Genomic DNA, 123,082 nt, shown 5'->3' with positions numbered 1-123,082 from the left:
CCCATCGGCTGTGAATTTAGACCACATTCTGTTGGCGAAGCGAATATCATAGACAAATGAAAGTCATTCATCCTACGGCGGCTTGGTGGTCAGCAGGATATGAGCATAACTCGATGATGGGAGACTGAAAGAAAGGCAGGATTTTGGAGCTTTATGTTTTTTAAATATGAAGGTAGAGAGGGAGTGAGGAGGAAAAAGAAAATTGGGGTGCAGGTAGGCATGTAGTCTAGAGATCGAAGAGACTTTTAAAACCAAACCCATCAATGTATACAAATTAACTTTATACGAGAGAGAAAAGAAAACAAATGTGGCAAAATGTTAATCATCTAGGAAGAGTCATTGAGTGTTCATTATTTTATTCTTTTCTGTAGGTTTGATATTTTTTAAAATAAAGTTGAGAAAAACAAAAATGAAACAATCAAAAGCCTCCCCTCAGGCCTTTTTTGGTCATGTGACTGCAGAGTGATGAACTCTTTGCTCATAAGTTCGAATAGAAATTTTTTTTAAAAAAAAACCACACACACGCATTAACAACAGAAAATACTTTTGATGATAAACGAAAAAATTCAAAATTGATCATCAATGATGTGTACATATCAAAACGACCTGACAGAAAAAAAAAATGGGTGGTAGGATTAAGGGGTCTTTAGGAGGGGGGTAGTCTTTTGTTGTCTTGTTTTGCTTTTATTTTTTAATTAATTAATTTTTTATGGTGACATTGGTTAATGAAATCTGGTAAGTTTCAGCTGTACATTTTAACAGCAAGGCATATATATAGTCACATTGTTTTGCTTTTGAAGTATCAGTGTTAACATGTTGTTTAAGAAAAATATTAATCCTCCAGTCATCCAATCTCTCTACCTTCCCATGGGTTTAAATGCCAGAAATTAGGGGAAAGAGTAAGTAAATGCTAGACACTTATTTTCACAAAAGCCAAGTAAGTTATCCTGTGGTCACATGTCACCAAGGAACCTAACAGAACGCACTTCCCTTTACTCCAGCTCTGCTCTCACCGGACAGCTACCTTTACCCCAAGGCTAGGAAAAAAAAGTAATTAACCTTCAGAGCAGCATCTTGGGGTCGTACCCAGGATGGGTGCAAGATAATGGAATCTATTTGTCTATGGCAGAATAAATCAGCCTCCTTATGTTACGGTCAAGTCCTTTCTCATGGATTAGTCTGCCACCTTCCAAGTAGTCTGCCACTTGCTGGTAATTTCAGTAACACATGAGAATCTAGGAAGGAGCCCTGGGAGCTGGTCACCTTTCAACATCAAAGCACCTGGAGAAATCTCATCATTCAGGACAGGATTAAAGCCTCCTCCTCTTTCTGGCACCACACACCTGAGGTTGGATGAAGGTGTGGGACTTATTCACTTCATTCCACATTCTATTTTCTTTTTACCTTTTTTCAAGCATTTACAGATAATGTGCCAGAATAGGTATTGAATATACAAAAATATACATAAAGCGCTCACAATCTAGTTGAAAACCAAATAAGCAAGTGAATAAAAGAGAAAGGATCAGGGGAGATAGGTAAAACCCTGGACACTGCATATAAAACAAACATAAGGAACTCTGAAAGATGGAGAGAAAGAGAAAGACCAGCTAGGAGCCTCACAACCAAAGGAACCACACAATGGTGATTTCCTGAGTTTCTTTTTGTATCATATATCCCAGACTTGGAGCTGAAGAAGACAGCAACCTGGAAATGCCAAAGGGAACCGCCAAAAACAAAAACAAAACAAAAACAACCAAAGCCTGCTCTCTCCAGCCAAAGGACCAGGAAAGAGGTAGCTTAGCAAAAGAGAAAACTTTTAGATCATAACCATTCTACTCCAGCCAAACACCACAGAAAGAACTGTGGCTCACCCCTACTCACACCAGCAAAGACTAAATGGGGAACCTAGACTTCCACCCTCACCAAGGCTATAAAGAGGTGTTCCTCCCCTTCCCTGCTGGTTTAGTATCAAGGAGAATTAGTAGAGAGTCAGTACTGTCACCAACAGCTGATGATAACAAGGCCACCCCCATTCCCCAGTCCATGGAGGCCGGGTGGGGAGCTGGAACCCTGCTCAGGAGAAATGAAGGGCCCCTCCCCTCAGGTGTAAACAGAGGGTGATCAGGGAACTTGGACTCCTACATCTATCTACCTGGCTGTAACACAGCACCTCTCATACACACTTCCTCTGCCTGAGTAGTGTCAGAGAAAGCCAACTAAAACAGGAATTTTAAATATGATCCAGAGTCCACAATGTCCAGGTTTTAATTAAAAAGCACCCATAATACCATGAATGAGGATGATCTCAAACTGAATGAAAACCTACAACACCTAGACAACAGAGATGTTAAAATTATCTGACGAAGATTTTAAAGCAGTCATAAAAATGATTCGACAAGCAATTATGAACATCCTTGAAACAAATGAAAAAATAGAAGGTCCCAGCAAAGAAAGTACAAGTTTCAGCACATAAATAGAAAATATAAAGGACTAAATGGAAATTTTAAAACTAAAAAATACAAAACAAACAAACAAAAACCCAACCCTCATGGATGGGCTCAACATTAGAATGGAGGGCACAGATGAAAGAATCAGAGAAGACAGAACCATGGAGATTACCTGATCTGAACAACAGGTGAAACAGGATGGGAAAAAAAAAATAAGACGAGTCACAGGGACTTGTGGGATTATAACAAAAGATCTAACATTTGTGTCATCAGATTCCCAGAAGAGAAAAAGAACAGGACTGAAAAAGTACTATAAAAAAAATAAGGCTGAAAACTCACCCAAATTTGGCAGAAGGATAAACCTACAGATTCAAGAGGCCGAGCAAATCCCAGAGGACGAACGCAAATAAATTCATGACAAGACACATCATCATCAAATTGCTGAAATCTAAAAACAAAGAAAAAAATCTTGAAAGCAGTGAAAAATGACACCTTACCTGAAGGGGAAAAACAATTTGAATGACAACAGATTTCTCATCAGAAACCATGAAGGCCCAAAGGACTGGCACAAAATAAATTTTTTAAGCACTGAAAGAAAAGACTGTCGACACAGATTCCTACATTCAGTAAAAATGTCCTTCAAGAACGAAGGGGATACAACTCAACAATAAAAGGCCAAACAATTTAATTTTAAAATGAGCAAATAATTTAAATAAAATATTTCCAAAGAAGATATTCAAATGACCAGCAGGCACGTGAAAAGATGCTCAATGTCATTAGTCATTAAGGAAATGCAAATCGATATCGCCATAAGATACCACTTCAGACTTTCCGAGATGGCTATAATTTTTTTTTTTTTAATGTAAAATAACAATGTCGGTGAGAATGAGGAGAAATGAGAATCCTTGCACATTACTGGTGGGAATGCAAAACGTTGCAGCTACTGTGGAGAACAGGTAGGTGGTTCCTCAATAAGTTAAATGTAGAATTAAACAACCCAGTAATTTCACCCCTAAGTATTTACCCCGAAGAACTGAAAACAGATACTCAAGCAAACAGTTGTACATGCACATTCATAGCAGATGATACTCACAATAGCCAAAAGGTAGAAATAACCCAAATGTTCATCAAGAAATAAATGATTATACAAACTGTGGTATATACTTGCCATAGTATATTATTTGGACATAAGAAGAAATAAAGTACCAGCATGTTACAACTTGGATGAACCTCAAAAGCATTATGCTAAATAAAAAGCCAGACAGAAAGGCCACATGTATGATTTCATTTGTAGGAAATACGCAGAATGGGCAAATCTATTAAGACATAAAGCAGATTGGTCACTGCCAGAGATTTAAGAGTGACCGCATAATGGGTACAGGGTTGCCTTTTGCGGTGATGAAAATGTTCTGGAACTAGATAGTGGTGACGGTTGCACATTTTGAATGCACTAAATACCATCAAATTGTACACTTTAAAATGGTTAAAATTGTGAAGTTTATGTTATGTGTAGGAGAAAGCCTAGACAGATTTTTTTTTTTAGATATAGACAAAATTACTCTCAAAGTTATAAGGAAAGGCCAAGGAACTAGAATAGCTAAAACACATTTTGAAAAGGAAGAATTAAGTGGGAGGAATCAGCTTACTCATTTTACCCAAGACTTATTAAAAGGCTACAGCAGTCAAGATGACGTAGTAGAAGGATAAATACACAGATCAATGAAACAGAACAGAGGACTTGGCAGTAGACCCACACAAATATGCCCAGCTGGTTTTTTTGTTTTTGTTTGGTTTGGTTTGGTTTTATGCAAATGAAAAAGCAATTCAATGGAGGAAGAACAGCTTTTTCAGTATACAGGACTGAAGAAACTTGGCATCTATAAGCAAACAAACAAACAAAAAAATCTTCAACCTAAGTCTCAGGCCTTAAACAAAAACTAACTCGAAGTGGATCACCAACTTAAATGTGAAGTGTAAAACTTTTAGAAAAAAAAACATAGGGGAAACTCTTCATTATCTAGGACTAGACAAAGATTTGACACCAAAAGCATTATCTGTAAAAGGAAAAACTGATAAAATAGACTTTATCCAAATTAAATACATTTGCTCTGTAAAATATCGTTATGAGGATGAAAAGACAAGTTAGTGATTGGGAGAAAAATATGTGTAAAGCACATACCTAAGAAAGGAATATTATCCCGAATATATAAAGAACTCTCAAACTCAACAGTGAAAAAACGATCCAACGAGAAAATGGTCAAAAGACATGAAGGGACATTTCACCAAATAAGCACATGAAAAGACGTTCAGCATTATTAGCCAGGACACATTAAAACCACAGTTAGACATCACTATACAGATCAAAATGGCTAGAATAAAAAATAATGACAACATCGAATGCTGGTGAGAATAATGCAGAGAAACCAGATCATACTTTGCTCGTGGGATATAAAATGGTACAGCCGCTCTGGAAAACACGGCAGCATGACAGAATTGAGTTTTCCCCTCTACAAGACCTCAAGATGGAAACCAATAGAAATCAAATGCGCAAAACAAATTAAATTTATGAAGGCATATACTGTAGCCTTCGGCAACCTGAGTATTTTTCAGAACTACTTGACCGCCACAACGGAACTGCTTCAAAGGCAGGGTGAAGTGCTCTTGGAGCTGGAAGAGCAGAATCTGTTTGCCTGTGGTTCTTTTACTGCTCTGAGCTAAGAATTGACTGAACTTGACTTACTCAAGGTTGGGTAACAAGTGTCTATCTTGCTCTTGCTGCTGGCCACAGTAAAAAAGTGGTTCCCGGTGACCCAGTGGCTAGGATTCAGCACTTTCACAGTAAAGAGAAGTCACTTCTTGTCTTTTCTAGCCCTCTAGTAAGAGGCACGTGGATCCCCAAGAAATTGTGGTTAAAATGTCAGGAGCATATACTCAAGGAGAGCATTTTTCTGAGGACAGGGCTCATATCTCTCAATAGATTCTCGAAAGGAGTTTGTGATCCAAAAAAAAAAAAAGCCCATCTTTTACTGCATCATTAGTCTTTGATTTTAGAAATATTTTATTTTTGGAACTCTCATCTTAATACAGGGAAATGCGAGCTCTGCTTTCTTCACCTTTCTGGAATTGATAAAAACCATAAAATGTGTGAGTAACTGTGGTACAAAGTATATATCTTTATGTAACAGCTCCAAATGAGTAAAACAGCAAAATTCCAAGCTATGAAAAATGAATGGCTTTTTATTTAATTTAAATTTAAACTAATGCTTCCAAAAATATTTGATCTGCTTTATTTGAGCTTTAGGTTTTCCAAAAGAGATCTGAAGTGACTTGCAAAAAAATAAACACCTTACATGTAACCAAAACCAAATATAACAAATAATTAACATAAAAATAGAAAATCCAAAAGCTATAGAAAAGACAAAATATATGGCAAAAACCCAAGCTAATATAAATACTATAATTGAGCACTGTATTTTCCTCTGAACTTCTAAACAGTTACAACAAAAAGACAAAGAAAATAGGTTATGTAATTTTCATTGCTTCTTACAAGGAAATATATCAAGCTGCCAAAAAGGGCAAGCGTTTCTTATATGGTGAATTTATCGAGTAGGCCCATATACCTATAACAACAGAATATAACCACTAGGTTTACCCAAAATGAATTTTGAAAAAAGTATCTTGTTTCCTTGGGTTTTTTTTTTTTTTTCATTTGACACAAAATATTTTTTCAGCATACTGCTAGAAGTTAGAGGTTTGGTAATATAGTTTAAATGAGTCAAAAAAAACCCATTAGAATGTTGTTGAACTTCTTAGGTAGGTAAAAGCTGGCTGCCAGTTTGTCTCTATTCTCATCACTTAGTGTTGGGCCCATTCTCTTAGCCAGCCTTCTAATTTGAAGATCTAAGGACTGTTCTTTCTGTTCTACTGTCTCTCACATCCCTGTCTAAATCTGTATCTTTTCTGTTTTCCTTTTCATCATCTAAACTCAGCCACCCATGAATCTATTATGCAAAGAGTATCAGGTTCTGAGGCAGATAAATCTGGACTTGAATTAGGCAGCTTTGGGCAAGATGGTCTTTCTGAGCTTCAGTTTCCTTATCTGGAAAATGGGGATAAAGTCTTCCTTTTGGGGTTGTGATAAGGATTAGAAATAGTATCATGTTGATCCCTAGGCATAGCAGCTGACATCAGCAGATGTTCAAGAATGCCATTATTCAAACTACTATCATTATGATTTCCTTGGTCCTGGTAGATCTGTTTTACTGTGTCTCATGATAATTCTCCTTACCCATTTCCAAGACTTCTCCTTTATTGGAAAACCAACACAATCCCCTCTTGCTGTGTTTCTCCTGTAAGTTAACCTTTTCTGTGCTTTCAAAGGTAGCTCTACCCTCAACCAGAGGGGGGATTTTTTTTTACCCTAATATGATTAGTAGCTATTATCCAGCTCATTCCATTACTTTTCCTGTTGCAGCTTCTTTATGGCTTCGTAATACTGAGTGAGCATGTAGTGACTTAACAACTACAAAGGGGTAAAGGAGATGGGTTTGCAAATGGGATGGGAATGATCCAAAGGACCTGAACCATGGCTGCAAATCATCCTGAGTGGTGCACAGAATTGGTGACCATCTTCTAGAAAAGTAAGGAAACTTCTCTTGCCAAGGGCCGTGGTCTTACAGAAAACAGACTAAAGCCTTATAAGGAAGACAGTAATGACAGAATTGATCTTATCTACTTTTAAAAAATAGACATTGTCAAAAGTAGTAAAAATGAATCTCAAGAACAACATCTGAACATCAGCAAGTTCTATAGCTTTACCTACACAATACATCCCAAGACTGACTACTTCTCATTGTTTCCATGGCCACAGTCATGGCCTTGAATGACTAACTCCATTCTTCCCCCTCTCCAAAATCATGTTCTACAAATCAGTTAGAATGACCTGGTTTTAAATTTTAGATTATGATGTTATTATTACATTTTGATTTATGCTTTTTCTTTCTTTTTCTCCTTCCTTGTCCTCTTTTGGATTAATCAAGTTTTTGTCTGTTTTCCTTTTTTTAAGTTCCTAGTTTCTCTTTTTTTGGTTCAGAAATAACACACTCTATCTCTTTCTATTATTTTGGTACCTTCCCTTCAATGCATACTTAAATATTAAACAAAAATCCCATCGATTTTGACATATTCCTCCAAAACAATATGAGAATCTCAGATAGCTTTAATTATAATTCCCATCCTGTCTTATATGTTATTGTGTTTTTTATTGCCAGAAATAGTCACTTTTAATATATAGTAACTGTTTGTTTAGACTTAGCCATACAGTTATTTCTTTGTTTACTGTCCTTTCTCTCACCTTAATCCATCCTTCTTTACTCAAAATCATTCTTTCTGTAGTAAATCTTTCGAACAGTTCTTTTAATAGGATTTATTGGTGATAAATTCATTCAGGTTTTGGTTTGAGATGTCTTATTTATTTTTACTTCTGGAATAATATTTTAGCTGAGTATAGAAATCAAGATTGGCAATTATTATCTCTCAGCTTGTTAGACCCACACCACAACTGTGCTTGGAACAAAATAGAGATGAGACCACTTTGCAACCACGAATATGAGAAAACATTCCCTCATCTGACTGACATGAGTAATTGCTACTTTTTTGTTGTTTTAAGTAATTTTAGCTCCAATCCCTCTTTAATCCTTCTACCTCCTGGATAAAAAAAATGTAGATACTCAATCATTGATATGTCCATGCTTCCTGACAATATTCAATCCAAAACTGGCCCTCACTATTCTAAACTCTAGTTCAAAATCATCCAACAGAAGTCCAAACTCTGCAAAAGGCTCCTCCTCACTTCCTCTTATGAAACTATCCCATCTTCCACAGTGGCATTTTCTTTCTTGCTGCAGCAAGCCAAATAAACCCAACTTTTTTGATTATAGGTTTGTTCCCAGTGGTATTTGGTCAATGGGCTTTGACAATGATGATGGTCAAATTTCTCCAATAATCTCAAAGGGCCCGCAGATAACTTCTGACTTTAAATTTTTATTATGGAAAATTTCAAATGCTTACTAAAAGAAAGAGAGTAGCATAATAAATCCCTGTGTATCTATCACCCAGTTTCAACAATTATCAATTCATGTTTCGATCTTGTTTTACAATTACCCCCATCTACTTCTCCTCCATCTTGGATTGTTTAGAAGCAAATCTCAGCTAACACATCTACTCATCTACAAATATTCTGAGATGAAGTGCTAAAAGATAAGCACTTGTATTTTATAAAGTACCACTTATCATACCAATAACTTTAACAATAATTCCTTATAAATCATAAGGTATCTGGTAAGTTCATCAGCATTCAAATTTCCCCCAATTGTCTCATAATGTTTTTGTTGTTGTTTTCTTGAATTAGGATCCAGTTAAGTCCATATTCTGCAACTGTTTGATGTCTCTGAAGTCTCTTATGGTCTAGAGATTGCCTCTCCATCTTTTTTTTTTCTTCCAATTTATTTAAGAACCCAGGTCATTTATCCTGTAGAGTATTCCCACAGTAGGGATTTGCATCTCTGAGGTATCATTTGATGTCTCCTGTATCTCCTGTAAAATAGTAGTTAGCTCTAGACTACAGCTCGATCAGATTCAAACTGAAAGGTTTAATTACAAGTCTGCTTCATAGGTGGAATTTGTACTCTACCTACCACCAGGAGGACATAATATTTGTCTCTCTTTTGGTGATGGATAACAGCCATTGGTGATCATTGCCCAGACACATTAATTCATTAGAAGTTACAAAAATGTTGATATTCTAATTATGCCATTCCTTCTTCATTCATTCATTTGCTGGAAAACTTCCATAAAGAGAAATTTCCCCCTAATCTTCAGTTCCCACAGGAAAAACAGGATAAATGTTTGATTCTTTCCAGTTAGTAGCAGTTTTCAAAATGAGTCGATCCCCTAACATTCTCCAACAATGACCCATTAGTTTGTATTTTTAAGTATCATTGTGAACTCATAAATGTATTTGGTGTGTTTAAATCCATTTGAAGATAGTGTTCATTTTGACACTCAAATTGCTCATCTTTGGCCAGTGGAAATTATTCTAGTAGTTTCTGAGTCCTTTTGACACAGTCTTCCCTCCTTCTTAACAGTTTTTGAAAGCTTCCTCGCTTATCTTGGACAATTCCTGCCCCACACCTGAAGTCAGCCATTCATCCAAGGAGTTCCTTTTAGTGGGAAATAATATCTAGAAAGCTCAACTTGAACACTAGGCACATTCACTGCTACTGGGTTATTGTTTTCAGGCCTTTTTAGGATAAAGCTAGGAAATGTTTTAGGATGAAAACACTATGAGCTCCAAGTTACTACTTCCAATTCACACTCAGAATTACGGAGTTTTTACTAAACTTCTTCAATCGTAAATCTGTATCTCTATTCCACACCAAATATCCTGGTTCACAAAGACACTCATATTAACACTCACTTGTTTTACCCCACGATACACCCATGATAGTTTCAGAACAAAAATGCCAACACTACCACCAACAAGATGGCTTCTTTAAAATATTTTTGCATTTCTTTTTGTCCTTAGAGTATATCCCACTTGGAACATCAGGGTCGAAGTACTGTGTTTTAAAATCACTTGAATAGTTTGGTTGGGGGGCATTGTACATTTGTGTGATAAAAGCCTTATGATGTGGCCTCATGTGGTTGAGAGAAAAACTAAATCTGTCAGATACATATGTATAATAAAGAAAAGAGTCCTGCATGGGCCTCTTAGATTCCGGATTAAACGCAGAGCCAATTAACGCAGATGCCTTAGTGATACCCTTTGGAACCAGCCCTTGTGTTAATTTCACTTGTCTAGTGCTAAGAGGTGATCCCAGAGGCCCGTGGTTGCAAAAATATGACATGGCTAAATTCCTTGGCTGTGATATTTTCAAAGGCCACAAGATTATGTTACCCCACAAAAGTATCTTTCTGAGTCTCTCTTTATCTCAGTTTCTCTCTCCAAGTCCCTCTTTCCTGTGGATTAGTAACCTTCAAGAAGTTCTATCCTCATTCCTTCTTCACCTCTCTGACTTTGTTAGTCTCCCCCCATCTCCAGCCACTCAGGAGAGTTGTGCGTATGTGTGTATTCGACAGAAGGAGGGAAGAGAAACTGCTATATAACTAAAGGAATGAAAATGGAGGCCATAGGGAGATGGACAGCTGCAAGGATGTGAACTGGTAGACCGAAACAAACCCTCATCCTAAACAACTCAGAGCTCAGATTTCTTCTCTGGACAGCTGGCTTTTTCAGTCTTGAAATACTGTGCCAAGATGGGGGAGGGGCTGTGAACTACCTCTGCTATGGACCATATTTAAAGTCAGCTACCCCCTAAGTATGTTCTTTAGAAACTAAACTCACATTCAGTAAAGCAGGGATGAGAGTGGTGGGCGAAAAGTATACAATTGCCTTCTCTAATTTTAGAAGGCCGGGAGCTCATTACTGACTATGCTGGAGGGCTGCCTGGAGTAGGCAATGATGAGAACTAGATCGTATAAGCTGGAATGAGATATCTGACTTGCCTGCCATATTTCTTTCCCCCACTCTCCCCACTTGGCACCTTACACTCCATATTCTTTCTAATCCTCCTACCCTCTCCACTCCCACACCCTACCCCCAACACTCCTGGAATTTTGGACTTAGCTATTTTTAAAACAGTCAACTCAGTAGCCACCTCCCTCCCCCGCTCAGCTGTCCGGTACTCCGGCCAGCCATATACTCCCCTTTCCACCCACAGCAGACCTTCTCTGGTTCCCTGACCTCACTGAGATTGCGGCCGGTCTGGGAACCTGGAGGAGACATGGAGAAAGAGACGGGGGATCCCCTGACTGGAGCTGACCCACAGTGTAGGCAGTCATGGCTGGAGAACTGGATATCAGAGTAATGTGTGACCTCTGGAAACAGTAAGTCAAAATGAAATTGCAATTCTTTTAATAAGCTTTTGGACTGAAGTTAGACTTTCATAAAATTGCAGCATCTACTTGGATGTCTCTTGTCCAAAAGCCAGGATCTCTTCCATGCTAAGGTGCCCCAACCTCCACTTCTTCTGTCTCATTTCTTTCTGGCCTCGGGCCTCTGGCCATTTGAAATGTGATCCTCTGGCTCTCTGCTGTCTCAGCCCTCTCCTCACCTTGTTACTTCGAGACTTCTGATGAAGGCTCCTTCGTTAGGAGGAGTTTCCCACTACCCTCGTCTGCGGTTTTCTCACCAAGGCCAAATTTAGCCTCAGACGATTACTCACTGATATTCGTCTACCCTGGCCCTGCTTAGCAGTGCCCTCCACATTGGGCTTCCAAGGGTGGTGGCCACTCTTTGTCATACGTGATTTCTCCCCACAGTTCTAGTCCTGCCATCTTCTTCTCCCTCCTGCATGGCTGTTCCCCCAATCATATCCTTACCCCAAGAGAGGGGAGCTGGCGGGAGGGAGTTAGCCCCTCCCCAAGCCCTGTCCTCATCAAAAGACTGAGAACTGAATTTGCAAATGGAAAGAGTGATTCTTCAGTGGGGTTTGAAAATATTCAAGAACTGCTGACTCATATCAAGCAAATATTGATTTGCATGCTTGGGTTACACCCCATTATTCCATGAGAGAGGGATTATAATTGCAGTTCTCTGGAACAGATAAAAGAAACGGGTGCCCTTCTCATTTGAATACTGAGGGAATGGGTATTGCACCCTTACTCCTTGCTGAAAATTCTGACACACACAAAAAGAAATGAATGACCCCTGGAGGGTATCCCTTCCTGATGGGGAGAAGCAAATAAAAGATATGTTTCTGAAGTATTGTCAGATACTTACTCTATTGGGGAGCCCACTGGGGTGACTGAGATCGAACGGGTCCGCACGAGTCCTCCTTTTTTTGACATTTCTGCTCTTTGGTAGCTCAGAATGGGGCAATACGGTGGACTGTGCCCCTCCAGCCCACGCGACATCCCTTCCACCCCCACCCAGAGGTATTGCATAAGGGGCCTGAGAGTGGCCACAAGAGCAGGGTACGGACGCTTAACAGCCACACGTACAGTTCGGGGAGCCCCATTCTCCTCCAACTCTCTGCTGCTTATCCTTTTCTTGGTCTTTCCAGATTCTCTTCACATCATCCCGAACAATCTTCAACTCTTCTCTCTCCCCATGCCCGGCCAACTTTCTTTTTTCAGACCCTTACAGGTTGACCGGTCAAAATTCACTAGGTAGGAGGGCCATCAGCGGCAAAGAACTGGAGCCTGGGGGGACCTGGCGGGATAGGTATGGGGGATCCAGGCCGGTCCCCTAGTCTCCGGTTCCCCCATGGCGGTCCCCCAACTCTAAGCACGGTCACTCTCCTGCTGCTTCTCTGTGGATATGGTAAGGACGGGCTAGGGAAGGGTTTGGGAGCTCTAGAGGGTAGGCCGCTCTGTGGGGGCGGGCATGTGAGCATGCGTGAGTGAAGAGACGGGCGCGGAGGGGTCACGCGCCCCACTCCCAAACGGGTATATATTATTTCCCATTCAGCTTGGAGAAGGGCATGGGAAAGATCTCGCTGGACAGGGAGAAGAGATCCGGCGGGCTTACGGATTTAGCAGGATTTGGCAGAACGGAGTGAAGGCAGGACTAGGAGCTGGGGGCTGGGCACAAGGGGAGGCCTGCAGTGGTTTTAGGAACGGACGGAATTCCCCTGGTGAGACTCGGGAGAGCATCCTGCAAAAGAGCAGCGACCTGGGGACCGTCTCACACCCCTCTCCCTTCTGTCCTCAGCCAGTTCTCAATGCAAGATCCTCCGCTGCAATGCTGAGTACGTGTCCTCCACCCTGAGCCTCAGAGGTGGGGGCTCGCCGGGCGCGCTCGGGGGCGGCGGCCGGGGTGGCGCGCTGGGCTCCGGCGGCCTCTGCCGAGCCCTCCGCTCCTACGCGCTCTGCACTCGACGCACCGCCCGCACCTGCCGCGGGGACCTGGCCTTCCACTCGGCGGTGCACGGCATCGAGGACCTGATGATCCAGCACAACTGCTCGCGCCGGGGGCCCACGGCCGCGCCCCCGCCCCGGGGCCCCGTCCTTCCCGGCGCGGGCCCCGTCGGCGCCTCCGGCCCCGCGGCCCCGGACCCCTGCGACTACGAGGGCCGGTTTTCCCGACTTCACGGTCGCCCCCCGGGCTTCCTGCACTGCGCCTCCTTCGGGGACCCCCACGTGCGCAGCTTCCACCACCACTTTCACACCTGCCGCGTCCAAGGAGCCTGGCCCCTGCTGGATAATGACTTTCTATTTGTCCAGGCCACCAGCTTCCCCGTGGCATCGGGGACCAACGCCACCACCACCCGGAAGGTCAGGACGCAACTGCTCCCCCAGATCCTCTCAGGGTCACCCCGCGGCACCACTCGCATCCCGCTCGCATCCCGTCCCCACGACCTCTCGGCCACGCCCCCCATTCCCTCCCCTCCTCCAGCGCCCCCACGCCCGGAATCGCCCCCACCAAACGCCTGCTCCTGGAAACCACTTTCCTCTGGTGCGGATGTCACTCAAATTCAGAAAACCCTGAGGAGAGGCTGGGGAGAGGAGAGCCCAGGAGCCCCGGGGTGGGGTTACGGAAGGGGGCGCTTCTTTCTGTGGGAGCTGCTGGGACGAAGATGAAAAGGGGGAGAGAGCGTCCAGCGAGCACGAGTCCGGTGGAGTCCCGTGTCACGACACGAGGAGGAAAGACGGGGGAGTGAGGGCCACGCTGAGCCTGGACTCTCTGGGATCCCTGACTGTCACTGGGGGCGCGGGGGGTGGAGGTACCCGGGGACCGAAATGAACTGTTTTCCTTCTTGCCCTCACAGCTGACCGTTATATTTAAGAATATGCAGGAATGCATTGACCAGAAGGTCTACCAGGCTGAGGTGGACAATCTTCCTGCAGCCTTTGAAGATGGTTCTATCAATGGAGGTGACCGACCCGGGGGCGCAAGTCTGTCCATTGGCACCGCTAACCCCGGGAGCCACGTGGAGATCCGAGCTGCCTATATCGGCACAACTATAATCATTCGGGAGACAGCTGGGCAGCTCTCCTTCTCCATCAAGGTGGCGGAGGACGTGGCCAGGGCCTTCTCAGCTGAGCAGGACCTGCAGCTCTGTGTTGGGGGGTGTCCCCCAAGTCAGCGACTCTCTCGCTCAGAGCGCAATCGTCGGGGCGCTGTAAGCATTGATACTGCCCGACGGCTGTGCAAGAAGGGGCTGCCGGTCGAAGACGCTTACTTTCACTCCTGTGTCTTCGACGTTTTAATCTCCGGTGACCCCAACTTTACTGTGGCAGCTCAGGCAGCTCTGGAGGATGCCCGGGCCTTCCTGCCAGACTTAGAAAAGCTGCATCTCTTCCCCTCAGATGCTGGGGTTCCTCTTTGCTCCGCCACCCTCCCAGCCCCGCTCCTTTGTGGGCTCTTTGTTCTATGGCTTTGCATTCAATAACTAGGCCAGGAAGCCCAGGACTGGTTTAGAAATGATTTGGGGATACAGACTGGCAGGGAAGAACATAAAGAATCGCTGAAGGAAACGTGGGGACCAGGAGACAGACACATGAAACAATGACATTTTACCTGGAGTCAAATCGGGCTGCAGTCCAGGGGTGAAATGATCACAGAATAAGGCTTTGGGGCAAGGTTTCTGCATTCCAGACCTCTGTAGGGACTCTTCGACCATTCCCCCAGTCTTGTTTATAGGAAGCAAATTATTCCCATCCCTCTACTCCTGAGTTCACCCCTACAAGCTTAGAGGTCATAGGGGTCCTGATGATCAGCAGAAAATTGAAGGGTTGAAGCTTTTCAAAGGAAAAAACCGAAAAGGAAGATGTGATCGTTACCCATAAGAAACTCAAAATCAAATGATATTGTCTCTTGGAAGCTAGAAAGAGGAGGAGATGATTATGGAAAAGAACCTGTCTGATGAATATATGTGGGTAAGATGTGGTCTGCTTTCTTGGTTCAGAAATGCAATGGGGATTGTCTGGATCTTAAGTGAAGAGAATCTCTGCCTTTGGAGAATGGCACAGATAGGAGAGAAACTATCATCCCCACCCCTAACTAAACTGTTATTAAAGCTATGAATTCTTCACATCTTCCTCTGTTGTTGAATCTCTTTACAGATGCTTGACAGATGCAAAGACAATGTACTCACTCCACTGAACGAAGGCTCAGAAGCACCAGACGTTGCTTCTACCCTCAGGAAGTTTACGGGCTGGTGGGGGACACATAACTGACTCACACGAAGGAGGGATGGGTGTGTGATTATTCACAAAATTCTATGATACTGCGAATCCCGATGGGAAGGTGGTCGGTGAGAACTCAAGAAATAATACGTAATAAGAGGTAATGGAGGAGATGGGATTCGAAGTGATCTTTGAAGACTGGGTAGGATTTGGATTGCTAAGCACCTTCCAGGTGGTAGAAACCACCTGGAATTTCCCATAGCTTCGTGATTTAGTGAAGAAACCAGCAAAACTCAAAAAAAGTAGACAAGAAGTAACGTGACAGAAGGAGGGCAGCTGGGGGGCAGAGGCCTGATCACAAAGCGCCTCGAAAATGGGCCAAGGAATTTAAATTCAGTTAACAGCCAACATTTATCGAGAGCTTAAAACCAGCCAGGCAATGTTCTAAATACTTTTAAATTATTAATTCAGTTAATGCTCGCACCTCTCTAAGGAAGTTAATATCCTCATCTCTGTTTTTATGTCAGGAAACAGGCATAGGAAGATGAAGAGACTTGCCCACAGTGGTACAGCTAATAAATGGCAGAGCCAGAAACTAAACAGTCTGGCTATGGAGCCTTGCTCTTCACCAGCGCACCGCACTGTCAAGGGAACAACAGCTCTCTGTTCAGGTTGTGGAGCTGGGCAGGAAAAGGGAGACAGAGCGATGGCAAAAGCTACTTTTCTCTTGTCATATGAATCCCAAAAGGGAGAGCTGAGGGGGGTGGGGGCAGGGCAAAGTTGAAGGACTCCAGTGTGTACAAGAGAAGGCTGAGGACAGAGGATTCTAGCCTAGGATGTTCTAAAGCAACAGTGTTGCTCTGAACAAAACTTTGGAGGATGCAACTTTCATGTTCAGTATTTTCTCCTTTGTTCTGGTCTCAGGCTCCCTCCCCTTCAGGGACTCCACTGTCTAGGGCCTGCCTCCTGATCTAATCATGCGTGGACACTGATCTTCCCCTCTTCTCTCGGTGTCACACATCTGCCCACACTCCCCCGGGACACATATCCTCACTGCGCTGTGCTCCCCGGACAGGGTGTCCTGCCTGGTCTGCCATTTCAAATTACTTTTGCAGTTTTTCAGCCCCTACTCTCTTCTCTCCACCTCCTCGAAGGACCACAGCCACTCTGCACAGTCTCTTTAGTTTCTGAAATGATCTTTAGCTAATCTAGAAAACAATCTAATAGAAGAAAACGGGAGGGAAAAATATCTCGAGCTCTCCCTTCACTTACAGGTCATGCAGGCATTCTAACTTGAAACATCTTTTTGAGAAACTGCACCTCATATTGGTTTTCTTAACAAAAGAGTAATTTTTATCCCTCAGGTGGAGGAATTTCAAGTAAGTTAAAAAGAATTTCATAGCCAACTGGTGAATGAGATTCGTTCATGACACCTGTCCTGTAACACCGCTTCCTTTGCCCAAATTTAGGGTTAGCCCTATTACCGATGGAGTATTTAAAAAGGGGTAGCTCAAAATAAGTACATGAAAAGAGGCTCAACATCATTAGTCATGACGGAAATGCAAGTCAAATTAAAACCACGATGAGAAAAGATTGCACACCCACTAGAATGAGACTGACCATATCGAGTGCTGGTGGGATGCAAAATAGTACAACGACTTTGTAAAACAATTTGGTAGTTTCTCTAAAAGCTAAGCATACACTTACCACACAATCTAAACATGCCACTCCTGAGTATCGACCCAAGAGAAATGTTTACATATGTCTGTACAAACGTCCATAACCGTCTTCTTTGTAATAACCAAAAACTGTCAACAAACCAAATGTTCATCAGCAGGTGAAGGGTGCACCAACTGTGGTAAATCCATTCAACAGAATACCACTCAGCAATAAAATGAGATAAACTACTGATACACACAACATGATGAATCTCAAAACAATGCAAGTGAAAGAAGCCACAAAACAACAGAAAGGATTTATACTGTTTGCTTTTGTTCATGTAAAATTATAGACAATGTGAACTAATATGTAGTGACAGAAAAGAGATCAATGGTTGCCTGCGGATGGGTAGAGGGAGGGAGGATGGTTGACAAAGAAACATAAAGAAACTTTTGAGAGTAACATATTCATGATCCCGAGTGTGGCAACAACTTCATGGGTATACCTATGTCAAAACCCATGAAATTACCTACTTTAAATATGTGCAATTTATCATACATCATGTGTACCCAATGAAGCCATCATTTTTTTTTTTGATGGGTAGCCCATCCATCCCTTTTCCTTTGCTGGATCAGACAAAGGCTCAGAGTAACCATAGCATAAAAAGGAAAGATTAGAACAGACTTTCCTTCTTCTAGGAAAACACAGAAAGGAAGGGGATGACAGGGCAAGGGAAGAGAATATTTAATGATTTTATATAAACTTTCTTCTATCACAAGAACCATACTCTCCTCCCAATCGTTCATTCTCAAGGTCAGAGACCAAAGAAAGGGCATTTTCTTGTTTAAAACCATCAATCCTGTGCCTCGTAATTTTGTCTTCCCACTCCACTGACAGTCAGCAGGTGGCGTTGTTGACTAAAAAGAATTACCCAGTGGGGATTGGTCAAGTTTCCAGGAAAAAGAAAATCTGGGATTATCTGATACGTTGCCCATCTGAGAGAAAATAATAAGCATTTGGCAGAATTGGCACTTCAGGAATAAATCGAAGATAGGTGCATGGTAAACTAATAAATAGTTTAAATAAATTATTATAACTTCACAACAAACAAAGGGTTGTTCAAAATATGAAAGAATCAAAATACACTACTTGGCTCCACATGGATATCATTTATACAATGATAATAATGTAACGCCGACTACTGATTTAGCCAATATTGTGATATAACTATTGTGAGAATGAGGTAAAAAGAAAGGGAACACAGGGATGTAAAAACGCCTAAAATTTCAATTACGAAAAAAGTAGATATGTCTAATATTTCTAAATTAAGAAATAAAAGAAGAAACATATAGTTTAGAAATACGAAGTAAATACCAGATAAAAAAGCTGAAAGAACTGGAAGAGACTATCTCAGTAGAGGGACCCGAGTATTTTAAGCATTAAATACTACATGATTTCAACTATATTATGTTACGTTGTTTTGATCTTAAAAAGGGAAGGTACTTCTCCCTTGGCCATTCTCGAACTTTCTCCCTTAACTTCTTAAACTTGTGGCCACCTCGACCACTTCTCAGATCCACCCAACCCCTCCCTGCCCACTTCGCCTCACCTCATATACTTCATGGCAAGTTCCTTCCCACATTTCTACTCAAGGAAACAAGATCATTTCCATGGTCTGGTAATTATGGTTCTCAAAATCAATGCCACAAAAACTTCCGCCAGCACTAAGGGGAGGAAAAGAGGGCAGAACATTCAAAAACAAAAGGCCTTCCTCAATTTGTCTGCCTGCTGCCAAACCAAATTATTCATCATCCTCCCAACCGTTAACAGGAAGGAATAAGTTAAATATGTTTCCTAAGATAAAATTTGTGTGTGAATGGAGGGTGGGCTTTTAGAAAGTGAAAGAAAAATCAGGAAGGACAATTAGATTGTGCCTTCACTGTGGGCTATTTTGGAATCATTCCTTGCTACTGGTTCAAAGAACTAATATTTTTAATATCAAGGGTTCTGTGTAATCAGTCTTTGATACCGCACTTTTCTTCTCTTACCTAGAGAAACTACCTAAGTCAGATGTTTAAAAAAATTAATCATTCTCTTCGTTTTGCCCTCTCCCCCCACCTCATCCCAGCCAAGAACTGAAAGGCCCTTTGCTAAAACAGTAGCACCTGAAATAGAAAATGTTCTGCCATGGTTTTATTTTCTCTTTCTGGAGGTCACTGACCTGCCTCTACCACAGTGAAGCCTACAGCCAGGGGGAATGCCACCGGCGTCAGAGAAGAAACCAAAACTAGAAGCACGAGCATGGGTTATATATGCTGCACGTTAGCTGATCAGGCCAACGTAATCCTATGGATTGATTTTTGACCCTTCTTTAGAATTTCTGAAGCATCTAAACTACGCCAGGCCATAAGACAACATCGTTCCTACCCTTAAGGAGCTCAGTTTAGTGGGAAGGAACAAACAGAAAAACAGATCATTACAAGCTAAATGATCAATACTCATCACATATAGAAGTATGTCCTACACGCTGTGGGAATACAAAGAAGGTGACAGCTAAGTCTGCCTGAAGAAATCAGAGAAATCTTTACAAAGGAGATTTCTTTTTTAAGAATCGGAGATGCTCTAGAAAGATCTTTGAACCATAAATCAGATGAATTTTGTCCTAGTTGTGTGAACTTAGGCAAGTCACTTGACCTCTCTGAATCGCAATATACGTTCTACAAAACATCTGTCTGCCTATCTAGTGAGAATCAAATGTTTGTGCAAGTGCCTTATAACACACATGCGTAGTTGGCTCTACGTACTCTAGAAATGTTGCTAATAAAGAAAGGATTGTTAAATGTCAGTCTGGACAAAAAACTGTTTCAATGTGTAGTTTCTTCCTCTCTTCTCCATCGGCGTCATGAACACCATAATCCTTCCTGCACTTCTTTTTCTCGTGATTAAAGAATCATCTTCGGCACCCAGGGGAGCGGTTTGGGTCAAGTTTCAGGTCTCAGAAAAGCTTCTGGGTTTTTGAGACAATTCTTGGACTAAGGATCTCGACAGTACATTAACTTACCCACTGGGTGGCAGGGCTGAGCCAACTGGATGACTGAATTGTGTAAGAAAGAATTTCTCAGAAAAGGGAAAATTGGGCTAAGCACACAATGTCCCAGTCTCCCTCATGTTTATAAATGTCAACGCCGTCCAATTTTCCCCTCACAGAAAAACAAGTCATCACTTCTCACCCCTTTGCCACCCTTGCTCTGATACATAATTGGGCCATAGGCTTCCACAGGGGTCTGGTTATACATGTTACAGTATAGCACAAGGAACTGAGGTTCAGGTTTAAAGCCTAACACTAATAAGAAACAATGCCAGGTTCTGAATTAGTGGCACATTCGACTCCAGACACATACCCCATCTATCAATTCAATTTATATTTAATAATATATTTACTCTATGAAATGTACTCTGCTAGATGCCGTGAAGGAAACAAAGATAAAGAAAAGACACAGTTCCTGCTCTCTAGGAATTCATTATCTAAGAGAGGAAAGGTAATGTACACGTAATGCGAGAAATAGAAACAACCTGCTGTGGAGTACTCAAAAGAGAATGAAATTCTGTTTGGTTGCATGGAGAGAGAGGAGCTTGGGAATCGAGAAAGGTTTCGTAGAGGAAAAGTCATTTGGCCATCTACTGAAGAGTGGGAAGGATTTCAAAAGGCAGAGATGGGAGGCAGGGTGGGCATTCTGGGTAGAGAGAAATGCGTAAACAAACGCAGAGAAGGATATATTAGGGGAACACCGAGTACCCACCAGATTTGGCTGAGATATAGGGTACATATATGAGGAAGTAGTGGAAAATGAAACTGGAAGTTGCTTGAGGCCAGTTTGTGAAAGCTTTAAATGCCAAGATGAAGCATCTGAATTTGATTCAGTTAAGCAATGAGCTTTGGCATCTCACAGGAACACACAGGAATTCAATTTTGTTAGATTCATTTAGTCACGGTCTATAGATTACAGCAGAAAGATCAGTTAAAAGCAGTTAAAATAATCTAGGCAAAAGGAACAAGGACAGGAACCAGAGTGGTGGCAGTGGAATAAGAAATGAGACAGATTCTAGAAACACTGGAAAGATGGCCTCTACAGAATTTGCCAGTTGACTGGATGTGGGGAATGTCAGGAAGAAATCAAAGGCAATTCCTGGGTTTTATAACCAAGGGAATGTAGAATGGTTCCATCGAAAGAAACAAGGGGAAAAACTGAGTTTGCGCACAGGAGGAAGATTATGAATTCCAGACTGGACAAGTTAAATCTGAGATGCCTGCTGGAGTTTTGGAGACAGATTAAAAGTATAGGATAGATTTTACACGAGTGATGTACAGATGGGCAAACTGAAGAGCAAAGCTTAAAGGGGGAAAAAAAAAAAGTCCTTGAGAAAAGCTTTCAGGAGGCGTAGAAAAAAGGAATTGAGAGCAAAGGAGAAAAGAATAAAGTCCAAAAGTCATTAACGGATGTTTAAATTTTTAAAAGATGGCAGTTTTTAAATTATATGGGAGTCTATTGTGTGTCAACTATAATTGAAAAAATAAAAATATAAAAAAACCTTTTAATAAATAATAGATTATATGAGAGTCAAGGTGAATGAGGTTTTAAAACCCATTTCAGTGGCAAGAGAAGCCAGAATACAAAGGAACAAGTTTTGTCAACAGAAAGCGCTGTTAAGTTATTCTCTTAAAAAATTTGATAGTAAAGAAAACAGACGTGGCGATAGTATGAGAAGGTATTAAGATTTTTTTTTTTACTGTAATAAGGCAACTTTCAGAAATACCTTGGCAGCGCCCTCGACGGTCCCCTGGATCTCTCTAGGTTCAAGAGTTTGGACGGAACAGACCCAGGGACGCCCCTTCTTCCAGCCTCCCGCCACGCTGCAACCTCTCAGCAATCCTTGGCCTCCGAGACCCACCAACACTGTTTCGTTGTTTGTTTGTTTTAGCTTAACTCTTATTGCCGAACAGCCATAAGCTCTCAAATCCGTCAGAATTATTTCACCGAGGTGGAGGCCACCGGCGATCACCTGGTCAACCTGCATCCGCGGGCCTCCTACACCTACCTGCCTCTCTCTGGGCGTCTATTTCCACCGCCGCGACGTGGCTCTGCAAGGCCTAGGCCACTTCTGTCCCCACTTGGCCGAGGAGAAGCGCGGGGACGCCCAAGGTCTCTTGAAGATGCAAAACCAGCGTGGCAGCCGCGCACCTCTTCCAGGACCTGCAGAAGCCTTGCCAGGAAGAGTGCGGTGAAACTCAGGATACCATGGAGTCGCCAAGGGCACGGAAAAGAACCCGAACCGGGCCCCTTGGCATCTGCGCGCCTTAGGTTCTGCTCGCGCAGAAGCACAACTCCGACTTCCAGGAGAGCCACTTCCTAGAGGAGCAGGTGAAACTGGACATGAAGATGGGCGACCCCCTGACCAATCTCCGCAGGTTGCCCCGCCCCCCACCCCCAGCCGGAGGGGTATCTCTTGGAAAGGCTTACCCTCAAGCATGACTACGAGCCTTTGGAGCCCAGAGGCTTTTGAGGGGCTCCTCTCCATCCCCCTGGCATTGGCCTTGTGCCTGAGCCTCTCCCTGCAACCACTAGGAAGCCTTCTAACCACCCTGGAGCCCTCTTCCATGGCTCCCACCAAATTGAAACAATAAAGCTTTTTTGCTATATTGAGGGAAAGAGAAAGAAAGAAAAAAGTAGTATTTTAAGTGAGTCTGCAATACTTTTGAACAAATTCATTCATCACTTCTCTCCAGCTTTCCCTGAAGATGGGCAAATTCTAGATCTCCATACTTTTCCTCAACATAGTAGAAAAATAGACCCAATAAACATGAAATTTGGTCTTCCAGATGAGGGTTGATTGGTTTTTTTTATTTAGGTATAGTTGACATATGTCATATTAGTTTCAGGTGTACAACATAATGATCCAATATTTATATATTATGAAATGATCACATAGTAAGTCTAGTTAATATCTACTATACATGATTACAGAATTTTTGTTTTTGTGATGAGAATTTTGGAATCTAGTCTCTTAGCAACTTTCAAATATACAATTCAGTATTTTTTTATAAATTTATTTAAATTAGTTTCAAGTATACAGTACATTGGTTAGACATCTATAATGTTCATAAAATGATCCCCCCAATTGCTCCCTCCCTCCCCCGGCTCTCCACTTAGCCATCATCATATTAATGCTAACCGCATTCCCTCTGCCATGCTCCCCGTGCCCAACTACCAACTACTAATTTGTACTTCCTTAACCCTTCACCCCGTTCTCCCAGCCTCCCAACCCTCCTCCCCTTTGTCACCAAATTGTCCACTATTTTTGTGAGTCTGTTTTTGATTAGTTTGTTCTTTTTGTTCCTTAGATACCACATATAAGTGAAATCATATGGTATTTATCTTTCTCTGTCTAACTTGTTTCACTCAGCATAATAACCTCTAGGTCCATCCATGTCGTTGCAAATGGTAGGATTTCATTTTTTTTTTAAATGGCTGAGTAATATTCCATTGTACATATGAACCATACTTTATCCAATCGTCTGTCGATGAGCATTTAGGTTGCTTCCATGTCTTAGCTATTGTAAATTGTGCTGCCATGAATACTGGCATGCATAGATTTTTATGAATTATTGTTTTGATATTCTTTGGATAAATACCCAGAAGTGCAATTGCTGGATCAAAAGGTATATCCATTTTTAATTTTTTGAGGAACCTCCATACTGTTTTTCATAGCAGCTGTACCAATTTGCGATCCCACCAACAATGTATGAGGGTTCCCTTTTCTCCACATCCTCACCAACACTTGCTGGTTTTTGATTTATTGATGATAGCCATTCTGACAGGTGTGAGGTGATACAGTACTTTTAACTATAGTCTCAATGCTGTGCATTATGTCCCTATGACTTATTTTATAACTGGAAGTTTGTATTTTTTGACTTCCTTCACCCATTTTACTCAGGCCCCACTCTCCCCCACCTCCAGCTGTTCAGAGAAGTATTTTAAATAATGAAAGCTAAACTAAAAAAAAAAAAAAAAATGCCCTCACAAAACAGCCTAGAGACATGAACTCTGGATTAAGTATTAAGAATCCTGGGTGGCTCCACCTGTTACTAGCTGTTATGTTGGAGAGCAAGGTCATTTAAATAAAATAAGGGAACTGTTTGTTTTTTAAGACTGCTAGAGTCACCTTTAAGACTAAGGTTTTATGTCCTGCCCTGAATCCTGTACAGTGGAGATCAAATGAGATATGATGTGTTAAAGCACTGAGAGGCAGGACAACACTTTGGGAAAAGTACATACAGTACTTTAGATATGACACACCTGGGTTCTCGGTCTTGCTCTATTTACAAAATCTGTGACCTCAGGCAAATTACCTAACCCTTTGCGCCTAACTTAATCAACCCTGTGTCACCAGGTTATTGTGAGAATTAAATGAATAATTCAACCTTAAATCCTTTCTGGAACAACATGACAGATGAAGTTATATATATATATATATCAGTGAGATAATTATATAACACAGTCCATTGCAGGTGCTCAAAAATTACGAAAAAAAAAGTCACTTTGAACTCAAGGTGCTATACAATTATTAATATATTCTTATTTATCTATGAGTTGAAGGCACGTACACAGTTGAGCTGTCTCAATTTCACGTTTCCTTTCAAACCTTTATTTGAAATGCCTTTAACCTGACATTCTCTGGGGGGAAATGGAAAGGGTGACGGTCAAGAGTGAAAAAGAAGAGTGGAGGTGACAGAAGTGATTAAAAGGATAAAGAAAAGGATTTGTCTTGACTCGGGAACTGAGTCTTCAGAGTTCTCAAATGTTTGTCTGGCTAGAGGTTAAAGAAAAGAGAAATGCAACCAGCTCCTTGTCCTCTGACCACTAACAGCGCTGAGGGCGCCTCCCTCCCTGAAAGCTTTGACTTTACTGTCCAGCCACCTCCACCAAAGCAAACAATAGTCACCACTTTGTTTCTTAATGGCACTGGGACTGAAGAGGAGCAGGTAAAGGTGATCTCACTTGCAAAACTCTTGGACTTAACCCTACTTTGTTGTTCCTCCTGGCCCAGCCCTTTCTCTCCCTCACACCCCTGTCTGTACCCTGTTTTCAGGATAGGAGTTTTCAAGATTTTTCTTCCTTTGGCCCAGGAATTGGAAAGAAGAATCGGGGAACAGATTTATATCGGAATACCAGGCTATTAGGTGAAAGGTCGTAAACAACTCTGTCTGCAGGGCAGTTCAGAGCATGCCTTGGCTACAGGCCTGGTAGGCAGCTGCTGCTGCCAAAGCAAAATAGATTTTTGGCATTCAAGGGAAACCAGGCATAACACAGCAAACAAGTGGTCTGTACCGAATTTTGCAAAATGGGAAAGAAAGAAGAAACTGGAGCCCAAGAGAGGAACTTAGAGCAGGAGAGAATTGTATTAACATTTTTTAAAGCTCAAAAACATTCAGTATTTCATAGATGTGCCCAATTAATATCAGCATTCCCTTCTTCTGACATATCCCTCCTCCTACCTCCTCCAAATTTACATAGTTACATATCACACAGTTTAACAATATCAATTTGCGTATTTGTAAACAATTTGGTGTTTCATATTTATGCACTTTCAAAACTAAAACTTCTCTGAGAAGCCGTCATTTTGAATTTAAAAAATTTCTTTAGTGCAAGTCCCACCTTCCCTGCTCCAGATAATTCAATCAATATTGTTGACAGATTAAAAACAACTCAGGCCCCATGGGTGTCGCCTCAAACCCACACACCCTAAGGATCAACATGTTCCCTTTTTTGTCGGTGAAAGTCGGTGTGTGTTTGTGTATGGGTCTGTGTGTTTTCCAACAGAGTCTTGATGCCTGATTCTTGGGCTTGCTTAACATTGGGGTTGAGTTGTAGTAACCTGTTAGCCTTAGGGTGTCAACCCAGTTTCGGGGAGAGGAAGAAGGATCCTTAGCAGCTATGAGTAGCCTTTTTGCTGAGAGAGTAGGATTTCTGTATATTCTAATGCTTATTTACTTCCCCATCTCAATCTTGAGGACATTATCTTCCTCTTTCCAGCAGAAAAAATAAGGTAATAATCTGCTGATGCCCCAAAACAGAAACAGGAGGAGCTCAGAAATCAAAGAAAAGGGGAAATAATCCTTGTATCTCTGCATACAAGTTTTCCTTAGTGCATTTATGAGTAAGTTCTCAGGAGTCAGCTCTTGGGGATCTCATGGCCAGCTAAGGGAAAACCCATCTGATAGAGAACCAAATGACAACACAGGAGGAGACAGGGGCTCTTTTAGATTGAACGTATTATGTTCTAGTGACCCATCTTCTTCCTTTCTTACCAATTTCTAAACGGCTTAAGAAAAAATTATCAAAAGAGAGAGACGTTCTTCCTTCAAACAGGAACACAGCCGTCTCCCCACTGACACTGGTAATAAACAAGAGAATTTTTCTGCTTTTAACTAAGGCTGTGGGCTACAGATTTAGGTACATACGTTTGATTCTGAGCTGGAAAGGGGTTGAAAACAAGAAAGAGTGAAAGTAAATCACAAAGAAAGTGAAAAGGGTGTAGCATCTTCCCCTCTTCCCGGAGCAGGCAGTGAGAGATAGTCAGAGCCTAAAGAGATCACGAGGCGACTGGGGGAACATAAACAAAGTGTTCCCCAACTTTGCAGGTAGAAACTGAAAAGATGAGGGGATAAGCAACAGGATGTGAACACGCCCTTACCATTTCCGTTCCAGAGAACAGAGAGAACAGACTCGAGGGTACAGGGGGTGTGGAACAGCGCGAGCAAGAGGGAAGGGAGGGGGAGGGCCGATCGGTCCCACACACCCGCTGCCCAAATGAGGGCTTTGGAGAGGCTTAAATTTTGTGACCCGTTCTCCTTGGCGTCTCAGACAGCAGGTTTTTGCTTGGTTTTGTTTGAGGTGCGAAGAGAAGGGCAAAGGGGATCTTCCCGCACAGTGACAACAGCGCTCTCTGTCCCCTGCCCGATCCTAAAGGATTCTTGGAGCTCTAGGGTTGTTTTTTCACACCACTTGCGACTCGTGAGCCGGGAATAAACGGGCGCCTCTAAATCAATTGCCCTGGCTAAGGCGAGGCATGAAATTCTCTCAGAAGCGCATTTTCCTTTAACCCCCAAGCACGTTCCCAGCCCAGAGGCACCCGCACACGCCCTCCGGGGACCAAGGCCCAGGATGCATTTTAGGGTCAGCGAGGTCTTCCTTCCCCCTCCCCAACCCCACCCCAGGAAAGCCGCTCGGTGCTCCCCCCGCACGCGCCCACACCGCCGGGCAGCGAAGCACAACAACCATTTTCCCCGCCAGGAGCACACCATGTCCACGCGCCGCTGCGGCCTCGCTGATTGGCCGGGCTCCTGGTAAACAAGGCGCGGGCAGCCAATGGGAGGGCTGTGCACGAGGGCAGCACGAGCCTCCGGGCGAGCGCTCGCGTGGCGCCGCCAGGGCCGGCTACTATATAGATCAGTTTCCGGCTCGTGGTTGGAACTACTCTTTCCTGTTCGCGGATGGGGTGCAGCTGACCGAGACTCGGGGCGCTCCTCTAGCTACCGAGGGAAGGAAAGCTGCTTTTTACTTTTGAGATTCCTTGGCCTAACCAGCAGCTTACGTTGCTTTGACATCTTTTCAGAAATTTGAGTAGAGAGTTGACGAGTGGAATAATTTTAAATTATTGCGAGGGGTCCTCGGATTTGAGGTTTTGTTTTTTTTCCGCCCTTTCGTATTTAACTCTTAAGCTGACCCAGCCCAATCATGGTGATGTTTAAGAAGATTAAGTCTTTTGAGGTGGTCTTTAGCGAGCCTGACAAGGTGTACAGCAGTGGGGAGAAGGTGACTGGCCGGGTGATAGTGGAGGTGTGTGAAGTCACTCGAGTCAAAGCTGTCAGGGTCCTGGCTTGCGGAATGGCCAAAGTCCTCTGGATGCAGGGATCCCAGCAGTGCAAACAGACCTTGGAGTACCTGCGCCACGAAGACACGCTTCTCCTGGAAGACCAGCCAACAGGTGAGTGGTCCAGAAGGTGGAAGCTGATTTGAGAAGAGAATGGAAATGAATAAGTGGAGCCTGTATTACATATTTGCTCAGGTTGAGTGCTTTGAGTTTTGCCTTGTGTCTCTTCGGTTTTAATTTGCAAACTCCCCCCACCCCCAAAAAAGGGTGATTTGTGCTTACGGTGCTGTGCTTTGAAGGTCATCCCGCGGGATGGTGACTTAGCTATTTAAAGATTTTTTTTTTGCGTGTGTATGTATAAGTTTAGTGTCTTGTTTAGTTTGCAAGTTTAGTGTCTGAGATGATAGTAGCTTAATTTTTCACATTGTGGGGCTTTGCAACTTTTCGCCCAACGCATCAGAATTTCTCATTTAAGAACGCAAGGGATGAAAACTGGGGTACTGCAATACTTTGTATGCTGCACAAGAATTCCTTATCACACGGATGCATTTTCAGTGTAACAAGAAACCCTAATGGCTTTTCTCTCCCTTCAGGTGAGAATGAGATGGTGATCATGAGACCTGGAAACAAATATGAGTACAAGTTCGGCTTCGAGCTTCCTCAGGGGTAGGTATCGGCTAAACACATCTTTGGACTTCTCTATCTCTCAAAATCTTCCCCTGTGTGATCACTTAGTGTTCTTGGAAGAATTTTTAAATTAATTGTTTCCTTTAACTTAATACAGGCCTCTGGGAACATCCTTCAAAGGAAAGTACGGGCGTGTAGACTATTGGGTGAAGGCTTTCCTTGATCGACCTAGCCAGCCAACGCAAGAGACAAAGAAAAACTTTGAAGTGATGGATATAGTGGATATCAACACCCCTGATTTAAGGGTGAGGTTCATTTTAAGATTGTATTCTCTTGGGGCTCAGGGATAAGTCAGTGAGTGGTCTTGGGCATTAGATTGAAGCACCTCGAGGAATCAAGTCCTGAGTCATCAAAGGGTGGGGGAGGGGCTGCCTTCTCTGGGCGAGAAGTGGAAAGGAAAGAGATGCAGAGAAAGTGTCTCTAGAAATTCTCAAAACACTTTTCCCCCGCCCATTCTACATAGGAGCCTGTGTCTGCTAAAAAGGAGAAGAAAGTTTCCTGCATGTTCATTCCCGATGGGCGGGTATCTGTCTCTGCCCGAATTGACAGAAAAGGATTCTGTGAAGGTAAAAAAAAAAAACAACAAAAAAAACCTAGAGTTTAAAACAGTAATCTGATAAGTCGGGGACTGTGGGTTTGGGAGACAGACAGAAGAGAAGTCATTTTCTGTACTGAGCATTCGTTTTCCTCTTTCACATTGCCAGGTGATGAAATTTCCATCCATGCCGACTTTGAGAATACATGTTCCCGCATTGTGGTTCCCAAAGCTGCCATTGTAGCCCGCCACACTTACCTTGCCAACGGCCAGACCAAGGTGTTGACGCAGAAGTTGTCGTCAGTTAGAGGCAATCACATTATCTCGGGAACCTGTGCATCGTGGCGTGGCAAGAGCCTTCGGGTACAGAAGATCAGGCCTTCTATCCTGGGCTGCAACATCCTTCGAGTTGAATATTTCTTGCTGGTGAGTGGGTGAGGCTGGAGAAAGAGATGGTTCATCTTGCAAAAGAGCAAAATAGCAGTGATGTTTTGTCTGGACCGCCTGCCTAACAAACTTCCATCTTCCTTTCTAGATCTATGTTAGCATTCCTGGCTCCAAGAAGATCATTCTCGATCTGCCCCTGGTGATTGGCGGCAGGTCAGGACTGAGCAGCCGGACGTCCAGCATGGCCAGCCAGACCAGCTCTGAGATGAGTTGGGTAGACCTAAACATCCCTGGTACCCCTGAAGGTGAGCCAGAACTAATGTCTCGTCTTCTCTTCTGGCCCGTTTGGGTTTGTGAAATTGTGACGATCAGGCATTTCCTGGCCAGGCTTCTGATCCCTGTTCTTTTCCTCTCTAGCTCCTCCTTGCTATATGGATATCATTCCTGAAGATCACCGATTGGAGAGCCCCACCACTCCTCTGCTAGATGACACAGATGGTTCTCAAGACAGTCCAATTTTTATGTATGCTCCCGAGTTCAAGTTCATGCCACCACCTACTTACACTGAGGTGAGAACTGTCGGTTTACCACTACATTTGTCCCAAGCCTTCTATAGGAAGTTGACTTGGAGGTGCTTGCTAAACTGTGGTTTCCTTTCAGTTCTAACACTTGAATGTTCCTTTCTTTCTTCTTCCCAGGTTGATCCGTGCATCCTCAACAACAACGTGCAGTGAGCGTGTGGAAGAAAAGAAGCAACTGTACTGTTTCTTTGCATCTCTTCCTGGACTTAGACTTTTTCAGAGACTGAACAGTCTCTATAGTGAGGGGTGGGTCCACCCCAGCCTCTGACTCCCTGGTGTAGGAGGTGATCAGCAGGTAGTCAGTCTCCTGAGCCTTAAAGGGTGTGCACTTTTCCTCGGCCAGTGAGATGTTGTGACATCGGGGTGTTTGCTTGGATGGGTTTAAAAACACACTAAGAAACTCTGGCCCATCCCATTTTCTCAGCTCTTCTCGACCTTGTGCTATGTGGAACAGAGCCAATTTAGCAAACTGGGGAAATGGGAAAAAAAATCATGGCCAAAACTTTGGGGGGGAAAAGGAGGTTTTTAAAATCACTGTTGCCCTTTATACACTTACACAAAAAGAAAACAGGGCTGATTTGGTCTGGACTTTGGAGAGAGCTTTCTATGTGAATTCAAGGGAAGAAACCCTAAGGTTGTTCTTGCTTAGAATGTACTTTAATCTGGCTCAAAGCAGTAGTAACTGCCCCACCAAAGGTCTTAAAAGCCATTTTTAGAGCCTTATTGCACTGTGTTCTCCTGTTGCAAACATCATGTGGGAGAATGTGTTTTTCTTTTCATGTGACTCCTTGGAATTGATTCTGAGGTGATGTTTTTAGCACTTTAGTTCCTGTTAAAAAAAATTTCTATCTCAAATGTAAGCTAAAGCTGGTCTATGTCTCTAGGGGTAAGCACAAGGACAAAAAAAAAAAAAGTTATTCATTACTTTTGAGACTTTGTCCCAGTATACAGAATTCTGTAGTTCTGACACTCTAATTACATGAGAAGGGTTGCTGCTATCAGCCTTGCCCACTGTGACTTCTTCAAACCTAAGGAGGAACTCTAGATCAAGATGCCCCCAACGTTGGGATCAGAGCCTCCGGACATTGCCATAAGAAACTCGAGGGCGGGGCTTCACGAGCTCCAAGGGCCCCTCTTGCCCAGTGTTAGGAGCCTGGGGATGTTGACAGACCCTCTCACTGCGGCCGCTAGCACTTGGGACAGTCACCCTCAGCCTTAGCACTTTCTTCACTGTCCTGTGTCAGAGCACTGAGCTCCACCCTTTCCTGAGAAAGTGTGGGCTGAAGGTGGTTTAGTTTGTTTTTTAATTGTGTATCTTTTTGTATGATAAAAAACTATATTTTGTACTTAACCGGATATATTTTCACTGCAGGTAGGGGTATTCTTTGTAAAAAATGAAAAAAATAAAAATTTTTTAATGATAAAAACTGTGTTTTCTTGTCTGAGAGATGGTGCTGGAGAAGTTATTGATAATGTGCCTAAAGGAGCATTTCCTCTAGTTCACAATTTGTTTTTGAAAAACATTGTCGAGCAACCCTAATGATTCTAGGCAGTGGGGTTGGGAGGTGAAGTGGGAAGGAGTTTGAGTTACATTTAGTCTCTTCCAATTCACCAGAGAACTAGTCGAGATCTGGTGGTCTAAGCTAGCTTTCCACATACATCCACAGCTAATTGTTACTGAAGTCTTAGAATTTCGGAGTGTGTGAGGGAGGTGTTTTGGTCTTTCATTTTTAATGAGCTTGAAATAACAGGGAAACAAGGTTTGTGAGGATTTGATAGGAAAAGTTGATGGTTCTATATTTTATAAATCTGGTTTATAGACAAAGGATCATTTAGGACTATCAGGATTTAGAGTTACAAATATTAAACTCTTTGCAGGCTGCCAACATTTTTTATCACTGCAGTTTCTACCACAGTTCCTATCCCAAGCACATTTAACTTGGTAAATGTTTGCTGAGTATTCAACCCCACCCTCATCCCTTTGGTTATGTATGCTTCAGCAGTTCATATTTCTTCCTTGTAGGATAAAAACAATAGATCGATACCACAATTCCACCTCTAATGGAAATGATTTTTTTTATTCTAAAGTAGTGCCTAGGATGAGAAACCCTGAGATGACAGGGGTTAAGATACTTTCTGATTTCTAGCTCATTAAAAAACTTTTGAACACAGCTATTCCTGGCCCTTATGTGGGGTTTGGCTTTTCTGTGGACCTCTACATGCTAATTCCAAACCACAGACTCCTGGAAGTTCATAAAATTAATGTGGATTGAACAGAGTGAAATTGAAAAATTCTTTTCCGCTTTAAATCTTTGTGTCTGCCATTCTCAGTAGCTCTTTTGCCCTTTCCCTGCTCTCTTTGTTAGTTTCTCCTTACAAAGGTGTCAAAGTCTCTAGCTCTCTCTTGCCATGGTGCCTCTCACCTTTATTCTTGCCTCTGCCTCCTCTTTCTTACCTATTCAAGAATTTAGTGGCTCTTCCCCTTTTCAAATCTGTGACCAGGAAACTAGGTCAAAGTTGATGGAAAAGTTTTTTTCTGCAGCTGGCTTTCCAGGGTCTGGAGGGATGGAGCGAGAACAAGAACATGCCAGAGGGCGGGACGAAGGGATGGAGAGATCCCGGACCGCACAGCCTGGCTGTTTGCATACTAGATCTGAGAAGGGGACGGCTGGGAGACAGTAGATAATACCCAGGTCTGCTAGAGGTTTGATCCTGGAAGGGCCAGAACATAGGCATCCCTTCCTAATCCCCTAATACCTCAAATCCAGCTCTGCCCAATAGAACTTTCTGTGGTGATGGAAATGTTCCATATCTGAGATGATACAGGAGCCACTAGCCACACGCGGCTATTGAGCTCTGAAATGTGGCTACTGAGACCGACAGACTGAATTTTTATTTTTGTTTAACTTTCATAATCTCCATGTGGTTAGTAAACTAGCACAACGAACAGTACAGCAAAACCTGAGAAAAGAAATCAGCAGCTGTTCACCCAGAGGAAACGCTTCCCTAGAGCACAAAAAGCCCCTTTGTGCTCTGGACTTCCTTTTGCTGTGGGTCTTCCTTTCCCATGCTCTTCTCATATGCTGTTTAATTTTTCAAGAGCTGTAACCGACGTGTCTAGCCATTAGAGGAGATCCAGTTCCTAGTATCATTTATTCATTAGGTCCAATCTGGTGCAGGAAGATTTGAGAGAAAACAGAAAGAAAACTATCTCAAGAGAGAACAGAGCTAGAGAAAGTAAAATGAGCATGAAAAGGGCAGGTCCTTGGCTCCCCCCATACCTCTGGACAGACTGGAAACACAACAGTGCAGTGACTCGGTGAGGCATTGGGAGGCAAAGCGTGGGGAGAGGAGCTGCCCCGGCACCTGGTCAACAACAAAGAAAAACAATCACATGGGAGCCAAAGGATAAGAGAGGGGTGAAGGAGGGACTTTTGTCCAGCTCTTTCAACAGCATACAGACCTTTTCCTCACACTCTTTCCTTGGACCACCCCTAGGTGATGGAATGCATAAGGTGGATAAGGAAAACATCTTACTGACCCTTTGATGACTCATCACATGTACCAAGCGAGCACTATGACCTCAATAGTTCCAGGCTGGGAGAGCAGAAACTTTTGTTCTGGGAGACGGCTGCAGATCCATCCAGGGCTGCTGGTCCTGGCCCAGTAGATAAGTCTATAGCCTAGAAAAAGTCCAAGGATCAGCCTTCCAACGCATAGGGTGGTAGACAAGCACATAGACTCTGGAGCCAAACTATCTCAATTGAAATCTTACTTCTACCACTTAACAAGCTATATTTGGGCACCTCGTTCAACCTCTCCACGCTCCAGTTGATCTGTAAAATGGGAGATAATAACAGTTGCTACCTCAGATTATTATTGTGAAGATTTAAAAAATATATGCGAAGTATTAGAACAGTAGCAAGTAAAATGCTTGTTACCCAAAATAAACGAGGAGGCGTATCCACCACCGCCACTGCCATCTCGCTAAGTTCACTCCCAGGCATGTCCCCAGAATTGTTCTTCCTCTCTGACCTATGGGAAGTAAGGCCGTTCTCTTTGTTCCTCTCGATTTCTTTCTTGTTTAGGGAGCAAAACGGTGTGAGAAGAGGCCCGTGTACGGAAGCCGACTCCCCCTGGACTCATCGTGGTGGAGGACAGGTAGCCTGCTGTCGGCACTCCCATCCCTAGGCCGGGATAGGCGCTCTGCTCACCCCTGGCATCTCATGGGATAGCTCTGGGGGCACTAGAGTTCTCTCTCTCCTACTCCCAGTGTGCCTCGCAGGCCTCTGGAATCTTCCGGTATTTAACTGAGCTTTCTTGACTTTTCGGAATACAACTCCAGGGAAAGCTTCCTGGCGTTTGGAGCGATAAACAGGAATCGAGAGTGCTGCATATACAGTGTGACATGACATCCTCATTTGAAGGTATTGCATCTCGTTGGGTTTTTTTTTTCCACGGAGGTGGACTAGACTGAGCAGGACAAAACCCAATGAACGAGAGCCAAGCGATGAGGCTCGGTTTAGCCTACTTAGATGATTCCTGTTTTGTCCTGGCCTTTCCCTTGGCTTGACCCTGCTATACTTTCCCACTAGGCTTGTTATGTAAGGAGAAAAGAATAAATAGACTCCGAAGGCTGGGATTTTTCTGACTATCAAGTGACTGGTCATCTCCAGGCAACTGAGTGATGGAAGAAAGAGGAGGACAGATAACATGGGACATAGTTGTGGGTCCCACGTGCTTTGAGCCCTGGGATGTCAGGCCAGGTCTGTTCTCATTCTTCACTGGGTGATGTAGCTACGGACTATCTCTCCAAGTCAATTAAATGGTCAGTAAACAGGTTCTTGGAAATGTCTGGCTGCGTGCCCAGTGTGGGTATTTTTAACCTCCCGGACAGATGGACAGAGGAAGGATTTCAGTTGCTGGGAGGGTAGGTGGGGTCAGGGTCGTGAGAACTGTGTTTCCCTTATATGGTTCTGTGGGTAAAGACCCCTCCCCCTCCCCTGTCTAAATTTGGACTTCCTCCTGCATCTATCCAGACTCACAGGTAATTCTTCCTTTGTCTCCTGTTCTCTCATTTCTCTCTATCCCTGGTCTTTCGTGCTTGACTCACTTTCCAACTCTGAGGACGGCTGGTTCTTGTTCCAGGCCACAAGATGTTTTTAGCTCAATATCCATGTAGATCAGGGAGACGATGGCTGGGCAGTGACCGGTGGCTCCCCTGGAGAAAGGCGGAGCCTTCCAGCAGTACCCAGAGGCTTCTTTTCAGTTCTCCCTCCCCAAGCTGTCCTGCAGAAGAGCTCCAAATGCTCCAGCAACCTCATGCACCTCACTGTCCCCAACTCTTAGGAACAGAATTTAAGACCTTGGGAGCCCGGATTTGGGCCTCGTTTGCTTTAGAAAGTAGAAGAGATGGTGGTAGAGGTCAGAGGTGGCCAACGGGGGAGCCCATGGGTGGAATCAGCTTGCTGACATCTAGAAACCTGTATAGTTTCTTCCCGAAAATGTGAATTGGTTATAAACATTTAAAGACCGAATTTCATTAAAAGCTGCTGTTCTGACTTCTCTTAAAAAGCAGCCACATCCGATAACACTGAGCTCGCATTCCTTCACGGCATCAACCTGCTGGAGCCGGTGAGGCCAGGCCGCTGTTATTTGCCGGTTCTGTCCACTCCCTATTGCATTACACTCACCTGCTTCCTTCCTTCGTACCTGCCTGACTCCTGTCTGGCGCTTAGGTTTATCTTAGGTTGTCACTTCTGCTTGAAGTAGAGCTTCTCAAATATTTCCTCTGAAGGATCCTTAAGATTGGGGAGAGTGAACCATTTCCCCCGGGGACTTCTGGAGCAGTCCAGAGTAGCCTGTGACAAGCCAGAAATGTCTTTGAAGTATGTATTTTAGGTTTAAAAAGTGCACATTTTTATTTATATCATGTAATATATTTGTGTAGTTTTAGTATAAAAATAATGTATCCCTCCCCCCCCACACACAGCAGATCTTAAAAGTAAAACTGACACTCTGGAAGATGCACCACGTGTATTGTGTGGCTCCAAATACTCCTCACCACATCACTCATGAATAACCCAATTTAAGCAGCACAAAGCTAAAGACATAAGGCAGAGAGAGACATGGAAAGAAAGACATGGAGAGAGTCGAGAAGAGAAAAAGAACCTCAAAGACAATGAGTGTGAGAGACACGCTCTCTCCTTGGCACTAAGTCATCCTTCCCGGCCGGACCCAAGCCAGCTCCTGAGAAGTCTGCAGATGTCCCCGATATCTCTGGACAGGTGTTGGAGTGGTGGCTCTGAGTGAAAAGCAAGTTTCAGAATAGGAGCCAAGTAAGGGAGAGGTGAGGGGCCAAGAGCAGCCAAGTATTGTCAGACAGGAAAGATTGTCTAAGGATCACGAGAGAGGCTTAGGGACAGGGAGTGGAGGGCCTCGAAAAGGGCTGGTCAGCGTTTGCCCTTTCTCCCAATGAGCCCATCTTTGCTTCACTCCCTCTTACCACCCCTGCTTGAGAAAAATGAAGTAAAAGAGAGGAGGGAATTTCCTCCCGGCTACATCTCTGGCCATAGCAAGAGCATAGGAGGATGAGTACTGGGGCTTCTTTTCCTGTCCAAATGGGATTCCATCTATTCTCTCTAAGATGGCAAATCCCCCAGGTCTGTGTCCCAGACTGAGGTGAGTTCATTTCCCCGACCTCTTTTGGTGAGGCAAAGACAGGTCTAACAGATGATCTCCCTTCCGTTCTGGTAATATCGATGCTGCCCTGAGTGTAACAACGTTAAAGACGGAATTTGGGTATTTTCTCCCTTTGTCCACTGTATACCAAGAGAAATGAAATCACAGGATGGTAAGATTCAGGAAGAGTCAGGGGTCGAAGTTTTGGGAAATCCAGCCCACAGCTCAGACTCTGGGAGGAGGGGTGGTTCGAGAATGGAGACCAGTCCTGGACCCGGAGGTCTTGGAGACACAGCCCCTTCCTGCACTGGTCAGGACTAGGTTTGAGAAACCTCTGGATTCCTTGCCCCAAAGCTGTGAGTTCTCAAGGCGTTTGCACTTAGCCTCTCAGGTCCCGCAGTCAAGGTTGGATCACTGCCTTTCTCTTCCCTCCAGGACGAAAAAGGGGCAAATTAAGTCTTGTCGGGGATAAGGCAAAGGCTTTTCTGAGGTGACGCTAGGAAACTAGGACTTCTTATTTCCAGCTCTTCAACCCAAATGACCTTCGAGAAAAAAAAGCGAGCCTCACTAGGGGAAAGGTTGCTGGAGAAGGGGTCAACACTTGTCTGGCCAAATTAGCTCACTGACCGTTAGCATTCCTGTCCAGCTCATTTCTCTTTCCTGTCCTCTGGCCAGACATGTCACCCCTCAAGGGTGACAAAGAAGATCTGCCCCATTGGCTCCTTCCTCAGTCAGAAATTTCTTGGTAGGCTGCTTGATTTAAATCCTGGCTTGCAGATCATGATCTTAAACTCTGCTGAAGGGGTTGTCTCCTTCCTTGCTAGTTGATGGAATTTCTGATCCTCCTGCTGCTCAGGCCGAGGCAGGTTCTTGGAAAGGCCTGGCTAGATGCCCGAATTATCTTTAGCTTGCCCAAGCTGAAATTAAGGTGGGGACACCCGTGGATGGAACGAGTTCAACAAAAGCTGGACACGTCCTGACCTTTGTCCTCAGAACCATTTGGACTCCTGCAGATGGAACAACATGAGCTTGAAGAATTCCTAGTGGACATTCTAGTCCAAAATCTGTTTCATATGTGAGGAATTTGAGGCTTGGAGACCTGACATGACTGTTCTGAGGACACAAAGCTATGGGGCCGTGAGACGAGGACCACAAGCCGGTGCTTTTCCTCATCGAGACGGCAGCCCTTCCCCTGGGCTCCGCTCCTAACCAGGCCGTTCCTACAGAGCCACCCTTCCTTCCACTCAACCAGCAAGAAACAGGAATAGAAGAAAGTAATTGTCTTTTCCTCATCAAACCAAAGGTGTCTTACCCATCCAACATTTGACCTTCCGATTTTTTTTTGATCTTTCAAACTGCACAATGCATTCAGGTCTCCCATCCAGCACTCTCTCAAACCATTTGAGTCTCTGCACTTAAATTTGCAGACCCCACTCTCAAGCTTCCTGCCCAAGGTGTGTGTGTGTGGTGGTGGTGGTGGTGGCGGGGTGGCGGGTGGGAACCAGGAGGCTAGGAACACTAGGGAAAGAAGATTTTTGCCAGAAAACCCGCCCTGCCTGCGGCCAGTGCTGCCCAGGCTGAGGACGTGGGGGTGACCTGTTCAGCATAAGCAGGTGCTCAGTACAGGGCTGAGCCAGCACCGGGGTGGGTCCTCTCTAAATGTTTACAAGCAGGGCCTCAACCTCCAGAGGAATGGAAGCCTTGCCCTGCCTGTTTACTGGGCCTTAGGCTTCAGCCTCAGCCTGCCGAAAGAGCGTGGAAAGTAGGGGAAAGGTCAATGAAAACAGTCTATCCCGTGCCTGGAACCGCCCTGGAATCTGGAAGCTGCTGGGTCCCATGTCTCTGGCTTTGTTCAGCAAGGTCACCTGCCAGGAGGTGCAGGAAGCCAGACGGGAAAGAGTCCAAGAATCGTCTGATCTTTCTGATACTTTGCCTTTGAGACAGTACAACTGATCCCCAGGGGTCACTGTAACCTTTGTCCTCCTTTCTCCCTCATTTTATGGGAAAAGGATGTGTGTGTGTGCTGGGGGCGGCGGGGGCGGGCGGAGGGGATGTATCTCAGTCCTCCTCTACTTTCTCTTGTCTAGAATATTCTTTATTTTCATTCTTTTAAGTTCTCAGGCTGGCCTGAGGTGGGATTTCGGGGGTTGGTCGTGACCCCAACATAGACATAGATACAGCTGACCGGGTCAGGACAGCCTGTTTACGTGTCAGGGGAAAAGGGCAAAAGGAGATTTTTCAATGTCTTTTACTTTTGTTCTTTGCTGATTTCTCCCTAGCCACAATCACAGGCTAGAGTGTGACTGTGGGAAACCCCAGTGACAGGTCCTCTGGCCCCTCCCCACACCGTCCACTCAGAACTCCTCTGAGAGCTAGAAAAGGAAACAGACCAATTATCGCAAATTGCTCAGTAACTGGAATGTTCTGTTTCTATTCCTGTTTCCTTCTCCGTTCTCTTGGCTGCTTCTGCCGTAACACCTACTACTGCAGCCATATCAGGCTTTTTAAGGTGCTTTCCCTCAGTGGAGTCACAGCCCCTGTGCAATCTTTAGGATGAGGTCAGAAGTATCTAACATTAGATTGCCTGTCAGTCAGTCAGTCGATGCTGTAGGGAATGCCGTCGGCCTGCCTGAATACGGTTGGGGGATTTCTTGAAGGTTCTCCCGCATTCCATCTTAACTAAGGCTTCCTGGTGTTTGGTAGGGTTGCTCCCACAGCATCCACGGCATCGCAGGGATCCGGAACCACCTCCCTAAGTCAGCCCCTATCTGGACACGCAGCTAGTCCGTGACTGCTGCATGTCGGGTGGCTGGAACCAATCAGCGCATCTAGGGCTTCTTCAGAAGCCAATCAGAGCCTAGAGATGTGACCTCACCCAAGGGAGAGCTGTGTGGGCGAGAAATCATCGCTCAGAGCTGTGAGTGTCCCCAAGTCACTCCCCTCCTCCCCACCCGCATTACTTCCTGTAAAGCAACACCGCCTACCGTCTTTCCCCCAAGAAGGGAATGAGAAAGGCTAACCAAATTCCACAAAGGGAGAACCAAGAGAGAAAGTGCGACTCAGCCACGGTGGCTCCTAGAAATGGAGAATAGAATATTTAGGGGCTCCCACTGCAAAGACAGACCTTTCAAAGTGGGGTCTCCAGGGCCTGGAGGCCAGAGAGCCTGATGAAGAAGAATCAGCAGCTCCTCCCTATTCCCTCCCCGCACCTGGCTTTCTTGACTGTCCCCATAAAAATAGCTGCAATCGTTCTTTGTAAACAAGGACAAGATCAAGGTCATGTATGGGAAAGAGCGAGCCTGTGTCCCTGTGAATGTGTTGTGAACAGACACAATCACGTCGCCATGGCCCGAGGACCAGAGACTCAGAAGCCAGCTGGTCTCCGGGGTGTCAATGTTTTCCACTACTCATTCTGCACGTCCCTGCGAACGCATTTCGGGACTGTTCCTGGGCAGGGCTAGGTTGGGAGCAGGTGTCCCACGGTGGGTGTGGGAGGGAAAGGGCAAGGGACAGGAAGGCTGTGACCCCCAGGGTGTCACGCTGGACTCTGACAGGTGAGGGAACAATGGCTCAGCGAGGCGTCCCCTTCATTCTTCCAGCCCTCTCCCACCAGGCCTCGCCCTGGACAGAGAGACAGATAAAAACATTTTATTTAAAAATATAAAACTGGCCTCCTTCCTCCTAACAGCTCCCACCCATGATGATCCCCATAAAGAACGATAAAAAACAGGGAGGGGTTGTCTCAGCTCTTACAATTCCAGTTCCTCTTTTGACGTTCTTTCTTCTTTCGACCTTTCATACCATTAAGACATGGGTCCTCTGCCCTTTTCCCAAGATATCAGAGGTGATTCAAGGGTGGAGGGAGGGGAAGGGTAGAAAAGAGAATCTGTCTGTCATCATTCTCCATTTCTATCTCCAGAGACCAAACGAGTCATCTGGACTCTGAGCAAATGATTTTCTTGTCCACAAAAACCAAATAATAGGGACAGTTACTCTCTGTATCCTGTATCGAGAGAGAAAGCTCCGGGGTGGTGTTTGGGGTCCTTCTTCAGTAGATAGCCTCATCCATATTATCATCACTGTCACCCCCAAAGTCCTCTCCATTGTCGAAATAGGACATGATATAATCAGTTTCCTGAAACGGAAAATACATCCGGGTTTGCTTTCGGCATGCTGCCTTCTCCCTGTGTGCCAGGCCCCCTCCCTCCCAGCCACGCCATTCCAGGCCTGGAAAGCCTTTCCCGCTGTTGTCCACTCTTGACGAGGGCCTGGAGACGCTAAAGTGAAGGGCGCGACCTTTGGGGAGCACTTTCTCCTTTGGTTCTCCAAGGGCAACACCCCTGGTGGACAGAGTTGAGGTCCCCAGAGCTAAGGAGGGCGAGAGAGAGGGGCTGGCGGGGGAAGGAGGTCCCTCTACCTCTTCGTGTTCTTCCTCGTCATACTCTTCTTCTTCCTCTTCTTCCTTCTCTTCTTCTTCTTCTTTCTCCTCATCTTCCTCTGAAGTTACTTCTTCCTCCTTCTTCTCCAGAGTCTTACGTGAAGACAAATAGGAAGGCAAACTCAGACTCACCTGAGGCAGGCCCACGTGGGCCAAAGGGGAGGGACGGGTTTGGGCCCATGTGGGCTCTGCACAGGTCCTCCTCACCTCTAGTTTCTGTATAGTTTCCTCCTTATCTTCGGTGGTCTTAGGGGGCTTCTTGGGGAGTAGAATAGTGGTCCCTGGTGAGGGGATCAAAGAGCGAACCATCAGAGAGCAAACTCCCTTGTTAGCTTTCTACCCACCTTCCTGCGGAGACCATGTCACTCTGCTGCCCTCATGTGGCCACTCTGGTATCCAGCAAGAACATTGGGAGATGCGGGTAGGAATCGGAGGGGCTGGCAAGACCACCCGCAGCCTCCGCCCTCCTCCGCTGATGAAGGAAACCTCTCTTTCCTCTGCTTTCTGCAGATACACTCACGCTCCTTCTGCAGTTTCCGCACTCGGATCTTTAGCTCCCGGGGTAGACGTCGCCAGTCTGGGAATGGAGGGAATATAAAAGTCAGTAGGACCCTGCCTGGGGTCTCCTGGGGGTGATGACTGGTTTTAAAGGAAAGCTCAGGGTCGGGATAAAGGTGAGGAAGGAATAAGGTTGCACCAAAGATGCTTGGAACAAGCCCGTGGCTTGGATGCCTCCTGGGAGTGGGGACTGCTTAATAGGTTTTTAGGTAGAGCCTGAGCGTGTATGTGCTGAATGGGGTGGAGGGAGGGACAAAAGAGGGTGCATGAGGCGGTGGCTTGGGCATCTCAAACGTTTGAAAGAGGGGTGGTCAACGAAAGGGCCCGTCACCTACCAGGGTTCCAGTCGATGGCATTGTCAATAGGCCCTGACATCTGATATTTGTCTGAATAACGCTCCACATCTGAGGGGTCAGAGGCCAAGGGTCAAAGTTTTATCCTTTCAGAGCCCTAGAATGGGGTTATTCCCGAGGGCCCAGCCTTCTCGACACTCGGGAATTGTCTGTCCCCTCAGCCCAAATCCAGAGCCCAGGCGGTCAGCTTCACCGAAGACCTTCGATACTCTTCTAAACTGTCCCTTTGCCACCCCAAATGACGACGTTTTTGTTCTCTCTCTTAACTCAAAGGCATGACTATAGCGAGAGGTAGTACAGTACAGTAAAAAGTATACCAGAGAGCGAGCAACCAGGCTTCCATCTCTCCTTTGCTAGCTTAGACAAGGCCTTTCTCTCTCTGAGCTTCAGCTTCTCGGGCTTCAGCAGGGCTTCGGTGGTCCAGATTCTGCAGTGCTGTACCTCCACGGCAGTTGGTAAATATCCGCCCTCCCAAGCCTCCCCAGTGCGCCCCCTTCCCCAGTCCCTCCTGGTCTCCCTGACCTCTCCCCAATCCACTGGCCAGAGAGGTCATAGTTTATCGTTAGCAGGGCTTCTTAGAGACCCAGCACCAGCCCCTCTTCTGATCGGTCGGTGCCTGTAATTCCAGATTGTTAAAAACTGTAATACGTCCCTCCATTTATACCTGTGAAATGGGCATCTTAATCCTAACCTCCTACTGTCTCAAGATTATCGTGAGACTCAAAACAACCCATGAATACCATCGTGCATTTCAAATGCAGTGGTAATTATGATCCCCCCAGTTAGACGGTGAGCTCCTGGGCCTCTTCTGGCATCTCTGGCCCCTAGTAATGCCGAATAGAGGGCACTGCTCATGGAAAGCACTCAGAACAAGATGTGAGCATTCCAACTGACCTCTCTTGGGGACAGCTGGCCTGATGAAGTAGGGGAGCTGCCTCATGGCCCCTCGTAGCTCCTGCTTCAACGCCAGGACATATTCCCCCTCCTCTCCTGAGGGCAGAGGCACTGGGTGGAACTCCAAGGGCTAAGGAGGCAGAGACCGTGGTCAGTCCAGGGAGAAAACGCTGGAGTACAAATCCAGGAGGGTGTCTCCCCCCAATTCAACCCAATGCTCCTAATGAGCAAAGGGCCAGAGGAAAATGTGGGGAGCAACGCAACATTTTGAAAGCTGGGGAGCTGCGAGTGTGAGAAGTAAGGGTAGACACTTCCTGGCCTGGAAAACATGCCATGTGAGTTGGGAGCATAGAGACAGGAAGGGGCAAAGGGAAAATGGTTTTATGATGACCCCGGAGAAATCTAGGATCACACACGGTCAGCTAGGGGTACTCGGGGGACTTGGGAAGGGAGTGCGGACACTCACGGGGAAGAGTGGAGAAGGCTGCAGGGTGGGTGGGGGCAGAGCATCCCCCTTCCCAATGCCCACGGCCTCCATGTTGAAGGTCAGCTGGCCCCGGCCCCGACCCCGGCCCCCACCCCGGCTGGCCATGGTGGAGGGGGCCTGGGTATTCAGAGATCCAGTGAGAAAAACCTGATAAAGACAAAAACAAAGAGAAAAAGTACAGCAGAACGGATTGGAAGCTAGGGAGGTACGAGACACTCAAACTTTTCCCCCCTGGGACCTGAAAGGCCAGTGTAATTCAACAAATTTTGACTGAGAAGGTATAGTGCCAGGCAGGGTATTTTTGAAAATATAAACATGGATGAGACATGGTCGTAACAGGACAGATAACTGCACTATAGTGTAACTGTAGCACGAAGGGAAAGTGATTAGATCCTTGAATAAAACTTCTCTACCTCCCTAAGATAATTTGATGTTTATCACCATCTGCATTTCTGATGCATACGTGACCTTTGCATTCTTTCTCTTTCTGGCTTTCCAAACCCATCCAAGCCCCAGTTCAATCCAACGCAATGCATTTCAAGAAAACATTTATTAAGCATATCCCGTGAAAAAGGTCGTGTGCCAGGCACTGCGGGGGTACAGGGATAAGTCACCAGTCTCACTGTCAGTGGCCAGGGTGGGGGTGGAGAGCTGGGGGTGCGGTGTGGGGCGGTGGGGAGGACCATTATGATCAAACTGATCTTTTTAAGTACCACTTGGAAGCACAGACTCTTAGAATTGGAAAAAGCCATGGAGTTATCTAGTCCACACCCCCTCCCAGAGCATTACTCCACTCTGTAAGTTGTTAGTCATTCAGCTTCTGATGGCCTTTTCCTAGAAAGAGAGCACCTATTCTTCTCCAAGGCAGCCCATTCCACTGTGATCAACTTGTAGTGCCCAAAAGTACTCAAAACAACAACAATGACCACTCACACACACACACACATACACACGCACGCTCACACTGATGGGGCTATGTCAAAGGGGCATGAGAATCAACTGAAAGAGCTGCCAATGGCCAAAGCTGAAAAATTTGAGCAATAAAATAAAGTGGTACTGAATTCTAATCCTAAAAATATAAAATATCCGTGAGTCCATACTAATATAAATAAATGATTGAATAAATTAAGACACAGGGGAGAAAAGACAAAGCTCTCATGCAGAATTCCAAATAAATTATGTAGGGGGGATGGAGCGTGGGTGGAACTCCCCTCTCCTTGAGTGTGGGCTGCGTATAGGGAATTTTGTCCAATACAGTTTTGGAAAGGGGGATTAATAACTTTACAGTTCAGAAACTGAACAAACACTGCTTCAGTCTGGGAACCAGGGTCAGCATCAACAATATTAAATCATGTTGCTAGCGTGACCCCTTAATATGATGTGATGAAGTGGCACTTTACCACTTTACCTCTGTGACCTTCTTCCCTGAATCCATAACCCCAATCTAATTGGGGGGGAAAAAAATCAGACAAATTCCAGCAGAGGAGCATCCTATCACATACCTGAGCAGTAGCCTTTAAAACTGCCAAAGACACCAAAAACAAGGACGGTCCCTTCTTCCACTGGAGAAGAGGAAGAGCTGGCCTCGCAGTAGCATTCCTGAAAATAAAGAACACCATCCCTTTTGTTTTCTGAAGTAATATATATTTATTCTAGAAAACTTGGAAACCCATAAAGACATTAAAAAAATACTTATTATTTCATGATACTTATTATATCATGTATTATTTCAATAAGTAAAAATACTTATTATATCATGTATTATTTCAATACGTGATAACCACCATGTATTGATAACTACTATTAACATTTTAGTATGTATCCTTTCGATTTCATTTCTGTGTGTATACATACATATATGTGTGTATATGTATATATATGCACATACAGACATACATAATAGGACCAATGACAGCTAAATGTAATGTGGTGTACTGAATGGGATCCTGGAACAGAAAAGAGCATTAGGTAAAACTGAGGAAATGTGAATCAACTATGTCCTTAAGTAATTATAATTTATCAATATGTTTTCATAATTGTAACTAATGTACTGTGCTAACATATGATGCTAATAGTAGCGGAAAATCCACCAGGGCATATAGGAACTTTTGGTACTATCTGCTCAGCTTTTCTGTAAATCTAAAATTGCTTTTAAAAATAAAATCTATTAATAATAAAAAAAGAAACTCGAATAGCAATTCAAAATTCATAGTTTCTCAGATCGTCCTTGTTTTCGATGATCTTGACAGTTTTAAGAGTACTGCTCGGGTGTATAATAGGACGCATGTCTGTTGGAATTTGTCTAATGTTTTTCTCCTAATTACATTGGGGTTACAGACTTGGATCACAGAGGTAAAGTGCAATTTCATCACATCATATTAAGGGTATATATAACAACACGTTAGAGAACAATAAGGGACAAAACAGTATATAATCAAGAATTCTTAAATTAGTGGTTCATAATATAATTGCTCCCACAGTCCAGAGAAGGGAGAAAGCTAGGAAGACTTGGATGGTAGATGGTGAGGAGAGGCTTTATAAATCACAAAGTCTCAAGTTTGAAAGGGCCCTTAAGAATCATGTGTTCATTCATTCAGCAGGTATTTATTGAGTATCTACTGTATGCCAGACACATGCTAGACAATGGGGATCAGAGAGAATCCTCTACACTAGGCATTCGTCCTTCCTCTGTTCATCCGCACTTAGTAAATTGTCATCCAGCTTCTGTATAAACGTTGTTAGTAAGCGAACTCCCTATCTCACTTTGCAGGCCATTCCATTTTGGGATAGTTGTTCTTCAATTAATAGCCAACGAATATGCTAGACAAGAAATATATGGCTCTGTGAAGGGCATTCACAAAAAATTATTTGGTTAAAAAAAATTTAAAAATATGTATAAGGTAATCTAAGTGGCCACACACACACACACACACACACACGAATAAAATATTCTTAAAGGATATACACCAAAATTTAACACTGGTTAATTTGAAGTGATCTGTTTTGTTGTTTGTATTTTAATGTTTTCTTCTATATCAAAAGGGTATTGTTTTTGTAATAAGAAAAATATTAAGTTAAATTTAAAAATATAAAGTAACAGAATAGTAGATCAATCTAATAATATGCAGCAGGAAGGGGAGGGTAGAAAAACACGTGTCTGGGGAATCTGGACAGTGTAAAGTCCAACTGCCACAAAAAAAAATGTGAAGAAAAAATGGCAGTTAGTTAATAGATTGTGATCTGATTGGAAGAACATATGAGGGGAGAGAGGATGTCTCATGGAGTAATAATCTGTTTCCATGTCTTCAGGCCCTTTCCAGGGAAATGACACTCTAACCAACTGGCTTAGGTATCTTTCCACTTGACAAGTACAGTTCTAGCAATGGAGATGGGAGTTGTTTTGACTGCAGAACAGTGCGGAGTTAAGAAAAGGCCATGAGCTTTGAGACTAGACAAATCTAACTCCGCTGCCACATACTAGACAAAGACGTGGGGTAAAAAGAAGACAATTTTTAATTTAATTCAGGCAACAAACTGGTGTTTGGGAACCTGTAAACCATCCACCTCCACCCCACTCAGCTCAGGAATCTACAACGAGTCTCTTCTATTTAAGATTGTAATTGAGTCTAAATTCTTGAAAATATTTAAGGTCTCCCATAATCGGGTCGAAAACTGTTCCTCTTTAACATCAACCCTTCCTAGCGGTCACCCCTGCCTTCCCCTTCCCCCAAAATAACATTTCATATTCATTATACTCATTCTCAATTATGCATAACTGTGTATTGGGGTAAAGGTTAAGAATAGGCTGCAACAAAACATACAGAAAAACAATTACATCAAATTTAACATGTAGGCGGGCACTACATGTAGTAGTACATGGATTTGAATCCCAGTTCCATCATTTCCTAGCTACATAACCTTCAGCAATTTATTTAATATCCCTAAACCTGTTTCTTCAACTGTACGATGGGAAAAATAATAATAAAACCATCTTAATTCATTCGACAAGTGTTTACTGAGTGCTCGCTGTGTACCAAGCACTGTTCTAAGTGTTAGGGCTACAGCAATGAGCAAACCAGACCAAAAACTTCTGCACCCATGGAGTGTCAATGGAGCTCACATTCTAGGGGAGTTAGCAATATATGACTATTTCAAGCCAGCAGACTGGGCGAGATCCCTAAAGGAGTGAATGTAAACAGAGAAAAGAGGAGATCCAGGGATTGAAGCCTGGAACACGCTAATGTTTAGAGTTTCCTGTATTTGCAATGAATAAGACAAGAAGTTAACACTCATTATATTAGAACTCACAGAAATCCAAGTGAAAAGAAATACCATCCCAAAAGAATAAATGTGCAAACGACATGAATAGGCAATTGACAGAAGTACGGCCTATAAAATCACTCTTTACCTATCAAACTGACAAAGATTTAAATAATAATCGGGCTGTCATGAGTTTTTCTGAGATGGACACTGTCATACTTCGCTGGATCACAATCTTTCGATGGAGCAGTTTGACTCCTTGAATCAACAGCCTTTTATATGTTCATATCCTTAATCCAGTAACCCTACTTAGAAAAAATCTATCCTCAAGAAATCATCTGATATATAGTCAAGGATGTTCATCAAAGAGCTATTCATAGTAGTAAAAAATCCGAAATAACCTAAATGGTCCAACAAGAAATGAATGGCTAAAAAAAATCGAGTATCCATTTTATACTACCATGTAGCCATAAAAATGACTTCAAATAATGTTTAAAGGCAGAAAAATATTCATAATATAAAGTGAGAGGAACATGACATAAAACGTATTCATTATATGGCCATATTTATGTAATATATACACACATACACACATATGTACACATATGTACACATACAGTAAAGACATTGAAAGGATATATATTAAAATAATGGTTTTCACTATATCGTGGCCATGAAATAACAGGCATTTTTATTTATAACTTTATGTGTTTCCGAATTTTCTAGAATAAGTGTGCATCACTCCTATAATCAGAAAACAAAAGGGATGGTGTTCTTAATTTTTAGGAATATTACCACCAGGACACCTCTCCCTCTTTTACAATGGAAGTGTGGAATGCATTTTATCGAGCTGCATATTTGTTTAGAATATCTGTTGAATATTAATCGAAGAATAAATATGCCAAAATGGAATGACCTGCAAAGCGAGATAGGGAGTTCGCTTACTAACGACGTTTCGGTAGAAGCTGGATGACAATTTACTAAGTGCAGTTGATCAGACGGAGCACGCAGGCCTAGAGTAGAAGATTCGCTCTGATCCCCATTGTCTAGCATGTGTCTGGCATACAGTAGATGCTCAATAAATACCTGTTGAATGAATGAACACGATTCCTAAGGGTCCTTCCAAACTTGAGACCTTGTGATTCATAAAGCCTCCCCTCACCATCCCAGTCCTACGAGCAATTGTATTATGAACTACTAATTTAGGAGATCTTAATTATATGCTGTATTGCATTTTATTTCGTCTTTCATTAATTATTCCCTAATTACATTAGGAGTTTTAATTCTGCATCCCCAGTCAATTCCATTCAATTAACCTTTATTGGGCATTGTGTATTAAGTACTACAACTTGCCCTGCAGAACCTTATATTCTAAGAAGAATAGAAATATTGAAGAGAGAGCGTGCACTTAAGCGCTCTAAGGAAGTATGCGTAAAATGCTATCATCAGACTGGGGAACAATTAATTCTGCAAAAAAGGAGGTCCAGGAAAGCTAGGAAGGAGGTATGCGTTCGGCTGAGTCTAGACAGATAGCAGGAGTCTGTCTGTCAGGCTCTTAGGGAGATAATATTAGTAGATTCAAGGGAAGCTGATGCCACTGCAAAGAGTCGTAGGTACAAGAATGAGTCTTTCTTACTTTCTGTTTTAATATCTCTCGTCCATGTGCAAAAGAAAACTACGGTTCTCTGGTATACAATCAATACAGCAAGAGGAGCCCAGTGGAGAAAGGGTAGGGAGCCAGAAGGGGGCTGATCCGCCAGACCGCGTTGTCTATCTAACCTGCAGCTTGGCCCTGAAGAACCAGTTTGGGAAATGTGGGACCGAACCAGCTCAGCGCCACCAGGTCGGAACCTTACCTGCTGCCCCTCCCCCACGCGGAGCCCAAGCCGCAGCCAACTTGAAATTTGCTTGTCTTCCTCGAGCTGGTGGCGTTCTGGGTCCGCCTCCCGGAGCTCCCCATTGGTGAATTCTCCCGGCCAATCTAGGCGAAGAGGTCCGCCCACTGGAAGCCGAGGAGGAGACGCAGGGAGGGAGAGAGTCAGCCGGAACCAGGCTTGGGGAGCCCCGCGCGGAGACAGGTGGGGTTGCAGAAGCGACCAGGGGTCAGTTATTTCCAACCTCGTCTCAGACGGAGGAGCCCCTGGCTGGCGAGAGTTCACAGAGGGAGCCTGACACTCAGATCTCACCGAGGGGCTCTATTGACTGAGTTCGCATAGAGAAATGAACCCCTATGAAACCTGCTCATTAGGGATCAGACTTTCTGTGGCTCTGGCTTCGTAGCTTGGCCTCTCCTCCATTGCTCCAACCTTCCCTTCGATCCTACCCTGCTTCCCTCAATGAATACTTCTTTTCTAAAAAAAAATTTTTTTTTTCTTGTGGGTTGCTGCCATGTCTGTGAGAAGATGGGAAGAAGGTTCGGGGAAGGAAGGGTCAGGAATCAAAGAACCGGAATTGGGGAAGCAGAGCAGGAGACCAGTGTTTTCTGCATTTTCCGCTGTCTTCCAGCTCCTCCCAGGCCCTTGATAAAGTGAGGAGCGGTGTGTGTGGGGGGCGGTGGGGGGAGGAGGACCTACTTTCACAAAAACAGAAACAGAGGGAGAGTCAGGAAGCATATAACCCAGAAGTCAGAGAAAATGGCCCTGAGGGTGGAGACTCTGAGTTTGGAAGGCTGTATACAGGTGTAGTGACAAATGCCCAGTCTTTGTAACAGGACAGAAACAGACCTGTGAGGCTTTGGAGAACTTGCTTAACTTTCCTAAGTCTCAGTTCTTTATCTATAACCAAGAATAGTTCCTTCCGTATACTGTTGATGTGAAGATTGGAGATAATGTCTGTAAAGTACTTGGCGCACAGTTGATGTCCAGTCAATGGTAGCTGGTAAAATGGAAAGCTGCCCTGCAAATAGTTCTCTCTCCTCTTCTTCCGGAACACTATTTTTAGTATCTTGTGTCTGGTGGCCTCCAGCCTCTGAATTCTCTCAGGTGAGTTTTCCAAATCCTTAGGATTTTTTTCTTCATCCCTCACTTCCCCTGATGCCTTCCAGCTGGACACAAACTCATTCCTAAAATATGCAGATGGAAGCTATGGTAACCATGGAGACAGGGCAGGTGGCAAGGAGAAGCAGAGAGAGAAAGAAACCGATTGCAACAGATAGGAAAAGACTTAAGGAGAGATTTGGACAAAGACCTTCAAGCGAGATGAAAAGATAATGAGACGAAGCAAGACAGATGCGATGAGAGAGGATGTGTTACAACGTTCTCTCTCTTTTCTCTGCTCTTTTTCTATCCCCCACGCCGAATATGGGGAGGAAGCATCTGGGAATGCCCATTCCTGTATCTAAAAATGACCTGATATCCACCCTCCTCATACTTAGCTAAGAAGTCTGTACAAAGGAGCTGAGGTCCAAGTTTATCTGTGCTGTGTGTTCCGTTTTGGGGGAGGTGGAGTGAGGATGTACCGCTGTGTCTGACTCCAGCTCCCCTGGCATTTAAACTACGAGAAGCCAGCCAGATCTCTTGCCTCTCTCTGCACAGTATGGACCCCGGCTGTGGATCCCAATCGCCTCTCTCCACCACTCTGCACAGGGTGCCCTGTGCGGTCCGTGGTAGGTCAGGTCTGGCGCACAGGCGCGCATAAGCACACAAAACGCGGAGAATGGGGACCTGAAGCTCCATGAAGAACTGGGATGGTCCCAGTCTGGGTCGCGGAGGAATCTCCCAAGGAACATTTAGGTTTGTTGGGGCCGAGGGGTGGCCGATTGAGCAAGGGGAGTCAGGATTGGTGTCTCTAGGTTTAGAGGGTTTATGTGTGCATGGGTGGGGGAGCAGTTTGGTGCCGGACGCCCCCACCCGCAGAGACTAGGCTATAAATAGCAAGGCAGAGCTCCGCCCTTCGCACCCCACCCCAGCTTCTCTCCTCCCGAGCCGGCGCTGTGCCCGGGGCGCACCGGGAGGAGGGACCAGGATCCGGTGCCCGGGCGCAGATACTGACACCAAGGGAATCCGGGTGCCCCCCCCCACACGCCATGTGGGCCCCCGGGAACCCGGCTCCGCCGCCCCGGCTGCCTGGTGGCCCTGGCTTGGGTCCTGGCCGGGCGGAGATTCTGCGGACATTCAGGTATCTGGGCGCACAGCCTGGGAGGGGAGAGAGCAAGGAGTGATGGGGAACGTAGCAGGGGCAAAAGAAACCCCCAATTGTCCCCCACCCATTTTAGGTCCCAAATGCAAGCTGCTTCCCTCCCCCCATTCCATTTATGGGGCTGTGGCAACCTACAAGAGGTTAGGAATGGGTATGTGTGTGAATGTAGGGGTGCATGTGCGTGGGTGGGTGGTGTTCAACCTCCTAGAAAGGGGGATTCCAAGTGCGGATAAGAAAAGGGGGATGCTGGAAAGGTCTGGTAAGCCGTGGGGTGAGGGTGGGGATGCGAAGATCTGCGCGTGCACGTACGCATTTGCACGCGCGCTCGCCCTTCCCACCTCCTCAGGCATGCGCTGGGGGGAGGGGGCGGCTCAGAGGCATGAGTTAGTAGAAGGACTGTGTGCCGCGCAGTGGCGATCTCCCCCGCCCCACGCCGGGTCCTTCCACCGCTGCCTCAGTTTCCCCGCCTGACTCCGTCAGTAAGATCTCTTGTCTTTCTCGCAGGGATTGGCTTCGCCACTGAGCCCTCAGGCCTCTGCCAGCCACCACCCCCACGCCCCTAGCCTTCCTCGGCAGGTCCCGGTCCCGGCTCCACCGGTGCTCTCGCCCCAGCCGCAGCTATGCTGCACACCGAGGGCCACGCTCTCCTTCGGGCCGTGGGTCAGGGTAAGCTCCGCTTGGCCCGTTTGCTTCTGGAGGGGGGCGCCTACGTGAATGAGGGTGATGCCCAGGGGGAGACTGCGCTGATGGCGGCCTGTCGGGCCCGCTACGACGACCCCCAGAACAAGGCTCGCATGGTACGCTACCTCCTGGAGCAAGGTGCGGACCCCAACATCGCAGACCGCCTGGGGCGCACCGCCCTCATGCACGCTTGCGCCGGCGGTGGGGGTGCCGCGGTGGCCTCGCTGCTCCTTGCCCACGGCGCAGACCCCTCAGTCCGAGATCACGCGGGCGCCTCGGCGCTTGTCCATGCCCTGGACCGCGGGGACCGCGAGACCCTTGCCACGCTGTTGGACGCCTGTAAGGCCAAGGGCACGGAGGTCATCATCATCACCACCGACACCTCTCCCTCGGGCACCAAGAAGACCCGGCAGTATCTCAATTCCCCACCGTCGCCGGGGGTAGAGGACCCCGCTCCTGCTCCTCCTAGCCCGGGGGTCTGCACCTCCCCTTCGGAAATCCAGCTGCAGACTGCAGGGGGAGGACGGGGGCTGATATCGCCTCGCACCCAGGAAGAAGAGGAGAAGCGGGACGTATTTGAATTCCCTCTTCCTAAGCCCCCCGATGACCCCTCCCCTTCTGAGCCGCTCCCCAAACCACCCCGTCACCCTCCAAAACCACTCAAAAGGCTCAACTCCGAGCCCTGGGGCCTAGTGGCTCCTCCTCAACCGGTCCCGCCCGCGGAAGGGAGGCCGGGGTTGGAGCGCCTGACCGCCGAATTCAACGGCCTGACCCTGACCGGTCGACCGCGTCTTTCCAGACGTCACAGCACCGAAGGCCCCGAGGCCCCGCCCCCGTGGGCGGAGAAAGTGATGGGTGGGGGTCCCCTCTCTCGCCGAAACACAGCGCCAGAAGCTCAGGAGTCTGGTCCCCCTTCAGGGCTGAGGCAGAAACTGAGCCGCATGGAGCCGGTGGAGCTCGACACCCCCGGAAATATGTGCCCCGACTCGCCGGAGTGCAGCCGCCCGTCCCTGGAGCGCCGCCGGTACAGCGCCTCCCCGCTGACCCTCCCTCTGGCGGGCTCGGCTCCCTCCCCGCGCCAGTCCCAGGAGAGTCTGCCGGGGGCTGTATCTCCGCTGAGCGGGCGGAGGCGGAGCCCCGGGCTGCTGGAGCGGAGGGGCTCGGGGACGCTGCTCCTGGACCACATCTCGCAGACGCGGCCGGGTTTCCTGCCCCCGCTCAACGTCAGCCCCCACCCTCCCATCCCCGACATTCGCCCCCAGCCCGGAGGTCGGGCGCCTTCGCTGCCCGCTCCTCCCCAGGCGGGAGCGCCCGGCTCTCCCAGGACCAAGCGAAAGTTGGTGAGGCGCCACTCCATGCAGACTGAGCAGATCCGCCTGCTGGGGGGCTTCCAGAGTCTAGGGGGGCCAGGGGAGCCAGGGCGCTGAGAGGAGTGAGAGGAGCCAAGGAGGGTGGGGATGAGCACCTTGACGGGACAGGTGAGAGAACCAGCTCACACACACACACCGCGGACATAGGGGTCTCTTGCATGTGCTCATGGGCACGGTGCACGCACACATGGGCAAACGTGTCCGCAGCACAGTTACTCTTATCTGCAGGGAAGGGTAAATACTCTTATTTATTGGTCATATAGACACATGCATTCATGCCCTGATCATTTCACATGCGTATGGGATCCCTTGTGTAACCACAGGCACAGCGCACACTGGGCCACTTGTGCTAGGGCCCCAAATGGGTCCTGGGCCGAACTCACTCGCGTTTGTTCAGAAGCAGTAAGTAGGGAACCCCTACTTATGGGTAGTCTCCAAACTCTGCTCTCCTACAGAAGCAATTCCTTGCTTTCCACTACACCCTGCAACACAACCCGCTCATGATTTTGCACACTCTACCCGGTTCGGGAGTATTCCACCCTGCTCTGCAGGTCTACGCTTCTCTCTCCAGGCCTGGCTCCTTGTTCACACCTGTTTCCAGCCCTAACCACTGTTCAGGATATCTTCTCCACTCTCCTTGGGGGTTTCCTGCAGCAACCCCCAGACTCAGTTCTGCTGCTGCCCTTCCTGCTCTCAGCTTTACTTCTCCACTTCCTGCCTTTTATTCCCTCCCTGTCCCCCCAACTGATACAACAGGTTGTCTCATTTTCTCAGGGGGTGGGTCATGGGCTCTAAGCTGCTCTTCGGTGTGTCTGAGTTTATGAACACCCCCGCAGGTGGAAGTGGGGAGTAACACTAAATCACTCCTCTCTCCACTTGACATATCAAATAAATGTGTTCAGAAGTCTCTGTTTTGTCACTTCTGCCCGGGGGTGTGGGGTGTCGGAAAGGAGGAATGGGGGAGGGAGGGGGTGCTGCTAACTACAGCTATAATGATTTAGGGGATGCTTAGAGGTCCTCCCCCACCCCATTTCTTTCCAGGAGACCAAGTGACCAATTGTGGTTATAGAAGGAAAGGCAAGAGTCCTGTGTCCTGAAGGTTTTAAGGCATTTGACAGGGTTCCATTCTCCCAGCCTCCCGTACATCCGGCCTCAAATTCTTTAAGATTCCACCAAAAAGTGCCCCCGCCACAGTCAGTAGATATATCCCAGTAGATTAACTGTCCCTCTTCCAAGCTTCCTGTTTCTTGACCACGCATAGTATTTCCTTGCGGTTTGTCTAACTTTCATCTCACCAGGTCCATTTTACCCATGTTCTTCTGCTTCTGGCTTCTATTTCCCCGTCCTTGATTTCAGAGCCATTGTAGGGTGGAGAGAGAGCTATTTAGAGAAAGAGAGAGAGTGGGGGAGAGAGAGAAACAGACACACACACACGGGGAGGTGGGAAGTGGAAGGGAGGAGTTATTACAACCTTACTCAGGTAAAAATGGCATGATGATGGTCAACTGACAAGGCGTGTGTGGTGTGTGTGTTTATATGCACATGTAAGAGTAATCAGAGGAACCCAGCCTGACAGGTTTTATGAACAAGGGTGCCTGTCCTAATCTGCCCCTTGGACCTCCCAGTTTGCTGCTTTTCTGTATATATTCTAACTCTTCCTCCAACTCCTCCTAACTCTCCCCTCATGGGAGGTAAGGGAGCAGCCCATTCCACTCTTTCTTACTCCCCCAACTAAAGATAGGTGAAATCAGAAAATTACCCAACGATGTTGTATAATGAAAAAATCAAATATTGGGAATCAGAAAACCTATGTCTGAACCCCCCCACCCCCCACCCCTTTGCTATCTCCTAGGTATTTAATTTTGGGCAATTTATCTAGCCTCTCTGAGTGTCAGTTTCCTTATCTGTAAAACAATAAAATCTAGTTAGTGATTGGGATTATTAAATAAGACAATGCACTAAGTACATTGCAGAGTGTCTGGCATGCTGTAAATATTTGCTCATTAAATGTCAGCATCTTTCCTTGCTTCAGCTCCACCGCCGATTGCAGGGACAAATCACAACACTTCTCTGAGCAGGTTTCCTCGCCTACATCTATAACATGAAGTAATCAGACAACCGATCCCTAAGTATCCTCTCACTCTGTCTACAGTTCTCCCTAGCCTTGCTTCTTCCAGGCCTATCCCCCTCCCGCCCACCCTGCTCCCCCAAGCCTCGCCCCAGGGGTTTGGCTGGCTTTCCGCTATTCCCAAAGATGTGCCCAAGCTAAGCTCTCCTATAGAGGATATCGCTTTCTCTCTTTGCAATTGGGTGCTCAGAATCTCCTCCCTCCTCAATATTTTGCCTATGGAGGAGCTAGAGCCCGCTAGCTCCCGCCCCCTCTCCGGTGATTGGCATAGGACGCGGCTCGTCCCCGCCCCCGCTTGACTGACGGCTGGGCTCCGGCACCGCCTTCAGTCCCTGGGCGCTAGCTGGCGGGGGTGGCTGGGACCGTTAGCTCGCCAGGCTGGCAGGCTCCGGGCCGCTACTCCGCTGGCGGCGAGGATGGAGACGATGCGAGCGCAGCGACTGCAGCCTGGAGTGGGCACCGGCGGGAGGGGCACCCTGCGAGCGCTGCGGCCCGGAGTGACTGGGGCGGCGGCCGCCCCCGCCACACCCCCCGTGGGCCCCCCGCCCGCCCCCCCGCCCCCCGCACCGCCCCCGCCGCCCCTGCTCCTGTCCGGGGCCCCGGGGCTGCCACTGCCTCCCGGCGCCGCCGGCAGCCCGGCCGTGCTGCGGGAGGCCGTGGAGGCCGTGGTGAGGAGCTTCGCCAAGCACACGCAGGGCTATGGCCGAGGTGAGTCTGCGGGGTCCCGCCTCCTGCCGGGACGCCCTCTGTACCGAAGCCTTGCTCCCACAGTCCTCTGGATCGCTCTTTCTGGCGCAGAGCCCTCACATGCATTTCCTTTTGGGGAGTTTCCTTCTGGGCTACACACACACACGCACACGCACACGCACGCACGCAGACTCACACTCATACACACGTTTAAGCCTCTCACCTCCCCTTTACTGAGTTACTACTATATTCTCCAGGGATCCCTTTTTACAGACACAACCCTGTTTTCTTCCCAACCTTTTCTCCTTCAGAAACGGAATTTCTCCTGCAGCTTAATGACCTAACATCTCTCTGCCTTTGAGGACCAGTCCCGTCGTGTGGGATCCTATCCTTTATCTCAGATTCAAGACGTTTCTCATCCATACCCTCTCAACCTTCTGTGATCTCAGCATTTTCTGGGCTCTCTTGTAAATGTATTTCATCTCTCTGACTTCTTAATTCTTTTCTTATCGTCGCTCTGAGATTTCCAATGCAACTTCAGAGTTGCTGGGGAATTCGGTAGTGCCTTCACGAGTCACTTAGCATAACTGCTTTTAAATCTGGACCCAAACCATTGAACTTACACCAGCTTCCTGTGACTTATACCTCACTTCGAGGGCTTTTTTAGTATGGAGCCTCTCAGCTCCGGCCTGTCTGGCTCTGTTTTCCTGGCCCTCGCCCAGGAACCGAGGATAAATCCCAGGCCTTGGCCTCTCAATGTTAAATTCCGTGGAAAAGAGCCAGGGAGCAACCCGATTTCCAACAGAAATCTTCCTCTTAAAGTTGCCTAATTTCTAGGGCTTCTGAGAAGGGGGATTTGAGGATTTTCTTTGTTGTTTCTGTTTAACCAGTGCAGAATTTCCTGAGTTTCAACTCCAGATTTGTAGTGTAACAAGCAAGGGGGGTGGGATACAAAATTTAGGTCTGGAATTTCTGAGACATCACTTATCTCTGGTTGGCCAGGTCCTGCCTGACCTGAAAGTGACTATATCTTTAACTTTCTAGTCTAATAATAATGTAGAGAAAAGTTCAGGGCTTTCTCTACAGACAGTAATGAGTTGGTTGTGCTTTTGTATTTTTTTTCTCCCTAAGAAAGTATAGTGAAAAGAGCACAAGCAGGGTTTGGAGTCAAACAAGTCTGGATTAAATCCCAGATTAAATTTCTGTCATTTGCCAGCTCTGTCTTTGGGAAAGTGACTTAACCTCACTGAGCTTTAGTTTTTTCAAAGGTTGTTATGCGGATTAGATGAGATACTGCGCCTGACACATAATGGGTACTTTAAAAATAATGAGTATTATCTCAGATTTATTGGTTCATATTCCTTTGGGAAGAAGATGTCTCATTTTTTCCCACTCTGAAATCTTTACAGTATAAACCCAGAGTCCTATGAAAACAGAGTTTTAGATCCATTTTGTTATATGTGCCCAATGATACACTCACCATCAGCTTCCCTTTGTTCTTCAACAGTCTGAATCCCTACCGTGAGGCAGGCACTCTGCAGGGTGCTGGGAATACAGTTGTGCATGATTCTGAAATTCGTGGTGAGGGGACACAGTTGTTTTCCTAGTTTAAGTCCTGCGTTTAACAGCGGAACTGCCATCAGCTATTGTCCTGCTGCTTTCTGTCTCTTTAAGTTGAGACCAAGGGCAGGTCTACCTCTGGGCATAGGATTAGCCAGGAGTGGTCACTCCGGGTCTGAATCCTTCCTCTTGGAAACTTGCGTGAAAATTGTAGAGGAGTGTTTCCTTTCTCTTGTGTTACCTGGAGAGCCTCTGCTTTGGCGTCTAAACTGAGTGTCCTGTGAACACTTTTTCATTTCCTTCGAAAGGATGAGGAAACAAGGGGACTGTACTGACAAAGAGCAATCAGTCAGGCTTCAGACTCTGTGCAGTTCTTTCTTCCGACCTCCCTACCTCCCACCACAGTGCTTCTCATTAGTTTTGAGTTTCTCATTTCCAGTCTGGGTGTCCAGCCAGTACTTCGGGAGAGTTTGGCAGATAGTTCAGCTTCAGGCAAGCAGAATCTCTGCCGATTTGGCTCAGAAGCCCTTCACCACATGGAATCACTTATTTTGCTTCGATTAATAGGCAAAACTGCCGTTGGCATGTACCCACATACCCTTGTGACTGATGGTGTGGTATTTGGGGGCTGGCTCTAGTCCGCTGAATATAATTTACTCTGATCCTTGCCCAGTCCACCCTCTGATCCGGCAGTGCTTTGCTGCATCATCTTCAGTTCACACCCTTCATCACCTTCTTACTGCTTGAAATTCACCTTGGAAGAGTCACGGTCTTCAGCTTTACCTCCACTCATGTAGGATCTCAGCATCTACACAAACAAAACAAGACACAACCTCTTCTGTTATTTCACCTGTTTGTCCTGTATTTCCACCCCCCCCACCCCCCATAAATCCCTGCCCAAGATACACACATAGCTCAGTATGCTGTAGCATCTTGGAGAACCTGGCCCTGTCAAATAATGGCTGTGTGATCTTGATAAATTGCTTAGTCTCTCTAGGCTTCATCTGTTCTATTTATTCATCTAACGTCTATTTCTTGATCACCATCTGCAGCGGTAAACAAGACAGATACTCAGTCCCTACCTTCATGGAGCTCACAGTCCACTTCCCAGAGCATGTGTGAAGTTTAATGGTGAGATAAAGCAGGATAATACAATAGAAAGAGAGTTGGCTTTGGAGGCAAACAAACATGGGTTCTAAATCCTGGTTCTGCCACTGTGGCCTGTTCCTTAGCTCACCAACATTTTGTAGAATGGATATTATAATACCTATCTTGATAGTTTCGTGCGGATTAAATGAGATAATGAATGTAAAGCATGTAGCACGTAGCACTCCGTAAGGGTCACTATTACAGTGCATTTGGAAACGCTTCGAAAGCTGAGCATGAGAGGTGCTATTAGCCTCACCGTTTCCCTTGCCCCTTTCTTCTATGTGGCATATAGTCCCCTTCTAATGTTTGACATCTGGAAATCTCCAAACTGCCATGACTGACTGAATGACTTTCCTTGCTAGGTAACTTCTGCATTGCCCTATTCAAACCCTTTTTTTTTAAGTATTCCTCTCCGTTTATATCATAATATGGTTCTGTGATTGGAAATTCTGCCCAGCTTTCCACTAGGTTGAACAAGTGAATCTGGTGGTATTTTCTGTCTAGTTGTTCCTTTTCCTCAAAACCACAGACAGCTTCTTTGCCTGTAAGTGACCGTGGAGTAAAATTGATTGATCTGAATATTTCCAATTTTTGGAATTGGAAATATTAGTTTCCTGTGGTTGCTCTAACAAATTATCCCCACTTTGGTAGTTTAAAACTACAGAAATTTATGTTCATTTTTATGACATCAAATTTTGACTGTAGTTTTCTATATCGTTTTAATGTTTTTACTCTGGCGGATATGCAATCTGTACCTTTCACCCCACTCGGACATTCATCTAATATTTTATCTCCTAAGAGCAAAACCAAAATTATTCTCTTTTTGTCGCTGTTCAGCATCATGGTACAAGTAATTAATATTCCTCACCCTCTCAGTCTTTCTTGTCCCTGTTAGCTCAGCAGCCATCAGTGACTTCCAAAAAGCCACTGGAGCTGTCAGATGTGTATGTGTCATTGCTTGCCTCCCACCTCGCTGTTCTTTTTTTTTTTTTTTTGCAAAATCACATTCATGTGATTTTTTTTATGATTTCAGAGTTCAATTTTATCAAATAGGTACTGAGGACTCACTGTTCTTTAACCATCCTTATAGAACCATTATATCTGGTTCCTCACTGAAAATCTTTTAAAACTGTGGGCGACCCTCCCCCCCATAAATATTCGTATGTGCACACATAATTTTCTTAGAGTTTTCGGGGACTTTTGAACCCCCTCGAAGCTCAACCATAGACTTGACTTTGGGCCCTGGATTAAGGTTTCCAAACTGAAAAAACACTGGCATCAGGATATCTACATTCCTGCCCCCGTCTCTGCCACAGCTGTGTGACCTGAAGCAAATCACTTACCCTTCCTTAGCCCGAGCTGGGCTAGATGATTTCTAAAGTCCCTTTCAGCTCTAAAATTGAATGTGTCTGGGAGCATGTTCAAATACAGATCACAACTAATTTCTTTTTTCCCGGAGCATTTGCCCAATTTTCCATTTCATGTTTACATTTCTGAAATAAGGCTCCCTATTTCCTGTGGCTTTGAGTAATCATTAAAAAATAGTCCTGTACTCTGTGTCAAAAGGAATTTGACTGGATGAAGAATGGACGCATGCTTTTTAGTGGGACCTTCCCCATTATATGTTCTCCTCCCCTTCCTCTTTATTTCAATATTCTCCCTATTGTTCGCATGTCAAGAGAGCTGTCATCCAGCGCATTGTGCTAAATTGTCTCAAAGAGGGAACTGGGGCTGAAAAGATCTCAGTGGAAAGAACAAAGATGGCTGAGCTTTCTGGGCAGCAGTGACCCTCGAGGAGCCCCTGCCAAAACTAAGGGTGGGAAAGAGAGTTTCCTTTTCATGCTGTCTTTTAATGGAAGAATGAACATTCTAAAGTCAGTTAAATATAGGGTATTAGAAAAGAGCTTATGCTGCCTTTCAGAGACTGGCTGGTACACAGGGTGCTTGCTTCAGCTGTAGAGCAGGTGAGATAATAGTTATTATTGGCCACTAGATTTTTTTAAACACCTTGCCAGAAGAGAACACGTATTATTTATCTTTGCATCCCTAATGGCTAGAATAGAGCTACATACCTATTATGTGCTCATATTTTTGCTTAATGTTTGTGTGGCAACCATGAAAATGTGCTGTTCATATCGCCCGGTGCAGGGAGCTTAATTGACGGACAGCCTTGAGCTGCTGTCCTCTCTAAGTCCATCATCACATTTGCCCTGAGGCTATACATCCTGCAGGCTGCTCCCAGACAGTGACAGAGCTCAGCAGGGGTGCTAACTCAGGCATATCCTGGCGAGAGGTGGGACCCCTGTGGCTCGAGGACTTCCCACTCGCCCGGCCAGACCTCTCTTGGAACTGCACTGCAGTCTCATATTCAGCCTCCTTCTTTCTCTCTCTTCTCCTGCAGGTGCCAGACCTTCGGCATGGGCTGAAGCCTCTCCCTTCTCCTACTTCCTCCCCAATAAATCTCTTGTATGTCTGTCTGCCCCATGTCGGTGTCTTCTCCTTGGCAGACCTGAACTAACACAATTTAAAAGGATGAATGAGGCCTTGTAACTGAGAGTAGAAAGTAATCATGCCGGAAGATACTGGAGAATGCTTGTGATAACTTAGGAGGCTTTAGTTAAAGCCATTTGAAATGTTTGGAACCCTTGAGTCAAAGTGATCGTTTCCAAAGGCAAACTGCTATCTCCCCTCCTTCCATGTATAACCCTTCAGTGGCTTCCCTTTGCTCTTCGGATGAAAGGTTATTTTTGAAGCACGCCAACATGGCCTGCAAGGTCTGACCCGGTCTCGCCCCGCTTCCTTTTGCAGCCTCATCTTGCATTACACTTCCCCTCACGCTCTCTTTTCTAGCCACACTAGTCCCTTTATTCACCATATTCCCCGCTGCTGCAGATCCTTTGTACATGCTGTTCCTTCTGCTCAGAGCTCTGTTCTCTCACCTTTTTGCCTGCTGAATTCAAATTCATATCTAAGAATATCACCTCATCAGGGCGGCTTTATCTGGACCTTCTTAACTAGGTCAGATGCTCCTGCAACATTTCTCACCATCTAGCGCTCCTTTATAGCACTCACCACAGTGGCTACCTTTCATTTGTTTGAGGCGATTCGGTTAATATCTCTCTTCCTCGTTAGACTGTAAGGTACATAAAGGAGAGGAACAGTCTATGGTTTCGCTCACTATCGTAGCCTAGCATCCAGCACCGAGTCTAGCACAGAGCAGATATTCGATACATATTTGTGGAATGGTTGAGCCCAAGTATTGGGGGATGAGGGGAACTGTCCTGGAATACAGTGTCAGGTCTGGCGTTTGATTTCACTCTATCTAAAACCAGTAAGTTAGCCGGTTACTGTTGCATGGATGCCAGCAGAAGTCAAGAGACTTCTGGGTCGGAGACAAAGGACTTTATAACTCAGAGCACGACATGAGCATCATGTCTGTTTGCATCGGTTCCCGTTGCCTCCCAAGTCCAACATGGAGGGCTCGGGTAGACACTTGCACAGGCCATGGGTTGCGTTACAGGAGAGGGACACTGAGCTTGGGAAATCTGCCATTTGACAGCAAGCAGTAAGCAAGCTTGTTCTTTGTCCCAGAGGGATACGTTATCTCATCTGTCAAGGGTTCTTGCTGCAAACACAATCCTGAGAAATGGCCCAAGTACACAGCAGTCAGGGCCTTGACGTCTTGGCATACCCAGCAAGGCGGAAAGGCGCGCAAGACCTGCGGAGGGTCGTCTCCCAACACACGGCTTCTCCAGAAATTACTTACGTCCAAGGCAAGCCTCAGAAGAGAAATTCGTTTCTCTCCTTCTTTCCCTTCTGCCCCCACCCTCTCCCTCCCCCTCCTTCACCCATCCTCTCTCTCCTCCTTCCTCTTACATAGTGTACACATAGTATTCCAGGACAGAAAAGGAATCTGGCTGTGGGTTTGCTCACCAGAAGCATAGGCTTGAGAATGGCTAATAGGATCACATTTCCTTGAGTGGCAGTATAGTGCGATGGTTAAGGACACTGACTCTGGAACCAATGCCTGGGTTTGAATTTGCGCTCTGCTACTTTATAGCTATTACATCCTTAGGCTATTACATCCTATAGCTATTACATCTCTGCCTCCCTTTCCTCATCTGTGAAATGGGGACAATAAGAGTACCTGCATCATAAGGTCGTCGTGATTAAATGGGTGACACACAGCAAGTGTTCAGTAAATGTTCGCTCTCATTATTGTGGCGGTGATCTACTTGCACTTCCTCAGGCAGTGATAATGGCCTGCCGACCTTGGAAACTCTGCCTCCAGTGTTTCAGTTATTCCCCTTCGGTGTCCAGGACTAATCAAAACGTGAAGTGGAGAGGTCGGGGAGGAGGGCAGGCACACTCTGGTCTTCCTATGCAAATGGCTTAATCACAGCCTATGTTTATTCATCATTAACGGCTTTTAAATGGTAATGGGCAGGGAGCTGAGGAAGGTAGACTCTTGACGTAGGCGTGTTGAAGCAGAGCACCGCTAGGAGGCGCTCTCCTTGCTGAACGCATTTCTCTTTTCGCAGTGAACGTGGTGGAGGCGCTGCAGGAATTCTGGCAGATGAAGCAGTCCCGTGGGGCTGACCTGAAGAATGGGGCTCTAGTGGTTTATGAGATGGTCCCCTCCAACAGCCCTCCCTATGTCTGCTATGTCACCCTGCCTGGGGGAAGCTGCTTTGGGAGTTTCCAGGTAAGAGCTGCGAATCAGCAGGAGCCCAGATAACTGCTTAGGTGCCCATAATGACTTTCTCCATCACTTTGGCCATTAAATCTCTGTTTGAAATCACTCATTTGAAGGCCGGAACCAAGTCTGGGCAAATCATTCTGGAAAGCATCCGAGGCTCATCTGACCACAAAAAACCTCACCCTGCAAAACCTCAGCCCCACTTTCCATTTGAGCAGTTACGAAGATGCCTCCTCAGCGTCTCAGACTACTAGCACCTTACCCATGTCCCGATATGGCTTTCCAACTTCCTGCCATCTCCTCTGGAGGACACAGAATACTATTCCTTGACCCTTTTTCATAGGCAACTACTGAGAAAAGCAATATTTGAGTTCTCGAAGAGACCAAAGGGGAGGGACTACGTTCGGTGAAAATAGTACCCATCTAAGAGTTAGCAGATCCAAATTCTCACTCCCCTGACTGCCAGCAGGGCACGTCAGGTAACTTCTGTGGGCCTCAGTTTCCCCACCTATAATATCAAAGAGAGAGGTTAGATTATTTCTAAAGTCTTTCTAGTGCTAGCACTCTGCAGTTATATGAGAGACCTGTAATATGTGGTGATGAAAAGAGCTTGTTACTGTAGGATAATGGGAAGTTTGACTAGTGTGAATATTATCGTCAAAGATGGATTCTTTACGTTGCATATAGGGAGGAAGCCTTCTGAAATGTCAACTTAGAGTCTCGGTGGGAATTTAGAGAATAGACACTTTTGTTCTGTTTTCCAAGCGGTTTATATAACCCTTAGACAAAGTTATTACCCCTGCTATATGTACCTTGAACTTCCCCATCAGATCACTTATCACAACTTACGTAATTGATTGTTTCTCTCTCCCAGTAGATGATGCTCTATGGATGTAGAGATAGTGTCTGTCTTCTTCCTTGTTCAGTTTTAAATCCTAGCACGGAGTAAGCAATTAACAAATCTGTTGCATGCATGAGTGCCATCACAGCTCAGTTCCTGCCTCAAACACCAGCAGTCTTAGGGAAGCCTCATTTCAGATCAGGTGACTAAATTTTTTTCCCTCAGAACACCAGCCATTCGAGAGAAATAAATAGGTGTCCAGGATGACTACTGTTTATGCTTTCTCTTCTAGAGAATAAGATCATTCCTTTCTTCTCCCACCTCATCATATTGTTGAGTAAGGACTTGATTATTTTATGGCGATGCCCAAAGTTCGACCATTATAGTAATTTGCTCTCCGTTATTTCCTGAAAGAGTAGAATTACTTGTCATGCCCCCTTTCAGTTTCTCTCTTCTATATTCACTTTAGAGCATGTGAAATTTCTCCCGGTGGTTTTCTTAATAGATAATTTTTTAGAAAGGGCACTATGTAGTAGAATGGGCAACAGGCTAGTAAATAGAGAAACAGAAAAATTGAAGAAGCAAGAAGACTTAGGGTTAAGGTACCAAGCTTCATATGCTGTCTCGGAGAGACCTGTCAGTCAAAGGAAATTGAGAATTATTGATATTAAGGATGGTTAAGTACCAAACACATCCTGGTCTGCTTTTTAAAACTACGGCATCACTTTCTTCCTTTCCTCTGATCCTAATCGTAAATGACAGAGGGCACAGAGGCCTTCGAAGCAGCCAGTGAAGATGAATTATAAAGGAATCCCATGGTGCCTAGGGATTTAAACTTGAGCGATTGAAGACTTCTGAAAATTAGATTTCTTCTGTTATACCTATGTTGGATACAATGTAAAAACATGAATTTTTAATTTTTTCATGCTTTCCTCGAGTCATCTTTCCTTCTCTTAGCCAACCCTGTCCTCCTTGCTTCCACTGGGGGAAAAAAAAAGACTACAGATGCCTTCTTTAGACCTCAGACTCTGTTCAGGGATAGCGCCTTGGCTCACTATGTTATTGGGGGAACTGCCTGCTCACAGCAAAAAGCAAAGTCCAAGAATCCCAGATGGGTGCTTCTGATAGAGACTCCCGGTCTCCTCTGCAGAAGCAGCCTAGACACAGTTTTGTTCTAATCTTAGGTTATCTAGAGGAATGAAAAAAATCTTGCCTGTCCACAGAACAAGAAAACAAGATACAGATTTCTATCAGGCTGGCCAGAATCTGGCTTTTGAGTAATTAATTCTGTTGACAGTTAAAACAGGGCTATTTTTCCTATCCAGTGATTATCTGCTGACTTCAGCAGCCTTCCTCATTCTACATTCAACTTGGTATGAGCTAGAGCCATCTCCAGTTCCCTAATGATTTCAGGATGTTGAATCAGACTTATGTTTCCAAATGTCTCGACCATTTTGCAATAAAAACTTTGGAGCTTGTGTCGAACAAAACTGATTTATCCAAAGAGTGTCCAAGTGTCTTCCATCCCAAGTGTTTCGCTCCCTATGTTCCTTCTCTCTCTCAGATGCGCATATACACGTATTTTCTCTCTCTTTCTCTCTCTCCCCTGCCTAGTTTTGCCCCACAAAAGCTGAGGCCCGGCGGAGCGCTGCAAAGATTGCACTAATGAACTCTGTGTTTAATGAACATCCTTCCCGAAGAATCACTGATGAGTTCATTGAGAAGAGTGTCTCCGAGGCCCTGGCATCTTTCAATGTAAGTTACTTGGAGTTGGAAGGAAGGCGAGTGGGGGTGGGAGAAGTGGCTGGTTGGGAAGTGTTGTATATTATTGGGAAACAGAGCATGGATTCTTGTTTCCTTTCCTGTCTACATCTCTGTTGTTGTTTTTTTCTTCTCCGTCAAGCTTTTGTATTACATGCTGTATATGTCTCAGTCTCTAATTCTATATGTGTCTGTTTTTACTGTTATTTGTCTCTTTGGTATCTAGAAACCTCTGTGTCTCTTTGATCTAGAAACTTTTAATACAAGATTTATGGAATTTTAGAGATATTCCAAAATAAAAATTGAGCTTAAATTTTGCTTTCTCCAATTTTGATTTAGGACTTTAGTCCCTTGTTCCTTCACTGATCTTTTATTTGACTTTTTACTGTCACTTGTCTCTTGCCTCCATTACTTCATCTTATTAATAAAGCACACTTTATAATACAGTGTCTTGTCTTTTTTCATTTCTAGAAATGGGGAGGATAATTTACTTACTCTCTTTAAAAAGAACATCTTTTCTTTGGAATGATGACGATGATGGTGATAGCCATAGCTAATCCTAATTGAGCATTTACTTTGTGCCAAGGACCGTTCTTGGGATTTATATGTATTTTATCTCATTTGATCTTCACAATGGTCCTATGAGGTATCATACCATTATTACCCTTGTTTCACAGATGAGGAAGTTAAAAACACCGAAGTGAAGTTTTCCCTAAAGCGACAGAGCTAGTAAGTGGTAGAGCCAAGACTGGAACCCAAGGTGACTTACAGACTTCTCTAGCGTAGGGTACACCTTAGAAGTTAACACCGTCTTCTTCCGCCCTACCCACTCCCTCCCCCACCACAAGTTCATTGACAGAGTTAGACCAATTTTCTGTTTCTGCTCTCTTTGCGTTTAAGATGTAATTACATATACTAAACTGCTTCAGTTATCTGTTTTGTGGATTAGTGTTGAATACTTTAAATTATAAAGTATTCATCTGTTTAAAGGATCCATCTGTTTTTCTCCCATCGCTTTTTGCCCCAGTCAGCAGTAACTGCAGGGCATAAAAACATTTCTATATTAATCAAAGCCAATTAAAATTAAGAAAGTACATTTGTCATTCTTGTCACCTAATGTATTGTAAAATGAAACATTAGTTTGGATTATAGAAAGCAGTGGTTATGAACGTGGGCTCTGAATCTGTTATTTTGAAATTATGGTTCTACTGTCTATGTGACTTTGAGCAAGTTACTTATTCTAAGTCTCAGTTTCCTCATCTGTAAAATAGGATAACAGTTATACCTATCACATAGGATTATTGGATAAAAGAACATATTCAAGCCCTTAGCACACGTTATGTATTTAGATGCCTTTGGATGCCAGTAATAGAAAACCTCACTTCAAATTGGCCTAAGGAAATAAATAAAGGAACTAAACGTGTTATCTAACATGGACAGGAAGCCCAGAAGTAGGGCCGGTTTCAGGGCTGGCTGCATCCATGGATCAAGAATGTCATTATCTACTGGCTCAAATTCTTTCCATCTCTCCACTCATCCATCCTCTAGGTACCAGCTTTGTTCTTGGACCAGCTCCCCTCGGGGTGCAAGGTGGCTACAGAATTCCAGACATCAAACACAGACAAAACTACATTCAGAAACCGGACAAGACCATCTTTTCTAGTGTCTCTTTAGTAGAAAAGAATCTTTTCCCAGAAGCCCTCCCACAGATCTCCCTTCTACCTCCCAATGGCCAGGATTCCCACATTAAAACCAATTTAAAAAAATAACAACAAAAAATTACAGGCAAAAGCGATTAAGATTTACGCACTGAGTTAGGATAAAATCACTCTTCCCATAAGCACGTGGGAGATGAGGAGACACTAGAATGAGATTAAGTAAGGAAGAAGGAAATAGATGTTGGGTAGGTCACCAGCAGCATCTACTATAAAGTGTAAGTATAGTTCAAGTAGAGAAATGTAAACTATTATTATCATGCTGCTGTTCCTCTTTGATTAACCCCCAAGTTGAGAACTTAATGGATTTCTCATTAATATTCCTATATAATCCCCGCTCTTCAGAATAACAATTTTCATCTGGTCATAGCCATGGGTAAAGAGCGATGCCCATGTTCTTTGCTTTCAGATTTTGTTCTTTTAAAAGTCCTGAATCTGACACTATAGTATACTATGCTTTTTTGACAAATCACCTAGCCTCTGTGGATCTGAGTTTCCTCATTTGTAAAATAAGTAGGTTGAATTAAATTAACTCTAATTTCTTTCCAGTTATATTCTAATGTTCCTACCACTTATTCCTACCAAGTATTCTGTGATTAAATGTCTATTGAATAAATGGAGTTCATTTGTAACTGTTGGGCGTAGTAGTGTTGATATGAGGTAGAACTTCCCAACGGGTGGGTCATGCCACTCTGAGGTGCTCCAGATAGGTTACAGATGTTCCATGCTATTGATCCCCTCAGCTGTCAGGGGACTGAGCAAGGCCTGAGGCAGATGGACTGCTCTGCCCCACAGCCTCTGTTGGCAAGCTGCTCTGCCAGCAGCCTCCTCTGTATACCCCAGTTGGCTGTACAGACATGATCATTTTCTATGTGCCGTATCTTGGAAAATCTTGGAGGTATTGAATAAGGTATAATATTGAACAATTATAGGCAAAAATGAAAACGGCGGCTTGCTTCAGAGCCCTAAATCCTAATAATGAAGTTTCTGTTTTTTCTTCCTCCCTCTAGCGTTTCACTTCTAAATCCAAATTTTGAGATCTTTGCTTCACCGTGAAGATTAATGACATGTGGCATGGTTTTTTCTCATGAGCCACAAAACAATATGGGTTGATCTTGAGTAGTTCTGACCTCTTGTTGACTCTAGCGCAGTGAAAACAAATAATAATAATAAGCCAGCACTTATGGTGTACTTAATAAGTGCCTGGCATTATTTTAGGTGTGATACATATACAGTACAACCCTATGATGAAGTGCCCCCCAATAAACTGAACTTGGTTATAACTTCATTGGCTCCTGACCTCTACCCTGTCTTCTTTCTCAAAGAGAGCAGAATAAAGTTCTTGGGAGGTGCTGTGGGGGTGGGGGGTTGGGGGGATATGGTGTGGAACTGGCTAAAAGAGCAGGCGAGTTCTCGGGAAGCAGGAGGAGAAAGTTGGGTCCCTGTGTTCCCAGTAGTGTCCTGGCCTTATTTCCCCTGATTAGGTTGACAAAAAGGTCACCAATAAACCAGGAGATACCCTTATTTTGGAAGTCTCAGCCAGCCCCAGGATTTGGAATTATCCTCAACAATATTAAACCAGCACCAAATAGCACCAAACCAGAGCCAATCCCAGAATGGATTTTGATGGTGTAACTGGCCACCGGGTCCAGAACAATAAGGCACCCACAACTTATATGATTGGAGTTTTTAGATATTTAACCTTTTTAAAATTAAAAGTGTTTTATTTAATTCTCGAAACAATCCTATAAGGTAGATCTATGATTATTCCCACTTTACAGATGAGGAAACTGAGGAGCAGAAAGGTTAAATGACTTCACTAAGCCCACAGGACTAGTAGGAGCTCCAGTCCAGGCTCTTAACTTCTCCACTGTATTGTTTTTTGTACACACTAGGCTTGCAGGTAGGACACGTCTCTTAGTTCTACCCCTGCAAGGTCATGTCACCAATGGAAGACACACAAGGCAAATGTGCGGGAGTCCAAACTGCTACCCAGAATTTGCCATGCTTGTGGCTCCTACTGTGTCCCTTTAAAATGCATTTGCCCGCTTGTCCTCTAGGCTAGTCCACCCCCACATGCTGAACTCACTGTGTTATCTTGGCTAAATCGGGGCTCTTCTCCATGTCTCAGTGTTCCCCATTTAAAAATAAGGAAAATCAGATCGACCTTTCTCTATCACCCCAGTTCAAATGCGTGGTGACTGGAATCTTCTAGGTCTGTGCTCATCAGTAGAAGAGCCACTAGCCATATATAGCTAGTGAGTACTTGACACGTGGCCGGTATGAATTGAGATGTGCTGTAATCGTGAAAGCGATATCAGATTTTGAAAATGTAGTACAAGAAAAAGAATGTAAAATATTTCATTAATAGTTTTTATACAAATTACAGTTGAGATACTATTTTGAATATATTAGGTTAAGTAAAATATGCTAGTAAAATTAATATGTTATTATATTAACTACATTTCTATTGGGCAGTACTGCTTGAGCTGATAATCCTGACTGAAAATCTATTTCTCTTTTCCTTTCCTCTGTTACCAGGGCAACAGGGAGGAAGCTGACAACCCAAATACAGGCATTGGTGCCTTCCGATTCATGCTGGAATCCAACAAGGGCAAGTCAATGTTGGAGTTCCAGGTACGATTCCGCCTACTTCCCTGGCTCTAATAACATGTGTCAGCGTGTGTGAGTGTGTGCGTATGTGCGTGCGCACGCCTCCTCCTCATTCCTAACGCATTGCTACTCAATTGGAAGGGAAGGGAGAGAAGGCTGTTAGAATATTTTTCAAAATATAAATACCTTCCTTCCCCCAAGGGCATATACGAGTTGGTATAAGAGATGCCTCCACAAATACATTTCGTAAAATGGAATTCCGATGCAACGCCCCCCCATATAAAATCACTGTCCTGGCTCTCCATGTTTTCTTCCTCCAGGAGTTAATGACAGTTTTTCAACTCCTGCACTGGAATGGCAGCCTTAAGGCCATGAGGGAAAGACAGTGCTCTCGGCAGGTAAGAGATAACTGTGGGTGAGAGGAGTTGGGCAGAAGACTATTTTGAGGTGGCTGATGTGTCAGGAATAAGCGGGCCTGTGGACACCAGCTGGTGAATATTGACAGCCTCGCTTAAAGTGCCCTCTTCACTCCTATTATCTTTCCTATTTAAACCTCAGCTGTGATTCTTTTGCCGGCCTGGCTTCCCCCACCAGGACGGTTCCCTTAAGAATCTTCTTAGAGACTTCGGTGCTGACTGCAGTTAGGACCCCAACGCTAAGAGTTCCTAGTCCCAGTTAGGTCACTGTGCTATGAAACTTCACCTTGTCAATGACCTTCACATTCCTCTCCTCCTCCAGGAAGTGTTGGCTCATTATTCGCACCGGGCCCTGGATGATGATATTCGCCACCAAATGGCATTGGACTGGGTGAGCCGGGAGCAGAGTGTGCCAGGGGCGCTGTCCAGAGAGCTGGCCTCCACTGAGCGGGAGCTGGACGAAGCCCGACTGGCAGGCAAGGAGCTGCGCTTCCACAAGGAGAAGAAGGATATTCTCATGCTGGCTGCTGGGCAGTTGGGCAACATGCATTCTTCCAACTGCTAGGCGTCCACCCACCCACATACTCCCTCCCCATCCTCTTCAGGCCTCTTTTTATATGTTCTTTCTAAGACTTAGTGTGATTTCTGTACATACTTTCTCAATTTTATACTTTAAAATATAGATATATATATATATATATGTATAAATTCTACACCTGGATTCTTATTTGCTGAGAGATCCCTTTTCTTACTTCTAGTTTTCGGATGTGGTTTCATTTGAAACATCTCCACTCCACTTTACAGGAAGAGCAGGCTGTCCTGGGAGCTGTTGGCTCTTACACTCCCAGTAATTCTGCATAGTCATTTCAGTAACACAAGACGATTGACTAAGGGTTTATGTCTCCTTTTCAAATAACAGGGAGCAATAAATTAAATAATAATAATAATAACAATGGGGAGCTTGATTAAGGACTGTGTGCCCCCCCACCCCACCCCATTCCTGCTTCTCTCGGAGCTCCGTGGATTGCCATATGAGCATGGCTTCCGGTTTATCTTGAGGCTGGAGCTCACTTGGTACCAGTTGTTCCCCAATGTGTATTTCCTAACCTCATGCACCTCTCCTCCCCTCCCCACCCCTCCCTTATTCCTCCTCCAACTCCAACCGGTACTTTGTTTTGAGTCTTCTTGCCTTTTTATTCAGAAGGAAGTAGAGATCTGGTGTCTCACTGTTAAATCATTGCTGAGAGAGTGCCTAGGAACAAGAGGAGTGATGAACACAATCCACAGAGTTTATGCCCGAAGTTGTTTTCAGGGCATAGATGCCACATCCAGATTTCCAGATGCACTCTACACACTACAGAAGGGGTCAGGGTTGAAGCTGCTTATCTTTCCATATTCCCTCTTCACTCCTCCTCCCCAGCTCACTCAGCTTAGTTAAGCCTTGTATTTAGACCTTCCTGTCTGCAGAGATTGGTAGAAGGTAAAACATATCTCCCTCCTCTCTCTCCTTCCAGTATTTTGCTCTTTGCAAAAATGATCTGTCCTGTTTGGTGAGGGCCACGTTCCTCTCACTGCCATGAAGCTGCTGCTGTCTATTACCTGAGATGTACATACCTTAGATTCATGTTTGTTTTCTCTGTTTTCCTTCCTCTTCCTCCACATTGATTATTAGAGCATGAGTAGATCAAGAAAATTAGATGAGACTTTGACATTATGGTCTTTCCTAATTGGAACCCTGGGAGACTTGCAGGAGGGGAAAGAGAATCAATGATCGGCTATTTGTGTTTTCAATACTGTTCTCTTTTCCCACCTCTCCCCTGGGTGGAGCCAGAGAGAAATGATCTGGAGTACAGCTAAAGCTTTCACCTTTGGGAAAAATTATTGTAGGTCTCTCTAAGATATATTTCTTCTTTGTTTCTCTAGTCTCCTTTATACTATATTATAGCTCAGCGCACTTTCTAAACTGAGATCGGGAAGTTTAATGTTCCTATAGTTAGTCTTTCCATTTAACGATGATACAATTTGCTTTCGGAAATAGGTTAGGAAACAGGCCACAGTTTGCTCTTTTGGATCAGATAGGGACAAGATCAAAGTCAGCTTACTTGCTTTTGAAATCATCTTGGTGACCAGGACACACGGGATCAGAGGTAAGGAATCTAACAACAATTGTATTAGTGCTTGAAAGGGACTTCCTTGAATTCTCCAAGCCCCTTCTTAATATTCCATGAAGCACATGTAGGGTTGGAGCAGAGGCTCCTACATTAAGCAATGGATGTGTCTATTCAGTTTTTATTGGTATTTATAATCCAGAAATCATAAACCCTCATTGCTCTTGTGCTCATTTCTCTGGAAAGTGTTAAGGGGTGAGTTGTGGGAAGAATTTGTCCTTGCAGCTCCTGGATTTATAGTTTTTCTCAAATACCAACTACTAAGATCCCAAAGAACTTGAGAAAAATTGTTCCCTATCTGTAAACTTTTGGTGTTAAAGATTTCACTTATCTTTTTAGTACTTTCTATGTATTTTATATGTATAATTTTATACAATTAAAAATAGATTTTTGTCTAGTGAGCCAGATTGACTCTTTCTTGAGACCTATGTATCAGAGAAGCTTGAAAATGACCCTTTCTTTTACACATATACTAAAAAAAGAATTTTTATTAATATTTTTTGGGTGGTAGACATAAGATTGTACTGCTGGGGGAGGGCATGGTGTCTCCCTTTCTCGGGACATTTGAGGAGCCTGGATTTTGTCCTTAGTCTTTTCTGCTCAAGCTCTACCCATTTCCATTGGCAATCTCACCCATTCTGGTGGTCTAAACTCTTATCATACACACGAGTCTCAAAACTATTTCTTCTACCCCAACCTATGTTGAGCCTTTACATCTATATTTCCACATATTGAACATCCCCACCTGAATGTAACAGAAGCTCTTTGATGTCCATCTGTCACATGTCCAAAATAAAACCTGTTTCTCCATGTGTTTCTCTTTGAATCCCCAGATCTGTTATTGGAATTGTTATTTACCCAGTTATCTAAGCTCGAACCTCAGATCCATCCTCACGTTTTACCTACCATCATCTCATTAGCCACTTACTGTCGAGTTTACCTCCTATATAAACATCCAAATCTGTTTTGTCTGTTTATTGCCTTAGTTCAGTCATTTATCATCTCTGGGCTGGACCACTACACTAACTTCCTAACTAGTCTCTGCCTTCATTTTTAACATCTCCCACTCTATTGTCAGATTTCTAAAATATTTGTGACTGTACCACCCCTTTACATACATCATCACTTAGCTATCCTCAGCTTTACCAGCATTTCCCAAAGTTCTATATGTGAGCCCTTGGTATTACCTGTGATGACTTGGGGGTGGCGGATGGACAAACGTTTTTCATTTTTACTAGTTATGCTTTTATCTGAATTTATAGGGGAAAAACATAGATCTTCCACTTATGGCAGTGTCATTTAAATTTAGTGTAAATTTATTTTAAAAGTCAGTTTAAGTAAAAATATGAATAAAAAATAGTATGGGGGCTATTTGCAAATGTTAAAAATCATGAATACTCAAATACTTGAAGTAGTGAAATTTCTTGCCTACAGGGTAAGTTCCAAAATCTGTAGCATGGCATGCAATTTGGCCCTAAACTGTATTTCCAGCTTTATTTCCTAGTCACGCAGCATCAGGCATACAGAATTCCTTGCTATTCTGCTCTGCATTCATTCAATAAGTATTTAACAAATGTCTACTTTGAGCCAGGCACTGTTCCAAATTTGGGGGATATATTTGTAAATGTGAGTCTCTGACATACGGATTACATTCTGATTGGAAAAACAGGCAGTAAGCAAGTTAGAAAATAAGGTAATTAAAGATTTGGATTTAAGTTCTGTGAAGGAATAAACAGAGTGAAGGACAGGATAGAGAAGACCTCTTTGGGTGACCATAGTATTTTAGGGAGACAGAAGAGATGGGTTTGAACTAGCCATGTGAATTGCTGGAGTAAGAACACGAGAAACAGGAAGTTGCAAAAGTCTGAGATGGGAAACAGTACAACACAGCTGAAGGGAAGTGTAGGGAGAGCTTAATGTATAAGAGGGAAGAATGGTGGTGGAAAAGGTTGGCGACAGAGGGCAAAAATAATTCAAGGAAGGCTTTTTAGTAGGGATGTGATCACACTACCTACTGCGGAGAATGGATTAGTTGTCTCTTAGTCTCCGTACAATTGCTTTACCTGGAAAACTACCCATCATTTAAGGCCCAGTTCGAACGGAAGGCCTCCCTTGCATAGACTCGCCTTACACCGTCCTGTTGGACACTCTCTTTGTACTACCATAATGCTTTGTGATAGCAATGATCACAAATGTAATTATGAAGCAATTGTTGATAACGCAATAATTTTTCCTTGTATTGCCAACACTTCTTCTGAGACAGTCATTCTTGTTTGATTAAAAAATTTATAAATAAGTGAATCCACAATCTACTGTTGTTAAAGGCCTATATCGAGATTCCAGAATCCGGGGGCGATATGGATTTTGCCTCAATCCTAGGTTTTTAAACGTGAAATACTTGCACTATCTTCAAAGAAGCTAAAACCTCCATTTTATTTGAAAGGATGACTTTTTTTTAATTCTCAGAGGTGGTGGGGAGAGTTTGGGAGTTTACCTTTTTTAAAAAAGTTGGTTATCTGTCTCACAAATCGTTATTTCATGACAACCTGGTCTGTTAGTTTCTTTAAGAGAAATTTGGTACCTCCCTATGTTCCAGAAGCAGCTTTTTGAGCCAGCATTGCTGATTGAACTACTTTTGTAAAATGCTCGCATCACAGATCCAGCTGCTTCAATGGATAGGGTACAGGCCTGAAATTCTGAGAAAAAAAAACTTTCATTTCTTAGGATGGGGTGAAAACACATGGAAGGCAGGCCTGTACAAAAGAGATTAGGCCGGCCTTCACTGTCAGTAGTATTTCTTGTAGGATGCTCTAGATCGGGATCCCCAACCCCTGGGGAACAGGTCAGAGGCCTGTTAAACAAGGGACCACACAAAAGGTGAGCAGCAGGCTAGCAAGCGAAGCTTCATCTGAATTTGCAGCCACTCCCCAGCACTAACATCACTACCTCAGCTCCATCTCAGATCATCAAGCATTAGCTTTTCATAGGAGCATCCGTCCCTGGTACAAAAAAGGTTGGGGACCGCTATTCTAGATAAAAGGAAGCCACCGATTGCAATTACCCCCAGTCCAACCTTCACAACGTGGCTGCTTTTAGCTCAAGACCTGGTCAAGATGGCTACAGGAGCACTTCCGGCCCTTCCGGCGCTAGGCCCGCCTCCTGTGCGTATTTTTATCGCGCCAGGGGCGGGACTTAGAGTAAGCTCTTGATTGGTCAACTTGACTGGCGACCTTTCCCCTCCGCCCCGTTCCTGAGGTGCTGAGTTCTGAGCGGCGCAGCCTAGAGTTAGAACGAAGGCAAGATGGCGGACGTGCTGGATCTTCATGAGGCTGGGGGCGAGGATTTCGCCATGGATGAGGATGGGGACGGTGAGGACACTGGAGGCGGCTGCGGGAAGCGGGGAAGGTGCGAGAGAAGGGCTTCCTAGGGAAACATAATTTCTCTTCTACCCGACAGGGAGGATGGGAGCGGGGAACCGGGTTTCGGTTGGACTGGAGACTCCGCCCCCTTCGGGAGGCTTGGGGGCGGGATCCGGAAGGGACCCGGGCTGCAGTTGTTGGGGTCCGCTTTCAGATAAGGTCTTGGTAAAAAGACTGTTGTTGTAAATGTCATCTTTTTACTTACACTTTGACTTATGGGGCTTCAGAAAGCATCCACAAACTGAAAGAAAAAGCGAAGAAACGGAAGGGCCGCGGCTTCGGCTCCGGTGAGTGTTTATGGGGAAAATGGGGTCTAGAGTGGCTAGAGTCCACCCAAAGGTTTTGGAGTCCTCATTCAGATTCACGGGGAACAGTGAGAGAAGGGGGTTTTCCGGTGATCTCGTGTATGTTTCCTATAGAAGAGGGGTCTCGAGCGCGGATGCGTGAGGATTATGACAGCGTGGAGCAGGATGGTGATGAACCCGGACCACAACGCTGTAAGTAAATTGGAGCCCGTAGGTATCTGTGTCTGTAGAGAATTAGGGGCCAATAAACTTAAATCCAGTAGGAAAGGGGTCAGAAAAAGCTTAACCAGTCTCGAGTCTGCACTGCATTCTTGTGATCTTGCTTGAAGTTTTTCTCTGTGTGCTCAAACAATCTCCCTTTCTTCCCCAACAGCTGTTGAAGGCTGGATTCTCTTTGTCACTGGAGTCCATGAAGAAGCCACCGAAGAAGACATCCATGACAAATTTGCAGAGTATGGGGAAATAAAAAACATCCACCTCAACCTGGACAGGCGTACAGGATACCTGAAGGTGCCCTAAGTTATACCCCATTGCCTCTCTTTCCCCATAACCCTTAGCATTGGTAGATCTCTCATGTTTGCTGTGGTTGGCCAAGAGCAAAGTTGAAATAAGTTAACATTGGAAATTGATTTTGTTAGACACAGCAGAGACAGACAGAAATAGGCAAACATGTATTTACAGTAGGGATATATGACGTACATTCGTTGTTTAAAGTTTATAGATTTTTCTACTTGAATAGAAAATAGCTTGGTGGAATAGAGTTTTGATATCTGTTTTTTCCCTTGCTTTAGGGGTATACGCTAGTTGAGTATGAAACATACAAGGAGGCTCAAGCTGCTATGGAGGGACTCAATGGCCAGGATTTGATGGGACAGCCAATCAGCGTGGACTGGTGTTTTGTTCGGGGTCCACCCAAGGGCAAGAGGAGGTAAAGTGGAGAGGGCAAACACTTTCTTGGTGAAGGGGCTATGAGTGAAAGAGAATAAGGACATTGTATTTTGTCCCTCTGACGGACACCCTCCTGTCTTTCCTTTTCCCTAGAGGTGGCCGAAGACGCAGCAGGAGTCCAGACCGGAGGCGTCGCTGACAGGCCCTCTCTTGTCCAGGCGTTCTCTCCATCGATTCCATTCTATGGACAAGGGTCAGAACAAAAGCAAGATGCCGCCTTGGAGAAACAGAGCTGGGTTGGAGCTCGCTGTTTATATTTAATATCTTATCCTGTTGATTAGTGTTTCTTTTGAGTTATGAATAAATGTCGCATATTTGTTTTCTACATTTAAAGTTACTTTCCTGTTCTAACATTGCAAATCCTGAAGCATTATTTACAGTAAGGCAGTGTGGGTCACTATGAAGCTGCTTCTCCCAGTGACTGAATTCTGTGTGCGTTTGTATATTAGACATAGTCTCAAGTCTCAAAGGGTCAAAGTAGAGACTTTGCTTAGTTTTTCCCTTCCTTGAAAGGTAAAAGCCAGGATAGAAGTGAGCTGTTCTCATGATGTTAAAGAATAATTTTTCTGGTCCTGTATACTCTGTCCTGAGCAAATGGTTGTTACAGGAATGTTTCTTTGTTTCTCCTGACCTTGCTGCCACTTTTGTTTATACTTTAAGCTGTGTAAGGGTTTGACTCTCCTGTTGGGTAATTCTCCCAGACCCTCCTTTCCTGGAAGAGTCTATATTAAGTGCTTGGTGCCCTCTTTGGCAGACAAGGGTAATGCCCCATAAAAGGGAGGATCCAAAGGAGCACCGAGGAGACCAAAGAGGAGAAGGATGTGGCTGAGCCTGGGAGAGACTTCTGTTAGCATAGCAGGAGAGAACCAGAGACCCGGCAGGTAATAAGGTCCAGCAGAGGATGAAGGTCAGCAAGACAAGCAAAGGCCAGTCTCAGGGCCTTCAGATAAACGGGAGAGATTGTCTGAGGAGCGGCAGAGGGCAAATTCACTGGCAGGGGATGGGAATTTAGAAAATACACAGAAATTAACCACTCAGCTTTTCACCCAAGTTTAGAGTGAATTAATGGATAGGCAGAGATAGCGATATGGAGTTCTCCCCAATATATGGAAGAGAATGCTGTAGCCCTCTTCCCCTTCCCACATTGGGACTATATGCTCCCTTTCCCCCAGGGTTTATGACACATGCTGGAGAAAAGGTTTGGTTGAGATGCTATGTTATGTGAAGCTACTAAGTCTATGTTAATCCTTGATGGTGTCCCAAGAACAAAGAAGAATACTGATCACCTTTCTCTTTACTCCTTGCCCAGCTAATTTAAGTTAGAGGATGGCTAGAGGCTGGCGAGAATTGGAGGCTTTCAATAAAATTAATGTGCAGCATCAAGTACTAGAAATACAGTTAAGATCTCATTTTGAATTTGATAGCTATCAAATTAATGAGGCTAGAGGCAATAGTTTTAGGGTACCGATTAGGACCTGAGGATTGGAGTCTCACTATGTTCCCTTCTTTGAGGACTAGACACTGAGGACAACACAGCTATAGCAGATGGTCATGGCAGGCAGCAGCAGCAGAAGGTGAAGTTATAAGTGGTCTCTTGGCCAATGAGCCTTTGGTGATACTGATTGGGCCAGCTTGGCAGACTGTATGGAACAGAAACAGCTGGAGTGGGGTTGAGGACTCTTAAAACTGGTCCCCCTCCTCCTCCTCCACAACCTACTCATGTCACACTGTCTGCTCCCAATTATCCTTGAGTCTATGCAGAGCAGTGCAGTGCTGAGTTGCGGTTCCTCCATGGTGCCATATTTAAAAGGTTAGAAATATATTTTGAAAATCCCCATCTTCCCCCCTAGGCTATAGAGCTAACCATTCAATTTGTTAAATTCTGGGATTTAAAGAATCCTGCCTTCTCGAGTACTACTGTAAACATTGCATTTATAAAAGGATATCTTTATCACCTTGACAACATTTTTAGCTGAAGTGATTTTCCTGATGTGTCTGATTAATTCTGTGGAAAAAATAAATCTTGGATAAAATGGATGCTGCTAAAATTTCAGGCCACTTTCCAACCACTCTGTGAAGTGACCTTTGGTAATAGTCTTATGTACAATAGCTATAATGGTGAAACAATGTTAAGTAATAAAATTCAACATTTTCCAAATGCTGTTGGCTGCCCCTCCCCCTTTTTGGTAAATTGCTGAGATTTTGGTTTGAATCACTAAAGAGTATTTTTCAGTTTTGAGCTTTAGAGTTAGTACCTTGGTTCAGGTAAAGTAGATGGTGTCAGTTTGATAAAAGGAAAGCTCTGTAGGTACCAGATTCCTAGGTATAAGGCATATTGGAAAAGTGATTTCTGCAGGCATGAGAACTTTAAGGAAAAGTGGAGAGTATCAGCTATTAAGTGCGTGGAGTTACCATCCATTGTAGAAACTGTCCTTTCAGTTACTTCTGATACTTGGAAACTTGAGCCTAACTAGCTCACTACTCCCTCATCACACCAACAGCACACTTAAAAAATCTTTTTGACAGTATTTTAAATACAGCATACAGGCAATGTAGAGTTTACACAGTAGACACTAATTTGGAACCAAAAATATCACCTTGTTCACATATATCAGTGTTACCATCAGTTTGCCATTGGAGCACAAGATTGCTACTGTTAGCAGGTTGTCCAGCTGTGAGAAAGGATGAAATTCATCTCCTATGTCATCCTGTGGCTCATAGGTTTCAAGTGATTTAGCCAGTCTTAGCTAGTTCATGGTAGAGCCTAGACTCAGAAAAACAAAAGTAAAAAAAGCAAATAATGCAACAAACAGGCTTGTAACTCTTAAGTTCACATCTAAAATTTACTTCATATAAACCCAAATAATTCCTTTTGCAATTATGCAACGAGCTGCTTTGTAAAGCTTGGGATAGCAGAGGTCCTGTTTACAACATGTGGTTAGAAGATTATATATATGTATAATCTACATACATACATACATATATACACATATATATGTGGTAGTAGTGGTTTTTGTTGTGGAGGAATTGCTTCAATCTAGCTTTTTTCTAGATTCTAGTTTATTTTCATATTGAGATTTGATTAACTGGTACTCAGACCACAGGAAGGAAAGCTGCAGCGTACAGTGGCCATTTGTTTCAGGAACATGAGTGTTTGACGTGTGATGTTCCCCAGCAGCCATTTAACAGTGATATTCCAAGTGGGGTCTAGGGGCATAACCACAAAAACTACAGCTGCTAAATGGACAGATAGTCCCGAGACTGGAGAGGGGCAGAGCTGGCTGGGTTGCGGCGGCGTCACTGACCACAGTACAGCCAGCCAGCTTTTCTCCAGCTAAGGAAACAAACAGCACAGTGGTCACTCCCAGTCGGACCTTGTCTGCAGCTGAGAAGGTGGGCAGCTGTGAACTCTCTACCTGCACTCCTGATCCCGTCCAGGCCTCCTCCCTCGCTGCTGACTGGCCCCAAGGGGTGTAGGGTGTGAGTGAAGAAGTTAGCTAGCTACGATCACTGATTCTTCACTTTCCTTTTTAGGATCCGTAGCTGGTTATTGCGAAATTCTTCCTAAAGTCTCTGTCTCTGGACTCCATCTGTGTTCTGGAAGTCACCTGTCCAACTGTCAGGGGCCCTGCAGGGAACAGGTGGTGGCTTCTACTTCCATAGACTTCTTTAGCCTCTAGAGCGCGGTACTGGATCGCATGGCGCGCGCGTGTGGGTGTCCTGCTCGAAGCCCCCCGGGGTGGGGTGGGGTGGGGGAGCCCCATCTCAGCCGCCTCCGCGAGATCTCGGCGGCGCTTTCTCGCCCCGCCCCACGCCTGCAAGCCCCGCCCTTGGCCCAGAATATTTAAAGGAGACCGTGCCGGTGGAGGCGCGCTCGGGAAATAGAGACGCCCCGCCCCGCGACCAGAGGACGCTCTGCTCCAGACCAGCACGAAAACACAAGGCCCAGAGAGCAGCGCCTCTCGTACCGAAATTCCGCTTCGTGGGGGCGGCCTTGATTGAATCCTGACGATGTTTGTCCCTTGCGAGGCACCGTGGGGCGCCCGGGAGGCGTGACCGGGGGCGGGAAGTGGGGCGGGAGCGGCGCTGCGGAGCCGGGGCGGCCGCTGTCATGGACGCCTGGGTCCGCTTCAGCGCCCAGAGCCAGGCCCGCGAGCGGCTGTGCAGGTGCGGCCCGTGGGAGTGGGGGGAGGGCGGGCGCGGGCGGACCCTCGAGAGGCGAGGTCGGGTCGCACTGTGGGGTCAGCAAGGGTCAGCTCGGGCTACGGGGGCCCGCACGGACCGCGGGGCGCTGATTTGAGCCGGCCGTGAGATGCGCTTCTGCTCACCGAAAACATGGGGAAACTGAGGCACGAGTGGGCCAGCGGGAGGCCGCTCAGGGTTGCTGTGCCCACCGACGACCAACCCTTCCCTCGCTGGGCGGTGGTGGGATGACGAGCGTTCGCCCCGGGGGGATAGCGACCCGGACTCTGTCCCCGGGGCTGAGGAGTCGCTCCAAGTTTCCGTGTCCCCTCACCCTGCCGTCACCCTCGGCCCTGTCGTCTGGTCTCAGTTCGGCTCGATGGCCTTGAAATGTCTTAGTTCACGTATCATGAAGAATTATCTACTCTCCAACTGTCCCCGCCCCCTCACATATCACAGACACGCTCACGCGGATGTGCTTGCGAGGGACCCCGTGCCGCCTTCACTGCCCCGTCATTGTCAAATTTCTTACCTTCGCAACCCTAAGTAGTGCCCCCCGCCCCCTTCCAGGCGCCTTTTTATTCTTACGCCTTTCTCTTCTCCTGGCCCGGAGGAGAAACGGTGAGTTATGGACGTGAAGAGGAGGAAAGGGCATGGTCTCAACCTGGGAAAAGGGGAAGTCCACACCGGCCTGTTGGAGGACATTTTTGGGGGGAGGTTAGGGCGATCTACCCCTTACCTTGCCCGTCCTCCTCTCCAGGGCCGCCCAGTATGCCTGCTCCCTTCTTGGCCATGCACTGCAGAAACATGGGGCCAGTCCTGAGCTGCAGAGACAGATCCGACAACTGGAGGGTCATCTGAGCCTAGGAAGAAAGCGTAAGTCACCGTGCCTTCCCTTTTATGACCCCGGCGCGCCCTCCATCCCCGGCTGTTTTCCCTGAGTCCCTCCCTGCTTCCTGTGTTGGACCTTCTCTGCCAGCTCCCCCTCGGGCTCTGCACTTACTCTCTACGTGCCTCCTGATTGACATAAGAGAACAGGAGCAAGGGAGTATGGAGGATTGGAGAAAATGGGACAAGTTTGAGAAAACTGAACTGGGACTCAAATTAATTAAAATTTGAAGTGAAAAAGAATGAACTGTTTTTGCTCTTTTTAAACATTTTTTGTTATTACTGTTTCTGTCACTTGCTCAACTTTCACCCTTCTGTTTTTTCTCTTTCTCTGCATCTTGCTCTCTTGTTTGCCCTCTACTTCCAAATCCTTGCTTTTTCACGCTAATCCCCACAAGTTCTACGCCTGGGTAACTCAGCAGATGCCCTTGAGTCAGCCAAACGCGCCGTGCACCTATCAGATGTTGTCCTAAGATTCTGCATCACTGTTAGTCACCTCAATCGAGCTTTGTACTTCGCCTGTGACAATGTCCTGTGGGCTGGAAAGTCTGGACTAGCCCCCCGTGTGGATCAGGAGAAGTGGGCCCAGCGTTCATTCAGGTTTGATATCCTTTTTACTCTACAAGACCTTTTGTATTCTGCGTATTGAGTAGCTCGCCTTTTGTGAAAGATCTGTCGGGGTCTTCCCAGGATATACATGTCTTAATCAATCACTTGGCTTCCAATCTTATTCCAATGTAGATCCTAAACTATCAGAGAATAAAGAATGAGGGCAGATGGAAGAAAAATGCTCTTCCATAATGAATGACCAAGATTGGGCAAGAGAAGATATTATATTGCTTCAATTCTGCTTCTATCTATCCCATAGGACCCTCACTGCCTGATCATGCAGTCATTCTAAAAATATTTAGTAAGCGCTGACTGTTCGGCAAAGAGCCAAACAGATATGGTTCCTACTCTCATGAAGCTTCTAGTTTAGTGGAGGAGTCACGTATTAAAATAAATAACCACTAAACCAAGTATTTGTGGAAAAGCACAGGTGTGATGAGATATATAACAAGAGGAGCTAATTTAGATCAAAAGATCAGGGAAGAACTCTTTGAGAAAATAACACTTGTGTTCAGACCTGAAGTCTGAGTAGAAGTTAGACAAAGCAAACAGTAGCAGAGAAGACCTTCCCAAACAGGAAATAGTATATTCTAAGGCCTTGAACCAAGTAAGACTTTGGGGAATGAAAAAAATAGAAGGAAAGCCAGTGTAATGGACAGTATTGAGGAAAGGACATATGTTCTAACTGGAGATGTAGACAGGGGCCAGATCACTCATGTAAAGCCTTTTAGGCAATGGTAAGGTATTTTTTTTTTAGTTTTTAAAAATTTTTATCCTAAGTACAACGGGTTCTGAACAGGGATGCGATGTAATTCTAATTGTGTTTAAAGAAGGTCTCTCTTGCTGCAGTGTGGAAAATGGATGGCAGTCAGGCAGAAGAGGAGGAGATGCCCTAATATGGCCAAGAGATGATGTTGGCTTAGACTAAGGAGCTGGCTGGTAATGAAGGTGGAAAGATATGTGATTTAGGAATAAAATTGTCTGCATACATATTACTTGTATTTGTTTTTTTGTTGTTGTTTGTTTTGCTTTGATTCTCTTTATTCTTTTAGATTATATTAGCATCTTTCCATCTCCATTCATGCATTGCTCTTCACATCATCTTTCTCAGTGATTTACATGGCTTATAATATATATATAAGGGCTGGAGATGGAGGCCAGAGTAGTATGGAAAGGTTACAACCTAGAAGAGTTTATATGCCACGTTTATTCACTTCATTCAGCAAATATTAATCAAGTTCTTACTATGTGCAGGTGCTGGTCTAGACATAGGGACACTGTGGTAAAGATAAACAAGGTACCTGTTCCTTTGGAACTTACATTGTAATGGGAGGAGACAAAAAATAAAGAATAAATAAGAAAAATATCAGGGAGTGGTAAGCACTAGGTAGGAAATTAAAATAGGGTCATGTGGTAGAGAGTAAATGGCTCGCTACTTTAGAATGGGGGATCAGAGGTGGCTTCTCTGAAAGGTGACTTTTAAACTCAGACCCAAAGAACAAGGAAGAGCCAGCCATGTGAAGATTTTGGAGGGAGAGTATTCTAGGTAGACGGACTTGGTACTTTAAAGGTCCTAAAGCAGGAACAAGCTTGATGGGATCAAAATATAGTGATTGAGGGAGAGAATCATATCAGGTGGAGTTAGAGAGGCAAGGTCAGATGTTGAGTTCTATAAGCCTGTTTAAGGTCTCTAGATTTTATTCTAAATGTGACAGGAAGGAAGCCATGGAGAGTTTTAAGAAAGAGAGTAATTTGTGATTTATGTTTATGCCAGCTACTATATAAAATTAGATTGTCGGGGGCAGGGAGCAAGAGTGGCCATGAAGGGTCCAGTTAAAAGACGAAAGTGGTAATTCAAGCAAGAGACGATGACGGCTTAGACTGTGGTGGCGGAGTGTAATAGAGAGACGTTCTTGGATTTGGGATGCGTCTGGAGATAAGACAGTTATATTGAGTGCAGACCACTGTTGTCAGAGTGGATTAGAAATAAAAAAGCATAGGCTGTTGTTAAGGAATTTATCATCTCACGCATTGGCAAGCTGCTTAACAAAAGTTTGGGATTTAAATGATCTGTAAGGTGTCTGACTCTGAAACAAGAACGATGCTTGTTCTTTCAAAATGAATTTGTATTACTGTATTTGAAGTTGAATGTATGTATGTTAATGAGTTGTTGAGTGGAAAAGCGAAATTTGAGATTGATCTTGGAAGATTAGATGATGCTTTTGAATTTTGAGCCAGGATCTTAAGGTACACATATTAGCAAACAGAAAGGTGGGAGGACATTTCTAATAATGAGTATTAGCATTCGCTTCTGGTGTTCTAATGGGTAATCCCTTTGCATTACAGGGAAAACAGTGTTTTAGTATTTTGTTGGATGCTAAGTGGGTATATGCACCGTCACTGACCCTTCTGTCCTCTGTATCTCAGGTATTATCTGTTTTCCCTCATTATGAATTTGAGCCGTGATGCTTATGAGATTCGCCTACTGATGGAACAAGAGTCTTCAGCTTGTAGCCGGCGACAGAAGGGTTCTGGAGGAGGAGTCCCAGGAGGAATTGAAACTGGGGGACCTGGGGGTCCAGGGACTCCAGCAGGAGGCCTGCCTCAACTGGCTCTGAAGCTTCAGCTCCGAGTCCTGCTCCTGGCTCGGGTCCTTCGAGGCCACCCCCCTCTTCTGCTGGATGTGGTCAGAAACGCCTGTGATCTCTTCATTCCACTGGACAAACTAGGCCTCTGGCGCTGTGGCCCTGGGATCGTGGGACTTTGTGGCCTTGTGTCCTCTATCCTGTCTATTCTCACCCTGATCTGCCCTTGGCTACGACTCAAGCCCTGATATTCTGGTACAGGATGAGGAGGGGGACCTGAATTGGTAAGATGGAACCTTAGATTGTCCCCAACATACCAGCCTCGTTCTAACTCTACTCCTTGGTTAAAGTAAAATCTAGAGATTTAGGGGTAGAAGGAGGAGCTTCAGAGAAAACGAGGTGAGGAAAGGTGACCACTTTAGTCAGTGGGATGATTCTAATGTTCAGATCTTCTGGAGCTTTTGTTCTTTTCCTCCTTCGTTGCATTGTCTGTGTCTCTCTCGACGTTTACGTTATCTCATAACTCTATTTAAGATTCTGCATCTTTTTTTTTTTTAATCTTCTCAGTCCCCTATCCTAGGAACTTAGTCAGCAGCAGAATTACTTTTTTCGGCAGGGCAGGTGGACGGTGTGGTCTATAAAGTTCTGACTGCCTTCCTTTTCTTCACTAGGGTGGCTCGTGGGAGATTTTGTCTCCTTCAAACTCTAAGTCATAATTCAAAGACTTTTGTAACACAAAGACTTTATGTCCCTGTGGACTCTTCCTTCCTGCACCAGAAATAGTTTGAGCCTCCTCTTCCTCCCTCATGACTCAGGCCCTTACCTTTCCTTCTACTCACACCTGCAGATTCGTGCTTACACTGATTTCAGGGCTCTGTTCCCAGCCTGTTCGTACCACTTCTTTGCCTATCCAAAATGATGCTATGTCTAGCATCTTGCTGTAAATATTGTACAGTGATTCTGTGTAAATACCTGGGGTCCATTCCCACGATGGAGAGCGAGCCTTCTAGGTCAGCAAATTAAAGATCAGTTTGCTTATTGATGTTTGGTCTGGTCCTGTGTGTTCTGGTCATTTGAGGCCCTTATTGCTGTCTCTAGTTTGAGTTTTCCATGGAATTAGCCACTGGCATCATCACCCACAGACTTTTATTGAGCACCTAAACTATGCAGAGCATAATACTAGGTGGTAGAGATACAAAAAGCCCAGAAATTCCATGGACCCAACTTCAGAAGTTTATAGTCTAGTTGAGAAGATGGGGGTCTAAGGGTAAAGTAATTATGCTGGGTCCACAAAGCACATCCATACCGATTCGGTTTCTAGCCCCTCCAAAAACCAATGCCGCGAGGCAGCATAGGCTGAGTCACAAACGACTAAGTGGAGTGGGCCTGTTAAGGCTTAGTCCGTGGGCTGGCTGTGTCTTCACGTGTCAGCGCTGCCCTGGGTGGGTGGGCAAAAGATAGCACTGTTATCAGCTCTTTCATTTTCCATATCCCAGGTTGATATAAATAAGGTGAGGAAGAGAAAAATATCTATCCCCCACTCCTACCTTCCATTCCAAACCCAAAAAAAGCATTGTTACCTGGCGACAGCAAAGGAGAGAAAGAAAGGAAGAGAAACAGCTGAAACAGTCAACTGTGTTCCTTTGGATATTGAGATGATGCCTCCAGGGGGCAGCACCAAGGTAGAGAACTCGACTGCGATCCCTCCGTCCTCCTTTCCTCAGTCTGGGGCTCCCCACAGTTCCCCACCATTACTCCTCCCATTCCTTCCAACTTTATTTTTAGCTGCCAGTGGGAGGGGGCAGGATGGGAGGGAAAGCAAAGAAAACAGAAAAGGAGAGCGACAGAGTCACAGAGACTTCTCACAGGGACAGCGAACCACCAGGCATGGAGCTCCCCCTCATCCCTCACCTGTGCTGGCCCCTGATGTTCCTGACAGGTGAGGGAGGTTAATTTCTTGGTTTCTGATGGGAATGCAAGATGTATAGATTGGCATTGAGACCTTGAAGGTTTAATTGGGAACTTTAAAGTTCTTCGGGAGTTGGGGTGAGAGGTTAACACTGATTCTACATTTGTAGGGTGTCTGCGTGGTGTGTGTGTGTGTGCGCGCGCGTGTGTGCGCGTGTGTGCGTGCGCCCGCACACGCATGTGTATGTTTGCAGTCTTATGCCCACACCGTGTGACTGCTTCAGCACTGAGACTGGCAGGGTCTCGTGTAAGATTTGTGTCCAATTATCTAAAACCTTTGTCCTAAGCCCTAGAGAAGGGAGGCGACCAAAAAGAAACATGTTCACGTAGCTAGTCTGATTCCTGTTACCGCCTCCCTACTTCTCCCTACCCTTGGTGGCCTCTGGGGCCTGAGGCATAACTGACTGTGTGGTCAGAACTCAGGGTTTAACCAATGAGCTACAGTTCCTGGTCATACAGCCCTGCCAGTCTCCTGGATGCAAAAAGGCTCACATACAAAACACCTTTCTGAAAACAAGCTCAGTTTGAGACAGAGCTGTAGCCATTGGAGGTAGTTGTGGTGGGCCTGAGCGAGGGTTGCTTAGAAGGAAGGAGCAAGACACGGTCAGGGAAAGAACCATGGGAGGGACCAGAGGTCTGGAATTTTTCCTCGCCAGTGCCCTGTAATCTTCGTTTCCTAAAATACCAGCTCTGATTTTAAAGGGATCGGGGTTGGGAGGGAAGGACCAGCCAGGACATGACCGGTGGGGTCTTTAGAGTGGGCCAAGAGTTAAGGAAGAAATGCAGGTAGTTAGGGGGCCACTGAGAGTGTGGATGAGTTGGAAAGGAAGCTGGTTCTGGGAAACTGGAGTGAAGGGACCTTTGGTGAGGATGGATGGCAAACCACGTGTGCAGGCGGGCAAATGGCCCCACCCAGTTAATTACCACTGAGTTTCCAGGCCTGGAATCAACCAGAGACCTAGACGTAGGAGAATGAGAGTGAGCGTGTAACAATGCCACCGGGAGTCAAGAGGAGATGGAGGAGGAGAGACCCGGGCACGCAGTGCTCCCTAGTCTTTTGTTCTCCCTGTGCTCCTGGGTGTGGGGAGAATTTGGAAGGGATGGTCGTTCTAGGGCTGCGGAAAGGCTCTCTCCCTCTTCTGACCCTCACAGTTTTAAGGAGGAGGATGCGTAGGAGGAATGATGTGAAAAAGAGGAACTTGACGTTTCCAGACACGTCTGTAAATGAGATTTCAGGGGTGGGAATGGAAATACAGCTGTGCACAGGCATGGCAGAGGGCCACCGGTTAGACAGGACCCAAACAGGAAGGAGATCATCCTTGCTTGGAGCTCTGAGTGCATGACATTGATGGAGGCCAGGACACCTAATGAGTAATAAGCAGGGAGACAGACTTATATCAAAACATTTCCTTCATGGCTTCTCTCTGGCTGTGCCTCTGGGCATTCACCAGCCTCTGACTGCTTCCTGCTAACCCATGATCTTGACCCCCAGGTCTCTGCTCCCCCTTTAACCTGGATGTGCATCACCCACGCCTCTTCCCAGGGCCACCCGAGGCTGAATTTGGATACAGTGTCTTACAACATGTTGGGGGTGGACGGCGATGGTGAGGAGGAAGCCGGAGGGCCGTGGGGTTGGGACTGTGACAGAGCCATTAAAAGGGGAGGGGAGGTAGATGGGAATCGAAACTAACCTGGTCTTTTAGACATGGCTGGGGCTCTTGATTTGCCACCTCCGTGCACTTTCTCATAGGCCATGTTCACACTGTGTGTGTATTCATGTCCTCCTCCCAGGATGCTGGTGGGTGCCCCCTGGGACGGGCCATCAGGTGACAGAAGGGGAGATGTTTACCGCTGCCCTGTAGGGGGCTCCCACAATGCCCCATGTGCTAAGGGCCACTTGGGTAAGAAGATGCCTCACGCTTGCACTCCTAACCCCTAACCTTGATGTGCTAGTAGCTCTGACCCCTCCCAATACCTCACTTTCTTTACCCCCATATCCCACACGCTCCCCGTCCTTGACTTGATCCAGATCTCATCCTCTTCCAAAACCACGCTGAACTCAAGCACCCCATCTGTGACCCCTCCATCTCATTCTTTTCCACTCCCCTCCAACCAGGTGACTATCCATTGGGAAATTCATCTCGTCCTGCTTTGAACATGCACTTGGGGATGTCTCTACTAGAGACAGATGGTGATGGGGGATTCATGGTGAGCAGCGGAAAGGGTGGTGGCTGGGTCTCTGAGGGTTCGTGGCAGAGAAAAGAGCCATATGTAAGGGAAACTGGTCTGTGTGGAGGGGGCACGGAGTTAAAAACCCTAGAAAGCGAGGAGGGGAATCTCGGGGAGGGGCCTCAATGCCTCCTTCTACTGGGAGCACGTTCTGTGGGCGCCCTTCCCAGCCTGCGAGCAACCTGATTCCCCCATTCCCAGGCCTGTGCCCCTCTCTGGTCTCGTGCCTGTGGCTCCTCGGTCTTCAGTTCTGGGATTTGTACCCGTGTAGATGCTTCATTCCGGCCTCAGGGAAGCCTGGCGCCCACTGCACAACGTGAGCCGGAAGAAGGACCTGAAGATTCAGTCCTCCAAAGGGGGTGCAGGGTGGGGAAAATGGGGCAGCAGTGCATGATGCTTGACAAGGGGCCTGCATGGCTAGCCTCGTCGCTACCTAATGCACCTGCGTAAGCTTCATGGTTCCTAACAGATTAGAATTCAGACTCTGCCACGGCACCGAGACTCCATGAATAGATCAAACGAACTTCAAAAACTCAACTTTGACTTCATCCCTCCACATCCTTGGCCATGACATCTACCTTCCCATTCTCCGACGTGTCATCTGTCTTCATACCTCCATCTCCTTCTGTTTAAAGAATTCTCCACCAAATGCCTTTCCTTACATTCTCCTCTCCACAAACACCTTGAGGTCTCAATATCTTCTCAGCAGCTGCCTCCTTCAATTCCCACCATCAGAACGGACTCTCTTTTGCTGTCTCCCAGCATACAGTGGTGCTGTTTGTACCTAGCACTTAATTCCTTCTTTGTTTTTTTAGTAAATTGCATGAATGATCATCTCCTCTTTTCTTCATTTCCACATTTGCCCAGGGCCTGGCGCACCATCTTCCTTGCATGTCGGAAGTGCCTAATAGACGTTTAAGTCGAATGTGTTCTCCTGTGACCTCTTCCCTTATTGCCCCCATGCCCAATACCCTTCTACCCCTCTGTTCTCCGTTACCGCACCCCTCCTCCAAGGCTGCCCCACATACATGGACGTCGTCATTGTCTTGGATGGCTCCAACAGCATCTACCCCTGGTCTGAAGTTCAGACTTTCCTACGAAGACTGGTAGGGAGACTGTTTATTGACCCGGAGCAGATACAGGTAAGAGAAGGCGATCCCGGTGGGCTTGGAGGGGGAGAGACAGGGAGAGAGGAGATAAATGTCCGTAGTGTCTTCAGCAGTAGCCAGGTGCCCATCTGCTGTCGTTCACGTACTTTTTTCTCCCTCCCCGGCCCCATACCCACCCTCCGCCTGACTGCACGCTTTGTGCTCAGGTGGGACTGGTACAGTATGGCGAGAGCCCCGTACACGAGTGGTCCTTGGGAGATTTCCGAACCAAGGAAGAAGTGGTGAGAGCAGCAAGGAACCTGAGTCGGCGGGAGGGACGAGAAACAAAGACGGCGCAAGCGATAATGGTGGCCTGGTGAGGCATCGGGAAGCGAAGGGCGTGGCGTGCGGGAGGCCAGAGCCGGGAGGGCCTAGAGCGGCAGGCGGGGCGGGGTTGAGAGTGCGATGTGCACATCCCAAGATGCCATGCGTGCTTATTTTTGCGTGTACACCGATGGCCGGTGGGAGAAGCCTAAGCTGTCGTTGCACCCCCTCTATCACGTTTCTGCACAGTGTCTATGTCCGTGTCTCTCCACGTTTCTGCTTTATCGAATTCTGCAGACAGAACTCTCTCTATCCTTTCACCCCCACTTTGATCTTGGCCCTCAAGCTCTCCGCTACTCACGTCCTAGCACACTTTCCAAACGCGATTCAAACTCGTTCTGGCAAGGCCCGCGCGACCTAGCCATTCTCCTTTGTTCTGCGTTTCCTTGATCTTCGTCCTCCCAGATGCAATATTTGCTGAATGAATCTAGGGATGAGTGGGCTTTATTCTCATCTGCGTTGGTGATCTACCGCTCTCTCTGTTCTATGGCACGCATGCGTTTGAGCTCTTCCCGCGGGCCAGTCTCCACGCCAGACACTGTGGGGGGTGGTCCGAAAAGTGAGGTGCCTGCCCTCGGAGGACTTCTGACGGCGATAGGTCCTGTGTGCGCGCGTGTCTGCGTACATCCGACCACAGCTCACTCCTTTCTGTCTCTCTCAGCACAGAAGGATTCAGCCAGTCCCATGGGGGCCGACCAGAGGCTGCCAGGCTCCTGGTGGTTGTCACTGACGGAGAATCACATGATGGAGAGGAGCTTCCCGCGGCACTAAAGGCCTGTGAGGCTGGGAGAGTGACATGCTATGGCATTGCGGTGAGACTCTACTCTGCCTCTGGAAGGCCGGAGGGACTTGGGGACGGTGACATTGAAGACTGGGAACTTGAGAAACACGGGCACGGACCCTTTCCCAGACTTCAGCCGCATTTCCCTTGCTTCGCTTGAGTCGCCTGTGTTCTGTGCCAGCTCTAACGTCTCACTCTGCAGAGCTCACGGACCCCATCTCGGTCTCCCGACCCCAGGTCCTCGGTCACTACATCCGGCGGCAGCGAGACCCCAGCTCGTTCCTGCGGGAGATCAGAGCTATCGCCAGTGATCCAGACGAGAGATTTTTCTTCAACGTCACAGATGAAGCTGCACTGACTGACATCGTGGATGCTCTAGGAGACCGGATTTTTGGCCTCGAGGGTAATGATTACCCTTGCTGACATTCCAGGGAGTGCAATGACAACTTAGCCTTCTCCCACCGGCCATTAGTGTGCGGCGGAGGACAGGGCAGAGGGGGTTCTGGAGTGTAGGCGGGGTTCTGGAGTGAGCTCGGTAGGTCAAGGGAGGAACTGTCTTCCCTGATATTGCCTCCACATTTTCTCCTGCTCCAGGGTCCCGTGGAGAAAACGAAAGCTCCTTCGGGCTGGAAATGTCTCAGATTGGTTTCTCTACTCATCGACTGAAGGTTAGACAGACTCTGCTCCCTCTGTGACCCCTCTCAACCTGCAGCTCCTTCCAGCTTCTGACTCCAATGACTTCAACCCCGGGGCTCCCCTAGATTCCTTCTTGACTTGATGTCCACACCGACCTGCTCGTGACTTCCCGGCTGACTCCGGCAACTCTCAGCGACCCTCCCACTCCTGGAGAGCTTTTGCTCCTGATTCTGTGCTGTCTTTTCAGTGACCCTGTCTGGTTCTGCCCTACAGGATGGCATTCTCTTTGGGATGGTAGGGGCCTATGACTGGGGGGGCTCAGTACTATGGCTTGAGGAAGGTCACCGCCTTTTCCCCCCACGGACGGCCCTGGAAGATGAGTTTCCCCCTGCGTTGCAGAACCACGCGGCCTACCTGGGTGAGCCGCAGAGCTGCAGGGGACCGGGAGGTGGGGGACTGCCTCCCCGGCGGAGGGCACGGGGTGCTCCCTCCTAATTCCTGCAGCTTTTCACTGATCTCCTGCTTCTCTCCGTGAAACCTCCTCCCGTGCCTTTAGGGGACCCTCCCACTCTGAAACCGTCTTCTTTCCCTTTCGTCCCTGATTCTCGCCCACTTCTAGGTTACTCCGTTTCCTCCATGTTTCTGCGGGGTGGACGACGCCTCTTTCTCTCTGGGGCTCCTCGGTTTAGACATCGAGGAAAGGTCATCGCCTTCCAGCTTAAGAAAGACGGGGCTGTGAGGGTCGCCCAGAGCCTCCAGGGAGAGCAGGTAGGGCACCCAAGGGCTCGTGGGACCTTTGGATCGCAGGGAAATCCAGCCTGTGGGGGAAGAGAATAAAGGGGCACGAGAGGGGCCTGAGGAGTCTGTGCCGAGTCTGGTTGGCCGAGTCTGTCGGGGGCATGAGGGCCGGATCGACAGGCTGGTGACTGCCTTCCACTTGTCCACAATCACCTCCCCTTTCCTCTGGGGTCACCGCCTCCCCCCCCACTCCCCAGATTGGCTCATACTTTGGCAGTGAGCTCTGCCCGCTGGACACAGACCGGGATGGGACAACTGACGTCTTACTCGTGGCTGCCCCCATGTTCCTGGGACCCCAGAACAAGGAGACAGGACGTGTGTATGTGTATCTGGTGGGCCAGGTGAGACTTGCTGGGGTCCCCTCGTGTGTGGGGCGCAGGGAGAGAAGAAGGGACGCACGCACACTGGCGGGCCGGCTGACAGGCTGGGCCTGGCAGGACAGCATCTGCTCTCTCCTCCTCGCCGCCAGCAGCCCTTGCTGACATTCCAGGGGACACTGCAGCCTGAACCCGCCCAGGATGCTCGGTTTGGCTTTGCCATGGGCGCCCTTCCCGATCTGAACCAAGATGGCTTTGCCGACGTGGCTGTGGGGGCGCCCCTGGAGGATGGGCACCGTGGAGCGCTGTACCTGTACCATGGGACCCAGAATGGAGTCCGGCCCCATCCGGCTCAGGTCGGTGCCCAGATGAAGCAGGGGCATGGTGGGAGGAAGGGGAGGGATGTCTGCTCTTTGCTTGTCAGTGCTGCCAGGACTTGAGACCCAAACGGAGTGAGCGCCTTTTTATCAGTACAGCAGCGCCCCCTTATCTGCGGGGGGTACGTTCCGAGACCCCCAGTGAATGCCTGAAACTGCAGAGTACCAAACCCTATATGTATGATGGCATGTTTTTTCTGATACATGCATACCTATGAAAAAGTATAATTTTACAAATTAGGCACAGTAAAAGATGAACAGTTATGAACAATAGAATAACTACGACACTATGCTATAATGACGGTTATGTGACTGTGGCATTATGAAGTAAAATAAGAGTGACTTGAGCATAAGCACCGCGATACCACGCCAGCTGACCTGATAACCAAGACGGCTACTAAGTGACTAGAAGCGGGAAGCATGTCCAGTGTGGCTACGCTGGACAAAGGGATGATTCATGTCCCAGGCAGGACAGAGGGGGACGGCGTGAGATTTCACCACCCTACTCAGGACAGTGCGCAGTTTAATACTTAGAAATTGTTTATTTCTGAAAATTTTCATTAAATATTTTTGAGCCACGTGGGTCGGTTGACCAGGGGGAACCGCGGAAAGTGAAACCGTGGATAAGGCGGGACGACTGCAGTCCAAAAGGGGGAAGCGGAGGGTTGTGGGTACAGGCTGCTTTGCTAGGGACTCCTGGGCACACACAGGCTCGTTCCTCCTCTTCCTTCCCACGCCGATGGGCGCGTGAGAAGGAGCAGGGGGGTGGCCTGGGGATCCAAGCGCGGAGGCCCTGCTCAGTGGCCCCTCTCTTCCTCCAGCGGATTGCTGCTGTCTCCATGCCACAGGCCCTCAGCTACTTTGGTCGAAGTGTGGATGGCCGGCTGGACCTGGACGGAGACGACCTAGTGGATGTGGCTGTGGGTGCCCAAGGGGCAGCCGTCCTGCTCAGGTGAGCGGTCCCCTCTCACGCAGCAGTGGGCAGCATGGCATAGCTATTAAAAGCGAGGGCTTCGGAGTCACAGACTGAGATTTGGATTTCTTAGCCAACTCGCTCTGTGCCTCCATGTCCTAGTTTATAAAATGGGAATGGTACTAGTACCTGCTTTACAGGCCAGTCGTGAGGGTTGAATGTGACCATCCATGGAAAGATCTGAACACAATGTCTGGCACGTGGCGAGTGCTCATGTAACATTAACTATTATCTTACTTCTGCCAGGAGGTTCAGGGGAGGGTGACACACATGCACCTGACCCCTCAGTTTTTCCTTTGCCTTCAAGGAGGTAACACCGAGTGTCACCTGTCTCAAGGGCTTCCCTCCTTCCCACCCGTTCCTAGCTCCCAGCCCATTGTCCACCTGGCGCCTTCACTGGATGTGACCCCGCCAGCCATCAGCGTGGTTCAGAGGGACTGCAGGCGGCGAGGCCAGGAGGCAGCCTGCCTGTCCGCAGCCCTTTGCTTCCAAGTGACATCCCGCACTCGGGGCCGCTGGGACCGCCGATTCCGTGAGTGGCTGGAGTGCGTTCCGGGCCACGGTCGCCCCTCGCCTGCCTTGGTCTCCGGCCTCACCACCCTCACTCCTGTCTGCCCCTTTCAGACTTGCGGTTCACGGCATCGCTGGACGAGTGGACAGCTGGGGCCCGTGCAGCGTTCGACGGCTCTGGCCAGAGGCTGTCCCCGCGGCGGCTCCGGCTCAGTGTAGGGAACGTCACTTGTGAGCAGCTGCACTTCCACGTGCTGGTGAGGAGGGGACAGGACCTGCTTTGCGTCAGGGCCTGGGAGAGAGGGGAGGCTGGGTAAGAGGAGGAATTCCTGCCACTTGGGCAAGAAAGCCGAAGCCAGGGACATGAGAAAGTCCAGACTTTGGAGTCGGGCTGATCTGGATTTGAATCCTAGCTCTGCCACCCGGGTAACCTGGCAAGTCACATAAGCTGCAAACCTCAGCGCCCTTGTCCGCAAAGGGGGGTAATGATAATAACTGCATCGTAGGCGTCGTATTGGAAGTGAACGTGACAGTGTTGATAAAACCTTAGGACAGTGCCCAGCACGCAGACAGTGCTCACTGAATGATCGCAGAGATTATCACAACCTGCCAGGGGCCTGGGCACAGCCCCAGCCCTGGCTCCCCATGACCCTTGACTCCGGTTTCCCTCAGGATACATCAGATTACCTCCGGCCAGTGGTCTTGACTGTGACCTTTGCTTTGGACAACACCACAAAGCGAGGGCCTGTGCTGGATGAGGGCTCGCCCACCTCCATCAGGAAGCTGGTCAGCGGTGTCACGCCCTGCCCTGCCCTGCCCTGCCCCGCCCCTGGGCCCCCACCCTGCATTTTGTTTCTCAGTAAATTCTCCAGAAAGGGGAGGGAGGAGATGTGAGCTCAGTGAAATCCGACCTTGGCACCCACTCTTTTTTGTCACTTCCCCCAAGTTCCATTCCTTTCTCCTCGCCTTTCTCTCAGCCCTCGGCCCCTTCACTCTCCTCCAGGTCCCCTTCTCAAAGGACTGTGGCCCCGACAACGAGTGTGTCACGGACCTGGTGCTTCGCGCTGACATGGACGTCAGAGGCTCCAGGTGGGATGGACGCGAACTGACCTGAACCAGGCCTGAAGGGACTGAGGAAACTGGAAGGTTGCTTCTGGCCTGGGACGGAAGCGAGCCTCCAGCCTCCCCCCCCCCCCAGCTCCTGAGCTCCCCATGCCCGTCACTCTTAGGGAGGACCCGTTCCTGGTGCGAGGTGGTCGTCGGAAAGTGCTGGTGTCGGTAATTCTGGAGAACAGGATGGAAAATGCCTACAACACGAGCCTGAGTCTCAGCTTCTCTAGAAACCTCCACCTGGCCAGCTTCACCCCTCAGGTGCCTGGAGGGCGGGAGGGAGGAGGAGGGGGAGGTGGGGGGATTGTCCTCCCGGAGCCACGAGTGGCTCTAGAGAAAGGCTGGGTGTTCAGAGCCTGGGGCCGGAGAGCAGTTGCAGCACCGCCCCCGCCCCCGCCTCTCTGCCCTCAGAGGGACAGGCCCGTGAAGGTGGAGTGCGCAGCCCCCGCCCCCCATGCCCGGCTCTGCAGCGTGGGGCACCCCGTCTTTCCAACCGGAGCCAAGGTAGGTCGGGGCCCGGGATGGGAGGGGGGCTGTGTGACAGCGGAGGGCCAGAGCGGCGGGGCCTGGGGTTCAGGGCAGGAGGCACCAGGGCTCCTGTTCCTCTATGGCTGCCCCTGAAGAGGAATCTGCCATGACCCCATGTCCCCTGCCCCCCAGGTGACCTTTCTGCTAGAGTTCGAGTTTAGCTGCTCCTCCCTCCTGAGCCGGGTCCTTGTGAGGCTGACTGCCACCAGGTGAGAGCAAAGGGAACGTCCTCCTAGTCCTCTCCCTTGGGTGTTGGTGGTGGACATGGTGTGTGTGCTGGGGGAGGGGTAAGCGGCACTGACTCCACCCCAGAGAGGGGTGTCTGAGCCGAGGTGTGAGCCTCTCCCTGCCCCTCCCCCCCCCCACCGACTCTACAGCAACAGCCTGGAGAGCAGTGAGACCCTTCGGGATAACACGGCCGAGGCCTCAGCCTACGTCCAGTATGAGCCCCACCTCCTCTTCTCTAGGTACGGCTCCGTCCCCCGAGACTCTCCGTCTCCACCTCCCCCTCCCGCGCTTCGCTGTTCTCCCAAACCCAGGCTCTTGGCGCCCCTCCATCTCTTTGCCTTCAGTCCCACCGCGCGGGATCCTCTCCTTTAAGCATCTTACTAATTCCTGGGTGTAGGGCTTTGCTGGACCTGGGGATCGGAGCTGGGGTGGGGGGACATGGGATGTGACCGCAAGGTTCGTACCAAGTTTACATCAGGGTCCATTTCTGTCTTCTTTATGAACCCCCATCACCCATGCGCTGGCCATGTGCCTCTGCGTCTGTCATGGCTGTGACCGTGTACTTCCTGACTCGGTGTCCACGCAGTGAGTCCACTCTGCATCGCTATGAGGTTCACCCATATGGGACCCTCCCAGTGGGTCCTGGTCCTGAATTCAAAACCACTCTGAAGGTGAGAAGCTGGGGTGGGGCGGGGGGCTTGGCACTAGCAGGGGGTGGGGCGGAGTTCTGGGGCAAAGACTGGAAGGGTCTCTCAGGTTTCAGTGGATGCTACGGTAAAGGGGACAGATGAGGAGGGGCCTCCCGTCTCCCACCTCTTCCCACTTCCAATCCCTCCGCCAGGTTCAGAACCTTGGCTGCTATGTGGTCAGCGGCCTCATCATCTCAGCCTTCCTCCCAGCTGTGGCCCATGGGGGCAACTACTTCCTGTCACTGTCTCAGGTCATCACTAACAATGTGAGTCTGGGCTAGGGGTGTGTAGAGCCCTCCCTCCTTGATCTGGTGGACTCGCCAGGTCCCTGTATGCTGGGTCACTGCTCTCAGGGCTCCTCCCCCCAGGGGACCTTTTTTTTTTTTAATCTATGTGGCTTCTTTGAGAAGAAAGAGAGGGATTGCCCCACTGCAAGAGTGTGGGCAGTAGGCGACTGCGCAGCCCGGAGTGGCTGGGCTCTCGCCAGCAAGATGGTGGCTCAGGCTGGCTCCTCCTCCAGGCAAGCTGCACAGTGCAGAACCTGACCGAGCCCCCCGGGCACCCCGTGCATCCAGAGGACCTGCAGCACACGAGCAGACTGGTATGCGCCACAAGAAGGTGAAGAAGGTGTCCGGGGTGGGGGCAGTGGAGTTTGGAGCCTTGGGATGGGGGGTGCAGAGCCTGGAGGGGGACATGGGAGACCTTTCCACCGCAGGTCCTGAGCTGTCTCTCTCTTCTGGCAGAATGGGAGCAATACTCGGTGTCAGGTCGTGAGATGCCACCTTGGGTGGCTTGCAAAGGGGACCGAGGTCTCTGTTGGACTGCTGAGGCTGGTTCACAATGAATTTTTCCGGAAGGTAAACCTTTCGTTTCCTACTGGCCCCCCACCTTCTCTCCGATCTGGAACTCAAGCGTAGGCTTTGGAAGTACACGGACCCATGTTCAAGTTCCAGCTTCGCCTCTTACTAGCCGTTGGACTTTGAGCAAGTTATTTCATCTCTCTTAGCTTCTTTCTTCTCACTTCTAAAACAGAGAGGATAATACGTATTTTAAAGGGTTATTGTACAGAAGAAGTGAATGAGATGGATTCATTAAAAACTAGTTAGCCTTGTATTTTCCTCCATTCATCATCCCTTAGTGCTATATCAATAATCAACATCGATAGGATACCTAAATTCAATCAATAATCCACGTAGCGTCTACTATTATTAAAAGGTCCTGTGCTAGGTAGACACTGAGGAGAACATCCCCAACATTTAGCACCATGCTTAACTCTTTGTAGTGACTTAATACGTTTTTGTAAAACCAATGAACAAATAGTTGATATTACATGCAGGATATGTATTGGAGGGTAATTGGAAGTAAGATTATATAATTGAGAGGGATGTAGATTATGAAAGTTTTCTAAAGCTAAGGAAATGCAATTGAACTTAATGATTGGCAGTCAGGAGTCAGTATGCATTCCTGGGCAGGGAAACGACTTCTTAATTATGACAGCTGTTTAGTGCTTGGGGTGTTTACGGTGCTGTCCCACGTACCGTCTATTTTGAATAACACGCTATCTCTGGGACGTAGGCACGTGTTGTCGGGGAGTTAACTTCGACAGACCACCCCTAAGTCTAGTTCTCTCTTTATCCCTCTTTGGTATCCTTTTTTTAAATTCGTTCATCTATTCTTGTAACAAAGATTTATTGAGATACCACTAGGTATTTGGTGCTGTGCTAAGCACTAGACATTAGGCACTAGGCACTAGGCACATGTAATGAATAAGACACAGCCCTTGACCTCAAGGATTTATAATCCAGTGGTGAAAGCCAGAAAAGTAAACAGAACATCACAACCTTATCCAGGATGGGAGTGGGGGTGGGGGGGAAGGGGTGTTAGATGGAAACACTTTCCTAATTCCCAGAGGAGATGACATCTAAACTTCAAACTAAAGGCGGGGCAGAGGTTAGCCAAAGGAAGGGGAGTCGAATACATTTCAGGTAGAGCAAACAGCATATGCAAAGGACCAGTGGCTTCTTCTCTTTCCCTGTTGGTCCCCAGCCTTTTCTTCTGGCCTTGACGGTCCTGGAAGTTGTGCCTCTCAGCTTCATCTTTGCTCTCAGGGTTCCAAGAGCCACACCAGCTGGTGATGGCTCCCTTTAAATGTCTTCCCTCCACTCGTTCCGCAGGCCAAATTCAAGTCTGTGACAGTGGTCAGCACCTTCGAGCTGGGAGCAGAGGAGGGCAGCGTCCTACAGCTGACCGAAGCCTCTCGGTGGAGTGAGGTGGGTCCAGAGGCCAAGGCTGAGAGCTGTGAAAATAGTGAGGGTGGGGATGGGGTAAGAGCACCTGTGGGCTTTTTCAGAAAAGAGGTGTCTTTATTAGGTAGCGATCAGGGAGTCAGAAGTAATGCATCGGGATGCTAGGGTCCCCCTTCCTTCATTCCTGACTCAGTTTCTTTCCCTTTAGTCTTCTGTTTCGAGGCTGGCTTCGCTATAACGTGGGGTGAGGCTAGCTGTGTGAAAGGGTGTGAGTTAAAAACAGCTCTCCTCCCCCTGCAGAGCCTCCTAGAGGTGATTCAGACCCGCCCCATCCTCATCTCTCTGTGGATCCTCATCGGCAGTGTCCTGGGAGGGCTACTGCTGCTTGCTCTCCTTGTCTTCTGCCTTTGGAAGGTGAGCACTGTTTTAGTGCGGAGCATGGGACATGGTGCCTATAAGTTGAGGGATCCTTGATCGTAGCAGGCATCCTTGATCGCGTTGGGCAGCTAAGCAGGCCGTGGGTGTCGTGCCTGGATCTCCTTCACTGTACTCCACGAATGTTGGTTGGATTAAACTAAGCCAAATAAAATAAAATTGAATTTCATATTTGGAAGCAGAACAAAAGTGAAGACTTCAGATACGTCTGAGGGCTGTTGGCAAGGTCCCCAGGCAGGGCGTTTGACGACGACTCTTATCTCTTCCTCTACAGCTTGGCTTCTTTGCCCGTAAGATTCCCGAGGAAGAGAAAAGAGAAGAAAAATTGGAGCAATGAATGTAGAATAAAGTCCAAGAAAGTTCTCCCTGGCAGCTTCTCCAAAAGACTTCCATAAGAGCAGAGGCTTGGGGCCTCACGTGGGTCAAGAAGAAGCTTCTGGACTATGTCCCCAGACCTGCAGCCTGACTTGACTTTTGAGTCATGAGGATGCGGCTGGCAAGAGATGAGGCCTCACCTCAGACAAGAAGGGCTGACACCCACACCAGGAACTCTCCGACCTTCTGCTTTCCTCCTCATGTGCTGGTTCCACAGCCAACGCTGGGGCCCTTTTTGCCATAACCCCAGGAATCGAGAATTTTTTGCCCAGGTCCCTGACTCCTTTCAAATCCCCTCTAAATCCTCCCTCGCAATTTGGAAAGGGCGAGGGTTACCTTCCTCCACTCCCTGTCTCTCACCTTCCTGCCCGCTCCCTGCTCCACAGGAGGGAGCTGACGTTGGCTTGGAAGAAGTAAAGTCAACATCTGCTGCTTTCCTGTGGAGTCTGGTGATTCAGAAAGCCGGATGGGGAGAGTCAACAGGAAAAAAGGAGGGAGGAGAAAAAGCCACAAGAGACATTCTGTACAATTCCAAGGAACAGAGAAGCCTTTAGACAGGCAACTGCCATCCCCCTGAAACCTGAGACTTCATGGTACACTCTCCCGCCCTCAGGTGCTGGTGAAACAGAGCTGCCCCGGGCCTGCTGGGAATGGGTTTCCCAGCTTACACCCTTCCCTGGGAGCAAAGCCAGGACGGGTGCCCGATTCTCTGGAGCCAAGGGCCCCCAGGTGGCTAGAACTGGAATAGCAGCGAGGACCGGCTACGGCAGGCAGCGTTCTCTCTCCTCTCTCAGGCGGCACATACTCCGGAGCCCTCCGGAGCCCTCCGGGGCCCTCCTGGGCCCTCCTGCAGAGAAAGGAGAGGATTGCTGTCTGATGGTGGGAAACCCTTTCGCCTTACCAGCTTTGGAAAGCAGCGGCCCCATGGGGCCTGAACAAGCGGGTCTGCATCAAGGAGAAAGCCAAAGTGGGCGGCCCGTCTGCGGGGAGCAAGCCCTTCCTCGCTCGGCACTGGCTGTATAGCACGAACGTTTCTGGGGCAACTCCAGTCGTCCCACGTAGGGCTTCTCCGGTGGAATCAGCTTGCCAGCCCCTGCCTGATGTCTACGAAAAATCCTCAGAGATAGAAATAGTTAATTTCTATCTCTAGATCATCCTCCCTGCCCCCGCCTTCTACAGCTGACCGAACCCAACCCCCTGACCCCTGACGCCCTCCCCGCAACCACCACACACACAGCCCCTTCCATGTTTTGGTCCTAGCCAGCAAAGAGAATTTGATTCTCATCGACAACTAGGTAACATATTTCTTCAGAATCAGGACTTCGGATATCAAAGTCAGTTATTGGTCCCCAGATGGCAACTCCGACAGCCATTGGAAGAATCAGCACCCATGCAGAGCCCAGAAGAGAGGAGACCGATGGGGCAGTGGACTGGCAGCTACAGAACCTGCCCTCCAGGGCTGTTCTCCAAGCCTGGCCACAATATTTATCTTGGCATGTCTCTGGCCTTCTTCAGAGGGCATCGTCTCTGTTTCCCAGCGGGGTGGACAGTCTATCAGATGGCCAGAACAAATAAAGTTCAGTGTCAAATGACTTCTGGCTCTATTTGAGTTGCCCAGGATATGGACTGCTTAGGAATGGTGAGAGGTGATTCTTGGTTCGCCTGAGACCCTTATACAGTTGAATCCCTGGAAGGCAAAGTTATGAAGTATTTGAAATGTTTTCTGTGACTCTGCCGGTGGAGATGTGCCCTAGGCTCCTGGAATCCTTACCTGCTTAAGTGACCATAGACTGTAACACATGTAGGTTTGGGAAGCACATAGGCCTAGACTGAAATTTCATGCCATTTATTAGCCATGTGGCCTTGGCCAAGTCATAACTACCCCAAGCCTCAGATAACAATAAGAGGCAGTGTAATACAGTGGTTAAGAATGAAGACAGACTTGGGTTTAAATCTAAGCTATACTACTCAAAACTTGTTTGACCTTGAACAGATTTAATGTCTCTACATCTTGGATTTTTTGGTCTTTAAACTTATTAGGGTTGTGAGGACTATATGAGATAATTCAAGTGAAGTGAGCATATAGTAAGTACTCAAGAAATGGTCACTGTTATTATTATGAAAATATCTCATTATTAAATAATCTCCCCTCACCATGGATTGTGAGGATGGAGTGAGAAGGTATCTTGAAGCAGCAGCTGATGCTCCCGATCTGGCGACTCCCCTTCACAGAGTCTGAAGGTTTGTTTCTTCTCTGTCCTATTGTCTCCTCCCACTAAATCTTATCCTGTGCCTCATCCTCTTTGAAATAAGCTCTCATGCCCACTGAGGTGATAATTAGCTAATTAGCTTAAGTTGTAACAGGAGAAATCAAACCTAGTTGCTTTCTTTAGACACCTACGGTTCTTCTAGTAGCCTCAAGGAACATGTGCCCTTCAGCAAAGGCCTTCTAGAGACCATGTCTCTGCCTCTGGTACCTACCCCTGAGATTGGCAGCCCTTCTGGCCTATTAGGCGGGGACAGCCATTCTCTGGCAAGCTGGTGAGTTATTTTGTGGCAGGAGGAGTCCACAGTGGCCCTCGGTGCATTTCATATAGGCTACTTGATCAAAAGCTTGATCAGGTTTTACAGAGCATACTGTTTCTGGGTCTGCATCTGAGATCATGCTTAATTACACTGACAGATCTCCCCGCTTTATCCCCAGTCAGCCCCCAAAGGGAGATGGATTTCCTTGAGGACTGGTTCATCTAATTCTTTATCCATATGATTAAAAGAGCACTTTTAGTATTTTTGTCCACCTAGAGATCCCTCCTCTCTCTATCCCTCAGCTCCAGACTGGGACCTTCTCTAACCTCAACCTGTTCTTCAATAAGCCTGTTACCTTTTCCTTTGGAGCAGGGCCGGTTTGAGAAGCAACCGTAGAAACGATAGGCTCTCCCGACACAGTCATGTTCCTTCCTTCAAATTGTTGCTCCTTTGTTCCTTCCTTCATTCATTCATTCACTCACTCACTCACTCATCAGACATTAAGCATACAACATGTGCCGGACAATGAGAATAATATAAAATGCAATTCCTACCATCAAAGAGCCCAGTCTAGTAGGGGAAAACAGACATGTAAACAAATACTGGCAAATACTGAGAATTGGTTGCTATACGGCACAGCAGTATTAAAAGTGTGTCACATGCAAAAGGCACACTTTTTGGAGGGTAAGGTGGCAGGGTTTTGAGGGAGAACTTTTCAGGAAAAAAAAAAAAAATTGGCTTGAGGGGCCACCAAGTGTGAGAGGAGGCATTCCAGGGAGGATTAAACATCAACCGGCAAGGAAATTGTAGCAGATCAAAATAGCCTGAGCATGGGGCCGTGAAAGTCGTGAGATGAGACTGCAGAAAGCAGGGTGCAGCTCCTGATGAGCCTGTAAACCACTTGAAGTATATTGAGCTTTATCCAGTGGCTTTCTTACGCTTTTGAGTGGGCTTGCTCTGGCCACCGGGAGGGGAAGGGGGGAAAGGGAGATGGAGAAACAGACAGAAAGGGAGAGGGGAGGAGAGAGAGAGAGAGAGAGAGACACACACACACACACACACACACACACACACACACACACACACACACCAACCCCCGCCCCCACCGGTAGACCAGTTGACTGCTGCGACTAACTCACTCACTGAAAGTCATCATTTAAAGGGCAGTGGAAATAGTAAATACAGTTTTGTGGGTTTCTTTAAAGAAGAAGGAGTGCTTAAAATAAAATTTCTCTCCTCCCCCTCTGCCGTTTTCTAACTTACAGGTGCGTTAGGAGGTTAAGCCTGTTCCGCTTTCTTTCGGGTTTTGTTTCCCAGGTTGCGGCGGGTGGTGTGCATGGTCCGTCCGCGCTCCGTCTTCTGCTCAGCGCCACACTGCAATCGCCTCTCGTTTCCAAACTGTTCTCCTGCCTGGATTTTTGGCCGTGGAACGGCGGGGAGGAAGTACTAGTAACTAGGTTGGGCAAAGGTCTCTGAATATAATGAAAGCGTCCTCACCAGTAGTTAAATGCGACAATTGACTAGCGCAAAGCGCGGGGGCAGAATCCTGTACCTGCCTGCCCCCCGCGGCGGCGCTCAAAGGGGCGGGGCCGAGGGCGGGGCTGGGTTGGTTTGGGGGCGGAGCCTCGGCCTGAAACAGCGGGGAGGGCGGGGCCGGGTTCCTTCTGCGATCGAGCAGGTCGGAGCTGGGGGCGGGCTCCGTCTGGGGGGCGGGATTTGAGCCCAGTCCAATTCGCAGTCAAAGAATGCAGACTTTTTGCCTCTGCAACAGCGGAGCGGGGCAGGGCCAGGGGCGGAGTTTTAAGCCCAGTCCTCGGGTTCTAATCTCTGATTGAGCGGAGCGGGTTCTGGGGCGGGTCCCGCTCTGCTTTTGACAGCTCTCTTTTGCACAGCCGCCTCCGAGTTCAGTGGGTTCGGAAACCTGTGGCCCCATTCTCCGCGCGTCCCCGTCCCCCCGTGGCCCTGGCCCTGGCACCGGCCATGAAGCGCATCTTCTCCTGCTCCAGCTCACAGGTGGCGGTAGGTGCCAAAATCTCTGAGACGACGGGTATGGGGCTGGGGTCCAAGCCCTGTGGGGACAGGAGTCCCGAGTCCCATCTCCATATACCATTGCCTTTACTCTTTATCGGTCTCTCCAGCTCTTCCACTTTCGCAATGCAGCCCGCCAGTCCTGCCTTCCTCAAGACCCTGTCCCTCGGCCTGTGGCTTCCCCGAGGTCCTTTCCCTTGGCCCTTTCTTGTCCTTCTATCATATACACCCTCAACTTCCGATTTGTTTCCTGTAGCCCCTGCCCCTTCCTGAAGGCCCCGTCCTCTACTTTTGCTCTGTCTCCCAGTACCAAACCACCCTCAAGTATCTGCCCTGTCCCCAGCCCCAGCTGAGCCCCAAGTTCCATTCTCTCTCCCAAGTCCTGCTTTACGGTCCCATTTTCCAGCCTTGCCCTGTCCTCACAACCCTGTCCTCCCATATGGTCCTATCCTTGCTGTTTTCTCTCCGCCCAGCGAGGACTCCCAGCCCGGTGCCCACCCCTACCCCTTCTTCAACAGTCTTCTCCGTCCATGCCGCTTCCACTCTCATCCTCTCATCTTTCCTGCTGGCTCATTGCTCCAAACCTCTTTCTAATTGGGGCTCCCGCGACAGCAGCCTTCTCTCTCTCTCCCCTTCAACTTCTGCCCCTCTCTGCCCAATGGTTGTTCAGTTCCACTCCCCCCTTTGCCCCTTTGATCTCTTTCTGCCTGCCCTCTGTGGGTTAATCTTGCAGTCTGGCCAGCCTGACAGGCACTGCCAGAGGAGGCAGAGTTGCCTGGCTGCTCCCCAAGGAACTAGGTAAGTTGCCTGCAGAATCGATCCTGGCCAGTTCACTGCAGTGTCTGGTCATCAGACCGGTTCTTGGGCCAGTCAAGGCCTTCTGCCTGCTTCTCCCCAGCATCCTCCTTCGTTCTCAGCCCTCACGCAGTTGTTAAGGGCTCGTACTCTCTGATTCCTTCGACTGAGTACGGGAAAGGCGATGGTGAGAGAAGAGGAGAGTGGGCTCACTCCGCGAGTTCCTAGTGGAAGTCACTCTGCTTCCCACAGTCTCCCAGATTACAGAAGGTGGTGGCTCAAGGAGGCTATAGATTCTTCTCTCTGAAGATCTCTTATAGAAAAAACCCCATCTGCAGTTGGCATTTTCTGCGGAGAATGGAGTTATGGCTTATTTAGAAGTGAAGTTGCCAACTACCTGTACTAATATCACTTAGCCTAACCTGACCTAGTGATGTCACTCACAAGCAAATGTGAGAAACGCTTAAGCACCCTCTGCATGGGCAGGCCACCGAAGCCTGGAAGCGAGCTATGAGGCAAGAGTGGGAACTGTTGAGGCCTGTCCTTGTCCCACTTACATTTGCTTCTCCTCTTAGTTTCTACATGTCGATCAACAAACCAAAAGGCCTCCACCGAATGACTCCTATCGGTACCCAAAACGGAGGCTACCCAGACTCTGTCTGAACTCACAACAATTTTCTTATTCGCGTGGACTCTTCCTCGATACCGAAAGTCCTCCACATTGCCCTTCCCTCAAGGGTGTGTGTAGTCTGCCTGCTCTTTCGGAATGGGGAAGCTATGTCATTCTTCCTGATTCTCCGATCCTTGGTTCGAGCCTCCTTTCCAAGAGGCTGGATGAGCAATGAGCTGAATGTTGGAATTTGAAAGTATTTCTCTGACCTTCTCTACCTCAACTCTACCCAGGTTTTGCCGTGAAGAATTTTCACCCATTCTAAACTCTTCTTGGTATAAGATTATAGGAAGTAGCATAATAAGATAATAGGAAATAAATTGAGTGGATTCAGAACTCTCCAGCTGGAAAGAAAACTGTTTCCTCAGTCACGATGAAATCATAAAAACCTGGAAAATAGGCCAGTTTCAGCTACAAATTCTTTCTTCATAAAACTTTCCTATACTTCTTATAATAAATTCCTCCATTCCCTGAGTAGCTAACCACTCTGGATGTGTTTATCAGATAAATAGTGTGACAACCTTTTGGGCCACTCCCAAAGCCTGGCTTCCCAGTCACATGGGAAGACTGCCCCTTCCCACCCCTCTCCCACCCTCGGGGGACTGGGGCCAGAGCCCTGCACTCTCAAATTGAGATAAGGACTGAAAGGTCAGCAATCATTTAAAAATTAATATAAATTCTCCAGAATATAGGAAATTCAACAAACAAACAAAACCCAACTTTTGTAATCTCATTTTATTTTAGTCGAGTAGAGGATGCCTTTGGGGGTGTCTTACACATTAGCTGACTCTGCCTATGTAGGAAGTGGACCAGAAAATAGCTTTAAACAGTTGGAACTGGATCAGCTTAGAGGAATGCCAATTGCATTTTAAAACTGGAGTAATTGCAGGGTCCCCCAGGGCAGCCTTTCATTTCTTCATCTGTCTTACAGCCATAGTCATTCTTCCTTGACTGTTAGTGTGCTTACAGTCTTCATAGGAAGCTTATAGGCACACAGCCAGAGATAAGGACAGGCTGCAATTACTTCTACAAAGGCCCCCTAATGTGACTAGAGAAATACAAAGCTTATCCTCGCATTTGAGTCTGCTGATTAATTTGGTGATTGCTCCCTGGAGGCTGTGATGGTAATCCAGTGCCTCTTTTTCAAGGTGCTGGGTGAGCAATGGACTGGATCTTGGAATTTAGAAGCGTCTCTCTGTCTTCTTCTCCTTAGCTCTACAGAAGTTTGGTCACGAAGAATTTCCACCTATTTGAACTTCTCCTTTGTATAACAAGATTATAGAAGTAAATCGGGTGGATTTAGAACTATATAGCTGGAAAGACAAGTATCTACATTGCTAAGAAACAACTTTAGTGTCTACAAGGCCTGGCTGTTAAGCACGGGCCGATATGAGCAAAATCTCTTACTTCCACTCCCATGGATGGAGAATTCTGAGCCTGGGAACATCCAAAATGTGCCCAGCAAGTCTAGGAAGTGTGGGGACTGAAACCAACATTCATCGTACACTTACTATATGACAGACACAGTGCTAAGTGCTTTATATGATGTCATAACATCAGAAAACTGAGGTTCAGAGAAGTCATTACATGTCTACATTCACAAGGATATAAAGGTTTAGAATCGGGATTTTAAGCAGAGGATTTCTCACGGAGGTCAGTCGATGGCAGTGTTCTGTGCTGGAGGTGTTGTTCTGGGTCTCTGCTTTTACCGAGAGTGACCTGCCCCCGGGGAAGAGTGGATGATGTATTCTCACATCTCAGTCAGTTGGTATGTGGAGCAGTCATTTTGCTTATTTTGTCCTTTGAGAATTAACCTGTTTGGAGACTCTTGTGCAGAAAGTTGCTGCTGAGAGTGGTGTCTCTGCCTTGGAGGCAGTCTTAGACTGTTTATTGGGAAATAAGTAAACTATCTTCCATCTTTTGCTAGCAGTGTGGTTTGGTGCTGAGAACTAGGACTGGGCATCAGGTGGCCTAGGTTCTAATCTCAATTTCCCCACCATTCTGTGGTATGAGTCTGGGCAGTTATCTAACCTCAGTGTGCTTCAGTTACTTCTGTCAAGTAGATAAAATAATATCAGCCCTACCTACTTTCCAGGGATGTCGAGAGGCTAACTAAACTAGCACTTGAAAGGCCTATGAGGGATTACAAGTACTGTCCTGGAGAATTACCTCAGAATCTGTCTACCCTAGATAATTTTATGGTTGAGGCATTTAAAACCTTTCCTGTTTTGGCTGAGTAATTCGCCCTGGCTATGTAAACAGTATTTGGAAATGAGTTAGCTGGCTTCCATAGACCCTATTTTTTCCCACCTCCACCCAGAGCCTCTTCCTTGTTGAGATTACACCTCATAAATGCAACGTGCCACCACCAATCCCCGTCACTTCCTGTTTTGTCATAAGGATGCAATACACTCGTAAGGCTCATCGTGGTTTACAGAGATTTTGTATACATTCGTTGATTTAATACTCACAGCGTGATGAGGTAGTTATTATTTCCCACATTTTATAGATGAGGAAAGAGGTTAGAGGTGTTTAATGGCTTACTCGAGGTCACAGAGCTAAAAACGTAGCCGAACCAGGCCCTGAACTCGGGCCAGCTGACAAAATAAATATTCATCAAATGTTTGCATCCCTTCTTCCCTTGCCTCCCCCTCTCTGGATCGAACCAGGCTCGGGTGTTTTATACAGCTCTCTCTTTCACACCCTGTGATACTTCTAATTATTGTAATCGCCCCGCCTCCTGCAAAAAGTCAAGCTGGAATGATAGAACAATGCGTGCCAGGTGTGGCTGTCGTCTGGGACAGCTGCTCCCTGCCAGGAAAGGAGACAGGGTGCGGAGGAGGGGGGCCGCCTCTTGCTGCCTCCTCTAGCCCAGCCAGAGGCCTTCGTTTGCCTGTCGGTGATGCCAGGGAAAGCGAAGAGCAGCCAGGGAAAGGGCAGAGATACGAGATGGGAAAACCGAAACTCTGTGCTCCTCTTCCCGGTTTTGGGGCCCAAAGCCAAGGGGTAGACATGGTATGGCTACGTATTTGAACTGACTGTGCCATGAAGCTAGGTGCCTTGATTTCTCAAATATCTGAAGGCAAAATGCAGAGCTGCATGGGAAGGTGAAAGGCAACGTGAGCCCAGCAAAGGGTGGGTTCAGTTCACTCCAGCAAGACCTAGAGAGTGAGGCTAGGCTCGCTCCGAGTGCACCGAACAATAATCGTGTTAAGGATTAAAAAGACAATTGCAATATTCTGCATTCGGCACTCAAAAATGATCGTTAATTCAGTAGTTTAAGCACCTTTTGGTCCAGGGCTGGCAATAACGGGCAGCAGCACTCAGTGCCATAGGAGTTGGTGACCATTTAACTGGCCCACCTAAGAAGGCTGAAATGATCTAGGCTAAATGACTTGTGGAACATTGAAAGGACCTCAAGGATGTTCCTGGCCCCTTGCTTGGCATCGTCCTAAACACCGCCTCCTTTTCTTTCTCCACTGCACCCCCACCCCCTGTATTGGCACAATTCATGGCTCTGGAACCAGGTGGAGAGATGGAACCGCCGTGATCAGAAGCTGCTGGAAGCAGTGCAGCGGGGGGACGTGGGACGCGTGGCCGCCTTGGCCTCCAGGAAGTCCGCCCGACCCACCAAGCTAGACTCGAACGGCCAGTCCCCGTAAGTAAGTCCTCCTGGCCCCACCCTCGGCATGTGGTTCTTTTGAAAAGCTCCAAACCTGACTATGATATAGGACCAGGAAATGCCTACAACTTCAGCGCTGTCTTTGTGTTAATAAATCTTTACTACATATCTGGCGCTGCACAAAGTGAAGGAAGAAGATACTGTCCCTCGGCTCCACCCAGATGGACAAAACTGACCCCCCCCCAAGAGGACATAAAGCCCATGAAATGAAGAGAAAATTGATACATACACTAGATAGGGTATTTCTTCATCGCATAAGGAGGAAGGTGTGTACGCTTGAGAAATTCAGAATGAAGTGGTTATCGGGAGTCACATGACTAGAAGGAGTGAGCCGGACGAAAGGGATATTACCCCCTGTCTGTGCCCAGGTCGGCCTCCAGCCCTCTGCTCCGCTCCGACTGACTCTTTCTGTGGCACCTTCCGTCTCCTAGGGGTCCTGAGCCTGAGTAGTTATGTGTCCTTGGACACCCCTGCAACAGTCTGAGATTGCTCGAGACCTATAGCTCTTATTCTTGTCTTTACTTCCAGTGTTCCCCGACTTTATGACAGTAGGCCACCTATATCGCCTTCTCTGTCTCAGAAGTCAGGCCAGGGGAGTTTCGTTCTCTGCTTTTGGGACTGAGTTTGGGGTGAGGGAGCATAGCAGGCAGTGCTTATTAAGATTCTCCCGTTCCTCATCCCCTGGTCCCTCATCCTTCTGCCTCTCGGCCTTGATTCTGGCAGGTTTCATCTGGCAGCCTCCAAAGGCCTGACAGAATGTCTGACTATACTGATCGCGAATGGGGCTGACATCAACAGCAAGAATGAGGACGGTGAGTTAGACAGAGCACTGGGCCGCGCTGCTCACTTTTCCCTCTACAGCAGCGGTGGGGGCCGGTGCTGGCCCCTGCTGGGGGTTCCAACTGCAGCCCCCTGCTTCTCGCCTCATAAGTTCTGGCCAGCATCCTTCCAGGGGTTCCCTGCCCCGCAAGCTGGGTATACCTCACCCACTTCCCACCTCCACCCTAAGTACCAGGCACTTGGGAAACAGGAATTTCTGGCCCTGTGTGGCTGAGAGCTTCTCTCTCTAATCTCCCTCTGATTATCTGTGCGTCTCTTGCCTTCCCTCCCTGTGAGTCACCAGCATGCATGGGGCCACCCACCTCCCTCTCCTCTTCTTTCTCTTTCCAGGAAGCACCGCCCTGCACTTGGCCACCATCTCTTGCCAGCCACAATGTGTCAAGGTCCTGCTCCAGGTAAGAGCAATCCCTCGATACTACGCCTGTGAAGGGAGGAAGTGAACCCAGAGTTTCCTCGTTTTTTCTTGACGTCACAAGCAATGTTTGGTCAAATATTCCCTTCTCATCCCCAATAGGAGAGCTGGTAATCATTTACTCATTAATTTACAAACATTTATTTAACATCTGCTATGTGCAGGCACCATGCTTAATGCTGTCCCCGAGGGCAGGTCACATAGCAGAGTTGCAAGGGACTGACTGCTCATCAGTTAATATGCATATACTGAGCTGCAGAGACTAGTTCCTGTGAGCCTGCGCACGCAGAAGGAGGGCAGGGGTTTTCAAATTAAACCCAAATCCTACTGTCTGCTTTTGAGGAGCTGGTAGTCTGGGAGCGCAAAGAAAAATATTCACGTGAAATGGCATGTGGACAATTGATAAATAAGTCTCCAAAAGTACAAAAGGTCTACAAGGCTGAACAAGCCCGATCCCGTCTGATCTCGGAGGCTAAGCAGGGTCGGGCCTGGTTAGTACTTGGATGGGAGACCACCTAGGAAGACCAGGTGCTGTAGGCGTAAAAACAAACAAACAAACAAACAAACAAATAAATAAATAAAATAAGGGATTGTAAGCTGACAAGGTCCTTGCAATCTGTGAGGTCAACCAAGGGTTGCCTCGCCTAAAAAAAAAAAAAGTACAAAAGGCACAGTTCAACAGGCCATTGGGCAAGTGACTGTCCTGCGTTTGCTCCTCTCAGCTCTTTCCAAGTTCCCCAGTTATGATCCTAGAGTACCAGTCATGAACTCAGGTGTTATTTTCCCTAGCTTGTTTATTTATCTATAATCTGGTTTTTCTTAGGCCCTAGGTTTAAGAACCAGGGCTGAAATTCAAGGCCGCCTACCATCTGCAAGAAATGAATTGCACTTGCCTAGTAGTTGGCCAAAGCCGTGGTCCTCCCACGTTTCCTCATAGTAATACGGAAGTTGGTTACTCAACGGTGGGTATGGGATGGAGACATTAACACCATGCTCCGTGCTGCTTCCCTTGGTGGCTGTTTGCAGCATGGTGCCAACGAAGATGCTGTGGATGCGGAAAATCGTAGTCCGTTGCACTGGGCAGGTGTGTGTCAGGGGACCGGTGAGAAAGAGGGATGCAGGGACCATAGGGCGGGAAGGGAGGGGAGGGTGACATCTGCTGGGAAGGGCAGGCCAGGGCCGGCTGCTTCAATGGTCGCAGAGGATGTTGGGTCACGGTCTGACTAGGTGTCCTTCCTGCTTCCCCTTAACCTAATTGTCCCTCAACCCTCCCCAGCCTCCTCTGGCTGTGCCTCCAGTGTGCTCCTGTTGTGTGACCACGAAGCCTTCCTGGACGTCCTGGATAATGTGAGTGTGAGCTGGGCGGCTGGGCAGTGCCCTACACCGGGAGGCCCCTGCTCTCTCTGAGCCTGACTGGCCAAGCTCAGTGACCTAGGGTTGTGCAGCGCCACCTCCTCTTCCTCCTCCCTCTGCCCCTCCCCCTCTTCCTCTCAGAGCAGTTAAGCCTTACCTTCTGGAGAGCTTCTAACCCTTTGAAAAGGAGTATTTAGCCCGGACCCGGGCTTTTTTCCCGGAGAGGTGCAGGGAGAAGGGTGTCGGTAGAACCGTGTCAAACGCTGGCTCCCCCTGGCTTCTCACGGAGCTTCTTTCCTCAATCTGTGCAGGACGGACGGACACCCCTTATGGTTGCCTCGCTGGGTGCTCACGCAGCCATCTGCTCACAGCTGCTGCAGAGAGGGGCCCGAGTCAATGTCACAGACAAAGATGACAAGTGAGCCTTTCCCTTCTTCCTACCCCAAATCCAGACCCTGACCAACCTAGAAGGGAGCCGCAGGGCAAGGTGTGTGTGTGTGTGTGTGTGTGTGTGTGTTAGCGCACGTGTGCGTGCGCGCGCTGGGGAAGAAGGCAGGTTGGTCCTTTTTTCCAACAAAGAATTTATGCAGAACCTTAATACATAAAGCAGAGGAAAATGGAGCCCTTCCAACTGGCCCCCTGCTTTCTGATGCTGCAGCTCCAAGGGATGACATGTGAAAAGTTCTGGTCTGGCCTGATGCTTTGTCGCTGGCTGGTGTTGGTCTGTGGTTCTCCTGCCCACACGGAGGGAGAGGTGACCTCGTGAGTGGAATTTCTGGAGCTAGGATTCCTGGATTCCACGGGGAACGCCTGTGCTCAGATTCGTCCCAACCCACAGATCGGCCCTGATCCTGGCCTGTGAGAAAGGCAGTGCCGAGGTGGCTGAACTGCTCCTGAGCCACGGAGCCGACGTGGGGGCGGTGGACAGCATGGGGCACGATGCTTTGTACTACGGTACGCGCACGCAGGACAAGGCGCTGTGGAAGCTGCTGCAGCAGGCCCTGAGCCGCCGGCGGCGGGGAGGTAAAGCCAGTCCCTTTTGTGACTTCAAGGTTCTCCTTGATAACCTTAGATTCAAAGAAGTTCCCCAGAATCCCATGTGTTCCCATGGACATAATTCATCTGACAAATAATTGTCAGTTTAGTTGAGGGTTTACTTATTTATTGCTGCTACCATGAGATGACCCCACATTCCCAAAAGCATGGTCACGAAGTCCCTAGCGAAGCCTCGTCTCCCACCGAAGGCGACTCTGACCAGTATTACCGCCAGCATTTCTGAATTGTAATTGGACGTCTCTTTGTGTGATTTGGGTGTCAATCTCTCTCTCCCCTAGTTGACGGTAAACCCCTCAGATGACCAGCCATTTCTGTTTTGCTCATCATTAATATCCCGGTGCCTGTAACGGTGCCTGGCACGTTGTCCAATGAGTGAGTGAACAAAATAAATGAGCGGGCACATCTCTGAGATAGGGAACCGAGGTTGCCAGGTAGTTAGGGACACACCGACTGCTGGCACCAGGAAGACATGTGTGGCCGGAGTTATGACACTGTGGGGCCACTCCTCTCAGAGGGTCTGAAGACATAGTGTGGGCTAGAGGCACCTGGGGTCTGTCTCTGCTCTCATTTCCCCATGTCTTTTTATACAGGTCAGGGGCTAGCTCAACACCCGGATGTTGCATCTAAGGTAGGCCCCTAAGCACCTCCCCTTCCGATCCACCCCAGGCCACCCACTGGGCTCTCCCAGGCAGTGCCGCATGGGATGTCAGGACACTCTAGGAGAAGAAAGGCCCAGCTGGGGCCGGGAGAGGTGCCCGGCTTTCCTCCACTGTTCTGTTTCCTACACAGGCCCCTCCATCTGAGCCTCAGGTGGGTTCTCCACCTAAGAACTCATGGAAAGCAGAGCCCGAGGAGGAGCAGGAGGATGAGGAGGACGAAGCCCCATGCTCAGACGAGTGGAGGTGGAAGTATGAGGAGGAGCGGCGGAAAGTTTCTAAGCTGGAGCAGGAGCTCGGGCGAAAGGAAGAAGAGTGTCAGGCTCAAGCAGCAGCCTACCTGGGCCTGGAGAACCAGATTCGCGAGCAGGTGCAGGAGCTGGGGCTCCTGTTATCCCAGGAGCTCGGAGCTCCAGGAGGGCAGGGCTCCACTCTCCGGCCTGGAGGAGATGGCATGGAGCAGGGTTGTCCCCTGGACCTGCTGGCTGAGCGCATACAAGAGCTAAAGAAGCAGCAGCGGGCAGCAGCCGCGGGTGCAGCAAACCTGGTATTGGCTCCTGAGAAGGCTGAGGATTCGGCCCCAGGGGAGGTCCCTTATAAAGCCCACGGAAGGTCCCAACCAGAAGAACAGAGGCCACTCCAGAGCCCAAGGTCAGAGACCGTGGGGAACATCACAGGTCAACAACTGCCTGCCAACGGTGGAGAGGCCCTGGGCCCTGATCATACTGAGCAGCTGCTTGCTGGCCAGAAGGAGAGGCCCCGGGCCCCAGGGGCCAGACCAACAGGCACAGTGGTTGAGCCAATGGGCACAGCAGCCACGCCCCAGCTCCTGCTACAGCTGAGGGAGGAACTGGCTGCAGTGTGGCGGGAAAAGGATGCTGCCTGGGGCGCTTTGTCCAGACCGGTCCTGGAAGGAGCTCTGGGCACACCCCAGGCTGAGGCTGCAGCAGCTGCCTGGGAGAAGATGGAGGCCAGGTTGGAGCAGGTGCTGGTGAGGCTGGATCGGGCAAAGGCGGGACTACAGGAAACACCTGAGGCCCCTGCCCAGGAGCCCAAAGAGGGAGCCCCAAAGGTGGGCCCAGAGACCATCACCAAAGAGGATGAAGGGAGGGAGCAAAGGGTTCCGGGTGCCCGCGGGGAGCCTCTCGGTGCCCCTGGTGGGGAACAGATGCCAGGAGGAGGCCCGGCAAAGGGACCGCTGGAGAAGGAGGTGTCGGCACTGAGACTGAGCAACAGCAACTTGCTGGAGGAGCTGGGGACGCTGGGGCGCGAGCGGCAGCGGTTGCAGGGGGAGCTGCAGTCCCTGAGCCAGCGGCTGCAGCGGGAGTTTGTGCCCAAGCCAGAGGCGCAGGTCCAGCTCCAGCAGTTGCGGCGGAGTGTGGGGCTGCTGACCGACGAACTGGCCATGGAGAAGGAGGCCACCGAGAAGCTGCGGAAGCGCCTGGCGTCCCAGAGCAGTGGCCTCCGAGGGCTGTGGGACTGCCTGCCCCCAGACCTGGTGGGCAAAGGAAGTGCCGGGGGCCCAGCCACCCAGCCCTTGGAGGAGCTGCAGGCCTGCATCAGCACCCTGGTGGCCAGGCACCGTGAGGCCCAGCAGGTGCTGGCTCGGCTGGAGGAGGAAAACCAGCGGCTGCGGGGGTCCCCCGCCCAACGTGGGGAGCCAGGCGCCTCGTCCAAGGTCCCAGCCTGCCCCGAAGTGGCCGCTTTGGAGCAAGACCTGGGGAAGCTGGAGGAAGAGCTGCGGGCCGTTCAGGCCACGATGAGCGGGAAGAGCCAGGAGATCGGGAAGCTGAAGAAGCTGCTCTACCAGGCCACCGAGGAGGTGGCCGAGCTGAGGGCCCGGGAGGCGGCCAGCCTGCGGCAGCACGAGAAAACTCGAGGCTCGCTGGTGGCCCAGGCCCAAGCGTGGGGCCAGGAGCTGAAGGCTCTGCTGGAAAAGTATAACACCGCCTGCAGGGAGATGGGCCGGCTGCGGGAGGCCGTGGCGGAGGAGCGCCGCAGGAGCGGCAACCTGGCGGCCAGGGCCGCGGAGCAGGAGCGCCAGGCGGGCGAGATGCGCGGGCGCTCGGAGCAGTTCGAGAAAACCGCTGAGCTGCTCAGAGAGAAGACGGAGCACCTGCTGGGGGCTTGCCGGGACAAGGAGGTCAAGGTGAGCAGCCGGGCAGCGGCGGGGAGCCACGAGGAACGCTTCTGTGCGTTTAGGGGTTTGCTCACCTGCATCTACCTTCGGTTCGTCGGATTAATGCACCCCCCCACCCCAAACAGGACACCAATCATCTGCAAAGACCACACCATGTTTTCTGGGTCTGAGGGGGTTTGGGGTTGAGAATGGAGGCGAGATACGTATAGAAGAGAGAAGGGGACTTAGGTATTAAAATTCGGGACTCTGGGTTCAGAAGCGGAGTGGGCGGGGCTGCCACTGGTGGGGTGCTATAGTTTCTTAGCCTTTCGACTTAAATATTCTATTAGCCTGAGAAGAGGTCTGATAATGTGGCGGGTTGCTGTGGTTTCGTGAGGGTTCTGAGGAGATGACTCAAGGGCTGTCTGATGAAGAAAAGTAGACGAGATGATACCCCTCTTCGCCCCTCCCACTTCAGAGTACCGTTCTACAAAAGCTTTCCTCTGCCGAAGGGGGTGCAAGGGGGTGCCCATGCAAAGAAAAAAGGTTTGACCACCGCGGTGTTAGATGCTCGAGTTTCCTAATGATTGCTCCAAAAGCGAGTGTAAATCTACATGTATCTAGGTGCTGTGTCTTATGAATTTAAAAAAAAAAAAATCAATTTGCAAACGAATTTAGTAATCCTAGAACTTCTCGTGAAATGAATGAAGTCAGACTTATTAAAATTTGCATACATGATCAAGTTTAAAATGACTCAAAACTGTAGGGAGTATACAATTTAGATACTAGGGTGCCTGAAAAAAAAGGGATGTTATACAGAATAGGAATCAGTGTGGGGCGAGGCTAATTAAAGATGGAGTTTGTGTTGGTGTCGAAGGAGAAGATGAAAGAAGACAAATGGGCAGAAGAAAACAGCGTGGTGGTCTCTAGACTGAGATCATCTGGGTTCGAATTTCAGTTTCCAAACTTAGTGATCGATCTTCTAAGCCTCTGAGTCTCTAAGCTTCCATTTTTTTAATCTAAAAAAAAAAAAGATAATGATAGGATTGTTGTGAGGATTATGTAAAATATTATATTGAAATTACTCAGAATAATTTTTCAAAACCGGTAAGTACTCAATCGAAGTTATTATTCTTACTGCCACCATTTCTACTGCTGCTGGTTATCATTCACCACAATCGTGCCTCAGCCTCACAAACCACAGAAGCTCATTTCTATTTCCCTCCGTGGTCAACAGTCAGAAGTAAGTTGGGATCTAATAAAGAGTGAAGAGAACGGACCAGGAATTCAAAGAGATTTTGGTCCAAACCATGATTTCCTCGGTTATTAGCTGTATGATTTCGACCAAGCACTTAACTCAGGCTCCATAACCACAAAATGTGAATAATGATACTTCCCGCAGAGAAGTACTTGTCGTAACAGAAGTAGAGCTGTTTGGAGTATTAAAAGAGACGAGGTGTGTCAAAGCATCTGGCACATGTTAAATCCCGATAACGGGAAGTCAGCCTTGCTCCTGGTTGGCGGTGGAGTGAGAAATGACTCGGGTCTTCTGGTTCCCTTTCTCTCCTCTTGGCTTCAGATCAAGGAATTGTTGAAGAAGCTGGAGCAGCTTTCAGAGGAAGTCCTAGCAGTTCGAGGAGAAAATGCTCGCCTTGCCCTGCAGCTGCAGGTACATTTTGGCCCACAGGGAGATGGACACCGCTAGAGAAGAGGGTGGGCGGTGGAAGTTATGTCTATGCGAGAGAGATCCTGGGAATTGCAGAGGCCTGGCTGGGCAGTGGTCCAGGCTGGGCCTGTGATGGACCAAGGGAGCCTACCTGGCCCAGCTGACCCCTCCATTCTATTGTTCCTCATGCTTGGGGGATCAGGGTGAGTGTGGGAGGCTGGGCATAAAACTCCCATTGATGCTCACTCCCAGGATTCCCAGAAGAACCACGAAGAGGTCATCTCCACCTATAGGAACCACCTGCTGAATGCTGCTCAGGTGAGCATGGGGGGAGGGAGAGAACGAGAGAGCTGGGCAGAGGGTAGTGCATTTGGGGTCCCTTCTCTTACCTGTACATACTTGTCATTTCTCAGAAGGCTGGAATTTAGATGTTCTGGTGCCAGGTCTCTGGACCTTATGAGGTAGATCAAGGGAAGTTGTGCAGAGTGTGAGGGGAGGAGGTGTTTGCCCCTCCTTTTCAATCCCTAGATCTACTCTAAGGCTTTTTCTTGTCCCTTTAACTCTTTCTCAGTTCCCTCCCAAGCCGGCTTATCCCTCACCAAGGAAGAACAGGTGGGTGGTTGCTCCTTTATTAGGAATAATAATAACTACAATGAATCGAACACTTGTGTACCAGGTGCTTTGCTTCGTATGCATAGTCGTAACCCTCACAGCAATCCTGAAGAGCAGACGTCCTCATCTTCCTTATAAAGATTAGGAAACGGCCATGGAGAAGTTAAATACTGTAAGCGAGGGCTCACACTAAACAGCATTCCACCATACCACAGAGTCTCTCCCTCGCCTGTCTCCACCCATGTTCTATTCTTCATTTCCGGTTTCTTTCTTTCCTGCCACCTACAGGGCTACATGGAACAAGACGTGTACAATATCCTACTGCGAATCCTCAGCATTCAGGAGTGAGGCGGCCTGGGCCCTGAGGGGCTGGGGTTTCTCCCTTGTGAGTTGTGGTTTGAGGGTGATGAGGGAAGGAGCTTGGAGAAAGGCCTTGGGAAAGGAGGTTAAGGATGAGCATTGGAGTCCCTTTTGGGGGAACCCCGTACAGCATAGAGTATTTGAAGTGAGGTTGATTGAGAAGCCACGTATGGAGAATCGCTGAGTCAGGGGTCAGTGAGCAGGTAGCTTCTAGGAGGCTGGCGTGGGAGGGAGACTGCGAAAGAGAGCTGGGCGACTCTTCTGGGGTCTGGGGTAGAGCACAGAGCCGTTTCCTGGGGTGGGACTCTACAAACTCCGGAATCTCTCCTTCAGCCTACACCATTCACCCAAAGAGTAGTCATCCCCCATTCTGCTCTCTTACCCTGTGCTGGTGGCCATTTTCTCCAGTCCAGATAGGCGGGATCCCCTTTAGCATCCTGGCATGTGTGGGAAGGGACTGAGGATGTGGAAGTGTGTGCAATTCCTTCTTAAATTTCTTCTTTCAGGAAATACGAGCATCCTGGCTGCCAGAGGCTTCATTGGGCTGTGGTGGGTGGGGGTTTGGCCACCAGGGATAGTGTGGGTGGGGCTTCATCTGACATTATGGACCCCAGACCTGAGGACCTGAACCCTGGAATCAGCGTGGGTACGGCCAGGGGAGGTATGGATGGAAGCCAGATCTGTGGAAAATAACGCGGGAGGCAGAATGGTATTGGGTTATCATTATTTTTTTTCCGTTTAAAGGGGAGTGGAGGAAAGAATCTTTTTCATTCCTTTTTGATCACAAATGGCCCCATAAGTCAGCAGCTTTCAAACTGTGACTATGATCCATAGTAAGAAATACATTTTACATCCTGTGTGTACATATCTGAAATAGTAAGTGCCCTTACTATTTCTATTCTAGTCTATTCTCTGCTATGATATGCCACTGGAAAAAAAAAATATTGGTCAAAATACATCCACTAATGGGTCAAGACCCACAGATTGAAAAACAACCTTCTGTGAAAATGGGGATTGAAATTCTTCCTTTCTCTTTCTCAAATCTGTCTCTTACCGACAGACACAACTCTAATAATTTTTCTCTACTTTGGGACTCCTGAGTCCACTATCTTTTTTTTAGGGAGGTGAAATTGAGACGGATTTTGAGATGTACAATCTAAAATATTCTTTCGTGTATTAAACCGTGTGTTTAGATTTGAAGCACATGGTCTCGTGTGGTCAGTGTTCTTTGCCCCAGGTGCAAAGGGGGATGAAAAGTCTGATTCCTGGGAAAGGGATGCAGGGTTACTCAGAGTTGGCTTCTTCCCTCCAGTTCTGTTCAGAATGAAAAAAAAAATGTATCTCTCTTGGCCATTTCCCATGGGTGTCCGCCCCTTCCTGTCTGTTCACCAGCTAAACTGCTAGGTGAAAAGGAGGCAGTGAAGCACTCCAAAATCTCGGATTTCGGTTTGGTGGCCCAGACGCCGGTCCCTCCCCATTCTTTCTCTCAGCCCGCACCCTGCTGGGTTAGGCTGGGTCAGCCAGCAGCGGTTTGGCGGTAAAGAGACTGAACCGGGTTGAGAGAAGAGTGGGGAGGGGCTTCCGGGGAACACACAGGGCTGCGGAGTCTGGTTCCAGGGTTTGGCCAGGAAGAGAGCACCTATGTCCATCAGGTCCTAGAGAAGACGAGGGTCAGCACTGGGGT

General features: G+C 47.2%; 8 protein-coding genes and 5 long non-coding RNA genes across 31 annotated transcripts in view; 7 read left to right on the top strand and 6 right to left on the bottom strand.

Annotated features, from left to right (window-relative positions):
- Positions 1 to 22,583, bottom strand: part of LOC120585168 (uncharacterized) — a 37,661-nt gene extending 15,078 nt beyond the window's left edge. The window contains exons 1-2 of one of the 3 annotated variants that reach the window (XR_005648264.1): positions 18,907 to 19,014; positions 2,787 to 2,895 (exon numbers count right to left, since the gene is read on the bottom strand). This is a non-coding gene — a long non-coding RNA (uncharacterized LOC120585168). Of the gene's footprint in view, positions 1 to 2,786; positions 2,896 to 12,288; positions 12,653 to 18,906; positions 19,015 to 22,394 lie in introns of those variants that run through there. The other 2 variants (XR_005648265.1, XR_005648263.1) reach the window with 2 other exon arrangements.
- On the top strand, positions 11,231 to 15,570 carry HJV (hemojuvelin BMP co-receptor). 2 transcript variants are annotated; one of them, XM_039841437.1, is made up of 3 exons: positions 11,231 to 11,393; positions 13,222 to 13,784; positions 14,279 to 15,570. In XM_039841437.1, the coding sequence occupies exons 2-3, from the start codon at positions 13,455 to 13,457 to the stop codon at positions 14,900 to 14,902; spliced, it is 954 nt and encodes a 317-aa protein (XP_039697371.1). In that variant the 5' UTR covers positions 11,231 to 11,393; positions 13,222 to 13,454; the 3' UTR covers positions 14,903 to 15,570. The 2 variants fall into 2 exon arrangements, with proteins under 2 accessions (XP_039697371.1, XP_039697370.1); XM_039841436.1 differs by lacking the exon at positions 11,231 to 11,393 and adding an exon at positions 12,695 to 12,831.
- Positions 22,584 to 27,814: 5,231 nt separating the features above from the next.
- TXNIP (thioredoxin interacting protein) lies at positions 27,815 to 31,410 on the top strand. Its single transcript, XM_039841418.1, has 8 exons — positions 27,815 to 28,343; positions 28,823 to 28,895; positions 29,014 to 29,161; positions 29,380 to 29,482; positions 29,621 to 29,877; positions 29,987 to 30,143; positions 30,256 to 30,407; positions 30,537 to 31,410. Exons 1-8 carry the CDS (start codon positions 28,094 to 28,096, stop codon positions 30,570 to 30,572), a joined length of 1,176 nt encoding a protein of 391 aa, XP_039697352.1. The 5' UTR covers positions 27,815 to 28,093; the 3' UTR covers positions 30,573 to 31,410.
- Positions 31,411 to 33,293: 1,883 nt separating this feature from the next.
- LOC120585163 (uncharacterized) lies at positions 33,294 to 33,922 on the bottom strand. The gene is made up of 2 exons (XR_005648260.1): positions 33,701 to 33,922; positions 33,294 to 33,589 (listed from the first exon to the last, which is right to left on the bottom strand). It is a non-coding gene; the product is annotated as an uncharacterized LOC120585163 (long non-coding RNA).
- A 6,810-nt stretch (positions 33,923 to 40,732) lies between these two features.
- On the bottom strand, positions 40,733 to 53,077 carry POLR3GL (RNA polymerase III subunit GL). 4 transcript variants are annotated; one of them, XM_039841419.1, is made up of 9 exons: positions 53,034 to 53,077; positions 50,814 to 51,151; positions 49,947 to 50,092; positions 43,344 to 43,473; positions 42,432 to 42,500; positions 42,059 to 42,115; positions 41,746 to 41,819; positions 41,518 to 41,631; positions 40,733 to 41,235 (listed from the first exon to the last, which is right to left on the bottom strand). In XM_039841419.1, the coding sequence occupies exons 1-9, from the start codon at positions 53,060 to 53,062 to the stop codon at positions 41,149 to 41,151; spliced, it is 1,044 nt and encodes a 347-aa protein (XP_039697353.1). In that variant the 5' UTR covers positions 53,063 to 53,077; the 3' UTR covers positions 40,733 to 41,148. The 4 variants fall into 4 exon arrangements, with proteins under 4 accessions (XP_039697353.1, XP_039697354.1, XP_039697355.1 ...); XM_039841420.1 differs by lacking the exons at positions 50,814 to 51,151; positions 53,034 to 53,077 and adding exons at positions 43,810 to 43,977; positions 45,333 to 45,429 and having other exon boundaries at positions 49,947 to 50,104; XM_039841421.1 differs by lacking the exons at positions 50,814 to 51,151; positions 53,034 to 53,077 and adding an exon at positions 45,333 to 45,429.
- Positions 50,963 to 55,185, top strand: ANKRD34A (ankyrin repeat domain 34A). Of its 6 annotated transcripts, none has more exons than XM_039841413.1 (4): positions 51,139 to 51,821; positions 51,998 to 52,206; positions 52,304 to 52,367; positions 52,732 to 55,185. In XM_039841413.1, the coding sequence occupies exon 4, from the start codon at positions 52,848 to 52,850 to the stop codon at positions 54,333 to 54,335; it is 1,488 nt and encodes a 495-aa protein (XP_039697347.1). In that variant the 5' UTR covers positions 51,139 to 51,821; positions 51,998 to 52,206; positions 52,304 to 52,367; positions 52,732 to 52,847; the 3' UTR covers positions 54,336 to 55,185. The 6 variants fall into 6 exon arrangements, with proteins under 6 accessions (XP_039697351.1, XP_039697347.1, XP_039697345.1 ...); XM_039841411.1 differs by having other exon boundaries at positions 52,304 to 52,378; XM_039841415.1 differs by lacking the exon at positions 51,998 to 52,206.
- Positions 55,186 to 56,728: 1,543 nt separating this feature from the next.
- LIX1L (limb and CNS expressed 1 like) lies at positions 56,729 to 72,736 on the top strand. Its single transcript, XM_039841424.1, has 6 exons — positions 56,729 to 57,114; positions 64,344 to 64,507; positions 66,957 to 67,097; positions 71,360 to 71,455; positions 71,752 to 71,829; positions 72,170 to 72,736. Exons 1-6 carry the CDS (start codon positions 56,823 to 56,825, stop codon positions 72,410 to 72,412), a joined length of 1,014 nt encoding a protein of 337 aa, XP_039697358.1. The 5' UTR covers positions 56,729 to 56,822; the 3' UTR covers positions 72,413 to 72,736.
- LOC120585161 (uncharacterized) lies at positions 58,225 to 83,732 on the bottom strand. Its single transcript, XR_005648258.1, has 3 exons — positions 83,609 to 83,732; positions 77,077 to 81,451; positions 58,225 to 59,461 (listed from the first exon to the last, which is right to left on the bottom strand). It is a non-coding gene; the product is annotated as an uncharacterized LOC120585161 (long non-coding RNA).
- PEX11B (peroxisomal biogenesis factor 11 beta) lies at positions 82,555 to 88,585 on the top strand. 2 transcript variants are annotated; one of them, XM_039841426.1, is made up of 5 exons: positions 82,555 to 82,854; positions 83,630 to 83,745; positions 84,156 to 84,357; positions 86,794 to 87,235; positions 88,448 to 88,585. In XM_039841426.1, exons 1-4 carry the CDS (start codon positions 82,799 to 82,801, stop codon positions 87,197 to 87,199), a joined length of 780 nt encoding a protein of 259 aa, XP_039697360.1. In that variant the 5' UTR covers positions 82,555 to 82,798; the 3' UTR covers positions 87,200 to 87,235; positions 88,448 to 88,585. The 2 variants fall into 2 exon arrangements, with proteins under 2 accessions (XP_039697360.1, XP_039697359.1); XM_039841425.1 differs by lacking the exon at positions 88,448 to 88,585 and having other exon boundaries at positions 86,794 to 87,993.
- Positions 88,498 to 104,227, top strand: ITGA10 (integrin subunit alpha 10). 3 transcript variants are annotated; one of them, XM_039841409.1, is made up of 31 exons: positions 88,498 to 88,633; positions 88,820 to 88,890; positions 90,412 to 90,523; positions 90,711 to 90,820; positions 91,036 to 91,127; positions 91,350 to 91,464; positions 92,163 to 92,290; positions 92,464 to 92,612; positions 93,282 to 93,432; positions 93,639 to 93,804; positions 93,996 to 94,069; positions 94,311 to 94,455; positions 94,657 to 94,805; positions 95,033 to 95,176; positions 95,305 to 95,508; positions 96,351 to 96,481; positions 96,868 to 97,034; positions 97,127 to 97,269; positions 97,685 to 97,798; positions 98,016 to 98,101; positions 98,242 to 98,383; positions 98,534 to 98,626; positions 98,783 to 98,859; positions 99,028 to 99,117; positions 99,465 to 99,549; positions 99,720 to 99,833; positions 100,088 to 100,168; positions 100,311 to 100,424; positions 101,742 to 101,837; positions 102,114 to 102,227; positions 102,523 to 104,227. In XM_039841409.1, exons 2-31 carry the CDS (start codon positions 88,839 to 88,841, stop codon positions 102,583 to 102,585), a joined length of 3,501 nt encoding a protein of 1,166 aa, XP_039697343.1. In that variant the 5' UTR covers positions 88,498 to 88,633; positions 88,820 to 88,838; the 3' UTR covers positions 102,586 to 104,227. The 3 variants fall into 3 exon arrangements, 2 of the variants coding, with proteins under 2 accessions (XP_039697343.1, XP_039697344.1); XR_005648252.1 differs by lacking the exons at positions 102,114 to 102,227; positions 102,523 to 104,227 and having other exon boundaries at positions 100,088 to 100,185; XM_039841410.1 differs by lacking the exons at positions 88,498 to 88,633; positions 88,820 to 88,890; positions 90,412 to 90,523; positions 91,350 to 91,464 and having other exon boundaries at positions 90,803 to 90,820.
- Positions 96,052 to 98,180, bottom strand: LOC120585162 (uncharacterized). The gene is made up of 2 exons (XR_005648259.1): positions 98,064 to 98,180; positions 96,052 to 97,304 (listed from the first exon to the last, which is right to left on the bottom strand). It is a non-coding gene; the product is annotated as an uncharacterized LOC120585162 (long non-coding RNA).
- On the bottom strand, positions 101,870 to 106,737 carry LOC120585160 (uncharacterized). Of its 5 annotated transcripts, none has more exons than XR_005648254.1 (3): positions 106,413 to 106,737; positions 103,525 to 103,739; positions 101,870 to 103,069 (listed from the first exon to the last, which is right to left on the bottom strand). It is a non-coding gene; the product is annotated as an uncharacterized LOC120585160 (long non-coding RNA). The 5 variants fall into 5 exon arrangements; XR_005648256.1 differs by having other exon boundaries at positions 103,525 to 103,727; XR_005648255.1 differs by lacking the exon at positions 103,525 to 103,739 and having other exon boundaries at positions 101,870 to 102,530; positions 102,984 to 103,470.
- A 214-nt stretch (positions 106,738 to 106,951) lies between these two features.
- Positions 106,952 to 122,598, top strand: ANKRD35 (ankyrin repeat domain 35). The gene is made up of 14 exons (XM_039841408.1): positions 106,952 to 107,168; positions 112,170 to 112,300; positions 113,048 to 113,136; positions 113,495 to 113,559; positions 114,603 to 114,660; positions 114,853 to 114,923; positions 115,241 to 115,347; positions 115,768 to 115,952; positions 116,576 to 116,613; positions 116,775 to 118,790; positions 120,340 to 120,429; positions 120,679 to 120,744; positions 121,327 to 121,423; positions 121,905 to 122,598. Exons 1-13 carry the CDS (start codon positions 107,130 to 107,132, stop codon positions 121,384 to 121,386), a joined length of 3,015 nt encoding a protein of 1,004 aa, XP_039697342.1. The 5' UTR covers positions 106,952 to 107,129; the 3' UTR covers positions 121,387 to 121,423; positions 121,905 to 122,598.
- Positions 122,599 to 123,082: the final 484 nt, after the last annotated feature.

Source organism: Pteropus medius, unplaced genomic scaffold (genome assembly GCF_902729225.1).
Source record: "Pteropus medius unplaced genomic scaffold, Ma_sr-lr_union100, whole genome shotgun sequence".
NCBI lineage: Eukaryota > Metazoa > Chordata > Mammalia > Chiroptera > Pteropodidae > Pteropus > Pteropus medius.
The sequence above is the reverse complement of the archived record's forward strand: the minus strand, read 5'-3'. Positions and strand labels throughout refer to the sequence as shown.

What these genes read in the sequence shown, in the direction of transcription:
- HJV (XM_039841436.1), top strand. Translation starts at nt 12,735, where the DNA reads ATGGGGGATCCAGGCCGGTCCCCTAGTCTCCGGTTCCCCCATGGCGGT. An exon ending in GCTGCTTCTCTGTGGATATG is followed by an intron (nt 12,832 to 13,221) that starts GTAAGGACGGGC and finishes TTCTGTCCTCAG; the next exon opens with CCAGTTCTCAATGCAAGATC. An exon ending in ACGCCACCACCACCCGGAAG is followed by an intron (nt 13,785 to 14,278) that starts GTCAGGACGCAA and finishes TTGCCCTCACAG; the next exon opens with CTGACCGTTATATTTAAGAA.
- TXNIP (XM_039841418.1), top strand. Translation starts at nt 28,094, where the DNA reads ATGGTGATGTTTAAGAAGATTAAGTCTTTTGAGGTGGTCTTTAGCGAG. An exon ending in TCAACACCCCTGATTTAAGG is followed by an intron (nt 29,162 to 29,379) that starts GTGAGGTTCATT and finishes CATTCTACATAG; the next exon opens with GAGCCTGTGTCTGCTAAAAA. An exon ending in GAGTTGAATATTTCTTGCTG is followed by an intron (nt 29,878 to 29,986) that starts GTGAGTGGGTGA and finishes CTTCCTTTCTAG; the next exon opens with ATCTATGTTAGCATTCCTGG.
- ANKRD34A (XM_039841417.1), top strand. Translation starts at nt 52,848, where the DNA reads ATGCTGCACACCGAGGGCCACGCTCTCCTTCGGGCCGTGGGTCAGGGT.
- POLR3GL (XM_039841419.1), bottom strand. Translation starts at nt 53,062, where the DNA reads ATGTTGGGGTCCGCACCTTGCTCCAGGAG. An exon ending in GCGTGGGGGAGGGGCAGCAG is followed by an intron (nt 43,474 to 49,946) that starts GTAAGGTTCCGA and finishes CTGCCTCCTTAG; the next exon opens with CCCTTGGAGTTCCACCCAGT. An exon ending in AAACTATACAGAAACTAGAG is followed by an intron (nt 41,632 to 41,745) that starts GTGAGGAGGACC and finishes TCTTCACGTAAG; the next exon opens with ACTCTGGAGAAGAAGGAGGA.
- LIX1L (XM_039841424.1), top strand. Translation starts at nt 56,823, where the DNA reads ATGGAGACGATGCGAGCGCAGCGACTGCAGCCTGGAGTGGGCACCGGC. An exon ending in AGGCCCTGGCATCTTTCAAT is followed by an intron (nt 67,098 to 71,359) that starts GTAAGTTACTTG and finishes CTCTGTTACCAG; the next exon opens with GGCAACAGGGAGGAAGCTGA. An exon ending in AGTCAATGTTGGAGTTCCAG is followed by an intron (nt 71,456 to 71,751) that starts GTACGATTCCGC and finishes TTCTTCCTCCAG; the next exon opens with GAGTTAATGACAGTTTTTCA.
- PEX11B (XM_039841426.1), top strand. Translation starts at nt 82,799, where the DNA reads ATGGACGCCTGGGTCCGCTTCAGCGCCCAGAGCCAGGCCCGCGAGCGG. An exon ending in GCCCGCGAGCGGCTGTGCAG is followed by an intron (nt 82,855 to 83,629) that starts GTGCGGCCCGTG and finishes CCTCCTCTCCAG; the next exon opens with GGCCGCCCAGTATGCCTGCT. An exon ending in TGGGCCCAGCGTTCATTCAG is followed by an intron (nt 84,358 to 86,793) that starts GTTTGATATCCT and finishes TCTGTATCTCAG; the next exon opens with GTATTATCTGTTTTCCCTCA.
- ITGA10 (XM_039841409.1), top strand. Translation starts at nt 88,839, where the DNA reads ATGGAGCTCCCCCTCATCCCTCACCTGTGCTGGCCCCTGATGTTCCTG. An exon ending in AGAGCCTCCAGGGAGAGCAG is followed by an intron (nt 94,806 to 95,032) that starts GTAGGGCACCCA and finishes CCCACTCCCCAG; the next exon opens with ATTGGCTCATACTTTGGCAG. An exon ending in TCCGGCCCCATCCGGCTCAG is followed by an intron (nt 95,509 to 96,350) that starts GTCGGTGCCCAG and finishes CTCTTCCTCCAG; the next exon opens with CGGATTGCTGCTGTCTCCAT.
- ANKRD35 (XM_039841408.1), top strand. Translation starts at nt 107,130, where the DNA reads ATGAAGCGCATCTTCTCCTGCTCCAGCTCACAGGTGGCG. An exon ending in GCTCCAGCTCACAGGTGGCG is followed by an intron (nt 107,169 to 112,169) that starts GTAGGTGCCAAA and finishes CTCTGGAACCAG; the next exon opens with GTGGAGAGATGGAACCGCCG. An exon ending in GCCGGGACAAGGAGGTCAAG is followed by an intron (nt 118,791 to 120,339) that starts GTGAGCAGCCGG and finishes TCTTGGCTTCAG; the next exon opens with ATCAAGGAATTGTTGAAGAA.